Here is a 144179-nt window from a genome sequence, read left to right as displayed (position 1 = left end):
GTATATCACCAGACTGTACAAACCTAACTGCATCCCCAGTCCCTGGTATATCACCAGACTGTACAAACCTAACTGCATCCCCAGTCCCTGGTATATCACCAGACTGTACAAACCTAACTACATCCCCAGTCCCTGGTATATCACCAGACTATACAAACCTAACTGCATCCCCAGTCCCTGGTATATCACCAGACTGCATACAAACCTAACTACATCCCCAGTCCCTGGTATATTACCAGACTGCATACAAACCTAACTACATCCCCAGTCCCTGGTATATCATCAGACTGTATACAAACCTAACTGCATCCCCAGTCCCTGGTATATCATCAGACTGTATACAAACCTAACTACATCCCCAGTCCCTGGTATATCATCAGACTGTATACAAACCTAACTGCATCCCCAGTCCCTGGTATATCACCAGACTACATACAAACCTAACTGCATCCCCAGTCCCTGGTATATCACCAGACTACATACAAACCTAACTACATCCCCAGTCCCTGGTATATCACCAGACTGTACAAACCTAACTACATCCCCAGTCCCTGGTATATCACCAGACTGTACAAACCTAACTACATCCCCAGTCCCTGGTATATCACCAGACTGTACAAACCTAACTACATCCCCAGTCCCTGGTATATCACCAGACTGTACAAACCTAACTGTATCCCCAGTCCCTGGTATATCATCAGACTGTACAAACCTAACTGCATCCCCAGTCCCTGGTATATCACCAGACTGTACAAACCTAACTACATCCCCAGTCCCTGGTATATCACCAGACTGTACAAACCTAACTACATCCCCAGTCCCTGGTATATCACCAGACTACATACAAACCTAACTGCATCCCCAGTCCCTGGTATATCATCAGACTGCATACAAACCTAACTACATCCCCAGTCCCTGGTATATCACCAGACTGTACAAACCTAACTGCATCCCCAGTCCCTGGTATATCACCAGACTGTACAAACCTAACTACATCCCCAGTCCCTGGTATATCACCAGACTACATACAAACCTAACTACATCCCCAGTCCCTGGTATATCACCAGACTGTACAAACCTAACTGCATCCCCAGTCCCTGGTATATCACCAGACTGTACAAACCTAACTACATCCCCAGTCCCTGGTATATCACCAGACTGTACAAACCTAACTGCATCCCCAGTCCCTGGTATATCACCAGACTGTACAAACCTAACTACATCCCCAGTCCCTGGTATATCACCAGACTGTACAAACCTAACTACATCCCCAGTCCCTGGTATATCACCAGACTGTATACAAACCTAACTACATCCCCAGTCCCTGGTATATCACCAGACTACATACAAACCTAACTACATCCCCAGTCCCTGGTATATCACCAGACTACATACAAACCTAACTGCATCCCCAGTCCCTGGTATATCACCAGACTACATACAAACCTAACTACATCCCCAGTCCCTGGTATATCACCAGACTGTACAAACCTAACTACATCCCCAGTCCCTGGTATATCACCAGACTGTACAAACCTAACTACATCCCCAGTCCCTGGTATATCACCAGACTGTACAAACCTAACTACATCCCCAGTCCCTGGTATATCACCAGACTGTACAAACCTAACTACATCCCCAGTCCCTGGTATATCACCAGACTGTACAAACCTAACTACATCCCCAGTCCCTGGTATATCATCAGACTGCATACAAACCTAACTACATCCCCAGTCCCTGGTATATCACCAGACTGTACAAACCTAACTGCATCCCCAGTCCCTGGTATATCACCAGACTGTACAAACCTAACTACATCCCCAGTCCCTGGTATATCACCAGACTACATACAAACCTAACTACATCCCCAGTCCCTGGTATATCACCAGACTGTACAAACCTAACTGCATCCCCAGTCCCTGGTATATCACCAGACTGTACAAACCTAACTACATCCCCAGTCCCTGGTATATCACCAGACTGTACAAACCTAACTGCATCCCCAGTCCCTGGTATATCACCAGACTGTACAAACCTAACTACATCCCCAGTCCCTGGTATATCACCAGACTGTACAAACCTAACTACATCCCCAGTCCCTGGTATATCACCAGACTGTATACAAACCTAACTACATCCCCAGTCCCTGGTATATCACCAGACTACATACAAACCTAACTACATCCCCAGTCCCTGGTATATCACCAGACTACATACAAACCTAACTGCATCCCCAGTCCCTGGTATATCACCAGACTACATACAAACCTAACTACATCCCCAGTCCCTGGTATATCACCAGACTGTACAAACCTAACTACATCCCCAGTCCCTGGTATATCACCAGACTGTACAAACCTAACTACATCCCCAGTCCCTGGTATATCACCAGACTGTACAAACCTAACTACATCCCCAGTCCCTGGTATATCACCAGACTGTACAAACCTAACTACATCCCCAGTCCCTGGTATATCACCAGACTGTACAAACCTAACTACATCCCCAGTCCCTGGTATATCACCAGACTGTACAAACCTAACTACATCCCCAGTCCCTGGTATATCACCAGACTGTACAAACCTAACTACATCCCCAGTCCCTGGTATATCACCAGACTACATACAAACCTAACTGCATCCCCAGTCCCTGGTATATCACCAGACTGCATACAAACCTAACTGCATCCCCAGGAGGCCGGGAGGGTCGTCAGTGAAATGGGACACACCTGGGCTGGGTGTGTCCCAGGATAAATGCACCTCTTCCCCGTTCATTGAGGAGACTCTCTCCATGCAGACACAGACAGATTTTGGGTGTCTGCGTTGGCACCTTTCAACACCCCTCATTATCACATGTATACACGCGACCACTCACTTACACTACTGACTAAACACACACCATTGTTCATTGTATTTACTTTACTTAAGTTAATAAATATATTTAGTTATTCTTTATCTCCACGTTGTCTCACTTTTTGTTACGGTCTTCGAGCCGGTTCGTGACACTATGGTCAGTGAGCTGGAGCTATTAGCCTAACCAGCGCAGCCAATCAGCACGGCTATGGTCAGCGAGCTGGAGCCCAACTAATGGAGACCAGTTAGAACCCAACTAACAAAACCCAACTAAAACATGACTGCAGATCAGAAGAGACATACAGAATGATGGCTGGGAAAATCACAGCATTTAGAACAGACACATTTTATACGTAGCAGCATAGCCTTTATGTCATTATTATAGATGGTATCCCACACTGTAGCAGCATAGCCTTTATGTCATTATTATAGATGATATACCACACCGTAGCAGCATAGCCTTTATGTCATTATTATAGATGACATCCCACACCGTAGCAGCATAGCCTTTATGTCATTATTATAGATGACATCCCACACCGTAGCAGCATAGCCTTTATGTCATTATTATAGATGACATCCCACACCGTAGCAGCATAGCCTTTATGTCATTATTATAGATGGTATCCCACACCGTAGCAGCATAGCCTTTATGTCATTATTATAGATGACACACCGTAGCAGCATAGCCTTTATGTCATTATTATAGATGACATCCCACACCGTAGCAGCATAGCCTTTATGTCATTATTATAGATGGTATCCCACACCGTAGCAGCATAGCCTTTATGTCATTATTATAGATGGTATCCCACACCGTAGCAGCATAGCCTTTATGTCATTATTATAGATGGTATCCCACACCGTAGCAGCATAGCCTTTATGTCATTATTATAGATGACATCCCACACCGTAGCAGCATAGCCTTTATGTCATTATTATAGATGGTATCCCACACCGTAGCAGCATAGCCTTTATGTCATTATTATAGATGACATCCCACACCGTAGCAGCATAGCCTTTATGTCATTATTATAGATGACATCCCACACCGTAGCAGCATAGCCTTTATGTCATTATTATAGATGGTATCCCACACCGTAGCAGCATAGCCTTTATGTCATTATTATAGATGGTATCCCACACCGTAGCAGCATAGCCTTTATGTCATTATTATAGATGGTATCCCACACCGTAGCAGCATAGCCTTTATGTCATTATTATAGATGGTATCCCACACCGTAGCAGCATAGCCTTTATGTCATTATTATAGATGACATCCCACACCGTAGCAGCATAGCCTTTATGTCATTATTATAGATGACATCCCACACCGTAGCAGCATAGCCTTTATGTCATTATTATAGATGACATCCCACACCGTAGCAGCATAGCCTTTATGTCATTATTATAGATGACATCCCACACCGTAGCAGCATAGCCTTTATGTCATTATTATAGATGACACACCGTAGCAGCATAGCCTTTATGTCATTATTATAGATGACATCCCACACCGTAGCAGCATAGCCTTTATGTCATCTACTAAACCACTGGCCGTGTTCGAGAGCATGAAATCCATGCTGCATTGTGGGTAAATGGTCACTGGCTGACTGATTTATAAATAATAATGAGTAGTTATTTATGATGTATAGTGATTTGTAGATCAGTCAGTCTGCAGTCGCCTGCAGTGTCGAACAAGCCCAATACCAAACCAATCAGGTGGTTGTTTGATCAAATGAAGCTTCAGACGCCATTGATGACGTGCTGCTGATAAAGTGATACAGGCATCGGTACACTGCTTTGAAGTTTACTGCTTAGCGATTTGGACGCAGGCCTCGTAGCTCCGGTATCAAACATAACATCCCTAATGAAAAGTTGTCAAAACTAAAAGGAGCAAGCAGGTTGATTTCCTCTGTCGATTTGAACCCACAGCAAGAAGGCACCAGAGCCTACTGTGCTAACGGGTTCCCACTAGATAACACAACCACACAGTTCATGAAAGGTATGAGGTGAAGCTTGAGCTAGATATCGACCTTCCTGTTCCCGTCTCTCAAGTCAGTGAGTCAACACAGGAAGGAGCAATGAATGGACAGTTCATTTATTTCCAAAGCTGCAATGATGGGACACACACAGTATGGATGAATGATCAGTAGTGACGGGATATAAATAGCACTCCCACAGCAATTCTCCATAAATCTGCCCTATAATATACTAACAAAAAACAATCAAGATGTCTGTCAAAGTTATTATGATCATATAGTGGATTTAACAGTTCCTAATAATTCCTAATTTACTATAATAAAATAAATACATAGTTTCCATGTGTAATCTCATATTCACAACAGAATAAACTGTCATCCATTTTAGTATCAAAATATATCAAATTAACCTGAAATATTACTCAATGTCCCCCTCTGGTGGTGAACAAGTATAATCCACCTAAACTAACAGAACCGGGGTGATAAACTGGCTGGTGTTCATGAGTTTATAAAACATATACTTTATACATGTCATAAATTACCTGCATTGATGAGACACACAGTGTGGATGAATGATCAGGATATAAATAGCACTCCTAAAGAAGATGCAGTGAGGATGAATGATCAGGATATAAATAGCACTCCTAAAGAAGATGCAGTGTGGATGAATGATCAGGATATAAATAGCACTCCTAAAGAAGATGCAGTGTGGATGAATGATCAGGATATAAATAGCACTCCTAAAGAAGATGCAGTGTGGATGAATGATCAGTAGTGACAGGATATAAATAGCACTCCTAAAGAAGATGCAGTGTGGATGAATGATCAGGATATAAATAGCACTCCTAAAGAAGATGCATTTTCCAGTTTGCTACCAACTTGATAGAGGGAACTTTAGCATAAAACCCACATGTAAAACTGAGATTCGGCAAATAACATATAAAGAGAGGCCAAACCAACAACAGAAGTTACTAAAACATAAATTGCTAATTTATGATGTAAAAGGTGGATTTTATGATGTAATGTCAACTTTATACATTTCTATCCCAGGACCACCCAATTTTCAAATTCTCCATAAATCTGCTGTGGATTACCCAGAATCCCATACCTTTATCACTGAATGTAATGTAAACACACGAGCAGCAGTCTAAGGTCCTGCATCTCAGTGGTAGAGGCATCACTACAGACCCGGGATCAAAACTACAGACACGGGTCCGTTATTGTAAATAAGAATTTGTCCTTAGCTGGTTTGCCTTGTTAAATAAAGGTTAAATAAATGTTTTAAATGTAACTTCATTACACCGTTACACTGGCATACAAACCCGGTAGCATAGAGTTGATAATACATATGACGTTGGAAAATAGTGCATTGTGGGTAGTTTAGAAGATTTCCCTAAATAAGTTAATACTGTAACGACCCTGGGTTTATAAGCACGGATATTGACTCTGCCGTTCGAGCTTTTGCGGCACAGTCGATAGCAAGCTGGACTTCGGGCTTGAAGGTCGAGGGTTCGAGACCTGCTCCCTGCTGTTTCATTACAATACATTTGTAATAACGCAAAAAACATAACTGTTTGTCCTTATAGGGAACCAGATCGTGACTACAACTAGCTTACTAAGTCTTTAACCACACCGTGTTGTTACACTGGTGAGTAAAAAAATCTTCCTACAATCAAACTTGTCTGAAAATAAAATAGACATTTTACTCAACTGCGTTACCCACTCCAGTCAGCAGATGGCGGTCTGGGAATTTAAGGTAATGCTGTTGTTGTGACGTATAATCTAGTGGACGGAACGCTTCTTTCAACAGCAACAACAGTTATTCAGCCACCTCGGTAGCTTGCTAGACAAAATAGCCAAACCAATAAAGCTCTTTAGATGCTTTAGTGTATATTAGCCACTGTGTTTTAAACCCACTTCTGTCGTCTAGTTAGTTATCCGTTTTAATTTCATATTTACGGTGTTTTTGTTATTGATCAGCTAGCGGGCTGGTTAAGTTAGCATTAGCTTAGCTAACATCCCCGACCATGAGCTCACCAAGCTACTCTCCTCCTGCTAAAGAAGAGGTCTGCTGGACGGAGAAAGAGGGACTGTGGCTGAACGTTTTCGTGAAAGAGGAGAAGGAAGAGGAGGCTGTTTCAATACAAAAACAAGTAGAGGGTGAGGCTGTAACTGTGAAAGAAGAAGAGAAAGTAAATATTTAGGCTAATGAATATTTTAGGACCAGCGATGTCCCTTATTCCTACCCTTTAACTTTTTGTCTGACAAAATAAACATTTTACTCAACTGCGTTACCCACTCCAGTCAGCAGATGGCGGTCTGGGAATTTAACGCAATGCTGTTGGTGTGACGTATAATCTAGTGGACGGAACTCTTCTTTCAACAGCAGCAACAGTTAGTCGGACACCACGGTAGCTTGCTAGACAAAATAGCCGAACCAATAAAGCTCTTTAGACGCGTTAGTGTATATTAGCCTCTGTGTTTTAAACCCACTTTTGTCGTCTAGTTAGTTATCCGATTTAATTTCATATTTACGGTGTTGTTGTTATTATTCAGCTAGCGGGCTGGTTAAGTTAGCATTAGCCTAGCTAGCTAACATCTCCGACCATGCGGTCACTGAGCTACTCTCCTGCTAAAGAAGAGGACATCACAGTAAAACAAGAAGTAGAGGGTGAGGCCGTTACTGTGAAAGAAGAAAAAGACGCGTTCAGAGTGAAAGAGGAGGAGGATGTTACAGTAAAAGAAGAGGAGGATGCAGTTTATGGAGTGAAAGAGGAAGAGATGACTGTTACATCGATAGAGGAGGAAACTGGACATCTGGGCCCGGTTTCCCAAACGCATCTTAAGGCGTCCAATGGTTCTAACGGTGAACTTAGCCATAAGATGGTTTTGAGAAACCGTTCCCTGATTAACACTAGTAAGTACTGTCTTAAATACAGAGGCACAAACTCTGCAGTTGTTGAACTGATGTGTGGTGTTAAAGCGGAAATCTGCAATTGCTACACCTATATTGTGACTTTTAAATGATTTATTTATAGCCATTGATTCTTGAAGAATATAACACATGCCTCATGAACTTAGTTCAACTGTTGTACCCCATCAGAACCCCAAATAAGCTTTTTTTACTCCAATGTTTAGAAACAATGTAAACCAACATTGTATAGCCTCAACATGGTTAAAACTATAATGTTGACATCATGGATGGTCAGTCCTTGCATCCATAGTTCTGTCTATGAATTTGAAAGTAGTTACATTTCTCCAACCCCATCATCTTATTACCAAAACAGTGTTTGAACTGCAGATTGATGGGTTGTGTGGGTTTTTTAAACAGCAACAAAATGGCTGCCCAGAGACTTGGTTTGGTAAACAGCTGAGGAATGGGGGCTGGAGAAATGTAACCACTCTCAAATTCATAGAGAAAGCTATTGTAGCAACCATAACCCAACACCCAGCGACCTCTTCAAGAAGTTCAGACATTTTGGTGTAACAGTTATAAGGTGTTGGCTTGACAGTTGCTGGACCCAGGTTTGAGGTCAGCTCAGGACTACCCCCTGAATTCACTACACTATAAATACAAAGGCTGGACATCCATGAGGTCAAAATTATCGTTTTAACCAGATTGAGGCTATATAGTATATTCTAGAATTGCCAGTGAAGATTTCTTGTGGGGGTCAAATTGTTACAGCTGTTGATAAGTCATTGTATAATATTCAGCCAACTTTTTTTTCATGTCATTACATACCTAGATACATTCATGAATTGGTTTGAAACCTTTGTTTTAAAACCTTCTCAAAGTTGGTGCCTTGATGGATTTGTAGAAAACGGTTTGTCATAAAACACTATTTTTTTATTAATTAAATGTAACCTGCTCCAATATCCAATGATAGGCGTGGCGCGAATTACAAATTCCTCAAAAATACAAAAACTTCAATTTTTCAAACATATGACTATTTCACAGCATTTTAAAGACAAGACTCTCCTTTATCTAACCACACTGTCCGATTTCAAAAAGGCTTTACAGCGAAAGCAAAACATTAGATTATGTCAGCAGAGTACCAAGCCAGAAATAATCAGACACCCATTTTTCAAGCTAGCATATAATGTCACAAAAACCCAGAAGACAGCTAAATGCAGTACTAACCTTTGATGATCTTCATCAGATAACAACCCTAGGACATTATGTTATACAATACATGCATGTTTTGTTCAATTAAGTTCATATTTATATCAAAAACCAGCTTTTTACATTAGCATGTGACGTTCAGAACTAGCATACCCCCCGCAAACTTCCGGAGGAATTCGCTAACATTTTACTAAATTACTCACGATAAACGTTCACAAAAAGCATAACAATTATTTTAAGAATTATAGATACAGACCTCCTCTATGCACTCGATATGTCCGATTTTAAAATAAATCTAAATATTCCATTACCGTACTTCCAAGCATGTCAACCGCTGTTTAAAATCCATTTTTATGCAATTTTTCTGGTAAAAAAGCGATAATATTCCGACCGGGAATCTCCGTTTAGCTAAACAGAGGAAAGTAAACAAAGCTTTCGGTCGACGCGGGCACGAGCCTGAGTCTCACAGTACTGTAACCAGCCACTACCCAAACGCGCTACTTTGTTTCAGCCAGAGCCTGCAAAGCCACGATTCAGCTTTTTACCGCCTTCTGAGACCCTATGGCAGCCGTAGGAAGTGTCACGGGACAGCTAAGATCCTCACTCTTCAATAAACAGAGACAAGAAGAACGACACCTTGTCAGACAGGCCACTTCCTGAATGAAACCTTATCAGATTTTTGCCTGCCAAATGAGTTCTGTTATACTCACAGACACCATTCAAACAGTTTTAGAAACTTTAGGGTGTTTTCTATCCATATGTATTAAGTATATGCATATTCTAGTTACTGGGTAGGAGTGGTAACCAGATTAAATCGGGTACGTTTTTTATCCAGCCGTGAAAATACTGCCCCCTAGCCATAACAGGTTAAAATAAATTTTGATGCCATTTTTCTCGTAAAAAAGCGATAATATTCCGACCGGGAAAGCGTGTTTAGGTTCAGAGACGAAAGAAAATAAAAACATGGGGTCGTCTCGTGCACGCGCCTAAGCCCATTGTCCTCTAATAGAGCACTTGCCAAAAGCGCTAAAGTTTTTCAGCCAGCGCCTGGAATTACATCATTCAGCTTTTTCCCGGGTTCTGAGAGCCTATGGGAGCCGTAGGAAGTGTCACGTTACAGCAAAGATCCTACATTTTCTTTAAACAGAGCCAAGAAGCTCAAGGAATGGTCAGACAGGCCACTTCCTGTACAGAATCTTCTCAGGTTTTGGCCTGCCAAATGAGTTCTGTTATACTCACAGTCACCATTCAAACAGTTTTAGAAACTTTGGAGTGTTTTCTATCCAAAGCTAATAATTATATGCATATTCTAGTTTCTGGGCAGTAGTAATAACCAGATTAAATCGGGTACGTTTTTTATCCGGCCGTGTAAATACTGCCCCCTACCCCCAACAGGTTAACAAACCTCCAAACGAGCTTCAATGCCATAGAACACTCGTTCCGTGGCCTCCAACTGCTCTTAAACGCTAGTAAAACTAATCGCTAATAACCGATCGCTGCCCGCACCCGCCCGTCCAGCATCACGACTCTGGATGGTTCTGACTTAGAATATGTGGACAACTACAAATACCTAGGTGTCTGGTTAGACTATAAACTCTCCTTCCAGACTCACTATAAGCATCTCCAATCCAAAGTTAAATCTAGAATTGGCTTCCTATTTTGCAACAAAGCCTCCTTCACTCACGCTGCCAAACATACCCTCGTAAAACTGACTATCCTACCGATCCTTGACTTTGGCGATGTCATTTTCAAAATAGCCTCCAACACTCTACGCAGCAAACTGGATGCAGTCTATCACAGTGCCATCCGTTTTGTCACCAAAGCCCCATATACCACCCACCACTGGGACCTGTATGCTCTCGTCGGCTGGCCCTCGCTACATATTCGTCGCCAAACCCACTGGCTCCAGGTCATCTATAAGTCTTTGCTAGGCCACCTTATCTCAGCTCACTGGTCACCATAGCAACACCCACCCATAGCACGCGCTCCAGCAGGTATATCTCACTGGTCATCCCCAAAGCCAACACCTACTTTGGCCGCATTTCCTTCCAGTTCTCTGCTGCCAGTGACTGGAACGAATTGCAAAAATCGCTGGAGTTGGAGACTTATATCTCCCTCACTAACTTTAAGCATCAGCTATCTGAGCAGTTTACCGATCGCTGCAGCTGTAAATTGCCCATCTGTAAATAGTCCATCCAACTGCCTACCTCATCCCCATGTTTTTATTTACGTTTTTTTGCTCTTTTGCACACCAGTATTTCTACTTGAACATCTATCACTCCAGTGTTAAATTGTAATTACTTCACTACTATGGCCTATTTATTGCCTTACCTCCGTACTCCATTTGCACACACTGTATGTAGATTTTTCTATTGTGTTATTGACTGTTCGTTTGTTTATCCCACGTGTAACTCTTGTTGTTTGTGTCGCACTGCTTTGCTTTATCTTGGCCAGGTCGCAGTTGTAAATGAGAACTTGTTCTCAACTGGCCTACCTGGGTAAATAAAGGACTTGTTCTCAACTGGCCCACCTGGTTAAATAAAGGTGAAATAAAAAATGAAATCTTAACTTTTATTGACAACACCCAAATGGATACTTTTATTAACGTGGTTCTTCTATAATTACACATAATTCATAATACTGTAGCAAACATTATATTAAACAGGACATTCAAACAAGCCTTACAATTATAATCCAAAGTAGTGTGAAATGAACTCATAAGCAACCTGGAAATGGAGGTTACTCCCCTGAGTTTAACCCCATTCACATTCAGAATACATTGTGAAAAACTAAAATCTTTGCTCGCCATTTTTGCTCCAGGCAGATATAGTACATCCATAACAAGTGGTTTCCTCATTAGCTGGAGGAGTTTCTATAACCAAATTGCATGTGCATCGCACTCGTGCCGCAATTTTAGCAAACACAGAAAGGGGCCTATATTGGAGACCAAAAGTCGTCTGGCACACTGCTTAGAGTTTCAACAACATGAATAACGTATTTCTAGCCTACAATCATCTATGTTACTACTCATGTGAAAACAAGACAATATATGACTATTCTTGCTCATTTTAAGACAATTGTCAAATAATTTTAACATTCATTACAGACGTCAATTGTTGTCCAACATCATGGCTCCGCTGTTGGCATCACCTTTTACAGTGGATTACCGCTGTTGTGGGCCATTAACCATCTGTCTGACTTTGTTGTTCACGCAGGAGAGATACGGGACTATCGTGGATCCTCTGGGGAGCCTCAACAACCTCTTGATGCTGAAGAGGCAGAGAAGAGTCTCTCCAGATCAGAACACCTCAAGAAACACCTGCAGAGATCCACAGGGAAGAGAACTCACTGCTGCTCTGACTGTGGGAAGAGATTCACCTCATCAGGCATTAAAATTCATCAGAGAATCCACACAGGAGAGAAACCTTATAGCTGTAGTCAATGTGGGAAGAGGTTTACTCAGTCAACCAGCCTGATATCACACCAGAGAATACACACAGGAGAGAAATCTTATAGCTGTGATCAATGTGGGAAGAGTTTTAGTCAGTCTCGCTATCTGACAGTGCACCAGAGAACACACACAGGAGAGAAATCTTATATCTGTGGTCAATGTGGGAAGAGTTTTACTACATCTGGCTCTCTGACTTCACACCAGAGAATACACACAGGAGAGAAACCATATAGCTGTCATCAATGTGGAAAAGGTTTTTGTCAATCTAGAGATCTGACAGTGCACCAGAGAACACACACAGGAGAGAAACCTTATAGCTGTGATCAATGTGGGAAGAGTTTTACTACATCTGGCTCTCTGACTTCACACCAGAGAATACACACAGGAGAGAAACCATATCGCTGTCATCAATGTGGAAAAGGTTTTTGTCAATCTAGAGATCTGACAGTGCACCAGAGAACACACACAGGAGAGAAACCTTATAGCTGTGATCAATGTGGGAAGAGTTTTACTACATCTGGCTCTCTGACTTCACACCAGAGAATACACACAGGAGAGAAACCATATAGCTGTCATCAATGTGGAAAAGGTTTTTGTCAATCTAGAGATCTGACAGTGCACCAGAGAACACACACAGGAGAGAAACCTTATAGCTGTGATCAATGTGGGAAGAGGTTTACTCAGTCAACCAGCCTGATATCACACCAGAAAATACACACAGGAGAGAAATCTTATAGCTGTGATCAATGTGGGAAGAGTTTTAGTCAGTCTCGCTATCTGACAGTGCACCAGAGAACACACACAGGAGAGAAACCTTACATCTGTGGTCAATGTGGGAAGAGGTTTACTACATCTGGCTCTCTGACTTCACACCAGAGAATACACACAGGAGAGAAACCTTATAGCTGTCATCAATGTGGAAAAGGTTTTTGTCAATCTAGAGATCTGACAGTGCACCAGAGAACACACACAGGAGAGAAACCTTATAGCTGTGATCAATGTGGGAAGAGTTTTACTACATCTGGCTCTCTGACTTTACACCAGAGAATACACACAGGAGAGAAACCTTATAGCTGTGGTCACTGTGGGAAGACTTTTAGTCAATCTAGCGCTCTGACTTTACACCAGAGAACACACACAGGAGAGAAACCTTATAGCTGTGATCAATGTGGGAAGAGTTTTACTACATCTGTCTCTCTGACTTTACACCAGAGAATACACACAGGAGAGAAACCTTACAGCTGTGGTCAATGTGGAAAAGGTTTTTGTCAATCTGGAGATCTGACAGTGCACCAGAGAACACACACAGGAGAGAAACCTTATAGCTGTAATCAATGTGGGAAAAGTTTTACTCGGTCAAGCAGCCTGATATACCACCAGAGAACACAAACAGGAGAGAAACCTCATAGCTGTGCCCAGAGATAATCTGATAAAAGATCTCTGATCAAATATCAGAGAATACATACATGAAGGAGTTGTTTCATGATATAAATGAAATTAAATCTCACAATGTAGAATGTTTTAACATTGTAGAAGGAGTATTTTAATGATGTCACAATGTAGAATGTTTTACATTTACATTTACATTTTAGTCATTTAGCAGACGCTCTTATCCAGAGCGACTTACAGTAGTGAATGCATACATTTCATACATTTTTTTTTTTTTTTTCTGTGCTGGCCCCCCGTGGGAATCGAACCCACAACCCTGGTGTTGCAAACACCATGCTCTACCAACTGAGCTACAGGGAAGGCTGTAGTAGGAGTATTTTAATGATGTCACAATGTAGAACCCTAAACGTTTGTCCCCTGTTCTATTGATTTCAACATGATATGGATATTAGCCTCAGGGGGAAAATCCAGGCTCTGAAATGGAAGAGTTACTATTTATGTGATTTAATAAAAAGTGACTAACACAAAAAGAGTTGTGTTACACTTACCATGTTGGTGACCCACTTCAATCACAATGCAACACTTCAAAATGTAGCGAGCTGTTTTCTACAAGTTGTCCTCTAACCAGGGATGTACACATTATTCCCAGATTCCGTGTGGTTTTTGAGCTGTTAGTTTTAACAGGACTTGCAACCTCATCTCCCTCCTGTCGTACAATTGATTTCAACATGATATCGATGAGTTATGACAAATTAGTGTTGTGTTCCTTTGTTTAGCGACCCCTACATTTAAATGTATCACTCCAAAATGTAGCTGACTGTCTTCTGCAGGTTGTCCTCTAACCAGTGAGGTAAAATATATCTCCCATTTCCATGTGTTTTTTTAGTTGTGTTAGTTTTAACAGCACGTACAACCTGATTTCCCCCCTAATCGATATCAGTGATTTATTGCTACTTATCAAAACAACAGCGTTTCTGGTGCTTGTGCAGTTTATAAGGAGCTTGGTTTAAAAAAATACAAGTAATATGATTATTGTGGCAGATGTTTGTGTATATAGCACATGTTATGTTTAGGTTTTCAATTCATCCCAAACTGTTTCTGCATATTGGTTATTGATGTAGACAAGTTAAAACTGGGTTTTGACATTGGGGCTATCCCACCAAATATTTCATATTTACATTTCATGTAACATTTAGTAATGATAATTATTTATGCAACCAACTGACAATTTTTTTGTGCAATTATATTGACATTTTTGCCCTGCTTTTAGAATATCAGGGTTCATTCTCACAAGGGTGGGCAGCCATAAAGATTTGTGTTTTGTGTTTAGCCAGTGCGTTACGATGGATCTTATTTTGACTGCACGTTTTTCCGTATTGGAGATGAGTTTGGTTTGGGCTCATTCCAAGGGGACCAGAGTTCTAGAAGCTAGTCAGTTTTAGGAAGAGGAGAGTTCTAGAAGCTAGTGAGTTTTAGGAAGAGGAGAGTTCTAGAAGCTAGTGAGTTTTAGGAAGATGAGAGTTCTAGAAGCTAGTGGGTTTTAGGAAGACGAGAGTTCTAGAAGCTAGTGAGTTTTAGGAAGACGAGAGTTCTAGAAGCTAGTGAGTTTTAGGAAGACGAGAGTTCTAGAAGCTAGTGAGTTTTAGGAAGACGAGAGTTCTAGAAGCTAGTGAGTTTTAGGAAGACGAGAGTTCTAGAAGCTAGTGAGTTTTAGGAAGACGAGAGTTCTAGAAGCTAGTGGGGGAAAAATGTTTTTTTCTTGTTTTTAATTGTTGACAGCCAGTAGACACCATGTTTATATTAGTGAAGGTGAAGCATTGTAGTTGATTATAATGTGAAATAGAAGTTGTTTTCTGTTGATGGTGAGCAAACTTTTAAGGTGTTAGTCTTTGGTTTTTCCATTTTGTGTTTTGAGGTTGGACTTTAGCACGTCTAGCTCGTTAGCACGTAGGACGCACTGATTGGTGTCACCTCGTTAGTCAGTATGTGTTACACCTGTGCTGGCTTGTCCATCTCGTTAGTGGGAAGGTGTTTCACCTGAGCTGGTCCAGGTTCTATTTAAGAGTGTCTGGCCCAGTGCTCCAGTTGTCTTGATACATGTGGAGAGTCAACACCTTTAGTTGCTCCACCTTTTTGGTTTACTTCCTGTCTTTAAGTTTGGTGTGGGTTTTTATTTTGTTTGCCTCTTCTTGGGCAGATTTAGTGGGTCTCATGGTGGGTGTCTTTTAGGTCCCAGTTGTTGTTACTAGTCAACTTCCAGTGGACACCCCCATAGTGTCTTTCAGAGCCCCTCCTAAAACCCACCTGTTTAGTTGTGGTTGTTGTCAGTGACTCTTTGTTAGTTCCTCTTCTATTTAAGGGACATTTCTGGTTTCCTGCTGGGGAACGTAACAACAAACAAACTTCTATTTTGGGTTGGATGTTGCATCATATTGTTTATATTTTTTATCCTTAAGTTTGTTATGTAGTAAATGTGAGTTTTTATTCATTTTTTTCTTTCCGTGAAGCCATGTCTGAAATTTGCTATATAAATAAAGCTTGATTTGAATATATTGCGAAACGAATCAACCCAATGACCGACCAATCAACAGACTCTTGCAAAAGCAACATATTTTGGGCAGCAGGTAGCCTAGTCGTTAGAGCGTAGGGCCAGTAACTGAAAATTTGCTTGATTGAATCCCCAAGCTGACAAGGTAATAATCTGTTATGCCCCTGAACAAGGCAGTTAACTCACTGTTCCCCGGTAGGCCGTCATTGTAAATAAGAATTTGTTCTTGCCTAGTTAAATACATGTAATTTTTTTAAACAAAAAATATATATATCTTGGTCCATCTTAGTATGAAAAACAGTATAAATTATGTATATCAAAAATAGTGTTGAAATCAACAAAGGATTCAACTATTAAACATTGAAACAAACAAATGGATCAACCAGATCAATCCCACTTTTCCAGCCTGCTGAAGGCGTGGTGGAGTGGTAAACACCACCCCCGGCTCTACCAGGGGCTTGAGGTGGTCTCCCACAGCTCTGCTTATGTCATGTTCTGTGGCCTTGCTGTTCCATTTCTTGACTGTCCCTGCAACACAGAAACACATTTAGTTATATTATATAAAACACTCAAAGTAATGTATATGGAGCATCTATGGCCTCATTTACACCTGGCACCTAAATGTGACTTCTGTCATCTGATCACTCCAAGCTGCATTAGGTTCAGATCTACCAGGATGGGCCTTTGACACAGTCAGGCCACTGAATATGCATCAGCAATGTAAAGAGGTGGGGTGAATGAGGGGAAAAGTACATTTGACACAAATTACCTTCATAATAAATCAAATGTTGTTGGTCACATACAGGTGTTCAGCAGATGTTATTGCAGGTGTAGTGAAATGCTTGTCCTTCTAGTTCCCACAGTGCAGTAATATCTAACAATTAATATCTAACAATTTCACAACAAATACCTAATACACACAAATCTAAGTAAAGGAATGGAATTAGGAATATATAAATATATGGATAAACAATGTCAGAGCAGCATAGACTGAGATACAGTGGGGGAAAAAAGTATTTGATCCCCTGCTGATTTTGTACGTTTGCCCACTTACACTTTCACTGACAAAGAAATGATCAGTCTATCATTTTAATGGTTTATTTGAACAGTGAGAGACAGAATAACAACAACAAAAAATCCTGAAAAACGCATGTCAAAAATGTTATAAATTGATTATCATTTTAATGAGTGAAATAAGTATTTGACCCCTTTAACTTGTTGTCTGAAGATAAAATGTACATTTTACTGAACTGCGTCCAGTCAGCAGATGGACTAGATGCCTCTTAGGCCGCCCATTGTGACTCCGTCAAGAATTCAGCAGAGCAAGTTTGTATGAAGGTCTGGTTCTTAAATGGGTACATAGTTCAATAGTAATATCCTCTAAAATGCTCTGGTGACAAACTTTACTTCCCTGTTTCCAGTTGTCCACATTGCTGGAAGAACCTATTCAAGTAAGTAAGTAAATAGATTTTGAAAATGTAAAAAAAACGATGTATTATTAGCTAACTAGCTACAGTGCAGGCTAACTCAAATGAGCTGCTAAATGAGCTAGCTATCTAGCCAACTACACATTCTGTATAGATAGATAGCTAGATATAATTAAATATCACATTCAGTATAGATATAATTAAATATCACCAGCTACCTAACTTCATATTAGCTAGCTATCTATTTATCACTGTAAAAAACAAACTCCACATGCATTTGTAGGTAGCTAGCTAACAGCCATGGAGGAGGGTGAAAGGATAGCAGCCCCAACTGTCAGTGAGAGAGGAGGCTATTCTGGATAGGGCAGGTACTTTTGTGTAGTTCCTGTCCCTAGAAGTGAGGACGGAGATAATAGTAACATAATATTCAGTGTGGTGTAATTTGACTATAATGAAGTCTGTTTCTTGTGAGGTTTTCTGTCCTCAGATAAAGAGCTCTATGAAAGCCAGTCTACATATGAAGAGGTCCCAATGAAGAGCAGTGGTTCTCAGTCCTGGGGACTCAAAGAGGGGCACATTGTTGTTTTTGCCTTCACACTGCACAGCTGATTCAAATGATCAACTCATTATCAAGCTTCAAGTGGTATTTATGTATTCATTTGTGATGCTGTCCTTGATATGATCCTGTTATTGTCACATGCTACACATGTACATATGTGTGCCCATGCATCTATCAATCCAATGTTATCATGATTTGTTATCAGGGATATTATACTTTAGTAATCCACAATGACCTGGTGATGTAACAGTCTAATAATTACATTGTCTTCCATATTCCTACAGATACCTTGTAACTGGAGATTCCTTCAAAACGATTGCCTACAGTTACCGTGTAGGGCACTGCAAGGTTGGGTGACCAGGGTCATCTGGGACTGCCTCCTGGAGGAATTCAGGTGTGTGAAGGCTACCTGTGTCCTGCGTAACTTCATGAGGATGGACACGAGGACCAGGAGGGGATCTGCAGCTCGCCGCCGTGTGCCAGAGGAGGAGTCTGCTGCTCTGCAGGATGTTTCAAGGATGGGGTCCAACAACGCAGCAAGAGAGGCAATCCGTGTGCAGGAGATCTTCACCTCCTACTTCTTCAAAGAGGGTGCTGTTCCCTGGCAACACCATAGACGTCACTATGCACAACCAAAAGCTCTTTTAAGAGCCATTCACATTGCAATAAGAGTATTCTTCTATTTACTGAGCTATGTCAACTGCAGTTATTCAATTCACAGTTTCTCTCCCTTTGATTTCTACTTCTCAGGTGAGGGTGCTGTTTAGGTAAGGGTGTGATGTCTGTGCAAAAACAAAACAGGCTATTTTAAATCACCCATATTGAAAAAATGTAGAACAATTAGACACCCTATAACCCACACCTACACACTCATGAATCAATCTGATTGATGGATTGTGTTGTGCAGTAAGCAGGTTCAGGTGTATAACTGTGGCTCCTTCCACCTTCAAAGAATAGGCAAGAGGGCCAACCATGGAGAATAGTAAGACACTTCATTATTTCTATAACTACGCTGTATTGTTTGTCCTTGTTGGTCCGTTCATGTTTTTCAGCATAAAGTACTCTGCAGCCACTTAGTGTGGTGTGGACACCAGGTGAGGCCACACAGAGATTCCTGTTGAACACTGTCGCTTTAACTACCTTATTTTCTCAATAACAGTCTCTCTCCTTCACTTCATCCCTCTCTCCTCTTCTCCCTAAATCCTCTAGGTTATATCAGCTGTGTCGGTGAACCCCTCCTGCATCTGAACTGGCTACATAGAGGGCACAGCATGATCAGAGGTGAGAGGTCACTTGGTCAGGTCAACAGGAAGTATTATTAAAGAGATGCTTTACATTGAAATACAGATAGAGATGCAGTAGTCCCAGAGTTAATGATCCCAGGTCAGTTTATATTATACAGGAAGTATTAATAAAGAGATGCTTTACATTGAAATACAGACAGAGATGCAGTAGTCCCAGAGTTAATGATCCAAGGTCAGTTTATATTATACAGGAAGTATTATTAAAGAGATGCTTTACATTGAAATACAGATAGAGATGCAGTAGTCCCAGAGTTAATGATCCCAGGTCAGTTTATATTATACAGGAAGTATTATTAAAGAGATGCTTTACATTGAAATACAGACAGAGATGCAGTAGTCCCAGAGTTAATGATCCAAGGTCAGTTTTACATTTCACCTCCTGATTGATGACTAACAATGTTAGAATAAAAAATAAAAACACAAGGTTTAAACATGCTCTCTCTCCATCTGTCTCTCGTCTGCAGATATGTTTTGATGTGAGAGGAGGCCAACCCCCAATCCCATCATCACCACCTCACCTGCTTTTAAGAACCTTTGGGTCGACGAGAGACACTATTATGTAATTGTGATGAACTGAGAGAATATTTATGTAGCACTGTGATTCATTAATCATGTGCTGCCTTCCCTGCTCCTATGTGCTTACCTCTTTCCCTTTCTGTCTTTTACACCTCTCTCACCACCTCCTCTTTCTTCCTCTGTTTTTATAATGCACAACAGATGTGCATTGAAGTACAGATTAAACTTGTATTTATAACACTTGGATAATGAGCTTTTCAATAAAGCATTTCACATTCTCTACTGGTTGAAAATGAAGTGTAATGTGATTAAATACTCCACCTATCCTGTGTTTATCAGATCAATGCAGATGAAGGGCATTAGATGTTGAGATGAACCAGTGTTAGAGTATTTACATGATGCATAGGAAGTGTAGTGTTCTGTTTTTTAACATGATATTTCTGTATATATGAATTAACTAGTTAAATCCTGTTTCTTGTCTATTAGTTACAATGTGTAACCATTGATGTCCCAGGACCAAGATTGGTAAACACTGTTGAAGTGTATAATTGTAATACATGCATGCAGACACAGCGTCATTCAAAGACTGGAATTTGATACTCCTGCTATTGGATATGACTGAAAAATAATCTCAAAGACATTCATACCTAAACTGCACCTTTATTTGCCAAGGTAGAGTACATGATCAGTGAATATGTTAAATGTACAGGCTACAATGTGGGGATCTCATGCATGGTAATAACTACATGTATATACGACTTGCATCCTTGGCACAACATGATATTATATTCTACTCAATCCATAGGCTTCATTAATGTCATTCAGGCTGTTTTGAAGTTGATACAACTGGCTATGATAGCTGAGGTTCATAGGTTCTGAACTAATATGTATACCAAACGTTTGGGTCCATACACAGATCGGCTAGATAGCTAGCTACACATCCATAGGCATACAGGTATTTTAATCATCCACTGCACAATAAGCTAGAACATAGCTAGCTACGTTATTTCATCTATCTGCATGGCAAATATCAGCAAGGCAAGCTAACACAATTGTACATTCAATTTTCAGTAAATTCTTCAGCTGGCTAGATTCTACACATTCACTGTTTCACAAAACAACAGCCTGGTTTGCTGGTTGTTTCAGGAGTCCCTAAAACAACCAGAATGACAATTACATACTCATGTCACAACACCCATAATGCTAGTCAGCTAGCTGGCTAATGTTAGCTAGTCAGCTAGTTGGTTAATGTTAACTAGTCAGCTAGCTGGTTATTGTTAGCTAGTCAGCTAGCTGGTTAATGTTAGCTAGTCAGCTAGCTGGCTAATGTTAGCTAGTCAGCTAGCTGGTTAATGTTAGCTAGTCAGCTAGCTGGTTAATGTTAGCTAGTCAGCTAGCTGTTTAATGTTAGCTAGTCCGTTAGCTGGCTAATGTTAGCTATTCAGCTAGCTGGCTAAATCGCGATTTTCGTAAATAAACTTTATGATAAGAAAAAGCATAATCGTTTGTCTCTACATTAACTAACATTTCTGTCAACTGTACATGTTTCTGCATGATTCGTTATGACGTTATAATCCCTTACATTTGCTTCCATCCTAGTATTTCTGTCCGCCATCTTTGATCCAGTTCAGTTCTGTGTAGGGGTACCCCTCTCTCCTAGTGTTTCTGTCCGCCATCTTTGATCCAGTTCAGTTCTGTGTAGGGTTACGCCTCTCTCCTAGTATTTCTGTCCTCCATCTTTGATCCAGTTCAGTTCTGTGTAGGGGTATCCCTCTCTCCTAGTATTTCTGTCCGCCATCTTTGATCCAGTTCAGTTCTGTGTAGGGGTACGCCTCTCTCCTAGTATTTCTGTCCGCCATCTTAGATCCAGTTCAGTTCTGTGTAGGGGTACCCCTCTCTCCTAGTATTGCTGAAGAAAGTAATGAATATTTTATGACCAGCGATGTCCCTTATTCCTACCCTTTAACTTTTTGTCTGACAAAATATACATTTTACTCAACTGCGTTACCCACTCCAGTCAGCAGATGGCGGTCTGGGAATTTAACGCGATGCTGTTGGTGTGACGTATAATGTAGTGGACGGAACTCTTCTTTCAACAGCAGCAACAGTTAGTCAGACACCACGGTAGCTTGCTAGACAAAATAGCCGAACAATAAAGCTCTTTAGACGCGTTAGTGTATATTAGCCACTGTGTTTTAAACCCACTACTGTCGTCTAGTTAGTTATCCGATTTAATTTCATATTTACGGTGTTGTTGTTATTATTCAGCTAGCAGGCTGGTTAAGTTAGCATTAGCCTAGCTAGCTAACATTCCCAACCATGCGGTCACTGATCTACTCTCCTGCTAAAGAAGAGAATATCACAGTAAAACAAGAAGTAGAGGGTGAGGCCGTTACTGTGAAAGAAGAAAAAGACGCGTTCAGAGTGAAAGAGGAGGAGGATGTTACAGTAAAAGAAGAGGAGGATGCAGTTTATGGAGTGAAAGATGAGGAGGAGATGACTGTTACATCGATAAAGGAGGAAACTGGACATCTGGGCCCGGTTTCCCAAACGCATCTTAAGGCGTCCAATGGTTCTAACGGTGAACTTAGCCATAAGATGGTTTTGAGAAACCGTTCCCTGATTAACACTAGTAAGTACTGTCTTAAATACAGAGGCACAAACTCTGCAGTTGTTGAACTGATGTGTGGTGTTAAAGCGGAAATATGCAATAGCTACATCCATATTGTGACTTTTAAATTATTAATTTATAGCCATTGATTGTTGAAGAATATAACACATGCCTCATGAGCTTAGTTCACCAGTTTACCCAATCAGATCCCCAAATAAGCTTTTTTTACTCCAATGTCTAGAAACAATGTAAATCAACACTGTATAGCCTCAACATAGTTAAAACTATCATGTTGATATCATGGATGGTCAGTCCTTGCATCCATAGGTCAGTCTATGAATTTGAAAGTAGTTACATTTCTCCAACCCCCTAATCATCTTATTACCAAAACTGGTGGAATGACAGCTTTGTTATTGTATGAACTGCAGATTGCTGGGTTGTGTGGGTTTTTTCAACAGTAACAAAATGGCTGCCCAGAGGCTTGGTTTGGTAAACAGCTGAGGGATGGGGGAAGGAGGAGTGTAACCACTCAAATTTATTCATCCAGGATGTCATAATGATAGTTTAACCAGGTTTCTAGGATATATAGTATATTCTAGAATTCATCCATTATGTCATAATGATAGTTTAACCAGGTTTCTAGGCTATATAGTATATTCTAGAATTCATCCATGATGTCATAATGATAGTTTAACCAGGTTTCTAGGCTATATAGTATATTCTAGAATTCATCCATGATGTCATAATGATAGTTTAACCAGGTTTCTAGGATATATAGTATATTCTATAACTGCCAGTGTAGATTTCCTGTGGAGGCAAATTATTAGAGCTGTTAAGTCATTGTATAATATTCAGCCAATTGTTTTTCATGCCATCACATTAAAGGCAAGACATACCTAGATTCAATTACATTCATGAATTGGTTTGAAACCTTTGTTTTAAACCCTTCTAAAAATTGGTGCCTTGCCGGATTTGTAAAAAATGGTTTGTCATGAAACTCTATTTTTTAAATGTATTTAAATGTAACCTTTATTTAACTAGGCAAGTCAGTTAAGAACAAATTCTTATTTACAATGACTGCCTACCCCGGACACCGCTGGGCCAATTGTGCGCCGCCCTATGGGACTCCAAATCACGGCCGGTAGTGATACAGCCTGGATTTGAACCAGGGTGTCTGTAGTGAAGCCTCAAGCACTGAGATGCAGTGGCCGCTGCGCCACTCGGGAGCCCCAAAATCATGTTCTAGTGCTGTCCCCAACTAAAATACATCTTGGTCAACCAAGAGTCATCTGTTCTTTCTACAAATCGCCCCATGTGTTTTTATAAAATCAACTGTATGTACTGAACTTGTCTGATGCTTTAAGCACGCTGTTTGATTAAATAATTTAAACACAAATGACTGGAGGGAGCCAGTCATCACTATAACCTGACTAGAGGGAGGGAGCCAGTCATCACTATAACCTGACTAGAGGGAGGGAGCCAGTCATCACTATAACCTGACTAGAGGGAGGGAGCCAGTCATCACTATAACCTGACTAGAGGGAGGGAGCCAGTCATCACTATAACCTGACTAGAGGGAGGGAGCCAGTCATCACTATAACCTGACTAGAGGGAGGGAGCCAGTCATCACTATAACCTGACTAGAGGGAGGGAGCCAGTCATCACTATAACCTGACTAGAGGGAGGGAGCCAGTCATCACTATAACCTGACTGGAGGGAGCCAGTCATCACTATAACCTGACTAGAGGGAGCCAGTCGTCACTATAACCTGACTAGAGGGAGCCAGTCGTCACTATAACCTGACTAGAGGGGGGGAGCCAGTCGTCACTATAACCTGACTAGAGGGAGGGAGCCAGTCGTCAATATAACCTGACTAGAGGGAGGGAGCCAGTCATCAATATAACCTGACTAGAGGGAGCCAGTCATCACTATAACCTGACTAGAGGGAGGGAGCCAGTCATCACTATAACCTGACTAGAGGGAGGGAGCCAGTCATCACTATAACCTGACTAGAGGGAGGGAGCCAGTCATCACTATAACCTGACTAGAGGGAGGGAGCCAGTCATCACTATAACCTGACTAGAGGGAGGGAGCCAGTCATCACTATAACCTGACTGGAGGGAGCCAGTCATCACTATAACCTGACTAGAGGGAGGGAGCCAGTCATCACTATAACCTGACTAGAGGGAGGGAGCCAGTCATCACTATAACCTGACTAGAGGGAGCCAGTCATCACTATAACCTGACTAGAGGGAGGGAGCCAGTCATCACTATAACCTGACTAGAGGGAGGGAGCCAGTCATCACTATAACCTGACTAGAGGGAGGGAGCCAGTCATCACTATAACCTGACTAGAGGGAGGGAGCCAGTCATCACTATAACCTGACTAGAGGGAGCCAGTCATCACTATAACCTGACTAGAGGGAGGGAGCCAGTCATCACTATAACCTGACTAGAGGGAGGGAGCCAGTCATCACTATAACCTGACTAGAGGGAGCCAGTCATCACTATAACCTGACTAGAGGGAGGGAGCCAGTCATCACTATAACCTGACTAGAGGGAGGGAGCCAGTCATCACTATAACCTGACTAGAGGGAGGGAGCCAGTCATCACTATAACCTGACTAGAGGGAGGGAGCCAGTCATCACTATAACCTGACTAGAGGGAGGGAGCCAGTCATCACTATAACCTGACTAGAGGGAGGGAGCCAGTCATCACTATAACCTGACTAGAGGGAGGGAGCCAGTCATCACTATAACCTGACTAGAGGGAGGGAGCCAGTCATCACTATAACCTGACTAGAGGGAGGGAGCCAGTCATCACTATAACCTGACTAGAGGGAGGGAGCCAGTCATCACTATAACCTGACTAGAGGGAGGGAGCCAGTCATCACTATAACCTGACTAGAGGGAGGGAGCCAGTCATCACTATAACCTGACTAGAGGGAGGGAGCCAGTCATCACTATAACCTGACTAGAGGGAGGGAGCCAGTCGTCACTATAACCTGACTAGAGGGAGGGAGCCAGTCGTCACTATAACCTGACTAGAGGGAGGGAGCCAGTCGTCACTATAACCTGACTAGAGGGAGGGAGCCAGTCGTCACTATAACCTGACTAGAGGGAGGGAGCCAGTCATCACTATAACCTGACTAGAGGGAGGGAGCCAGTCATCACTATAACCTGACTAGAGGGAGGGAGCCAGTCATCACTATAACCTGACTAGAGGGAGGGAGCCAGTCATCACTATAACCTGACTAGAGGGAGGGAGCCAGTCATCACTATAACCTGACTAGAGGGAGGGAGCCAGTCATCACTATAACCTGACTAGAGGGAGGGAGCCAGTCATCACTATAACCTGACTAGAGGGAGCGAGCCAGTCATCACTATAACCTGACTAGAGGGAGGGAGCCAGTCATCACTATAACCTGACTGGAGGGAGGGAGCCAGTCATCACTATAACCTGACTAGAGGGAGCCAGTCATCACTATAACCTGACTAGAGGGAGGGAGCCAGTCGTCACTATAACCTGACTAGAGGGAGCCGACCAGTTCTGAAAGCCTTTTGCCGTACCCTCATCCTACTCCTCTGGTGATGTAGACGTTATCCCAGGCCCTGTGTGTCCCCAGGCGCTCTCATTTGTTGACTTCTGTAACCGTAAAAGCCTTGGTTTCATGCATGTTAACATCAGAAGCCTCCTCCCTAAGTTTGTTTTACTCACTGCTTTAGCACACTCCGCCAACCTTGATGTCCTTGCCGTGTCTGAATCCTGGCTTTGGAAGGTCACCAAAAATTCTGAAATTTCCATCCCCAACTACAACATTTTCCATCAAAATGAGAGGAGTTGCAATCTACTGCAGAGATGACCTGCAATGTTCTATCATACATTCCAGGTCTAAGCCCAAACAGTTCGAGCTTCTAATTAAAAAAATGAATCTCCAGAAATAAGTCTCTCACTGTTGCCGCCTGTTACAGACCCCCCTCAGCTCCCAGCTGCCCTGGACACCATATGTGAATTGATTGGCCCCCATCTATCTTCAGAGTTTGTTCTGTTAGGTGACCTAAACTGGGATATGCTTAACCTCTCTAGGGGGTGTGGGACGCTACCGTCCCACATGGCCAACATCCAGTGAAATTGCAGAGCACCAAATTCAAAAACAGAAATACTCACTATAAGAATTCATAAAACATACAAGTGTTATACATCGGTTTAAAGATTAACTTCTTGTTAATCAAACCACGGTGTCAGATTTCATAAAGGCTTTACCGTGAAAGCATACCATGCGATTATCTGAGAACAGCGCCCAGCAGACAAATCATTAGTAACAGTTACCAGCCAAGTAGAGGAGTTACACAAGTCAGAAATAGCGATAAAATGAATCACTTACTTTTGATGATCTTCATATCGTTGCAACTCACAAGACTCCCATTTACTCAATAAATGTTCGTTTTGTTCGATAAAGTCTCTCTTTATATCCAAAAACCTCCGTTTTGTTCATGCGTTTTGTTCAGTAATCCACAGGCTCAAAGGCAATCACAACAGCCAGACGAAAAATCCGAAAAGTATCAGTAAAGTTCGTAGAAACATGTCAAACGATGTTTATAATCAATCTTCAGGTTGTTTTTAGCCTAAATAATATATAACATTTCAACCGGACAATAACGTCGTCAATATAAAAGGTAAACAAGAAAGGTGCGCTCTCGGTCTCGCGCATGAAAAATCTCTGAGATACTGAATGGTCCACTCATTCAGAGTGGTCTTACACTCTCATTTTTCAGGATGCAAGCCTGAAACTATTTCTAAAGACTGTTGACATCTAGTGGAAGCCATAGGAAGTGCAATTTGAGACCTAAGTCAATGGAATCTGTATAGGCAGTCAATGGAAAACTACAACAACAACAAATCCCACTTCCTGGATGTATTTTTCTCAGGTTTTCGCCGGTCATATCAGTTCTGTTATACTCACAGACATTATTTTAACAGTTTTGGAAACTTTAGAGTGTTTTCTATCCAAATCTACTAAGTTTACTTTGGCACGCTTTTCATCCGGAGGTGAAAACAGTGCTCCCTACCCTAGTGATGTTAACACCCCGGCCGTCCTACAATTCAAGCTAGATGCCCTCAATCTCACACAAATTATCAAGGAACCCACCAGGTACAACCCTAAATCTGTAAACATGGGCACCCTCATAGATATTATCCTGACCAACTTGCCCTCCAAATACACCTCTGCTGTTTTCAATCAGGATCTCAGAGATTACTGCCTCATCGCTTGCATCCGTTATGGGTTTGCGGTCAAACGGCCACCCCTCATCACTGTCAAATGCTCCCTAGAACACTTCTGCGAGCAGGCCTTTCTAATCGACCTGGTATACATATTCGTCGCCAAACCCACTGGCTCCAGGTCATCTATAAGTCTTTGCTAGGCCGACTTCACTCAGCTCACTGGTCACCATAGCAACACCCACTCATAGCACGCGCTCCAGGAGGTATATCTCACTCGTCATCCCCAAAGCCAACACCTACTTTGGCTGCATTTCCTTCCAGTTCTCTGCTGCCAGTGACTGGAACGAATTGCAAAAATCGCTGGAGTTGGAGACTTATATCTCCCTCACTAACTTTAAGCATCAGCTATCTGAGCAGCTTACCGATCGCTGCAGCTGTACACAGCCCATCTATAAATAGCCCATCCAACTGCCTACCTCATCCCCATGTTTTTATTTACGTTTTTTTGCTCTTTTGCACACCAGTATTTCTACTTGAACATCTATCACTCCAGTGTTAAATTGTAATTACTTAACTACTATGGTCTATTTATTGCCTTGCCTCCGTACTTCATTTGCACACACTGTATATAGATCTTTGTATTGTGTTATTGACTGTTCGTTTGTTTATCCAACGTGTAACTCTGTTTTTTTTTGTCGCACTGCTTTGCTTTATCTTGGCCAGGTTGCAGTTGTAAATGAGAACTTGTTCTCAACTAGCCTACCTGGTTAAATAAAGGTGAAATACATTTTTTTATTTTTTTATCTTAGCTTTATTGACAACACTCAAATGGATACTGTCATTAACGCAGTTCTTCAATAATTACACATAATACTTAATACTGTAGATGTTTAGTTACAGTCACATGATCAACTATCAGAAGATCCAGGAAATACTTTTCTGAATGACAGTCAAATTACAAACATCACGACATGCAACAACAACCAAAGTGCTTCTTCATTCATTACTCTGGTAAAGACAGTTATGCCGTGCTCCACGTTGGATCCAACATCCCTAACAAATTGATGTTTATAATGTGTTATTGTCTGCTTGATTTACAGTAGGGTCTCGTTAGTCCGTTTGGAAACGGAGATACTTAGCTCATAATGTGTAGAGAACTGTTCCTTGATGGATAGGCTATTGTTCAACACACAGAGCTATTTTCCTATATTTGTTGTTAGGTGAAGTTATGGGTCCTACAGTAGGTCTATGTTGTTGTTGTTAGGTGAAGTTATGGGTCCTACAGTAGGTCTATGTTATTGTTAGGTGAAGTTATGGGTCCAACAGTAGGTCTATATTTGTTGTTAGGTGAAGTTATGGGCCAATTTGGCAAACAGTGTACAAACCCTCATTGTCAGGCTGATGGAAAAGCCAAAGAGCATTTTACTGGTTGAAGTGTTTTTTTAAGTACAAAGCGGTTGATTTGCGATGATGACACAAACATATTAAGCAGGAGATTCAAGCGAGCCTGACAATTATAATCCAAAGTAGTGTGAAATGAACTCATAAGCAACCTGGTAATGGAGGTTACTCCCCTGAGCAAAAATCTTTTCTCACCAGCAAACATAGAAAAGGGCCTCCAATCTTAGATGTTACTACTAATGTGAAAACAAGACAAAATATGACTATTGTTGCTCATTTTAAGACAAATGTCAAGTAATCATTACATTCATTACAGATGTCAATTGTTGTACAACATCATGGCTACGCTGTTGGCATGACCTTTTACAGTGGATTTCTGCTGTTGTGGGCCTTTAACCATCTGTATGACTTTGTCATTCACACAGGAGAGAGACGTGACTATCGTGGGTCCTCTGGGGAGCCTCAACAACCTCATGATGCTGACGAGGCAGAGAAGAGTCTCTCCAGATCAGAACTCCTCAAGAAACACCAGCAGAGACCCACAGGGAAGATAATTAACCTCTCTGACTGTGGGAAGAGATTCACCTCATCAGGCATTAAAATTCATCGGAGAAGCCACACAGTAGAGAAAGCTTATTGCTGTACTCAATGTGGGAAGAGTTTTGATACATCTAGCCATCTTATTGTACACCAAAGAACACACACAGGAGAGAAATCGTATAGCTGTGATGAATGTGGGAAGAGTTTTACTGTTCAACCAGCCTGAAATTACACCAGAGAACACACACAGGAGAGAAACCTTTTAGCTGTGATCAATGTGGGAAGAGTTTTACTCAACTAGGCAACCTGATAACACACCAGAGAACACACACAGGAGAGAAACCATATAGCTGTGATGAATGTGGGAAGAGTTTTACTCAATCAACCAGCCTGAAATTACACCAGAGAAAACACACAGGAGAGAAACCTTTTAGCTGTGATCAATGTGGGAAGAGTTTTACTCATCGAAGCAGCCTGATATCACACCAGAGAATACACACAGGAGAGAAACTTTCTAGCTGTGATCAATGTGGGAAGAGTTTTACTCTTCTAGGCAACCTGATAACACACCAGAGAACACACACAGGAGAGAAACCATATAGCTGTGATGAATGTGGGAAGAGTTTTACTCATTCAACCAGCCTGAAATTACACAAGAGAACACGCACAGGAGAGAAACCTTTTAGCTGTGATCAATGTGGGAAGTGTTTTACTCATCGAAGCAGCCTGATATCACACCAGAGAAGACACACAGGAGAGAAACCCTATAGCTGTACTCAATGTGGGAAGAGTTTTGTTCAATCTGGAGAACTGAAGATGCACCAGAGAAGACACACAGGAGAGAAATCTTATAGCTGTACTCGATGTGGCAAGAGTTTTGTTCAATCTGGCGAACTGAAGATACACCAGAGAACACACACAGGAGAGAAACCTTATAGCTGTGGTCAATGTGGGAAGCATTTTGGTCAATCTGGCCAGCTGACATCACACCAGAGAACACACACAGGAGAGAAATCTTATAGCTGTGATCAATGTGGGACAAGATTTGCTTGGCTAACCAGCCTAGTATCACACCAAAGAACACACACGGGAGAAAAACCTTATAGCTGTGATCAGTGTGACAAGAGATACTCCGATAAAAGACATCTGATCAAACATCAGAAAATACATGAAGGAGTTGTTTCATGATATCAATGAATTAATGTCACAATGTAGAATGTTTTAACATTGTAGTAGGAGTATTTTAATGATGTCACAATGTAGAACCTAAACGTTTGTCCCCTGTTCTATTGATTTCAACATGATATGGATATTAGCCTCAGGGGGAAAATCCAGGCTCTGAAATGGAAGAGTTACTATTTATGTGATTTAACAAAAAGTGACTAACACAAAAAGAGTTGTGTTACACTTACCACGTTGGTGACGGACTTCAATCAAAATGTATCTGGCTGTTTTCTACAAATTGTCCTCTAACCAGGGATGTACACATTATTCCCAGATTCTGTGTGGTTTTTGAGCTGTTAGTTTTAACAGGACTTGCAACCTCCTCTCCCTCCTCTCGCACAAATGATTTCAACATGATATCGATGAGTTATGACAAATAAGTGTTGTGTTCCTTTGTTTAGCGACCCCTAAATTTAAATGCATCACTCCAAAATGTAGCTGACTGTCTTCTGCAGGTTGTCCTCTAACCAGTGAGGTAAAATATATCTCCATTTACATGTGTTTTTTGTTTTGTTGTGTTAGTTTCAAGAGCAGGTTCAACCTGATTTCCCCCCAAATGGATATAAGATTTGTGTTTTGCGTTTAGCTAGTGCGTTGCTATGGATCTTTATTCATTTTGACTGCATGTTTTTCCGTATTGGAGATGAGTTTTGTTTGGGCTCGTTCCAAGGGGACGAGAGTTCTAGAAGCTAGTGGGATTTAGAAAGAGGAGAGTTCTAGAAGCTAGTGGGATTTAGAAAGAGGAGAGTTCTAGAAGCTAGTGAGTTTTAGGAAGACGAGTGTTCTAGAAGCTAGTGAGTTTTAGGAAGACGAGAGTTCTAGAAGCTAGTGGGATTTAGGAAGACGAGTGTTCTAGAAGCTAGTGGGATTTAGGATTCTATAGAAAGAAAAAGGAGAAACAAATAGTCCTATTGTATATTATTATTTAGAAATACGTGTTTTTTTCTTGTTTTTAATTGTTGACATCCAGTAGACACCATGTTTATATTGGTGAAGGTGAATCATTGTAGTTGATTATAATGTGAAATGGAAGTTGTTTTCTGTTGGTGGTGAGCAAATTTGTCCAAAAGAAATGTAGGATATATTTGTTGTCTTAAGGGGGAAGGTGTTACAGGCTTTGGTTTTTCCATTTATGTTTTGAGGTTGGACTTTAGCACGTCTAGCTCGTTAGCACGTCTAGCTCGTTAGCACATCTAGCTCGTTAGCACGTCTAGCTCGTTAGCTCGTTAGCACGTCTAGCTCCGTTAGCACGTCTAGCTCGTTAGCACGTAGGACGCACTGATTGGTGTCACCTCGTTAGTCAGTATGTGTTACACCTGTGCTGGCTTGTCCATCTCGTTAGTGGGAAGGTGTTTCACCTGAGCTGGTCCAGGTTCTATTTAAGAGTGTCTGGCCCAGTGCTCCAGTTGTCTTGATACATGTGGAGAGTCAACACCTTTAGTTGCTCCACCTTTTTGGTTTACTTCCTGTCTTTAAGTTTGGTGTGGGTTTTTCTTTTGTTTTCCTCTTCTTGGGCAGATTTAGTGGGTCTCATGGTGGGTGTCTTTTAGGTCCCAGTTGTTGTTACTAGTCAACTTCCAGTGGACACCCCCATAGTGTCTTTCAGAGCCCCTCCTAAAAAACAAGTTATATTGTGGGTTGGATATTGCATCATATTGTTGATATTTTAATCAATGGCGTTTCCTTACAATGCTCATTAGTCTTTCAGTTGTTATTATTGTTTTTTATCCTCATATTTGTGTACTAAATATTTCTGATTATGTTCATAGTTTTTTCCTGTGAAGCCATTGTGTTGCATCCATGTCTGACATGTGCTGTATAAATAAAGCTTGATTTGATTTGAACATATTGTAAAACAAATTAACCCAATGACTGACCAATCAACAGACTCTTGCTAAACCAATGAACAAATATGTGCAAAAAGCAACACATCTTTATCCATCTTAGTATGAAAAACAGTATAAAGTCAGTAAATCTCCCACTATGTCAAAATAGTTCATGGTATGTAAGTTTTGTATCACTTTTCAACCAACCCAGTGCATTTGTTGAAGATAAATGTTTAATTCAACAATACGTCAAAGGATTCAACTACTGCAAACCGAAACAAACAAATGGATCAACCAGATCAATCCCACTTTTCCAGCCTGCTGAAGGCGTGGTGGAGTGGTAAACACCACCCCCGGCTCTACCAGGGGCTTGAGGTGGTCTCCCACAGCTCTGCTTATGTCATGTTCTGTGGCCTTGCTGTTCCATTTATTGACTGTCCCTGTAACACAGAAATAAACACATTTAATCATGTTAAATAAAACACTCAAAGTAATGGATATGGAGCATCTATGGCCTCAGTTACACCTGGCACCTAAATGTGACATCTGTCATCCGATCACTCTAAACTGCATTAGGTTCAGATCTACCAGGATGGGCCTTTGACATCGTCTGGATGCAGCCAGGCCACTGAATATGCATCAGCAATGTAAAGAGATGGGGTGAATGAGTGGGGAAAGGTACATTTGACACAAATGACCTTCATAATATCAAAGAACAAATGTGTGTGTCTGAGGGGAAATTAACTTTCATACAGCCAACGGGGATGAGAAATTACACCAATATCAGTGGACAATTTGCACTAATGTAAATAAATATAGATGATGGAACATATTCCCTTTTGCTGACGTGATGAACCGCTAAGGGGACATAAATATTTACCATCTAAACCATGTGTGACCTCTCACCTCTCTGGCTGTAGAAGTGTTCTTCCTAACCAGTCCCTCAACAGCTCTCTGACTGAGCTCCACCCTCACTGGGTCTTCAGAGGAGAGGAAGGCTGAGGAGGGATGGAAGGATGAATGGGTCAGTCAGTCAATAAAGTGTAGAGCTGCTGTCTGACAAAATCACTATTTTAGTAGTTCATTAAAGTAAATAAGGCTTTATGACTGCTGAATACCAACTATCAATCACTTAGATCATGTATTTTCAGGTAGAGATACATCCTTGGGACGTCCATAGCCCATTGAAGTTGACATTTAAAATGGTTAAGGTAGGGGTTAAGGTTAGGGTTTAGGGTAGGGATGTCCCAAGGATCCCAGATAGCATTGACCATCGTGCATTCTTCTGTCTCTTTTACATAGCAGGTGTAAAATAAACACAGACAAGACAAGTAGGCACGCAGTGCATTATGGTCATTGTAGTTTAAAAATAGCATCTAATTATGTAGGGTGACCATACGTCCTCTTTTTCCCGGACATGTCCTCTTTTTGGACCTAAAAAAATGCGTCCGGCCGGGATTTCTAAATCGCCTAAAATGTCCGGGATTCGGCTTTTGCTTCCTACAGTCTCCATTCGTTGTGTGCGTTTTGGGGTTTTTGCATTGCTTTGACCGCTTTCAAGCGCTCGTACTAAGACCGAAGCAATTGTTAACGCTGTGATAGCACCACATTCTGTCGACATAGCTCAGAAAGCACTAGAAGACATACCTTACTGTGGCGTTTCTACTGATGGGAGCAGTCACGGTGCTGTGAAAATATTCCCTCTGCTTATTCAGTATTTTGATTGGAAGAATGGTGGCGTGCAAAGTAAATTAGTCGAAGTTAAAAACACTCCAAATGAGACAGCTGATACGATCGCGCAATACATCAAAGAAACACTGGAAAATAATGGGATTTTTTCCAAATATATTGCATTTACAGTAGGGTGACCATACGTCCTCTTTTTCCCGGACATGTCCTCTTTTTGGAAAACTAAAATTTGGTCACCCTAAATTATGCCAATCTGTATGTGGGGTTGTTAGAGAAGAATGTGATTGTCAGCCCTAACAATCCAATCTAGCACCTAACCAGGCTCTGAAAAAGTCTTCATTGATGACGTGTTCCATCTATTCCAGGGGACAGCAGAGGAACTTCATCGATTCCACTCATTCATCAATACAAGCAGTAAACATCTGAAATTCACCCTCACCTTTGATACGCATGAAACAAGTTACCCGATGGTTGGACAATACTTTTCTCCTTAATCATCTTAAATACTTCAACTGGAAATCAACCAATCCTCCATTGTTAACGCAGTGGAAAGGTCAAATGCTTTATTATCTACACATGTAAAGTGAGTGAGACGGAGAGAAATAAAATGGTTAGATTATGGTAAAGTTTATAAAAGATCAAATAAAATATTTTTCCCAAAAATTGTTTTAAGTCCCAATGCAAAGTTACACCTCACTGTTCTATTTTTGGAGTTATTACATAAAACCAATAAGAATTCAGAAGAATGATAAAGGCAGGTGTGATGTAATATGGAAGACCGGTCTATTCCCTGTGATGTAAACAACAACAGAAAGAACTTCAAATTAAACCAATCGTTTAAACCAACGTTTTGGAAATACATAACGCTATCTAACCAAATATCAAAGAATGTTAGCTATATGCAGTTATCTTAGCCAGCCAGCTAACATTAGCTATTTAGCCAACTAGTTATGGTCAGCGAGCTGGAGCCCAACTACAAGAGACCAGTTAGAACCCGATTAACAAAACCCAACTAAAACATAACTGCAGATCAGAAGAGCAGAGACATACAGAATGATGGCTGGGAAAATCCTCAACATCCAAAATAGATAGATTCCAGAAGTCAGTCAGCTAGTGCGCTAGCAGTAAGCCAAGGTGGAAAAAGTGACAAAACTCCCGTAGTCGACTTCACAGAGAACATGCTGAAAAGTAGTGATGGGGAAACAAAGCTTCCTGAAGCATTGACGCTTTTCAGCCTGTTGTGTCAACAAAAAAACCAAAAAAACGAGCAAGCAGGTTGATATCCCACGGCAAGAGGCACCAGAGCCTACTGTGCTAACGGGTTCCCTCTAGATAACACAACCACACAGTTCATGAAAAGCATGAGGTGTGACTAACGTTTACAAGCTTGAGCTAGATATCAACCTAGTGTGACCTTCCTGGTCCCGTCTCTCAAGTCAGTGAGTCAACACAGGAAGGAGCAATGAATGGATAGTTCATTTATTTCCAAAGCTGAAATGATGGGACACACACAGTATGGATGAATGATCAGTAGTGACGGGATATAAATAGCACTCCCACAGCAATTCTCCATAAATCTGCCCTATAATATACTAACAAAAAACTATCAAGATGTCTGTCAAAGTTATTGTGATCATATAGTGGATTTAACAATTCCTAATAATTCCTAATTTACTATAATAAAATAAATACATAGTTTCCATGTGTAATCTCATATTCACAACATCAGAATAAACTGTCATCCATTTTAGTATCAAAATATATCAAATTAACCTGAAATATTACTCGATGTCCCCCTCTGGTGGTGAAGAAGTATAATCCACCTAAACTAACAGAACCGGGCTGATAAACTGGCTGGAGTTCATGAGTTTATAAAACACATACTTTATACATGTCATAAATTACCTGCATTGATGAGACACACAGTGTGGATGAATGATCAGTAGTGACAGGATATAAATAGCACTCCTAAAGAAGATGCAGTGTGGATGAATGATCAGGATATAAATAGCACTCCTAAAGAAGATGCAGTGTGGATGAATGATCAGGATATAAATAGCACTCCTGAAGAAGATGCATTTTCCAGTTTGCTACCAACTTGATAGAGGGAACTTTAGCATAAAACCCACATGGAAAACTGAGATTCGGCAAATAACATATAAAGAGAGGCCAAACCAACAACAGAAGTTACTAAAACATAAATTGCTAATTTATGATGTAAAAGGTGGATTTTATGATGTAATGTCAACTTTATACATTTCTATCCCAGGACCACCCAATTTTCAAATTCTCCATAAATCTGCTGTGGATTACCCAGAATCCCATACCTTTATCACTGAATGTAATGTAAACACACGAGCAGCAGTCTAAGGTCCTGCATCTCAGTGCTAGAGGCATCACTACAGACCCGGGATCAAAACTACAGACACGGGTCCGTTATTGTAAATAAGAATTTGTCCTTAGCTGGTTTGCCTTGTTAAATAAAGGTTAAATAAATGTTTTAAATGTAACTTCATTACACCGTTACACTGGCATACAAACTCGGTAGCATAGAGTTGATAATACATATGACGTTGGGAAATAGTGCATTGTGGGTAGTTTAGAAGATTTCCAGAAATAAGTTCATACATTTGTAATAATGCAAAAACATAACTGTTTGTCCTTATAGGGAACCAGATCGTGACTACAACTAGCTTACTAAGTCTTTAACCACACTGTGTTGTTACACTGGTGAGTAAAAAAATCTTCCTACAATCAAACTTGTCTGAAAATAAAGTATACATTTTACTCAACTGCGTTACCCACTCCAGTCAGCAGATGGCGGTCTGGGAATTTAAGGTAATGCTGTTGGTGTGACGTATAATGTAGTGGACGGAACTCTTCTTTCAACAGCAGCAACAGTTATTCAGCCACCTCGGTAGCTTGCTAGACAAAATAGCCGAACCAATAAAGCTCTTTAGATGCTTTAGTGTATATTAGCCACTGTGTTTTAAACCCACTTCTGTCGTCTAGTTAGTTATCCGTTTTAATTTCATATTTACGGTGTTTTTGTTATTGATCAGCTAGCGGGCTGGTTAAGTTAGCATTAGCCTAGCTAACATCCCCGACCATGTGCTCACTAAGCTACTCTCCTCCTGCTAAAGAAGAGGTCTGCTGGACGGAGAAAGAGGGACTGTGGCTGAACGTTTTCGTGAAAGAGGAGAAGGAAGAGGAGGCTGTTTCAATACAAAAACAAGTAGAGGGTGAGGCTGTAACTGTGAAAGAAGAAGAGAAAGACGTTTCAGTGAAAGAAGAGGAAGTCGCGTTCAGAGTGAAAGAGGAGAAAGACGTTTCAGTGAAAGAAGAGGAAGACCCGTTCAGAGTGAAAGAGGAGGAGGATGCTACTGTAAAAGACGAGGAGGAAGAGAAAGAGGAGGATGCAGTTTATGGGGTGAAAGAGGAGGAGGGGGAGATGACTGTCACATTGGAAGAAGATGAAGAGGAGGAAACTGGACATCTGGGCCCGGTTTCCCAAACGCATCTTAAGGCGTCCAATGGTTCTAACGGTGAACTTAGCCATAAGATGGTTTTGAGAAACCGTTCCCTTATTAACACTAGTAAGTACTGTCTTAAATACAGAGGCACAAACTCTGCAGTTGTTGAACTGATGTTTGGTGTTAAAGGGGAAATATGCAATAGCTACATCCATATTTAGACTTTTTACATTATTTATTTATAGCCATTGATTCTTGAAGAATATAACACATGCCTCATGAGCTTAGTTCAACTGTTGTACCCCATCATAACCCTAAATAAGCTTTTTTTACTCCAATGTTTAGAAACAATGTAAATCAACACTGTATAGCCTCAACATGGTTAAAACTATAATGTTGATATCATGGATGGTCAGTCCTTGCATCCGCAGGTCTGTCTATGAATTTGAGATTAGTTACATTTCTCCAGCCCCATCATCATCTTATAACCAAACTAGTGGTGGAATGACAGATTTGTTATTGTTTCAACTGCAGATTGGTTGATAGATGTGTGGCTATTTTATAGGGATAACCTAGGATTTAAATAGCAAACAATTATCAGCCCAGAGGCTGATATAAGGTGTTGGCTTGACAGTCGCTGGACCTGAGTCCAGCTTAGGGCTACCCCCTGAATTGACTACACTATAAATACAAGGACTGGCCATCCATAAGGTCAAAATGATAGTTTTAACCAGATTTCACAGCTATACAGTGCTTGTTTACAAACAGTGGCGTTATACAAGCTTATGTTTTGGTTTCTGGTGGGGTAATACAGTTTGAGGCATTTATAATTTATATTCTTCAAGAATCAATGGTTATATAGTAAATGGGTCTTTCTATAACTGCCAGTGAAGATTTCCTGTGGGGGTCAAATTGTTAACCAGGTAGGCTAGTTGAGAACAAGTTCTCATTTGCAACTGCAACTGCGACCTGGCCAAGATAAAGCGTAGCAATTCGACACATACAACAACACATGGAATAAACAAAACATACAGTCAATAATACAGTAGAACAAAAGAAAACAAAAGGTCTATATACAGTGAGTGGAAATGAGGTAAGTTAAGGCAATAAATAGACCATGGTGGTCAAATAATTACAATAAAGCAATTAAACACTGGAATGGTAGATGTGCAGAAGACGAATGTGCAAGTAGAGATACTGGGGTGCAAAGGAGCAAGATAAATAAATACAGTATGGGGATGAGGTAGGTAGATAGATGGGCTGTTTACAGATGGGCTATGTACAGGTGCAGTGATCTGTGAGCTGCTCTGACAGCTGGTGCTTAAAGCTAGTGAGGGAGATATGAGTCTCCAGCTTCAGAGATTTTTGCAGTTCGTTCCAGTCATTGGCAGCAGAGAACTGTAAGGAAAGACGACCAAAGGAGGTGTTGGCTTTGGGGGTGACCAGTGAGATATACCTGCTGGAGCGCATGCTACGAGTGGGTGGTGCTATGGTGACCAGTGAGTTGAGATAAGACGGGGCTTTACCTAGCAGAGACTTGTAGATAACCTGTAGCCAGTGGGTTTGGCGACGAGTATGAAACGAGGGCCAACCAACGAGAGCGTACAGGTCGCAATGGTGGGTGGTATATGGGACTTTGGTGACAAAACGGATGGCACTGTGATAGACTGCATCCAGTTTGTTGAGTAGAGATTTGGAGGCTATTTTATAGATGACATCACCGAAGTCGAGGATCGGTAGGATGGTCAGTTTTACGAGGGTATGAAGGATGCTTTGTTGAGATATAGGAAGCCGATTCTAGATTTAATTTTGGATTGAAGATGCTTAATGTGAGTCTGGAAGGAGAGTTTACAGTCTAACCAGACACCCAGGTATTTGTAGTTGTCCACGTATTCTAAGTCAGAGCCGTTCAAAGTAGTGATGCTGGACGGGCGAGCAGGTGCGGGCAGTGATCGATTGAATAGCATGCATTTAGTTTTACCTGCGTTTAAGAGCAGTTGGAGGCCACGGAAGGAGAGTTGTATGGCATTGAAGCTCGTTTGGAGGTTAGTTAACTTCTCTAGGGCCAGTGGGACGATTTCGTCCCACCTACGTAACAGCCAGTGGCGCGTTATTCAAATACCTTAGAAATGCTATTACTTCAATTTCTCAAACATATGACTATTTTACACCATTTTAAAGACAAGACTCTTGTTAATCTAACCACACTGTCCGATTTCAAAAAGGCTTTACAACGAAAGCAAAACATTAGATTATGTCAGCAGAGTACCCAGCCAGAAATAATCAGACACCCATTTTTCAAGCTAGCATATAATGTCACATAAACCCAAAAGACAGCTAAATGCAGCACTAACCTTTGATGATCTTCATCAGATGACAACCCTAGGACATTATGTTATACAATACATGCATGTTTTGTTCAATCAAGTTCATATTTATATCAAAAAACAGCTTTTTACATTAGCATGTGACGTTCAGAACTAGCATACCCCCCGCAAACTTCCGGTGAATTTACTAAAAATGTACTAAATTACTCACGATAAACGTTCACAAAAAGCATAACAATTATTTTAAGAATTATAGATACAGAACTCCTCTATGCACTCGATATGTCCGATTTTAAAATAGCTTTTCGGTGAAAGCACATTTTGCAATATTCTAAGTAGATAGCCCGGCATCACAGGGCTAGCTATTTAGACACCCAGCAAGTTTAGCACTCACCAAACTCAGATTTACTATAAGAAAAATGTTATTACCTTTGCTGTTCTTCGTCAGAATGCACTCCCAGGACTTCTACTTCAATAACAAATGTTGGTTTGGTCCCAAATAATCCATAGTTATATCCAAATAGCGGCGTTTTGTTCGTGCGTTCAAGACACTATCTGAAAGGGTAAATAAGGGTTACGCGCCCGACGCGTTTTGTGACAAAAAAATTCTAAATATTCCATTACCGTACTTCGAAGCATGTCAACCGCTGTTTAAAATCAATTTTTATGCAATTTTTCTCGTAAAAAAGCGATAATATTCCGACAGGGAAAGCGTGTTTACGTTCAAAGAGAGAGAAAGTAAAAGCATGGGATCCCCTCGTGCACGAGCCTCAGTCTGATGGCCCTCTGATCGACTTCCATCCAAACGCGCTAAAGTTTTTCAGCCAGCGGCTGGAATTACATCATTCAGCTTTTTCCCGGGTTCTGAGAGCCTATGGGAGCCGTAGGAAGTGTCACGTTACAGCAAATATCCTAAATTTTCTTTAAACAGAGCCAAGAAGCCCAAGGAATGGTCAGAGAGGGTACTTCCTGTTTGGAATCTTCTCAGGTTTTTGCCTGCCATATGAGTTCTGTTATACTCACAGACACCATTCAAACAGTTTTAGAAACTGTAGGGTGTTTTCTATCCAAAGCCAATAATTATATGCATATTCTAGTTTCTGGGCAGTAGTAATAACCAGATTAAATCGGGTACGTTTTTTATCCGGCCGTGTAAATACTGCCCCCTAGCCCTAACAGGTTAACACAGTGTCCAAAGAGGGGCCAGAAGTATACAGAATGGTGTCATCTGCGTAGAGGTGGATCAGAGACTCACCAGCAGCAAGAGCGACATCATTGATGTATACAGAGAAGAGAGTCGGCCTGAGAATTGAACCCTGTGGCACCCCCATAGACTGCCAGAGGCCCGGACAACAGGCCCTCCGATTTGACACACTGAACTCTATCAGAGAAGTAGTAGGTAAACCAGGCGAGGCAATCATTTGAGAAACCAAGGCTGTCGAGTTTGCCAATAAGAATGTGGTGATTGACAGAGTCGAAAGCCTTGGCCAGGTCGATGAATACGGCTGCACAGTAATGTCTCTTATCGATGGCGGTTATGATGTCGTTGATGTAGTTAGTATGCCAAAAGTTCCCGGATGTCGTACTAAATTCGCCAAAATATGACGTATACACGCAGTACTTTAGGGCCCATAATGCAATTCTTCAGGAAATGGACGTAGCTTCACATCATTTTCAGATTTGAAGAAAATGGCGGAAAATATGCAGCCGAAGTCCAACGAGAGCCGATACAAATTCATTGCTTTAACTAATTATGACAAATGTTAAGAACATGTTAAGCAATGTAATAAAGACATTTCTTTTCAAGTAAGTTACCTTACACGATATTTTGGCTGACAATTTGCTTGCATGTTATTACAGCAGTATGTACCGGCATGTTAAAACCTCTCTGGGGTAGGTGGGACGCTACCGTCACACCTCGCCAACAGCCATTGAAATAGCAGGGCGCCAAATTCAAAACAACAAAAATCTCATAATTCAAATTTCTCACACATACAAGTATTATACACCATTGTAAAGGTACACTTCTCATTAATCCAACCACAGTGTCCGATTTCAAAAACACTTTACGGCGAAAGATTATGTTAGGACACCACCTAGACAAGAAAAACCACACAGCCATTTTCCAAGCAAGGAGAGGCGTCACAAAAACCAGAAATATAGCTAAAATTAATCACTAACCTTTGATGATCTTCATCAGATGGCACTCATAGGACTTCATGTTACACAATATATGTATGTTTTGCTCGATAAAGTTCATATTTATATCCAAAAACCCCATTTTACATTGGTATGTAATGTTCAGAAATGTTTTGCCTCCAAAACCCCCGATGAATGAGCACATCAATTTACAGAAATACTCATCATAAACGTTGATAAAATATACAACTGTTATGCATAGAATTAAAGATATACTTCTCCTTAATGCAACCGCTGTGTCAGATTTCAAAAAAGCTTTACGGCGAAAGCACACTTTGCAATAATCTGAGTACAGCGCTCAGACACCAAAACAAGCCATACAGATACCCGCCATGTTGTGGAGTCAACAGAAGTCAGAAATACCATTATAAATATTCACTTACCTTTGATGATTTTCATCGGAATGCACTCCCAGGAATCCCAGTTCCACAATACATGTACGTTTTGTTCGATAAAGTTCATGTTTATGTCCAAATACCTCCATTTTGTTCGCGCGTTAGGTTCACTATTCCAAATGCAGAAGGCGCGCGCACTAAAGTCCAGACGAAAAGTCAAAAAAGTTATATTACAGTTTGTAGAAACACGTCAAACGATGTGTAGAATCAATCTTTAGGATGTTTTTATCATAAATCTTCAAAAATATTCCAACCGGATAATTCCTTTGTCTTCATAAAGGAAAGAGAACTGAGCTTGTGCTCATGGCTGCGTGCGTAACTAAAATAATGGCTGACGGCCAGACACCTGACTCAATCAGCTCTTATTCTCTCCCCATTCACAGTAGAAGCCTGAAACAACATTCTAAAGACTGTTGACATCTAGTGGAAGCCTTAGGAAGTGCAATATGACCCCATAGACACTGTATATTGGATGTATATTGTGTGTTAGATAGGCAATCACTTGAAAAACTACAAACCTCAGATTTCCACACTTCCTGGTTGGATTTTTCTAAGGTTTTGCCTGACATATGAGTTCTGTTATACTCACAGACATTATTCAAACCGTTTTAGACACTTCAGTGTTTTCTATCCAAATCTACTAATTATATGCATATTCTAGCTTTTGGGCCTGAGTAGCAGGCAGTTTACTCTGGGCATGCTTTTCATCCGGACATGAAAATACTGCCCCCTACCCCGATGAAGTTAAGCATTTCCAATCCAAAATGAAATCTAGAATCAGCTTCATATTTCGCAACAAAGCCTCCTTCACTCACGCTGCCAAACATACCCTCGTTAAACTGACTTTCTTGCCGATCCTTGACTTCGGCGATGTCATTTTCAAAATAGCCTCCAACACTCTACTCAGCAAACTGGATGCAGTCTATCACAGTGCCATCCGTTTTGTCACCAAATCCCCATATACCACCCACCACTGCGACCTGTATGCTCTCGTTGGCTGGCCTTCTCTACATATTCGTCGCCAAACCCACTGGCTCCAGGTCATCTATAGGTCTTTGCTAGGCCACCTTCACTCAGCTCACAGGTCACCATAGCAACACCCACCCATAGCACGCACTCAAAGAGGTATATCTCACTGGTCATCACCAAAGCCAACACCTACTTTGGACACATTTCTTTCCAGTTCTCTGCTGCCAATGACTTGAACGAATTGCAAAAATCGCTGAAGTTGGAGACATATATCTTCCTCACTAACTTTAAGCATCAGCTATCTGAGCAGCTTACCGATCGCTGCAGCTGTACACAGTCCATCTGTAAATAGTCCATCCAACTGCCTACCTCATCCCCATGTTTTTATTTACTTTTTTGCTCTTTTGCACACCAGTATTTCTACTTGCACATCATCATCTGCACATCTATCACTCCAGTGTTCATTTGTTAAATTGTAATTACTTCGCTACTATGGCCTATTTATTGCCTTACCTCCGTACTCCATTTGCACACACTGTATATAGATATTTGCACACACTGTATATAGATTTTTCTATTGTGTTATTGACTGTACGTTTGTTTATTCCATGTGTAACTCTGTATTGTTTGTGTCGCACTGCTTTGCTTTATCTTGGCCAGGTCGCAGTTGTAAATGAGAACTTGTTCTCAACTGGCCTACCTGCTTAAATAAAGGTGAAAAACAAAATGTAATTAAAAATACATTTAAAAAATCATAACTTTATTGACAACACCCAAATGGATACGGTCATTAACTCGGTTCTTAATACTGTAGCAAACATTATATTAAGCAGGACATTCAAGCGAGCTTTACAATTATAATCCAAAGTAGCGTGAAATGCACTCATAAGCAACCTGGAAATGGAAGTTACTTCCCTGAGTTTTTCCCCGTTCACATTCAGAATACATTGTGAAAAACGAAAATCTTTGCTCACCATTTTTGCTCCAGGCAGATATACTACATCCATAACTATCGGTTTCCTCATTAGCAGATATACTACATCCATAACTAGTGGTTTCCTCATTAGCAGATACACTACATCCATAACTATCGGTTTCCTCATTAGCAGGGAGGAGTTTCTACAACCAAATTGCATGTGCATCGCCCTCGTGCCGCAATTTTAGCAAACACAGAAAGGGGCCTATATTGGAGACCAAAAGTCGTCTGGCACACTGCTTAGAGTTTCAACAACATGAATAACTTATTTCTAGCCTACAATCTTAGATGTTACTACTAATGTGAAAACAAGACAAAATATGACTGTTCTTGCTCATTTTAAGACAATTGTTAAATCATTTTAACATTCATTACAGACGTCAATTGTTGTATAACATCATGGCTACGCTGTTGGCATCACCTTTTACAGTGGATTTCTGCTGTTGTGGGCCTTTAAATCATCTGTCTGACTTTGTTGTTCACACAGGAGAGATACTTCACTATCTTGGATCCTCTGGGGAGCCTCAACAACCTCGTGATGCTGACGAGGCAGAGAAGAGTCTCTCCAGATCAGAACACCTCAATAAACACCTGCAGACATCCACAGGGAAGAGAACTCACTGCTGCTCTGACTGTGGGAAGAGATTCACCTCATCAGGCATTAAAATTCATCAGAGAATCCACACAGGAGAGACATCTTATAGCTGTGGTCAATGTGGGAAGAGTTTTGTTCAATCTGGCCAGCTGACATTACACCAGAGAACACACACAGGAGAGAAATCTTATATCTGTGATCAATGTGGGAAGAGTTTTAGTAAGTCTGGCTCTCTGACTTTACACCAGAGAACACACACAGGAGAGAAATCTTATAGCTGTGGTCAATGTGGGAAGAGGTTTACTCAGTCAACCAGCCTGATATCACACCAGAGAACACACACAGGAGAGAAACCTTATAGCTGTGATCAATGTGGGAAGGGTTTTAGTATGTCTGGCTCTCTGACTTTACACCAGAGAACACACACAGGAGAGAAACCTTATAGCTGTGGTCAATGTGGGAAGAGTTTTGCTGCATCTAGCACGCTGACTCTACACCAGAGAATACACACAGGAGAGAAACCTTATAGCTGTGATCAGTGTGGGAAGAGTTATGGTCGATCTGGAGAGCTGACAGTGCACCAGAGAATACACACAGGAGAGAAACCTTATAGCTGTGATCAATGTGGGAAGAGTTTTAGTAAGTCTGGCTCTCTGACTTTACACCAGAGAACACACACAGGAGAGAAATCTTTTAGCTGTGATCAGTGTGGGAAGAGTTATGGTCGATCTGGAGAGCTGACAGTGCACCAGAGAATACACACAGGAGAGAAACCTTATAGCTGTGATCAATGTGGGAAGAGTTTTAGTAAGTCTGGCTCTCTGACTTTACACCAGAGAACACACACAGGAGAGAAACCTTTTAGCTGTGATCAGTGTGGGAAGAGTTTTGGTCGATCTGGAGAGCTGACAGTGCACCAGAGAATACACACAGGAGAGAAACCTTATAGCTGTGATCAATGTGGGAAGAGTTTTGGTCGATCTGGAGAGCTGACAGTGCACCAGAGAATACACACAGGAGAGAAACCTTTTAGCTGTAATCATTGTGGGAAGAGTTTTGGTCGATCTGGAGAGCTGACAGTACACAAGAGAACACACACAGCCTTATAGCTGTGACCAGAGATAATCTGATAAAAGACCTCTGATCAAATATCAGAAAATACATGAAGGAGTTGTTAAATGATATCAATATATTTTAATGATGTCACAATGTAGAATGTTTTAACATTGTAGTAGGAGTATTTTAATGATGTCACAATGTAGAACCCTAAACGTTTGTCCCCTGTTCTATTGATTTCAACATGATATGGATATTAGCCTCAGGGGGAAAATCCAGGCTCTGAAATGGAAGAGTTACTATTTATGTGATTTAACAAAAAGTGACTAACAAAAAAAGAGCTGTGTTACATTTACAGCATTGGTGACCCACTTGAATCAAAATGTAGCCAGCTGTTTTCTACCAGTTGTCCTCTAACCAGGGATGTACACATTATTCCCAGATTCCGTGTGGTTTTTGAGCTGTTAGTTTTAACAGGACGTGCAACCTCATCTCCCTCCTCTCGCACAATTGATTTCAACATGATATCGATGAGTGATGACAAATAAGTGTTATGTTCCTTTGTTTAGTGACCCCTACATTTAAATGCATCACTCCAAAATGTAGCTGACTGTCTTCTGCAGGTTGTCCTCTAACCAGTGAGGTAAAATATATCTCCATTTCCATGTGTTTTGTTGTGTTAGTTTCAGGAGCAGGTTCAACCTGATTTCCCCCCAAATGGATATAAGATTTGTGTTTTGTGTTTAGGCAGTGCGTTGCCATGGATCAGAATTTATTTTGACTGCACGTTTTTCCGTATTGGAGATGAGTTTTGTTTGGGCTCGTTCCAAGGGGACGAGAGTTCTAGAAGCTAGTGGGTTTTAGGAAGATGAGAGTTCTAGAATCTAGTGAGTTTTAGGAAGAGGAGAGTTCTAGAAGCTAGTGAGTTTTAGGAAGATGAGTGTTCTAGAAGCTAGTGAGTTTTAGGAAGACGAGAGTTCTAGAAGCTAGTGGGATTTAGAAAGACGAGAGTTCTAGAAGCTAGTGAGTTTTAGGAAGACGAGAGTTCTAGAAGCTAGTGAGTTGTAGGAAGACGAGAGTTCTAGAAGCTAGTGGGATTTAGGATTCTATAGAAAGAAAAAGGAGAAACAAATAATCCTATTGTATATTATTATTTAGAAATACGTGTTTTTTTCTTGTTTTTAATTGTTGACAGCCAGTAGACACCATGTTTATATTGTAGAAGGTGAATCATTGTGGTTGATTATAATGTGAAATGGAAGTTGTTTTCTGTTGGTGGTGAGCAAACTTGTCCAAAAGAAATATAGGATATATTTGTTGTCTTAAGGTGTTACAGGCTTTGGTTTTTACATTTATGTTTTGAGGTTGGACTTTAGCACGTCTAGCTCGTTAGCATGTCTAGCCCGTTAGCCCGTCTAGCTCGTTAGCACGTCTAGCACGTCTAGCCCGTCTAGCTCGTTAGCACGTCTAGCACGTCTAGCTCGTTGGGCGCACTGATTGGTGTCACCTCGTTAGTCAGTATGTGTTACACCTGTGCTGGCTTGTCCATCTCGTTAGTGGGAAGGTGTTTCACCTGAGCTGGTCCAGGTTCTATTTAAGAGTGTCTGGCCCAGTGCTCCAGTTGTCTTGATACATGTGGAGAGTCAACACCTTTAGTTGCTCCACCTTTTTGGTTTGCTTCCTGTTTTTAAGTTTGGTGTGGGTTTTTATTTTGTTTTACTCTTCTTGGGCAGATTTAGTGGGTCTCATGGTGGGTGTCTTTTAGGTCCCAGTTGTTGTTACTAGTCAACTTTCAGTGGACACTGAGAGCAAAACTGCAACATTGTTATAATACTTTTATTGCATCAAATGGTTGTTTTATGCAACTGAATAGAGGGTTCTTAGAACTATTGTGTCTGTGTGTTCTACTGAGGATGGGCCTCTGGGAGAAAACACTGACAGGAGATTTACAATGTCTTTTGGGTGATAAAACCTAAAGAGACTGCATTCCAGAACATGAGTTAATGTTTCTGTTCTATATGGTACCAGGGAGAGATGACCTCAGGGCCAGACCCTGGTCTCTACATAAAGAGTACTGTTTTTACAGCAGATACTGTCTGCTGAGAATTATAAGTATCTTTCATACAAATCTTAACCTTGTGACCCGTTCTATACATCTGTTGTTGGTCATGTAGGTTGAAAGGGGTGTATCTTGGCTGTAAAAGACCTTTGTACTTTTGTATCGTGGCTCTCAACGAATCATCTGGGGTTGATTCATCTCTCAACGAATCATCTGGGGGTGATTCATCTCTCAACGAATCATCTGGGGGTGATTCATCTCTCAACGAATCATCTGGGGGTGATTTGTCGACCAGCCATCATTTTCGTAGAACACTCAATTGATTCACTTTATATGTGTGTTGTATTGACCTGCTCCCGTATTAATAAGTGAATAAAGATTTAGTTTTAGAATAACGCTGACTTGTGTGATAAGTTTGTTTCCTCAATTGATATTAAAGAAATTAACCTCCACATTTGGCGATGGGGATGTGAATCTTGACCTGACTCCTGACGACCTGGGTCAATGACCTGACTCCTGACGACCTGGGTAAATGACCTGGCTCCTGATGACCTGGGTAAATGACCTGATGACCTGGGTAAATGACCTGGCTCCTGATGACCTGGGTAAATGACCTGGCTCCTGATGACCTGGGTAAATGACCTGACTCCTGACGACCTGGGTAAATGACCTGTCTCCTGATGACCTGGGTAAATGACCTGACTCCTGACGACCTGGGTAAATGACCTGACTCCTGATGACCTGGGTAAATGACCTGACTCCTGATGACCTGGGTAAATGACCTGACTCCTGACGACCTGGGTAAATGACCTGTCTCCTGATGACCTGGGTAAATGACCTGGCTCCTGATGACCTGGGTAAATGACCTGACTCCTGACGACCTGGGTAAATGACCTGACTCCTGATGACCTGGGTAAATGACCTGTCTCCTGACGACCTGGGTAAATGACCTGACTCCTGATGACCTGGGTAAATGACCTGACTCCTGATGACCTGGGTAAATGACCTGGCTCCTGACGACCTGGGTAAATGACCTGGCTCCTGACGACCTGGATAAATTACCTGACTCCTGACGACCTGGGTAAATGGTGCACGAGGGATCCCTCTAACTTGGGATCTCAGGGAGACTTCGGGAACGGAGCAGATGAACCCACCTTTGATCTGAGTGGATACCACAACTCAAACCTAATTTTTAAAAAAGAATGAGGTGAGCGAAACACGCAAAGTGGAGATTTTAGAAAATCCTCGTAGGCTCTGTGTGTATTCCTGTGTGGAGGTGTGAACTGGATGAAAACTAGAATCTGTGTTTACTAGTTAAGACCATTTATGATATAGTATAAGATAGTAAGGTGCACCTGTAATTGTTTTAAACCTGGACCCCATTTTAGAAGTATTGAGAGATGTAAATGTATGACTTACATTATCCTAGGAACTAACCATGAGATAGAAATGTGAAAATATTCCTGCAGGTTAAAATATTGTTGAAAAACAACTAATTGATTAGGTATGTTTGGGAATAGCATTGTGTGACTGTGATATGAGAGTTGTGTGACTGTGATAGAGTTGTGTGACTGGTATGAGAGTTGTGTGACTGTGATATGAGAGTTGTGACTGTGATATGAGAGTTGTGTGACTGTGATATGAGAGTTGTGTGACTGTGATATGAGAGTTGTGTGACTGTGATATGGGAGTTGTGTGACTGATATGAGAGTTGTGTGACTGTGATATGAGTCTTAATCTGACGTTTGGATAGTAACATAGAAATATGCTTAATCAGATGATTGAAATGTGGATAATAAGCGGGATGATATTTTAGAAAGCAGTGGAAGGTCTATAGTTCCTGGGAGGCTTGATTTTGCCGTGGTCTCTGGGAGGTTAGAGAACCGTTGAGGATCCCATGGTCATTGTTCGGGAAACAAAAGTTAATTTTTTGTTCTGCTGGGAGTATGTTTGGAGAGTCCTTGAAAAAGCAAATGGAATGGTTGTTGTGAGTACCTGAGAATTTCTTACGTTTTATATGGATTCTGTGAATATATGAAAATATGATGAATTGTATGCGTGTATAATGATTACTAGAGATTTGATGAAGTAATACTGGGAATATAATTAGATTCAATTTAAACAATCCATATGTAGACGAACGTAGGTTTTGAGTTGGTATCTTTAATGGATCATTTGATAAAGATGAGTTTTAAGCATTATTAAACTGTCTACAAAGTCTGGGCAGTTGTCTCAGAAACTGATGGGAGTGTGTCCACTTTAGGTTAAGTTACCCTAACGATGTAACTATAAAACGCTAATTGGATTTTCTCCATCCAGGTACTACATTTGAAATAAAACTGCCCTTAAGGCCTGTGGGGGGGGGGGGGGGGGGGGGGTTCTTCCCAGTATGAGAGGAGTTGCTAGATTTATTGAATAAACCTTTTTCCATAAAGTTAGAGTGAACCAAGGTGGCTGACTAGCTGTTGATGCTGAACAAGCGTCCTGTCCACTAGATTATACGTCACAGTGGCAGAATCACCTGAAAGACGCACATCGCCATCTGCTGACTGGAGTTGGTATCGCAGTTGAGAAAATACTTTCAGACAAAAAGCTCAAAAGCGACTGCCACTAAAAACCAACGACTCCCTTTGAAAACGGATGATGTGGCATCATAAACATTTATTATAGTGTAAAAATGTACTACAAGTGTAGACAAATAGAATAACTTTGGTCATACCTACTCAGCACGTGACGTCCAAGGATGTTGAATTATGGTCGATATCAGGTCTGTCTGTTGTGGCCGCTATTTCGCCCTAAAATAATCATCCCAATTTGGGCTGTGTATAACTATGTAAATGTCTCTCGGACAAGGTGACTTTTATCAATATACACTCTAAAAAGTAAAGGTTCCTGGAGTATCCTGTAGGGGTTCTTCAAATTGAAACTGTGGGGGAACCCCTAAAAGTTATTTGAAGAACCTTTTGTGGGAACCTCTAAGTTCTTTGAAGAACCCCTTATCATGGTTCCTCAAATAACCTTTTGGGGTTCATTTTTTAAACTCCCTGTCCACCCTCCCTCCATTATAAAAACATATTTTAATATTAATAATAGCAATATTGACAGTATTGATTTAAATAATTCATTGTTTATTTAGTGGCACCACAAATGTAAATTCATATTAACAAAACAATTTACCAAACAAAACACATTACAAAATTGCAACATTTCTGCAGGCATGTCAGACCATAATACATAATACATTTACTTTGTATAGTGCTTTTCATGACATTTTTTTTACATTTTACATTTTAGTTATTTAGCAGACGCTCTTATCCAGAGCGACTTACAGTAGTGAATGCATACATTTCATTTCATGCATTTTTGTTGTTGTTGTACTGGCCCCCCGTGGGAATCAAACCCACAACCCTGGCATTGCAAACACCATCCTCTACCAACTGAGCCACAGGGGAATACATGACATGACATTTAAAAAATACAACTAATGATGTACAATAAAAACAACATTAAAGATGAATCATAGGTAAACTAACAATATTGTAGACTTGATGCTAAATACAGATTTCTTCAGCTTTAGTGTGTATTTTCACGTCCTGACCAGTAAAAGGGGTTATTTGTTATTGTAGTTTGGTCAGGGCGTGGCAGGGGGTGTTTGTTTTGTGTGTTTTGGGGGTTTTGGGTGATGTTCTATGTTATTCTATTTCTATGTTTAATCTAGGTTGTCTATGTTGGAACTATTTGGGGTTGGTCTCTAATTGGAGGCAGCTGAATCTCGTTGCCTCTGATTAGAGACCATATTTAAGTAGGGGGTTTTCTCATTGTGTTTTGTGGGTGATTATTTTCTGTTTAGTGTTTAGTGTACCTGACAGTACTGTTTGGCTGTCGTTTTTCTTGTTTTGTTTAAATGTTCGAATAAATATTTAAATATGAGCACTCAACCCGCTGCGCCTTGGTCTACTCCCTTCGACGGCCGTTACAGAACCACCCACCACAAGAAGACCAAGCAGCGTGGACTGGAGCACCGGGGAGAAGGATCGACATGGAAGGAGGAACGATGATTCTGGGAGGACAAATTAAGGGAGCTACAGGAGCCTGAGAGGCAGCCCCCCCAAAAAATGGGGGGGGGGGGCACACAGGGAGTTGGGGTAAGTCAGGTTGGAGACCTGAGCCAACTCCTCGTGCTTATTATGGGGAGCGACGGATCAAGCAGGCACCCTGTTATGCTGAGTTACGCACTGTGTCGCCAGTGCGCAGCTATAGCCCGGTGCGGTCGATACGGGCTCCTCAGCATTGCCGTGCTAGAGTTGGCACTCAGCCAGGGAGAAGTGCGCCGGCACAGCACATCTGGCCACCAGTGCGTCTCCTAGGTCCAGCCTACCCTGCGCCTGCTCTACGCACGGCAGCCATCATTCCCCAGCACAGCCCAGTTCGCCCTGTGCCAGCGCTCTGCCCGTGCCGGGCTATAGTGACCATCCAGCCAGGACGGTGTGTGCCAGCCCTGAGCTCCAGATCTCCGGTACGCCTCCATAGCCCAGTACGTCCTGTTCCTGCTCCTCGCACTAGCCCTGAGGTGCGTGTCACTAGTCTGGCGCCTCCAAAGCCAGTCCCACGCATCAGGCCTCCAGTGCGCCTGCCCAGTCCAGTATGTCCTGTTCCTGCTCCTCGCACTAGCCCGGCGCCTCCAAAGCCATTCCCACGCATCAGGCCTCCAGTGCGCCTGCCCAGTCCAGTACGTCCTGTTTCTGCTCCTCGCACTAGCCCTGTGGTGCGTGTTACTAGTCTGGCGCCTCCAAAGCCAGCCCCACGCATCAGGCCTCCAGTGCGCATTCCCCGTCCAGAGCTTCCGGCGACAGTTCCCCGTCCAGAGCTTCCGATGACAGTTCCCCGTCCAGAGCTTCCCGCGACAGTTCCCCGTCCAGAGCTTCCCGCGACAGTTCCCCGTCCAGAGCTTCCGGCGACAGTTCCCCGTCCAGAGCTTCCGGCGATAGTTCCCTGTTCGGAGCTTCCGGCAACAGTTCCCCGCCCGGAGCTTCCGGCGACAGTTTACAGTCCGGAGCCTGCAGAGACGGCCTACAGTCCGGAGCCGGCAGAGACGGCCTACAGTCCGGAGCCGGCAGAGACGGCCTACAGTCCGGAGCCGGCAGAGACGGCCTACAGTCCGGAGCCGGCAGAGATGCTCCCCAGCCAGGTGTCTGCAGCGACGCTCCCCAGCCTAGAGTCTACGGAATGGGAGCTACGCCCAGAGCCACCTCCGTGGGGGGAGGATTGGGAAGGGGGGGGTGTAGCACAGGAACCGTCCTTGACGGTGGCCACCCTCCCTTTAAGTTTGGGGTTGTTTTTGTGGGTTTTTTTTGTTTGAGGTGCATTTCGGGGTCTGCACCTTTGGGGGGGGAGGATGCTGTCACGTCCTGACCAGTAAAAGGGGTTATTTGTTATTGTAGTTTGGTCAGGGCGTGGCAGGGAGTGTTTGTTTTGTGTTTTGGGTGATGTTCTATGTTTGTATTGACTGCTATGTAGGTTAAATGTACACTTTAAATGCAGCTGTCCTACAACATATCTGTACCTTCTTCTTGATCCCAATTGCATTGTGTCCATGTTCTGTCCTATAACAATTTCAAAGGAAGAGAAAATGTGTCAAAGAATAGTCTTACAAGCATTAATATATATATATATATATATATATATTAAATAAATATTGAAAGATAAATGGCATCGACAAATAATATAATGTAAAATGGAATAACATATTGGAGAAAGCACTAGCCAATACAGTACTGCCATACAGTAACAGTACTGCCATACAGCCCTAACAATTCCAAAATGGGATAGTATTGTACATGTAATGTTTCCAAAATGGGATAGTATTGTACATGTAATGTTACCAAAATGGGATAGTATTGTACATGTAATGTTACCAAAATGGGATAGTATTGTACATGTAATGTTTCCAAAATGGGATAGTATTGTACATGTAATGTTACCAAAATGGGATAGTATTGTACATGTAATGTTACCAAAATGGGATAGTATTGTACATGTAATGTTTCCAAAATGGGATAGTATTGTACATGTAATGTTTCCAAAATGGGATAGTATTGTACATGTAATGTTACCAAAATGGGATAGTATTGTACATGTAACGTTTCCAAAATGGGATAGTATTGTACATGTAACGTTTCCAAAATGGGATAGTATTATACATGTAACGTTTCCAAAATGGCATAGTATTGTCCATGTAACGTTTCCTAAATGGGATAGTATTGTACATGTAACGTTATGCCCCCTTGTGAGTTAATAGTATTGCATGCTGTAGCAGGCTATATAAAGAGGAAGACCTCCATTGACGATTCAGTACGTTGTAACATCTGGTCTGGACAGGTCACCGTCCTTAGTTAGTTAGTTAGTTAGTTAGTTAGTTAGTTAGTTAGTTAACGAAGCTAACGTTAGCTAGTTCATTATCACAAAAGTGAGAACTGCTCTAGATTGGAAACTTACGTTAATGAGTGTAAAGCCATGTTGGCTTTATAGAAACGATATACAATATATGGGAAAGAATATAGTTGAGGAAATAATCCAAACCTAGTTGTGCCTAGTTAGGACATAACGTTAGCTAGCTAGCTAACGGTACTGTACTGTAGCTCATACAACGCCGACGGTCAAACCCGGCTTTCTAATATTTACGTTCATTAACTATAGTAACGTTATGGAAGATATTCACAGAAAACCATCATTGTCTTCGTTATTCATTATTAGTATGTAATATTATTAGAATAAATTATTTCGAGACATATTCAGAGCCAAACATCAACCCAACTTAACCTTTTTAACTGTTGTCGCATCCAAACTTGTCACCATCGTTTTCAGTTGTAATTGCGAAGTTCCCGGAAGAAGTCCAGCAACAACGGAGGTTCCTCGATGAACCCACCTTCTAACAAGTTCTTTGAAGAACCTTTTGGGGATGTTTTTCATTGACCAAGAACCCTACGGTTCTTAGGGGATCTGAGAACAACTCCAGTTGAACCCTTCATTTTTAGAGTGTAGTCGGCTCTATTTACTCTCAGATTCAAACATGATGATTAGTATCAACGATCAAGTCAGCTGCTGCTGCTCCAATACAGTATGAGGTGAGACGTTGAACTGATGTTGAACTGGGCAGTCAGCTGCTGCTGCTCCAATACAGTATGAGGTGAGACGGTGAACTGATGTTGAACTGGGCAGTCAGCTGCTGCTGCTCCAATACAGTATGAGGTGAGACGGTAAACTGATGTTGAACCGGGCAGTCAGCTGCTGCTGCTCCAATACAGTATGAGGTGAGACGGTGAACTGATGTTGAACTGGGCAGTGAGCTGCTGCTGCTCCAATACAGTATGAGGTGAGACGGTGAATATGTACATGTAGGTAGAGTTATTAAAGTGACTATGCATAGATGATAACAGAGAGTGGGGGGGGGGGGCCTTCCTCTGACACCGCCTGGTAAAGAGGTCTTGGATGGCAGGGAGCTTGGCCCCAGTGATGTACTGGGCTGTACGCACTACCCTCTGTAGTGCCTTGCGGTCGGAGGCAGAGCAGTTGCCATACCAGGCAGGGATGCAACCAGTCAGGATGCTCTCGATGGTGCAGCTGTAGAAGCTTTTGAGGATCTGAGGACCCATGCTAAATCTTTTCAGTCTCCTGAGGAGGAATAGGTTTTGTCGTGCCCTCTTCACGATTATCTTGGTGTGCTTGGACCATGATAGTTTGTTAGTGATGTGGACACCAAGGAACTTGAAGCTCTCAACCTGCTCCACTACAGCCCCGTCGATGAGAATGGGGGCGTGCTGTCTTCCTTTTCCTGTAGTCCACAATCATCTCCTTTGTCTTGATCACGTTGAGGGAGAGGTTGTTTTCCTTGCACCACACGGCCAGGTCTCTGACCTCCTCCCTATAGGCTGTCTCATCGTTGTTGGTGATCAGGCCTACCACTATTGTGGCATGGGCAAACTTAATGATGGTGTTGGAGTCGTGCCTGGCCGTGCAGTCATGAGTGAACAGGGAGTACAGGAGGAGACTGAGCAGCACCCCAGAGGGGCCCCTGTGTTGAGGATCAGCGTGGCGGGTGTGTTATTACCTACCCTTAAAAAACCTCTCTGGGCTACGCAACAGCCAGTGTAATCCCGTGGCGCGATATTCAAATACCTTAGAAATGCTATTACTTCAATTTCTCAAACATATGACTATTTTACACCATTTTAAAGACAAGACTCTCGTTAATCTAACCACACTGTCCGATTTCAAAAAGGCTTTACAACGAAAGCAAAACATTAGATTATGTCAGCGGAGTACCCAGCCAGAAATAATCAGACACCCATTTTTCAAGCTAGCATATAATGTCACATAAACCCAAACCACAGCTAAATGCAGCACTAACCTTTGATGATCTTCATCAGATGACAATCCTAGGACATTATGTTATACAATACATGCATGTTTTGTTCAATCAAGTTCATATTTATATCAAAAACCAGCTTTTTACATTAGCATGTGACGTTCAGAACTAGCATTCCCACCGAACACTTCCTGTGAATTTACTAAATTACTCACGATAAACGTTCACAAAAAACATAACAATTATTTTAAGAATTATAGATACAGAATTCCTTTATGCACTCGCTATGTCCGATTTTAAAATAGCTTTTCGGTGAAAGCACATTTTGCAATATTTTGAGTAGATAGCCCAGCATCACAGGGCTAGCTATTTAGACACCCACCAAGTTTAGCCCTCACCAAAGTCAGATTTACTATAAGAAAAATGCTATTACCTTTGCTGTTCTTCGTCAGAATGCACTCCCAGGACTTCTACTTCAATAACAAATGTTGGTTTGGTTCAAAATAATCCATAGTTATGTTCAAATATCCTCTGTTTTGTTCGTGCGTTCAAGACACTATCCGAAGGGTAAATAAGGGTGACGCGCCCGACGCGTTTCGTGACAAAACATTTCTAAATATTCCATTACCGTACTTCGAAGCATGTCAACCGCTGTTTAAAATCAATTTTGATGCCATTTTTCTCGTAAAAAAGCGATAATATTCCGACCGGGAAATCGTGTTTTAGTATAAAGAGAGAGAAAATAAAAAACATGGTGTCGCCTCATGCACGCGCCTCAGTCTCATTGTCCTCTGATAGACCACTTACCAAAGGCGCTAATGTTTTTCAGCCAGGGGCTGCAAAGACATCATTCAGCTTTTTCCCCGAGTTCTGAGAGCCTATGGGAGCCGTAGGAAGTGTCACGTTACAGCAAAGATCCTAAGTTTTCAATAAAGAGAGTCAAGAAGCCCAAGGAATGGTCAGAGAGGGCACTTCCTGTACAGAATCTTCTCAGGTTTTTGCCTGCCATATGAGTTCTGTTATACTCACAGACACCATTCAAACAGTTTTAAAAACTTGAGGGTGTTTTCTCTCCAAAGGAAATTATATGCATATTCTAGTTTCTGGGCAGCAGTAATAACCAGATTAAATCAGGGACGTTTTTTATCCGGCCGTGTAAATACTGCCCCCTACCCCTAACAGGTTAAAAAACATGAGCTGGCGCACACCCAGAAAAATAGTTTGTGAGGAGGTGCTGACTAACGGCGAATAAACTATAAACTATCAAAATAAATAAAGTCGCACACTCCATGTATAAACTCCCAGCAATTGAATGGGTATTTACCAACGTTTCAGCATCACTGTGCCTTCTTCAGGGTGATGTCATCAATACTTGAACCAGCTTATGTAGACAAACAGTGCAATTAGTGCAACCAATGACAATAGTGAGGGGTGTGTCATAAAAAATATATGACATATTAAATATATTACTCTATTGTTATCATATAGAAACATCATGGAATATTGTACATCATATTAAATATATTACTCTATTGTTATCATATAGAAACATCATGGAATATTGTACATCATATTAAATATATTACTCTATTGTTATCATATAGAAACATCATGGAATATTGTACATCATATTAGCATCAACATACATTATTGTTTCATTCAATTTCACATAATAAGGATATTTAATATTTTCAAGTTCAGAAGTCAGAACCCATCACCTGCTATGTAAAAGAGACAGAAGAATGCACAATGGTCAATGCTATCTGGGATCCTTGGGACATCCCTACCCTAAACCCTAACCTTAACCCCTACCTTAACCATTTTAAATGTCAACTTCAATGGGCTAGGGACGTCCCAAGGATGTATCTCTACCTGGAAATACATGATCTAAGTGATTGATAGTTGGTATTCAGCAGTCATAAAGCCTTATTTACTTTAATGAACTACTAAAATAGTGATTTTGTCACAGCAGCTCCACACTTTATTGACTGACTGATCCATTCATCCTTCCATCCCTCCTCAGCCTTCCTCTCCTCTGAAGACCCAGTGAGGGTGGAGCTCAGTCAGAGAGCTGTTGAGGAACTGGTTAGGAAGAACACTTCTACAGCCAGAGAGGTGAGAGGTCACACATGGTTTAGATGGTAAATATGTTTGTCCCCTTAGCGGTTCATCACGTAAGCAAAAGGGAATATGTTCCATCCTCCATGTTTATTTACATTAGTGCAAATTGTCCACTGATATTGGTGTAATTTCTCACCCCTTTTGGCTGTATGAAAGTTAATTTCCCCTCAGGCACACACATTTGTTCTTTGATATTATGAAGGTAATTTGTGTAAATGTATTCATTCACCCCATCTCTTTACATTGCTGATGCATATTCGGTGGCCAGACTCAAATTCCGAACACAATGCCCATCCTGGCAGATCTAAACCTAATGCAGCACATTGTGACTTTTGTGCATCCAGACCTAATGCAGCTTAGAGTGATCAGATGACAGAAGTCACATTTAGGTGCCAGGTGTAACTGAGGCCATAGATGCTCCATATCCATTACTTTGAGTGTTTTATTTAACATGATTAAATGTGTTTATTTCTGTGTTGCAGGGGCAGTCAAGAAATGGAACAGCAAGACCACAGAACATGACATAAGCAGAGCTGTGGGAGACCACCTCAAGCCCCTGGTAGAGCCGGGGGTGGTGTTTACCACTCCACCACGCCTTCAGCAGGCTGGAAAAGTGATCGTTTTTCATACTAAGATGGACCAAGAAATGTGTTGCTTTTGCACATATTTGTAAATTGGTTTGGCAAGAGTCTTCTTTTGTCAGTCATTGGGTTCATTTGTTTTACATTATGTTCAAATCAAATCAAGATTTATTTATACAGCACATTTCAGACATGGATGCAAAGCAATGGCTTCACAGGAAAAAAACTATGAAAATAAACAGAAATATTTAGTACACAACAAACATGAGGATAAAAAAACAGAAGACTAACAACTGAAAGACTAATGAGCATTCTAAGGAAAATATTAACAATTGGATTCAACATCCAACCCAAAATATAAGCTTGTTTTACTACATTGTTTGTTGTTACGTTCAAGAAAAATCTAAATTGCTCAAACAGAAGAGGGAACAAACAAAGAGTCACTGACAACAACCACAACTAAACAGGTGGGGTTTTAGGAGGGGCTCTGAAAGTTGAATAGTAACAACAACTCTGACCTAAAAGTCACCCACCATGAGACCCAATAAATCTGCTCAAGAAGAGACAAACAAAAGAAAAACCCACACCAAACTTAAAGACAGGAAGCAAACCACTGTGGAGCTTCTCTCTCTTTTCAGGGTTCACTAGATAGGCATGTTGTTGGATCGGGGCCCAGTCCCCAATGTCATGCTCTAGTACATTTGGGTTGGCACATCTGAGAATGAACCCTGATATTCTAAAAGCAGGGCAACAATGTCAGTTTGTGATATATTGAAAACCTAAACATAAAATGTGCTATGTACACAAACATCTGCCACAATACTCATATTACTTGGATATTTTAAAACAAGCACCTTATAAACTGCACAAGCACCAGAAACACTGTTGTTTTGACAAGTAGCAATAAATCACTGATATCGATTAGGGGGGAAATCAGGTTGTACGTGCTGTTGAAACTAAAAAAAACACATGGAAATGGGAGATATATTTTACCTCACTGATTAGAGGACAACCAGCAGAAGACAGTCAGCTACATTTTGGAGTGATGCATTTAAATGTAGGGGTCGCTAAACAAAGGAACACAACACTTATTTGTCATCACTCATCGATATCATGTTGAAATCAATTGCGCGAAAAAGGGGGAGATGAGGTTGCACGTCCTGTTAAACTAACAGCTCAAAAACCACACGAAATCTGGGAATAATGTGTACATCACTGGTTAGAGGACAATTTGTAGAAAACAGCTCGCTACATTTTGAAGTGTTGCATTTTGATTCAATTGGGTTGCCAATGCGGTAAGTGTAACACAACTATTTTTCTGTTTGTCACTTTTTGTTAAATCTCATAAATAGTAACTCTTCCAATTCAGAGCCTGGATTTTCCCCCTGAGGTTAATATCCATATCATGTTGAAATCAATAGAACAGGGGACAAACGTTTAGGGTTCTACATTGTGACATCATTAAATTACTCCTACAATAAATATTAAAACATTCTACATTGTGAGATCATTAAATACTCCTTCTACAATGTTAAAACATTTGACATTAATTCATTGAGGTATTTTATCAGATTATCTCTGGTCACACTGATCACAGCTGAGGTTTCTCCTGTATGTGTTATATGGTGTGTAGTCCGCTTGCTAGACGTAGTAAAACTCTTCCCACATTGATTACAGCTAAAAGGCTTCTCTCCTGTGTGTTTTCTCTGGTGTTTAGTCAGACAGCTAGACTCAGTAAAGCTCTTCCCACATTGAGCACAGCTATACAGCTTCTCTCCTGTGTGTGTTCTACGGTGTTTAGTCAGACTGTTAGATGTAACAAAACTCTTCCCACATTCATCACAGCTATAAGATTTCTCTCCTGTGTGTGTTCTCTGGTGTGATATCAGGCCAGTTGACCTAGTAAAACTCTTCCCACATTGAGCACAGTTAAAAGGTTTCTCTCCTGTGTGGTTTCTCTGGTGTGATATCAGGCTGGGTGATTGAGTAAAACTCTTCCCACATTGAGTACAGCAATAAGGTTTCTCTCCTGTGTGTATTCTCTGGTGAAGAGTCAGATTACGCAATGTTGTAAAACTATTCCCACATTCATCACAGCTATAAGGTTTCTCTCCTGTGTGTGTTCTCTGGTGTGATATCAGGCTGTTTGAATGACTAAAGCTCTTCCCACATTGAGTACAGCTATACGGTTTCTCTCCTGTGTGTGTTCTTTGGTGTACAGTAAGATGGCTAGATGTATCAAAACTCTTCCCACATTGACCACAGCTATAAGGTTTCTCTCCTGTGTGGATTCTCTGATGAATTTTCATGCCTGATGAGGTGAATCTCTTCCCACAGTCAGAGAGGTTAATTATCTTCCCTGTGGATCTCTGCTGGTGTTTCTTGAGGTGTGCTAATGTGGAGAGACTCTTCTCTGCCTTGTCAGCATCATGAGGTTGTTGAGGCTCCCCAGAGGACCCACGGTAGTCCCGTCTCACTCCTGTGTGAACAACAAAGTCAGACAGATGGTTAAAAGCCAACAACAGCGGTAATCCACTGTAAAAGGTGATGCCAACAGCGTAGCCATGATGTTCTACAACAATTGACGTCTGTAATGAATGTAATGATTATTTGACATTTGTCTTAAAATGAGCAAGAACAGTCATATTTTGTCTTGTTTTCACATTAGTAGTAACATCTAAGACGATAAATAAGTTACTCATGTTGTTGAAACTATAAGCAGTGTGCCAGACGACCTTTGGTCTCCAATATAGGCCCCTTTCTGTGTTTAATAAAATTGCGGCACGAGGGCGATGCACATGCAATTTGGTTGTAGAAACTCCTCCCTGCTAATGAGGAAACCGATAGTTATGGATGTAGTATATCTGCCAGGAGCAAAAATGGTGAGAAAAGATTTTAGTTTTTCACAATGTATTCTGAATGTGAATGGGGGAAACTCAGGGGAGTAACCTCCATTTCCAGGTTGCTTATGAGTGCATTTCACACTACTTTAGATTATAATTGTAAGGCTCGTTTGAATGTCCTGCTTAATATAATGTTAGTGTCATCATTGCAAATCAACCTCTTTGTATTTAAAAAACACTTCAACCAGTAAAATGCTCTTTGGCTTTTCCATCAGCCTGACAATGAGGGTTTGTACACTGTTTGCCAAATTGGCCCATAACTTCACCTAACAACAAATATACCTATGTAATGAACGAAGAAGCACTTTGGTTGTTGTTGCATGACATACATAGTGTCCTCTAGGATCCATAACAATAACATAAACCTACTGTAGGACCCATAACAATAACATAGACCTACTGTAGGACCCATAACTTCACCTAACAACAACATAGACCTACTGTAGGACCCATAACTTCACCTAACAATAACATAGCCCTACTGTAGGACCCATAACTTCACCTAACAATAACATAGCCCTACTGTAGGACCCATAACTTCACCTAACAACAACATAGACCTACTGTAGGACCTATAACTTCACCTAACAACAACATAGACATACTGTAGGACCCATAACTTCACCTAACAACAAATAAAGGAAAATAGCTCTGTGTGTTGTACAATAGCCTGTCCATCAAGGAACACACTGAACTCTGTCTGAGAAGCAGTTGGTGAACCAGGCGAGTCAGTCATTTGAGAAACCAAGGCTGTTGAGTCTGCCGATAAGAATACGGTGATTGACAGAGTCGAAAGCCTTGGCCAGGTTGATGAAAACGGCTGCACAGTACTGTCTTTTATCGATGGCGGTTATGATATCGTTTAGTACCTTGAGCGTGGCTGAGGTGCACCCGTGATCAGCTCGGAAACCGGATTGCACAGCGGAGAAGATACGGTGGGATTCAAAATGGTCAGTGATCTGTTTGTTAACTTGGCTTTCGAAGACTTTAGAAAGGCAGGACAGGATGGATATAGGTCTGAAACAGTTTGGGTCTAGAGTGTCACCCCCTTTGAAGAGGGGGATGACCGCGGAAGCTTTCCAATCTTTAGGAATCTCGGACAATACGAAAGAGAGGTTGAACAGACTAGTAATACGGGTTGCCACTGGCGGCGGATAACTTTAGAAAGAGAGTGTCCAGATTGTTTAGCCCAGCTGATTTGTAGGGGTCCAGGTTTTGCAACTCATTCAGAACATCAGCTATCTGGATTTGGGTGAAGGAGAAGCTGGGGAGGCTTGGGCAAGTAGCTATGGGGGGTGGGGAGCTGTTGGCCGGGGTTGGGGTAGCCAGGAGGAAAGCATCTCCAGCCGTAGAGAAAAGCTTATTGAAATTCTCCATTATCGTGGATTTATCGGTGGTGACAGTGTTTCCTAGCCTCAGTACAGTGGGCAGCTGGGAGGAGGTGCTCTTATTCTCCATGGTCTTTACAGTGTCCCAAAACGTTTTGGAGTTAGAGCTACAGGATGCAAATTTCTGTTTGAAAAAGCTAGCCTTTGCTTTCCTAACTGACTGTGTGTATTGGTTCCCGACTTATCTGAAAAATTGCATATCGCGGGGACTATTCGATGCTAGTGCAGTACGCCAGAGGATGTTTTTGTAATGGTCGAGGGCAGTCAGGTCTGGAGTGAACCAAGGGCTATATCTGTTCTTAGTTCTACATTTTTTTAAAGGGGCATGCTAATTAAAAAAAATGCTTAGTTAGGAAATTACTTTTAAAGAACAACCAGGCATCCTATACTGATGGGATGAGGTCAATGTCCTTCCAGGATACCCGGGCCAGGTCGATTAGAAAGGCCTGCTCGCAGGAGTGTTTAACAGTGATGAGGGGTGGTCGTTTGACCACGAACACATAACAAATGCAGGCAATGAGGCAGTGATCGCTTAGATCCTGATTGAAAACAGCAGAGGTGTATTTGGAGGGCAAGTTGGTCAGGATAATATCTATGAGGATGCCCATGTTAACGGATTTAGGGTTGTACCTGGTGGGTTCCTTGATAATTTGTGTGAGATTGAGGGCATCTAGCTTGGATTGTAGGACGGCAGGGGTGTTAAGCATATCCCAGTTTAGGTCACCTAACAGAACGAACTCTGAAGATAGATGGGGGGCAATCGATTCACATATGGTGTCCAGGGCACAGCTGGGAGCTGAGGTGGGTCTATAACAGCCGGCAACAGTGAGAGACTTGTTTCTGGAGAGATTCATTTTTAAAATTAGAAGCTCGAACTGTTTGGGCATAGACCTGGAAAGTATGACAGAACTTTGCAAGCTATCTCTGCAGTAGATTGCAACTCCTCCCCCTTTGGCAGTTCTATCTTGACGGAAAATGTTGTAGTTGGGGATGGAAATTTCAGAATTTTTGGTGGCCTTCCAAAGCCAGGATTCAGACACGGCAAGGACATCAAGGTTGGCGGAGTGTGCTAAAGCAGTGAGTCAAACAAACTTAGGGAGGAGGCTTCTGATGTTAACATGCATGAAACCAAGGCTTTTACGGTTACAGAAGTCAACAAATGAGAGCGCCTGGGGACACACAGGGCCTGGGTTAACCTCTACATCACCCGAGGAACAGAGGAGTAGGATGAGGGTATGGCTAAAGGCTATCAGAACTGCTCGTCTAGTGCGTTGTGAACAGAGAATAAAAGGAGCAGAATTCTGGGTAGTATAGATTCAAGGCCTAATGTACAGACAGGGGTATGGTAGGGTGCGGGTACAGTGGAGGTAAACCTAGGCGTTGAGTGATGATAAGAGAGGTTGCATCTCTGGAGGCACCAGTTATGCTAGGTGAGGTCACCGCATGTGTGGGAGGTCGGACAAAAGAGCTCTCTGAGGCATGTTGAGTGGGACTAGGGGCTCCGCAGTAAAATAAAACAATGATAACTACCCTAAACAACAGTATACAAGGCATATTGACATTAGAGAGACAAAGCGAGGCATAAAGCAATCACAGGTGTTGATTGGGATAGCTAGCTAAGACAACAACGGGTAAGACAACAGTTAATCAGCTAAGACAACAACAACAGGTAAAGTGTCGATGAATGGGCAGAGAGGGTCAGTTAACTACACACAGGGCCTGAGTTCGAGGCTGGGGCCGACAGATAAACAAAACAAACAAAATGGAGTACCGTGATTAATGAACAGTCCAGCAGGGATCAGCTATGTAGCCAAGTGATCATAGGGTCCAGTGAACAGCAATATATGAACCAGGGAAGCCGTTAGGTAGTCGTTACTATGCTAGCCGGGAGACGCGCCTGGCTTGAGGCTAACTGGTGCTAGCTTCGGGACAAGGGCGTCACCGACGTCTGGCAAAGGCCAGTTGAGGGCACATCGGACGGAATTACGTCGGCAGACCAGTCGTGATGGATCGTCGGGGCTCCATGTCAACAAAGGGTCCAGGCCAATTGGCAAAAGAGGAATTGTAGCTGGAGTAATTTTGTTTGCTAGCCGGGAGATGCACCTGGCTCAAGGCTAACTGGTGCTAGCTTCGGGACAAGGGTGTTAGCCACTATAGCCACTCCGGTGCAAAGGTCCAGAGCTTACGGCAGGAATCCGGTGATGTAGTGGCTTCTAGTTGTGTTAGTGAAGAGTCCAGGAGGCATCAGCTGTGTAGCCGAGTGATCATAGAGTCCACTGAGCAGGCCGGGAGATGGGCTGGGCCACTCGGTAGCAGCTAGCTAGCTGCGATTATCCGGTGTAATGGTCCGCTAGCAGTGGCTAACAAGGACTAAATAGCTAGTAGCTAATTAGCTGGTTAGCTTCTGATGGCTAGCTTCTGATGGAGGTTCTAGCTATAAGGTCTAAAAAAATAGCAGATCCGTATCACATTGGGTGAGGCGGGTTGCCAGAAGTAATATTTAATTTAAAAATGGAAAAAGAGATTGAAATATATTGCAATATACATTTGAAGTCGGAAGTTTTCATAAACCTTAGCCAAATACATTTAAACTACATCTTTCACAATTCCTGACATTTAATCCTAGTAAATATTCCCTGTCTTAGCTCAGTTAGGTTCACCACTTTATTTTAAGAATGTGTAATGTCAGAATAATAGTAGAGAATTATTTATTTCAGGTTTTATTTCTTTCATCACATTCCCAGTGGGTGAGAAGTAGGAAATACATTCAATTAGTATTTGGTAGCATTGCCTTTAAATTGTTTAACTTGGGTCAAACGTTTTGGGTAGCCTTCCACAAGCTTCCCACAATAAGTTGGGTGAATTTTGGCCCATTCCTCCTGACAGAGCTGTTGTAACTGAGTCAGGATGTAGGCCTTATAGCTCGCACACACTTTTTCAGTTCTGCCCACAAATTTTCTATAGGGTTGAGGTCAGGACTTTGTGATGGCCACTCCAATACCTTGACTTTGTTGTCCTTAAGCCATTTTGCCTCAACTTTGGAAGTATGCTTGGGGTCATTGTCCATTTGGAAGACCCATTTGTGACCAAGATTTAACTTCCTGACTGATGTCTTGAGATGTTGCTTCAATATATCCACATGATTTTCCTCCCTCATGATGCCATCTATTTTGTGAAGTGCACCAGTCCCTCCTGCAGCAAAGCACTACCACAAAATTGTTATACATTTTGTCATCGTTTATGAGTTCTTCTGTAAATTAATGTGCCCATTCACCGATAGTTATGGGGAGAAAACATTTTCTGAACGTCATGCACCAATGTAAAAATTGGGTTTTTGGATATAAATATGAACTTGATCGAACAAAAAATGCATGTATTGTGTAACATGATGTCCTAGGAGTGTCATCTGATGAAGATTGTCAAAGGTTAGTGCTTAATTTTAGCTGTATATCTGGTTTTGTGATGGCTATCCGTCTTTGGAAAATGGCTTTTTTTTGTTGCTAAGGTGCTATCCTACAATAATCTAATGTTTTGCTTTCACCGTAAAGCCTTTTTGAAATCGGACAATGTGGTTGGATTAACGAGTAGAGTATCTTTAAAATGCCGTATAATACTTGAATTTAAATTTTGAGAAATTTTTGGGGGGAATTTCGCGCCGTGCTATCTCACTGGTTGTTGTCCAACCAATCCCGTTAACCTCTCTAGGGTATGTGGGACGAAATCATCCCACCTACTCAACAGCCAGTGGAATCCCGTGGCGCGTTATTCAAATACCTTAGAAATGCTATTACTTCAATTTCTCAAACATATGACTATTTTACACCAATTTAAAGACAAGACTCTCGTTAATCTAACCACACTGTCCGATTTCAAAAAGGCTTTACAAAGAAAGCAAAACATTAGATTATGTCAGCAGAGTACCCAGCCAGAAATAATTAGACACCCATTTTTCAAGCTAGCATATAATGTCACATGAACCCAAACCACAGCTAAATGCAGCACTAACCTTTGATGATCTTCATCAGGTGACACTCCTAGGACATTATGTTATACAATACATGCATGTTTTGTTCAATCAAGTTCATATTTATATCAAAAACCAGCTTTTTATATTAGCATGTGACGTTCAGAACTAGCATACCCACCGCAAACTTCCGGTGAATTTACTAAATTACTCACGATAAACGTTCACAAAAAACATAACAATTATTTTAAGAATTATAGATACAAAACTCCTTTATGCAATCGCTATGTCCGATTTTAAAATAGCTTTTCGGCAAATGCACATTTTGCAATATTCTGAGTAGATAGCTCGCCGTCACGGGCTAGCTATTTTGACACCCACCAAGTTTGGCCCTCACCAAACTCAGATTTACTATTAGAAAAATGTGATTACCTTTGCTGTTCTTCGTCAGAATGCACTCCCAGGACTTCTACTTCAATAACAAATGTTGGTTTGGTTCAAAATAATCCATAGTTATATCCAAATAGCGGCGTTTTGTTCGTGCGTTCAAGACACTATCCAAGGGTGACGAAGGGTTACACGCCCGACGCGTTTCGTGACAAAAAAATTCTAAATATTCCATTACCGTACTTCGAAGCATGTCAACCGCTGTTTAAAATCAATTTTTATGCTATTTTTCTCGTAAAAAAGCAATAATATTCCGACCGGGAGTCGTTGTTTTCGTTCAAAGACGAAATAATAAAAACATGGGCGCGCCTCCAGTCTCTGTTCTCTGATCGACCACTATCAAAATGCGCTAATGTTTTTCAGCCAGGGCCTGCAAAGCCACCATTCAGCTTTTTGCCGCCTTCTGAGTGCCTATGGGAGCCGTAGGAAGTGTCACGTAACAGCAGAGATCCCCTGTTTTGGATAGAGATGATCAAGAAGGCCAAGAAATGATCAGACAGGGTACTTCCTGTACAGAATCTTCTCAGGTTTTGGCCTGCCAAATGAGTTCTGTTATACTCACAGACACCATTCAAACAGTTTTAGAAACTTTAGGGTGTTTTCTATCCAAATCAAACAATTATATGCATATTCTAGTTACTAGGCAGGAGTAGTAACCAGATTAAATCGGGTACGTTTTTTATCCGGCTGTGCAAATATCCCCAACAGGTTAAGCACCAGCTGTTAGAGCAGCTCACAGATCACTGCACCTGTACATAGCCCATCTATAATTTAGCCCAAACAACTACCGCTTCCCCTACTGTATTAATTTATTTATTTTGCTCCTTTGCACCCCATTATTTCTATTTCTACTTTGCACTTTCTTCCACTACAAATCTACCATTCCAGTGTTTTACTTGCTATATTGTATTTACTTCACCACCATGGCATTTGTTGCCTTACCTCCCTTATCTCACCTCATTTGCTCACATTGTATATAGACTTCTTTTTCTACTGTATGTTTGTTTTACTCCATGTGTAACTCTGTGTTGTTGTATGTTGTCGAACTGCTTTGCTTTATCTTGGCCAGGTCGCAATTGTAAATGAGAACTTGTTCTCAACTAGTCTACCTGGTTAAATAAATGACTTGTTCTCAACTAGCCTACCTGGTTAATTAAAGGACTTGTTTTCAACTAGCCTACCTGGCTAATTAAAGGACTTGTTCTCAACTAGCCAACCTGGTTAATTAAAGGACTTGTTCTCAACTAGCCTACCTGGTTTAATAAAGGACTTGTTCTCAACTAGCCTACCTGGTTAAATAAAGGTGAAATAAATATAATGTCTCATCAGAGTAGGAGCTCTGACCTAGGAACAGATCCCACCTGTCCATCTAAAACTGATCTGAGACCAGCCTTCCTACTGAGACGCTTGATAAGAGTAGGAGCTCTGACCTAGGAACAGATCCCACCTGTCCATCTAAAACTGATCTGAGACCAGCCTTCCTACTGAGACGGTTGATAAGAGTAGGAGCTCTGACCTAGGAACAGATCCCACCTGTCCATCTAAAACTGATCTGAGACCAGCCTTCCTACTGAGACGCTTGATAAATACAGCCTTCGGATGGGATTCCTTCTTCTACATGTCAGATGTTCTACAACAATAGATTTATGTCTGGATGAATGGCCGTGTTTGAGAGCATCAAAACTGATGTACCATGGGTAAATTGCGACTGACTGATGTACAAATAATATCGAGCAGTTATACACACGATGCAAGGTGATCAGTCAGTTGACTCAACTTTAAAAAATAAAAAAGTCGGCCGCCATGTCGAACGAACCCAACGTTAATCAACACAGTATGGACCCAACAGACCCATCAGAACAGGGTTTCCTGACCCTCTACTCAGGGACCAGAACCCAACGTTAATCAACACAGTATGAACCCAACAGACCCATCAGAACAGGGTTTCCTGACCCTCTACTCAGGGACCAGAACCCAACGTTAATCAACACAGTATGGACCCAACAGACCCATCAGAACAGGGTTTCCTGACCCTCTACTCAGGGACCAGAACCAAATGTTAATCAACACAGTATGGACCCAACAGACTGGTTAAATAAAGGTGAAATAAAAAATAAATAAAATAAAAGATCAATGTCCCTGTTTTATAAGATAGTACTCACTGTATTTACTGGTGTTAATCAGATCAATGTCCCTGTTTTATTAGATAGTACTCACTGTATTTACTTGTGTTAATCAGATCAATGTCCCTGTTTTATAAGATAGTACTCACTGTATTTACTGGTGTTAATCAGATCAATGTCCCTGTTTTATTAGATAGTACTCACTGTATTTACTGGTGTTAATCAGATCAATGTCCCTGTTTTATTAGATAGTACTCACTGTATTTACTGGTGTTAATCAGATCAATGTCCCTGTTTTATTAGATAGTACTCACTGTATTTACTGGTGTTAATCAGTTCTCCAGTCTTCTCTTCTTCGTCCTCCTCTAATGTGACAGTAATCTCCCCCTCTTCATCTTTCATTCCAAAAACGTCTTCATCTTCTTTCACTTCATCCTCCACTCCAAAAACTGCATCTTCCTCCTCTTCTTTCACAGTAATATCCTCCTCTTCTTTCACTGAAACGTCTTTTTCTTCTTCTTTCACGGTAACAGCCTCACCCTCTACTTGTTTTTGTATTGTAACAGCCTCCTCTTTCACCAGAGCGTCTTTCTCCGTCCAGCAGACCTCCGCTTCTTTAACAGGAGGAGAGTAGCTTAGTGAACTCATGGTCGGAGATGTTAGCTAGAGATAATAGCTAGTTAGCATTAGCGACTAGACTAGTGCTAACTTAACCAGCCAGCTAGTTGACTTACAACGTAAATATTAAATTAAATGGGGTAGCTAGTTGTTTCCACATAAGTATGTTTAAATCACAGTGGCAATTAAACCACGAAATTGTCCAAACAGCTTGAATGTTCAGACTTTGTCGCCTAGCGAGCTACCGAGGTGGCTGCAGTTGTTGAAGAAGCGTTCCGTCCACTAGATTATACGTCACACTAGAAACATCGCCTGAAAGACACATATCGCCATCTGCTGTCTGGAGGGAGGAAACGCAGTTGAGGAGGGAAAACTATTTTTATTCTTCATTGAATTATAATATTATAAAGCAGTTTAGGGAAACGTTTTTTTCTCTTCATTAAATATGAATATTATATCAACACGTACAAAGAGCAACAAGTGTTGTTTGATTAGTTCAGATTTTTTATGAGAATTTAAAACAAACTCTACATCTACTCCACATCTGTATTTCTGATTCAGTCAAATAACTAGATATCAAAATAAGCACCTAGTTATTGGTACCCTTGATAATGATGAGCAAAAATTACTGTATGAAATAAATAAATTAACTTTACCCACTACCAGGATATTTTAGCCCAAAACCTGGTTACCTCTCTGCTAGGAGGCTGAAACTTGGCCATAAGAGGATCTTCCAGCAAGACACATCAACATCCACAAAGAAATGGTTAATTGGGCACAAAAATCAACATTTTTAATGGCCATCTCAGTCTTCGGACTTGAACTCCATTGAAAACCTGTGGTTTGAATTGATCAGGGCAGTCCATAAAACAGACTAAATAAATCAAGGACCTGGAGAGATTCTGTATGGAGGAATGGTCTAAGGTCCCACCCAATGTGTACTCTAATCTCATTAAACATTTCAGTGTTGTTATCCTCCCAAGGGGAGGGTGCTGGAGTATTGAAAACATGGGTGGCAATAATTCAGACCCCTGCCTTTTGAGAATTACATGTTAAACTAAATCTCTTTCTCTGAGCAATTGTATTAGTATAAAATAATATAATTCACCCTTTTTTTTACATAGAAGTATTTGAATTCTTTATTTTATAGAGTTGTTTTTGCTCATCTTTATCAAGGGTGTCAACAATTTTGTCCCCCACTGTACCTCCATACTGCTGCTACATGGTGTAACAATACATCATGTAGATGTATATAATGAACAGACTAGGTCTATACTGCTCCTACATGGTGTAACAATACAGTGCATTCGGAAAGTATTCAGACCCCTTCACTTTTTCCACATTTTGTTACATTACAGCCTTATTCTAAAATGATTAACACTACCGTTCAAAAGGTTGGAGTCACTTAGAAATGTTCTTGTTTTTGAAAGAAAAACACTTTTTTTGTCCATTAAAATAACATCAAATTGATCTGAAATACAGTGTAGACATTGTTAATGTTGTAAATGACTATTGTAGCTGGAAACAGCTGATTGTTTATGGAATATCTACATAGGCGTATAGAGGCCCATTATCAGCAACCATCACTCCTGTGTTCCAATGGCACGTTGTGTTAGCTAATCCAAGTTTATCATTTTAAAAGGCTAATTGATCAGTAGAAAACCCTTTTGCAATTATGTTAGCACAGCTGAAAACTGTTGTGCTGATTTAACAAAGCTTTTGTAAACAGTGTTGTTGCATAACAATCAGGCAGTAGAACAACAATAATCATCACCCTCTTGACCAATCTTCCCTCCCCTTAACATTGGGTTGATTCAGACCCTGCCAGTGTACCAGGTGGACATTGGGTTTGATTCAGACCCTGTCAGTGTACCAGGTGGACATTGGGTTGATTCAGACCCTGTCAGTGTACCAGATGGACATTGGGTTGATTCAGACCCTGTCAGTGTACCAGGTGGACATTGGGTTGATTCAGACCCTGTCAGTGTACCAGGTGGACATTGGGTTGATTCAGACCCTGTCAGTGTACCAGGTGGACATTGGGTTGATTCAGACCCTGCCAGTGTACCAGGTGGACATTGGGTTGATTCAGACCCTGTCAGTGTACCAGGTGGACATTGGGTTGATTCAGACCCTGCCAGTGTACCAGGTGGACATTGGGTTGATTCAGACCCTGTCATTGTACCAGGTGGACATTGGGTTTGATTCAGACCCTGTCAGTGTACCAGGTGGACATTGGGTTGATCCAGACCCTGTCAGTGTACCAGGTGGACATTGGGTTTGATTCAGACCCTGTCAGTGTACCAGGTGGACATTGGGTTGATTCAGACCCTGTCAGTGTACCAGGTGGACATTGGGTTGATTCAGACCCTGTCAGTGTACCAGGTGGACATTGGGTTGATCCAGACCCTGTCAGTGTACCAGGTGGACATTGGGTTTGATTCAGACCCTGTCAGTGTACCAGGTGGACATTGGGTTGATTCAGACCCTGTCAGTGTACCAGGTGGACATTGGGTTGATTCAGACCCTGTCAGTGTACCAGGTGGACATTGGGTTGATTCAGACCCTGTCAGTGTACCAGGTGGACATTGGGTTGATTCAGACCCTGTCAGTGTACCAGGTGGACATTGGGTTGATTCAGACCCTGTCAGTGTACCAGGTGGACATTGGGTTTGATTCAGACCCTGTCAGTGTACCAGGTGGACATTGGATTTGATTCAGGCCCTGCCAGTGTACCAGGTGGACGTTGGGTTGATTCAGACCCTGTCAGTGTACCAGGTGGACATTGGGTTTGATTCAGACCCTGCCAGTGTACCAGGTGGACATTGGGTTTGATTCAGACCCTGCCAGCATGGCCAGAAATGTATTCCAAGGTTAGTAACTTATAACCACAGAACCACCCCAGACCTTTCATGCATGACTAAAAACACCTAAGTATTAGATTTACTACCATGGTCTAGAATGTCACTGCATTAGACACCATTCACAATGCTGGCTGATGTACGAGTAAAACATGACATATTATTTCCTAACCATTCACAATGCTGGCTGATGTACGAGTAAAACATGACATATTATTTCCTAACCATTCACAATGCTGGCTGAGGTACGTGTAAAACATGACATATTATTTCCTAACCATTCACAATGCTGGCTGAGGTACTAGTAAAACATGACATATTATTTCCTAACCATTCACAATGCTGGCTGAGGTACGAGTAAAACATGACATATTATTTCCTAACCATTCACAATGCTGGCTGAGGTACGAGTAAAACATGAAATATTATTTCCTAATTGTAAAAAATGTCAAGGCTTTAGTTCAGTGGGCTTTTCCATTGTTGAGGAAAGCAGGGGAAGTGTTGTGAGTAACAGAACTGCCTACGGTGTGGGGGAAGGGACGCTGCTCACTGATTGGCTGTCGTGACAAGGGTCCCTCCAAAAATCTATCACTATTCCAACTCAAATTCTCCCCCAAATCTACCACTAATAGGCCAAGCCTCCACAGGCCCTGTCTTGTATTGACAAACAGAACAAATCATTTGACATTCAAATATGTCATTTTAAATAGCTCAATTCAATCCAGCTGGGCCTTTTTAACACAGACAGTTGTTCCTGCTGTAGATGTTATGCCTTTGTACAGATCTAAGATCAGTTCTCCTCCACAATGCATATTCAGTACCGGTCAATTGTTTGGACACACCTCCAAATTCAATGTTTTTTCTTTATTTTATCTATTGTCTACATTGTAGAGTAATAGTGGAGACATCAAAACTATGAAATAACTCATATGGAATCATGTAGTAACCAAAAAAAAGTGTTAAACAAATCAAAATATATTATATATTTTATATTCTCCAAGTTTATCATTTTAAAAGGCTAATTGATCATTAGAAAACCCTTTTGCAATTATGTTAGCACAGCTGAAAACTGTTGTTCTGATTAAAGAAGCAATACAACTGTCCTTCTTTAAACTAGTTGAGTATCTGGAGCATCAGCATTTGTGGGTTCGGTTACAGGCTCAAAATGGCCAGAAACAAATAACTTTCTTTTGAAAAACGTTAGTCTATTATTTTTCTGAGAAATGAAGGCTATTCCATGCGAGAAATTGCTAAGAAACTGAAGATCTCGTACAAAGCTATGTACTACTCACTTCACAGAACAGCGCAAACTGGCTCTAACCAGAATAGAAGTAGGCCCCAGTGCACAACTGAGCAAGAGGACAAGTACGTTAGTGTCTAATTTGAGAAACAGACGCCTCAGAAGTTTTCAACTGGAAGCTTTATCAAATTGTACCTGCAAAACACCAGTCTAAACGTCAACAGTGAAGAGGCGACTCCGGGATGTTGGCTTTCTAGGCAGAGTTGCAAAGAAAAATCCATATCTCAGACCGTTTTAAAAAAGGAAAAGATTAAGATGGGCAAACTAACACAGACATTGGGCAGAGGAAGATTGGAAAAAAGTGTTATGGACAGACGAATCTAAGTTTGATGTGTTCGGATCACAAACAAGAACATTCGTGAGTTCCAGAAAAAATGAAAAGATGCTGGAGGAGTGCTTGACGCCTTCTGTCAAGCATGGTGGAGGCAATGTGATGGTCTGGGGGTGCTTTGGTGGTGGTAAAGTGGGAGATTTGTACAGGGTAAAAGGGATCTTGAAGAAGGAAGGCTATCACTCCATTTTGCAAAGCCATGCCATATCCTGTGGACGGCGACTAATTGGAGCCAATTTCCTCCTACAACAGGACAATGACCCAAAGCACAGCTCCATTTAGGGAAGAAGCATTCAGCTGGTATTCTGTCTATAATGGAGTGGTCAGCACAGTCACCGGATCTCAACCCTATTGAGCTGTTGTGGGAGCAGCTTGACCGTATGATACGTAAGAAGTACCCATCAATCCAATCCAATTTGTGGGAGGTGCTTCAGGAAACATGGGTTAGGGTTTGGCAGGGGTTTGGCCGTCATTGTAAATAAGAATTTGTCCTTAGCTGGCTTGCCTGTTTAAATAAAGGTTAAATACATTTTTTTTTAAATGTAACTTCATTACACCGTTACACTGGCATACAAACTCGGTAGCATAGAGTTGATAATACATATGACGTTGGGAAATAGTGCATTGTGGGTAGTTTAGAAGATTTCCCGAAATAAGTTAATCAATTTGTAATAATGCAAAAACATAGCTGTTTGTACTTATAGGTAACCATATCGTGACTACAACTAGGCTACTAAGTCTTTAACCACACTGTGTTGTTACACTGGCGAGTAAAAACTCATGCTTCCTACACTTTAACTTTTTGTCTGACAATAAAATAATCATTTTACTCAACTGCGTTACCCACTCCAGTCAGCAGATGGCGGTGTGGGAATTTAAGGTAATGCTGTTGGTGTGACGTATAATGTAGTGGACGGAACGCTTCTTTCAACAGTAGCAACAGTGATTCAGCCTCCTCGGTAGCTTGCTAGACAAAATAGCCGAACAATAAAGCTCTTTAGATGCTTTAGTGTATATTAGCCACTGTGTTTTAAACCCACTTCTGTCGTCTAGTTAGTTATCCGATTTAATTTCATATTTACGGTGTTGTTGTTATTAGTCAGCTAGCGGGCTGGTTAAGTTAGCATTAGCCTAGCTAGCTAACATCTCCGACCATGAGTTCACTAAGCTACTCTCCTGTTAAAGAAGATGAGGCCTGCTGGACGGAGAAAGAAGCTCTCGTCAAAGAGGAGGAGGAAGAGGAGGCTGTTTCAATACAAAACCAAGTAGAGGGTGAAGCTGTTACAGTGAAAGAAGAAGAGAAAGACATTACAGTGAAAGAAGAGGAAGACGTGTTAAGAGTGAAGGAGGAGGAAGATGCAGTTTTTGGAGTGAAGAAGGAAGGAGAGATTACTGTCACATTGAAAGATGAAGATGAAGATGAAGAGGAGGAGATAGGAGATCTGATTAACACCAGTAAGTACCGCCTTCAATTAGTTTTTAACTTTGGATATTCGGAGTTGGCTCGTCAATACCTCTTCAACGGAGGGCCCTGGGATGATGACTGATATGTCTAGAATCAGACGACGTAGAGACAAGCTACCCCTTGTTTTCTCCGTTCCGTTTCCAAAAAGTGACTTAACATATATATTTGAGGAGGGTCTATCTGCTGACCGCAGACTGGGGGGCCACGGCATGTAGTGTTTTTAATGTAGTGATGTTTTACTACACACCGTGACCCCCAATAGAGCCATGTGAGAGTTGGGTTGGCTACACCAAACATTATGGATATACTGACAAGATGTCTCTCCGTCCTGACAAGGGGAGTCGTTGTCCACAAAGCTGCACTGTGGGTTGTCTATCTCCCACCTATCCTGTCTTTGGATTGGTGGATACATCTTATTATTGTAATCTATTGTTTATATTCTATGAGGGTTGTTGACGTCAACCGCCTGTATTCAATGGAGAGAGATGCTAAGCTACTAGCATGAATATGCATAGCAATCTGGAGACAACTCCAATAGTGTTTTTATCAAAGTTGTCGGTATGTCACGTGTCCACGTAACAACTTAATCATTACGAAACTTCTGTTAGATCAAGTAAACCTCACGTAGCAAATAAGCCATTCATTTTGTTGTTGACCAAATTCAACACTTTCCACATTGGGTTGATAATTGTTTCCACTTGGATACAACCTACTGTAGCCTACTGGCATGACCTAGAGAGGTACAACCTACTGTAACCTACTGGCATGACCTAGAGAGTTACAACATACTGTAGCCTACTGGCATGACCTAGAGAGACCCAACCTACTGGAGCCTACTGGCATGACCTAGAGAGTTACAACCTACTGGCATGACCTAGAGAGGTACAACCTACTGTAACCTACTGGCATGACCTAGAGAGGTACAACCTACTGTAACCTACTGGCATGACCTAGAGAGATACAACCTACTGTAACCTACTGGCATGACCTAGAGAGTTACAACCTACTGTAACCTACTGGCATGACCTAGAGAGATACAACCTACTGTAGCCTACTGGCATGACCTAGAGAGATACAACCTACTGGCATGACCTAGAGAGATACAACCTACTGTAACCTACTGGCATGACCTAGAGAGATACAACCTACTGGAGCCTACTGGCATGACCTAGAGAGTTACAACCTACTGGCATGACCTAGAGAGATACAACCTACTGTAACCTACTGGCATGACCTAGAGAGTTACAACCTACTGTAACCTACTGGCATGACCTAGAGAGATACAACCTACTGGCATGACCTAGAGAGTTACAACCTACTGTAACCTACTGGCATGACCTAGAGAGATACAACCTACTGTAACCTACTGGCATGACCTAGAGAGTTACAACCTACTGTATCCTACTGGCATGACCTAGAGAGATACAACCTACTGGCATGACCTAGAGAGATACAACCTACTGTAACCTACTGGCATGACCTAGAGAGATACAACCTACTGTAACCTACTGGCATGACCTAGAGAGATACAACCTACTGGCATGACCTAGAGAGTTACAACCTACTGTAACCTACTGGCATGACCTAGAGAGATACAACCTACTGTAACCTACTGGCATGACCTAGAGAGATACAACCTACTGGCATGACCTAGAGAGATACAACCTACTGTAACCTACTGGCATGACCTAGGGAGATACAACCTACTGTAGCCTACTGGCATGACCTAGAGAGATACAACCTACTGTAGCCTACTGGCATGACCTACAGAGATACAACCTACTGTAACCTACTGGCATGACCTAGAGAGATACAACCTACTGGCATGACCTAGAGAGTTACAACCTACTGTAACCTACTGGCATGACCTAGAGAGTTACAACCTACTGTAACCTACTGGCATGACCTAGAGAGTTACAACTTACTGTAGCCTACTGGCATGACCTAGAGAGATACAACCTACTGTAGCCTACTGGCATGACCTAGAGAGATACAACCTACTGTAGCCTACTGGCATGACCTAGAGAGATACAACCTACTGTAGCCTACTGGCATGATCTAGAGAGATACAACCTACTGTAACCTACTGGCATGACCTAGAGAGATACAACCTACTGACATGACCTAGAGAGATACAACCTACTGGCATGACCTACAGAGATACAACCTACTGTAGCCTATTGGCATGACCTAGAGAGTTACAACCTACTGTAACCTACTGGCATGACCTAGAGAGATACAACCTACTGGCATGACCTAGAGAGATACAACCTACTGGCATGACCTAGACAGTTACAACCTACTGTAACCTACTGGCATGATCTAGAGAGGTACAACCTACTGTAACCTACTGGCATGATCTAGAGAGGTACAACCTACTGTAACCTACTGGCATGACCTAGAGAGGTACAACCTACTGTAACCTACTGGCATGACCTAGAGAGGTACAACCTACTGTAACCTACTGGCATGACCTAGAGAGATACAACCTACTGTAACCTACTGGCATGACCTAGAGAGATACAACCTACTGTAACCTACTGGCATGACCTAGAGAGGTTCAACCTACTGTAACCTACTGGCATGACCTAGAGAGTTACAACCTACTGTAACCTACTGGCATGACCTAGAGAGATACAACCTACTGTAACCTACTGGCATGACCTAGAGAGGTTCAACCTACTGTAACCTACTGGCATGACCTAGAGAGATACAACCTACTGTAGCCTACTGGCATGACCTAGAGAGTTACAACCTACTGTAACCTACTGGCATGACCTAGAGAGATACAACCTACTGTAGCCTACTGGCATGACCTAGAGAGTTACAACCTACTGTAACCTACTGGCATGACCTAGAGCGTTACAACCTACTGTAACCTACTGGCATGACCTAGAGAGATACAACCTACTGTAACCTACTGGCATGACCTAGAGAGATACAACCTACTGTATTCTTTCTACCAATTGATTGGTTGAAATTTTATGACGTGTATTTGTTCATATAGACACACCCCATGTGTTTAATAAAATCAACTGTATGTGCAGAACTTGAATTGAACTGATGCTTCAAGCATTTGATTAAATAATTAACACAAACAAATTACTTGAGGAAGCCAGAGGTCAATATAACCAGAAGAAAATAACCAATTCCCCACCTGCTGCTGGCCTTCGTTAATTCTGACGTTATGCTCCTGAAGTTTCCGGTAAAATAGGCAAACTTTTTCCATTTCCGTTTGAAGTGCCAATTTATCTTACCATTTCTACCGATCTGCGTGCCAGTTATGAACGAGTTACAACACCTGTTTGGCTCCTCCACTTCCTGGGTCGGTGAAGTGAGGTATTACATTTAAGGATTAAATCATTTAACCTCTATGGGCTAGGTGGGACGCTACGTAACAGCCACTGGCAGCCTGTGGCGCGATTTTCAAAACCTTAAAAATCCTATTACTTCAATTTCTCAAACATATGACTATTTTACAGCTATTTAAAGACAAGACTCTCGTTAATCTAACCACACTGTCCGATTTCAAAAAGGCTTTACAACGAAAGCAAAACATTAGATTATGTCAGCAGAGTACCAAGCCAGAAATAATCAGACACCCATTTTTCAAGCCAGCATATAATGTCACCAAAACCCAGAAGACAGCTAAATGCAGCACTCACCTTTGATGATCGTCATCAGATGACAACCCTAGGACATTATGTTATACAATACATGCATGTTTTGTTCAATCAAGTTCATATTTATATCAAAAACCAGCTTTTTACATTAGCATGTGACGTTCAGAACTAGCATACCCCCCGCAAACTTCCGGGGAATTCGCTAACATTTTACTAAATTACTCACGATAAACGTTCACAAAAAGCATAACAATTATTTTAATAATTATAGATACAGACCTCCTCTATGCACTCGATATGTCCGATTTTAAAATAGCTTTTTGGTGAAAGCACATTTTGCAATATTCTAAGTACATAGCCCAGGCATCACGGGCTCGCTATTTAGACACCCGGCAAGTTTAGCACTCACCATAATCATATTTACTATTATAAAAGTTTGATTACCTTTTGTTGTCTTCGTCAGAATGCACACCCAGGACTGCTACTTCAATAACAAATGTTGGTTTGGTCCAAAATAATCCATCGTTATATCCGAATAGCGGCGTTTTGTTCGTGCGTTCCAGACACTATCCGAAATAGTAAAGAAGTGTCGCGCGCTTGGCGCAATTCCTGACAATAAAATTCAAAGTATTCCATTGCCGTACGTCGAAGCATGTCAACCGCTGTTTAAAATCAATTTTTACGTCATTTTTCTCGTAGAAAAGCGATAATATTCCGACAGGGAATCTCCTTTTCGGCAAACAGAGGAAAAAATCCCAAAGGCGGGGGCGGTCGGGTCACGCGCATAAGCCCAGTGTCCCTTGATCGGCCACTTGAGAAAGGCGATAATGTGTTTCAGCCTGGGGCTGGAATGACGACATTCTGTTTTTTCCCGGGCTCTGAGCGCCTATGGACGACGTGGGAAGTGTCACGTTAGAGCAGAGATCCTTAGTAAATGATAGAGATGGAAAAGAAGTTCAAGAAATGGTCAGACAGGCCACTTCCTGTAAAGGAATCTCTCAGGTTTTGACCTGCCATTTGAGTTCTGTTATACTCACAGACACCATTCAAACAGTTTTAGAAAATGTAGGGTGTTTTCTATCCATATGTAATAAGTATATGCATATTCTAGTTACTGGGTAGGAGTGGTAACCAGATTAAATCGGGTATGTTTTTTATCCAGCCGTGTCAATACTGCCCCCTAGCCCTAACAGGTTAAGGAATATATCCGAGTCTCACGCTCATCACCTGTGGAATGCGGGGCTTCCAGCGAGGTGTGGATTTAATAGTATGTTGTACCTAGTTTCCCTCCTTCAGGGAACAGTAATTATAGTCACAAATCAAATCAAATGTATTTCTTACATCAGCTGATATCACAAAGTGCTGTACAGAAACCCAGCCTAAAACCTCAAACAGCAAGCAATGCAGGTGTAGAAGCACGGTGGCTAGCAAAAACTCCAGAGAAAGGCCAAAACCTAGGAAGAAACCTAGAGAGGAACCAGGCTATGAGGGGTGGCCAGTCCTCTTCTGGCTGTGCCGGGTGGAGATTATAACAGCACATGGCCAAGATGTTCAAATGTTCATAAATGACCAGCATGGTCAAATAATAATAATCATAGTAGTTGTCGAGGGTGCAACAAGTCAGTAACACAAGAGTAAGTGTCAGTTGGCTTTTTCATAGCCGATCTTTGAGAGTATCTCTACCGCTCCTGCTCTCTAGAGTGTTGAAAACAACAGGTCTTTGACAGGTAGCACCTCCGGTGAACAGGTCAGGGTTCCATAGCTGCAGGCAGAATAGTTTGAACTGGAGCAGCAGCACGGCCAGGTGAACTGGGGACAGCAAGGAGTCATCAAGCCAGGTAGTCCTGAGGCATGGTCCTAGGGCTCAGGTCCTCTGAGAATTAGAGAGAGCATATTTAAATTCACACAGGACACCGGAAAAGACAAGAGAAATACTCCAGATGTGACAGACTGACCCTAGCCCCCCGACACATAAACTACTGCAGCATAAATACTGGAGGCTGAGACAGGAGGGGTCAGGAGACACTGTGGCCCCATCTGATGAAACCCCCGGACAGGGCCAAACAGGTAGGATATTACCCCACCCACTTTGCCAAAGCGCAGCCTCCACACCACTGGAGGGATATCTCCAACCACCAACATACCATCCCGGGACAAGGCCGAGTATAGCCCACAAAGATCTCCGCCACGGCACAGCCCAAGGGGGGGCGCCAACCCAGACAGGAAGACAACGTCAGTGACTCAACCCACTCAAGTGACGCACCCCTCCCATGGACGGCATGGAAGAACACCAGTAAGCCAGTGGATTTAATAGTATGTTGTACCTAGTTTCCCTCCTTCAGGGAACAGTAGTTATAGTCATAACGTGTGGATTTAATAGTATGTTGTACCTAGTTTCCCTCCTTCAGGGAACAGTAGTTATAGTCATAACGTTATGCTTGTCATATGATGAACTTTAACTTAAATACTGGATCTTGCTGTCGGACAGTTGTTTTGTATATTCAGATCTCCGAAATGCTCTCTAACTACGTAACATTTAGTGTCTCCTTATGTTACGCTGGGAAAACAGTTTTCATGGGCACAGAAATCCTAAATCATTTCAGTTTACTAAATCCAATGGTTCTAACCGAGAGTCACCTTAACTTTATTGACAACTCCCAAATGGATACTGTCATTAATGCGGTTCTTCAATAATTACACATAATACTTAATACTGTAGCTGTTTAGTTACAGTCACATGTTCAACTATCATCAGCTGATCCAGGAAATCATTTTCTGCATGCCAGTCAAACGTAGTTCTTCATTCATTACACCGGTAAAGACAGTTATGCCGTGCTCCACGTTGGATCCAACATCCCAAACAAATCGATATTTATAATGTGTTATTGTCTACTTGATTTACAGTAGGGTCTCGTTAGTCCGTTTGGAAACGGAGATACTTAGCTCATAATGTGTAGAGAACTGTTCCTTGATGGATAGGCTATTGTACAACACACAGAGCTATTTTCCTTTATTCAGGACATTTAGAATGACAACACATTACAGAGTAGCCTAGTGGGATTATTCACAAAATTATCTGGTGATCAGGTTATGAATTGTCATGACAAAGACATTTTAGTCTCCTTGTTTCACCTAAAATATTAAATGATTTATAGTCCTAGGTCTATGTTGTTGTTAGGTGAAGTTATGGGTCCTACAGTAGGTCTATGTTATTGTTAGGTGAGATTATAGACCATTTTGGCATACACTTAGTGGACAAAACCTCATTGTCAGGCTGATGTCAGGCTGATGGAAAACTAGCCAATGAGCATTTTACTGGTTGAAGTCGTTTTTAAATATAAAGTAGTACATTTGACAATAACACAAATATTATATTAAATCAGGACATTCAAACGAGCCTTACAATTATAATCCAAAGTAGTGTCAAATGATAATAATAATAATCATAATCAACCTGGAAATGGAGGCTATTTTTGCTGCCAGCCTATGAGAACTCCCCTGAGTTTCCCCCACGGTGGTGAATTAGTGAATAGACACAGAGCTTAATGTGAGTTTCCTTGAGTAACACTCCTGATCTAGTGCTGTAATATTCAGAATGCATTGTGAAAACTAATCTTTGCTCACCATTTGTTAAATATATTTTTTTTTTCACCCCTTTTTTCTCCCCAATTGGTACATAGTCTTGTCTCATTGCTGCAACTCCCATACGGACTCTGGAGAGGCGAAGGTCGAGAGCCATGCGTCCTCCGAAACACAACCCAACCTAGCCGCGCTACTTCTTGACACAATGCCCATCCAACCCGGAAGCCAGCAGCACCAATGTGTCGGAGGAAACACCGTACACCTGGCGACCTGGTCAGTGTGCACTGCGCCCGGCCCGACACATGAGTCGCTAGTGCGCGATGAGACAAGGATATCCCTGCCGGCCAAACCCTCCCCTAACCCGGACGACGCTGGGCCAATTGTGCGTCGCCCCATGGGCCTCCCGGTCGCGGCCGGCTGCAACAGAGCTTGGACTCGAACCCAGAATCTCTAATGGCACAGCTTAGGCCACTTGCTCACCATTTTTGCTCCAGGCAGATATACTACATCCATAACTAGCGGTTTCTGCATTAGCAGGGAGGTGTTTCTGCAATCAAATTGTGTGCGCATCGCCCTTGTCGCAATTTTAGCAAACACAGAAAGGTGCCTATATTTGAGAACAAAAGTCACCTGGCACACTGCTTAGGAGTTCAACACCTTTTACTTATTTCTAGTTACTACTAATGTGAAAACAAGACTAAATATGACTATTGTTGCTCACTTGACTGTCTTAAGACAATTGTCAAGTCATTTTAACATTCATTACAGACGTCAATTGTTGTACACTATCATGGCTACGCTGTTGGCATCACCTTTTTCAGTGGATTTCTGCTGTTGTGAGCCTTTAACTATCTGTCTGACTTGTTCACACAGGAGAGAGACGTGACTATCATGGATCCTCTGGGGAGCCTCAACATCATGATGCTGAGGAGTCAGAGAAGAGTCTGTCCAGATTCTATCACCTCAAGAAACACCAGCAGAGACCCACAGGGAAGAAATCTATCTGCTGCTCTGACTGTGGAAAACATTGCAAATCTTCATCAGAACTTAAAATACACCAGCGAACACACACAGGAGAGAAATCTCACCACTGTTTTGATTGTGGGAAGAGTTACTCAAGTTTAAAAGCACTAAAAGTACACCTGAGAATTCACACTGGAGAGAAACAGTTCAGCTGTGATCAATGTGGTAAGAGTTTTACTCAGTCAAGCAACCTGTTATCACACCAGAGAACACACACAGGAGAGAAACCTTATAGCTGTGATCAATGTGGGAAGAGTTTTACTCGGCCAGACAGCCTGATAATACACCAGAGAACACACACAGGAGAGAAACCTTATAGCTGTGATCAATGTGGGAAGACTTATATTTCATCTTGCCATCTGACTAAACACCAGCGAGTACACACAGGAGAGAAATCTTTCCACTGTTCAGATTGTGGAAAAATATTCTCAACTTCACACAATATGAAGAAGCACCAGAAAACACACACAGGAGAGAAACCTTATAGCTGTAATCAATGTGGGAATAGTTTTACTCGGTCAGACGGCCTGATATTACACCAGAGAACACACACAGGAGAGAAACCTTATAGCTGTACTCAATGTGGGAAGAGTTTTTCTACGTCTAGCGATCTCACTATACACCAGAGAACACACACAGGAGAGAAACCATATAGCTGTACTCAATGTGGGAAGAGTTTTTCTACGTCTAGCTATCTCACTAAACACCAGAGAACTCATACAGGAGAGAAACCATATAGCTGTACTCAATGTGGGAAGAGTTTTTCTACGTCTAGCTATCTCACTATACACCAGAGAACACACACAGGAGAGAAACCTTATAGCTGTACTCAATGTGGGAAGAGTTTTTCTACGTCTAGCTATCTCACTATACACCAGAGAACACACACAGGAGAGAAACAATATAGCTGTAGTCAATGTGGGACAAGATTTTCTTGGCTAACCAGCCTAGTATCACATCAGAGAACACACACAGGAGAGAAATCTCCTAGCTGTGATCAATGTGGGAAGAGATACTCTGATAACAGATCTCTGATTAAACATCAGAAAATACATGAAGGAGTTGTTTCATGATATCAATGAAATTATGTCACAATGTAGAATGTTTTAACATTGTAGTAGGAGTATTTTAATGATGTCACAATGTAGAATGTTTGAACATTGTAGTAGGAGTATTTTAATGATGTCACAATGTAGAACCCTAAATATTTGCCTAAATATTATATTATATTTGTTCTATTGATTTTAGTTTCAGGGGGAAAATCCAGACTCTGAAATGGAAGAGTACTATTTATGTGATTTAACAAAAAGTGACTAACAAAAAAAGAGCTGTGTTACACTTACCACGTTGGTGACGCACTTGAATCAAAATGCAACACTTCAAAATGTAGCTAGCTGCTTTCTACAAATTGTCCTCTAACCAGGGATGTACACATTATTCCCAGATTCCGTGTGCTTTTTGAGCTGTTCGTTTTAACAGGACGTGCAACTTCATCGCCCTCCTGTCACACAAATGATTTTAACATGATATCGATGAGTTATGACAAATAAGTGTTGTGTTCCTTTGTTTAGCGACCCCTACATTTAAATGCATCACTCCAAAATGTAGCTGACTGTCTTCTGCAGGTTGTCCTCTAACCAGTGAGGTAAAATATATCTCCCATTTCCATGTGTTTTTTTAGTTGTGTTAGTTTCAACAGCACGAACAACCTGATTTCCCCCCTAATCGATATCAGTGATTTATTGCTACTTGTCAAAACAACAGTGTTTTTGGTGCTTGTGCAGTTTATAAGGTGCTTGTTTAAGTAATATGATTATTGTGGCAGATGTTTGTGTATATAGCACATGTTATGTTTAGGTTTTCAATATATCCCAACTGTTTCTGCTTATTGGTTATTGATTAGGACACGTTAAAACTGTGTTTTGACATTGGGGATATCCCACCTAGCAACATGTCATTGATAAGACGTTGAAAATATGACTATGCAAACAAATATTTCATATTTACATTTCATGATCAGATTTAGTAATCGATTTATTGATGATATTTATTCATGCAACCAACTGACAATTTTTGGTACAATTATATTGACATTGTTGCCCTGCTTTTAAAATATCAGGGTTCATTCTCAGATGTGCCAACCCAAATGTACTAGAACATGACATTGGGGACTGGGCCCCGATCCAACAACATGCCTATCTAGTGAACACTGAAAAGAGAGAGAAGCTCTGCAATGAGGTGGAAAGTTACTACGGATATTAAGGAGTTTCCTCTTGAAATCAGACATGTCTGTGGTGAGGACAACTTGGTTGCTGATTGTCTCAAGGGTGGGCAGTTAAAAAGTTTTGTGTTTAGCTAGTGCGTTGCCATGGATCACAATGTATTTTGACTGCACGTTTTTCCGTATTGGAGATGAGTTTTGTTTGGGCTCGTTCCAAGGGGACGAGAGTTCTAGAAGCTAGTGAGTTTTAGGAAGACGAGAGTTCTAGAAGCTAGTGAGTTTTAGGAAGACGAGAGTTCTAGAAGCTAGTGAGTTTTAGGAAGACGAGAGTTCTAGAAGCTAGTGAGTTTTAGGAAGACGAGAGTTCTAGAAGCTAGTGGGATTTAGGAAGACGAGAGTTCTAGAAGCTAGTGAGTTTTAGGAAGACGAGAGTTCTAGAAGCTAGTGAGTTTTAGGAAGACGAGAGTTCTAGAAGCTACGAGAGTTCTAGAAGCTAGTGAGTTTTAGGATTCTATAGAAAGAAAAAGGAGAAACAAATAATCCTATTGTATATTATTATTTAGAAATACGTGTTTTTTTCTTGATTTTAATTGTTGACAGCCAGTAGACACCATGTTTATATTGTAGAAGGTGAAGCATTGTAATTGATTATAATGTGAAATGGAAGTTTTTTTCTGTTGGTGTATTGTTACACCATGTAGCAGCAGTATGGAGGTACAGTGGGGCACAAAATTGTTAACACCCTTGATAAAGATGAGCGAAAACGACTCTATAAAAAAAAAATCAAATTCTGAGCTATATTGTGTAAAAAATACAGGGAAATGATTTTATTTTATACTAATACAATAGCTCAGAGAAAGAGATTTAGTTTAACATGTAATTCTCAAAATGTAGGGGTCTGAATTATTGCCACCCATGTTTTCAATACTCCAGCACCCTCCCCTTGGGAGGATAACGACACTGAAATGTTTAATGAGATTACAGTACACATTGGGTGGTATCTTAGACCATTCCTCCATAAAGAATCTCTCCAGGTCCTTGATTTATTTTGTCTGTCTTATGGACTGCCCTGTTCAATTCAAACCACAGGTTTTCAATGGAGTTCAAGTCCGAAGACTGAGATGGCCATTGAAAATGTTGATTTTGTGCCCAATTAACCATTTCTTCATGGATGTTGATGTGTCTTGCTGGAAGATCCTCTTATGGCCAAGTCTCAGCCTCCTAGCACAGAGGTAACCAGGTTTTGGGCTAAAATATCCTGGTAGTGGGTAAAGTTAATTTATTTATTTCATACAGTAATTTTTGCTCATCATTATCAAGGGTACCAATAACTAGGTGCTTATTTTGATATCTAGTTATTTGACTGAATCAGAAATACAGATGTGGAGTAGATGTAGAGTTTGCTTTAAATTCTCATACAAAATCTGAACTAATCAAACACTTGTTGCTCTTTGTACTTGTTGATATAATATTCATATTTAATGGAGAGAAAAAAAACGTTTCCCTAAACTGCTTTATAATATTATAATTCAATGAAGAATAAAAATAGTTTTCCCTCCTCAACTGCGTTTCCTCCCTCCAGACAGCAGATGGCGATATGTGTCTTTCAGGCGATGTTTCTAGTGTGACGTATAATCTAGTGGACGGAACTCTTCTTCAACAACTGCAGCCACCTCGGTAGCTCGCTAGGCGACAAAGTCTGAACATTCAAGCTGTTTGGACAATGTCGTGGTTTAATTGCCACTGTGATTTAAACATACTTATGTGGAAACAACTAGCTACCCCATTTAATTTAATATTTACGTTGTAAGTCAACTAGCTGGCTGGTTAAGTTAGCACTAGTCTAGTCGCTAATGCTAACTAGCTATTATCTCTAAGTAACATCTCCGACCATGAGCTACTCTCCTCCTGTTAAAGAAGCGGAGGTCTGCTGGACGGAGAAAGAAGCTCTGGTGAAAGAGGAGGAGGAGAAGGAGGAAGAGGAGGCTGTTACAATACAAAAACAAGTAGAGGGTGAGGCTGTTACCGTGAAAGAAGAAGAAGAGAAAGACGTTTCAGTGAAAGAAGAGGAGGAAGATGCAGTTTTTGGAGTGGAGGATGAAGTGAAAGAAGATGAAGACGTTTTTGGAATGAAGGATGAAGAGGGGGAGATTACTGTCACATTAGAGGAGGACGAAGAAGAGAAGACTGGAGAACTGATTAACACCAGTAAATACAGTGAGTACTATCTAATAAAACAGGGACATTGATCTGATTAACACCAGTAAATACAGTGAGTACTATCTAATAAAACAGGGACATTGATCTGATTAACAACAGTAAATACAGTGAGTACTATCTAATAAAACAGGGACATTGATCTGATTAATACCAGTAAATACAGTGAGTACTATCTAATAAAACAGGAACATTGATCTGGTTAACACCAGTAAATACAGTGAGTACTATCTAATAAAACAGGGACATTGATCTGGTTAACACCAGTAAATACAGTGAGTACTATCTAATAAAACAGGGACATTGATCTGATTAACACCAGTAAATACAGTGAGTACCATCTTATAAAACAGGGACATTGATCTGATTAACACCAGTAAATACAGTGAGTACTATCTAATAAAACAGGGACATTGATCTGATTAACACCAGTAAATACAGTGAGTACTATCTAATAAAACAGGGACATTGATCTGATTAACACCAGTAAATACAGTGAGTACTATCTAATAAAACAGGGACATTGATCTGATTAACACCAGTAAATACAGTGAGTACTATCTAATAAAACAGGGACATTGATCTGATTAACACCAGTAAATACAGTGAGTACTATCTAATAAAACAGGGACATTGATCTGATTAACACCAGTAAATACAGTGAGTACTATCTAATAAAACAGGGACATTGATCTGATTAACACCAGTAAATACAGTGAGTACTATCTTATAAAACAGGGACATTGATCTTTTATTTTATTTATTTTTTATTTCACCTTTATTTAACCAGTCTGTTGGGTCCATACTGTGTTGATTAACGTTGGGTTCTGGTCCCTGAGTAGAGGGTCAGGAAACCCTGTTCTAATGGGTCTGTTGGGTCCATACTGTGTTGATTAACGTTGGGTTCTGGTCCCTGAGTAGAGGGTCAGGAAACCCTGTTCTAATGGGTCTGTTGGGTCCATACTGTGTTGATTAACGTTGGGTTCTGGTCCCTGAGTAGAGGGTCAGGAAACCCTGTTCTGATGGGTCTGTTGGGTCCATACTGTGTTGATTAACGTTGGGTTCTGGTCCCTGAGTAGAGGGTCAGGAAACCCTGTTCTGATGGGTCTGTTGGGTCCATACTGTGTTGATTAACGTTGGGTTCTGGTCCCTGAGTAGAGGGTCAGGAAACCCTGTTCTGATGGGTCTGTTGGGTCCATACTGTGTTGATTAACGTTGGGTTCTGGTCCCTGAGTAGAGGGTCAGGAAACCCTGTTCTGATGGGTCTGTTGGGTCCATACTGTGTTGATTAACATTGGGTTCTGGTCCCTGAGTAGAGGGTCAGGAAACCCTGTTCTGATGGGTCTGTTGGGTCCATACTGTGTTGATTAACGTTGGGTTCGTTCGACATGGCGGCCGACTTTTTTATTTTTTAAAGTTGAGTCAACTGACTGATCACCTTGCATCGTGTGTATAACTGCTCGATATTATTTGTACATCAGTCAGTCGCAATTTACCCATGGTACATCAGTTTTGATGCTCTCAAACACGGCCGTTCATCCAGACATAAATCTATCGTTGTAGAACATCTGACATGTAGAAGAAGGAATCCCATCCGAAGGCTGTATTTATCAAGCGTCTCAGTAGGAAGGCTGGTCTCAGATCAGTTTTAGATGGACAGGTGGGATCTGTTCCTAGGTCAGAGCTCCTACTCTTATCAAGCGTCTCAGTAGGAAGGCTGGTCTCAGATCAGTTTTAGATGGACAGGTGGGATCTGTTCCTAGGTCAGAGCTCCTACTCTTATCAACCGTCTCAGTAGGAAGGCTGGTCTCAGATCAGTTTTAGATGGACAGGTGGGATCTGTTCCTAGGTCAGAGCTCCTACTCTTATCAAGCGTCTCAGTAGGAAGGCTGGTCTCAGATCAGTTTTAGATGGACAGGTGGGATCTGTTCCTAGGTCAGAGCTCCTACTCTGATGAGACATTATATTTATTTCACCTTTATTTAACCAGGTAGGCTAGTTGAGAACAAGTCCTTTATTAAACCAGGTAGGCTAGTTGAGAACAAGTCCTTTAATTAACCAGGTTGGCTAGTTGAGAACAAGTCCTTTAATTAGCCAGGTAGGCTAGTTGAAAACAAGTCCTTTAATTAACCAGGTAGGCTAGTTGAGAACAAGTCATTTATTTAACCAGGTAGACTAGTTGAGAACAAGTTCTCATTTACAATTGCGACCTGGCCAAGATAAAGCAAAGCAGTTCGACAACATACAACAACACAGAGTTACACATGGAGTAAAACAAACATACAGTAGAAAAAGAAGTCTATATACAATGTGAGCAAATGAGGTGAGATAAGGGAGGTAAGGCAAAAAATGCCATGGTGGTGAAGTAAATACAATATAGCAAGTAAAACACTGGAATGGTAGATTTGTAGTGGAAGAAAGTGCAAAGTAGAAATAGAAATAATGGGGTGCAAAGGAGCAAAATAAATAAATTAATACAGTAGGGGAAGCGGTAGTTGTTTGGGCTAAATTATAGATGGGCTATGTACAGGTGCAGTGATCTGTGAGCTGCTCTAACAGCTGGTGCTTAACCTGTTGGGGATATTTGCACAGCCGGATAAAAAACGTACCCGATTTAATCTGGTTACTACTCCTGCCTAGTAACTAGAATATGCATATAATTGTTTGATTTGGATAGAAAACACCCTAAAGTTTCTAAAACTGTTTGAATGGTGTCTGTGAGTATAACAGAACTCATTTGGCAGGCCAAAACCTGAGAAGATTCTGTACAGGAAGTACCCTGTCTGATCATTTCTTGGTCTTCTTGATCATCTCTATCCAAAACAGGGGATCTCTGCTGTTACGTGACACTTCCTACGGCTCCCATAGGCACTCAGAAGGCGGCAAAAAGCTGAATGGTGGCTTTGCAGGCCCTGGCTGAAAAACATTAGCGCATTTTGATAGTGGTCGATCAGAGAACAGAGACTGGAGGCGCGTGCACGAGGCGACCCCATGTTTTTATTATTTCGTCTTTGAACGAAAACAACGACTCCCGGTCGGAATACTATCGCTTTTTTACGAGAAAAATAGCATAAAAATTTATTTTAAACAGCGGTTGACATGCTTCGAAGTACGGTAATGGAATATTTAGATTTTTTTTGTCACGAAACGCGTCGGCCGTGTAACCCTTCATCACCCTTGGATAGTGTCTTGAACGCACGAACAAAACGCCGCTATTTGGATATAACTATGGATTATTTTGAACCAAACCAACATTTGTTATTGAAGTAGAAGTCCTGGGAGTGCATTCTGACGAAGAACAGCAAAGGTAATCACATTTTTCTAATTGTAAATCTGAGTTTGGTGAGGGCCAAACTTGGTGGGTGTCAAAATAGCTAGCCCGTGACGGCGAGCTATCTACTCAGAATATTGCAAAATGTGCTTTTGCCGAAAAGCTATTTTAAAATCGGACATAGCGATTGCATAAAGGAGTTTTGTATCTATAATTCTTAAAATAATTGTTATGTTTTTTGTGAACGTTTATCGTGAGTAATTGAGTAAATTCACCGGAAGTTTGCGGTGGGTATGCTAGTTCTGAACGTCACATGCTAATGTAAAAAGCTGTTTTTTGATATAAATATGAACTTGATTGAACAAAACATGCATGTATTGTATAACATAATGTCCTAGGAGTGTCACCTGATGAAGATCATCAAAGGTTAGTGCTGCATTTAGCTGTGGTTTGGGTTCATGTGACATTATATGCTAGCTTGAAAAATGGGTGTCTAATTATTTCTGGCTGGGTACTCTGCTGACATAATCTAATGTTTTGCTTTCGCTGTAAAGCCTTTTTGAAATCGGACAGTGTGGTTAGATTAACGAGAGTCTTGTCTTTAAATTGGTGTAAAATAGTCATATGTTTGAGAAATTGAAGTAATAGCATTTCTAAGGTATTTGAATAACGCGCCACGGGATTCCACTGGCTGTTGAGTAGGTGGGACGATTTTGTCCCACATACCCTAGAGAGGTTAACGGGATTGGTTGGACAACAACCAGTGAGATAGCACGGCGTGAAATTCCCCCAAAAAATTTCTCTAAATTTAAATTCAAGTATTATACGGCATTTTAAAGATACTCTACACGTTAATCCAACCACATTGTCCGATTTCAAAAAGGCTTTACGGTGAAAGCAAAACATTAGATTATTGTAGGATAGCACCTTAGCAACAAAAAAAAGCCATTTTCCAAGCACGGATAGCCATCACAAAACCAGATATACAGCTAAAATTAAGCACTAACCTTTGACAATCTTCATCAGATGACACTCCTAGGACATCATGTTACACAATACATGCATTTTTTGTTCGATCAAGTTCATATTTATATCCAAAAACCCAATTTTTACATTGGCGCTTGACGTTCAGAAAATGTTTTCTCCCCATAACTATCGGTGAATGGGCACATTAATTTACAGAAGAACTCATAAACGTTGACAAAATGTATAACAATTTTGTGGTAGTGCTTTGCTGCAGGAGGGACTGGTGCACTTCACAAAATAGATGGCATCATGAGGGAGGAAAATCATGTGGATATATTGAAGCAACATCTCAAGACATCAGTCAGGAAGTTAAATCTTGGTCGAAAATGATTCATCCAGATGGACAATGACCCCAAGCATACTTCCAAAGTTGAGGCAAAATGGCTTAAGGACAACAAAGTCAAGGTATTGGAGTGACCATCACAAAGTCCTGACCTCAACCCTATAGAAAATTTGTGGGCAGAACTGAAAAAGTGTGTGCGAGCTATAAGGCCTACATCCTGACTCGGTTACACCAGCTCTGTCAGGAGGAATGGGCCAAAATTCACCCAACTTATTGTGGGAAGCTTGTGGAAGGCTACCCAAAACGTTTGACCCAAGTTAAACAATTTAAAGGCAATGCTACCAAATACTAATTGAATGTATTTCCTACTTCTCACCCACTGGGAATGTGATGAAAGAAATAAAACCTGAAATAAATAATTCTCTACTATTATTCTGACATTACACATTCTTAAAATAAAGTGGTGAACCTAACTGAGCTAAGACAGGGAATATTTACTAGGATTAAATGTCAGGAATTGTGAAAGATGTAGTTTAAATGTATTTGGCTAAGGTTTATGAAAACTTACGACTTCAAATGTATATTGCAATATATTTCAATCTCTTTTTCCATTTTTAAATTAAATATTACTTCTGGCAACCCGCCTCACCCAATGTGATACGGATCTGCTATTTTTTTAGACCTTATAGCTAGAACCTCCATCAGAAGCTAGCCATCAGAAGCTAACCAGCTAATTAGCTACTAGCTATTTAGTCCTTGTTAGCCACTGCTAGCGGACCATTACACCGGATAATCGCAGCTAGCTAGCTGCTACCGAGTGGCCCAGCCCATCTCCCGGCCTGCTCAGTGGACTCTATGATCACTCGGCTACACAGCTGATGCCTCCTAGACTCTTCACTAACACAACTAGAAGCCACTACATCACCGGATTCCTGCCGTAAGCTCTGGACCTTTGCACCGGAGTGGCTATAGTGGCTAACACCCTTGTCCCGAAGCTAGCACCAGTTAGCATCAAGCCAGGCGCGTCTCCCGGCTAGCATAGTAACGACTACCTAACGGCTTCTCTGGTTCATATATTGCTGTTCACTGGACCCTATGATCACTTGGCTACATAGCTGATGCCTGCTGTACTGTTAAACAAAACGGAGTTCCGTGATTAATTATCTGTCGGCCCCAGCCTCGAACTCAGGCCCTGTGTGTAGTTAACTGACTCTCTCTGCCCATTCATCGCCATTTTACCTGTTGTTGTTGTCTTAGCTGATTAACTGTTGTCTTACCCGTTGTTGTCTTAGCTAGCTCTCCCAATCAACACCTGTGATTGCTTTATGCCTCGCTTTGTCTCTCTAATGTCAATATGCCTTGTATACTTTTGTTTTATTTTACTGCGGAGCCCCTAGTCCCACTCAACATGCCTCGGAGAACTCTTTTGTCCCACCTCCCACACATGCGGTGACCTCACCTAGCATAACTGGTGCCTCCAGAGATGCAACCTCTCTTATCATCACTCAACGCCTAGGTTTACCTCCACTGTACCCGCACCCTACCATACCCCTGTCTGTACATTATGCCTTGAATCTATCCTACCACGCCCAGAATTCTGCTCCTTTTATTCTCTGTTCACAACGCATTAGATGACCAGTTCAGATAGCCTTTAGCCGTACCCTCATCCTACTCCTCTGTTCCTCGGGTGATGTAGAGGTTAACCCAGGCCCTGTGTGTCCCCAGGCGCTCTCATTTGTTGACTTCTGTAATCGAACAAGCCTTGGTTTCATGCATGTTAACATCAGAGCCTCCTCCCTAAGTTTGTTTTACTCACTGCTTTAGCACACTCCACCAACCTTGATGTCTTTGCCGTGTCTGAATCCTGGCTTTGGAAAGCCACCAAAAATTCTGAAATTTCCATCCCCAGCTACAACATTTTCCGTGAAGATAGAACTGCCAAAGGGGGAGGAGTTGCAATCTACTGCAGAGATGGCCTGCGGAGTTCTATCATACTTTCCAGGTCTATGCCCAAACAGTTCGAGCTTCTAATTAAAAAAATTAATCTCTCCAGAAATAAGTCTCACTGTTGCCGCCTGTTAACAGACCCCCCTCAGCTCCCAGCTGTACCCTGGACACCATATGTGAATTGGTTGGCCCCCATCTATCTTCAGAGTTCGTTCTGTTAGGTGACCTAAACTGGGATATCCTTAACACCCCGGCCATCCTACAATCCAAGCTAGATGCCCTCAATCTCACACAGATTATCAAAGAACCTACCAGGTACAACCTTAAATCCGTAAACATGGGCAGCCTCATAGATATTATCCTGACCAACTTGCCCTCCAAATACACCTCTGCTGTTTTCAATCAGTATCTCAGTGATCAATGCCTCATTGCCTGCATCCGTTATGGGTCCGCGGTCAAACGACCACCCCTCATCACTGTCAAACGCTCCCTAAAGCACTTCTGCAAGCAGGCGTTTCTAATCAACCTGGCCCTGGTCTCCTGGAAGGATATTGACCTCATCCCGTCAGTAGAGGATGCCTGCTTGTTCTTTAATTATAATTTCCTCACCACCTTAAATAAGCATGCCCCTTTCAAAAAATGTAGAACTAAGAACAGATATAGCCCTTGGTTCACTCCAGACCTGACTGCCCTCGACCAGCACAAAAACATCCTGTGGCGTACTGCACTAACAGCTCCCCACCCCCCGCAGTTACTTCCCCAAGCCTCCCCAGCTTCTCCTTCACCCAAATTCAGATAGCTGATGTTCTGAAAGAGTTGCAAAACTTGGACCCGTACAAATCAGCTGGGCTTTACAATCTGGACCCTCTCTTTCAAAAATTATCCACCGCCATTGTGGCAACCCCTATTACTAGTCTGTTCAACCTCTCTTTCGTATCGTCCGAGATTCCTAAAGATTGGAACGCTTCCGTGGTCATCCCCCTCTTCAAAGGGGGTGACACTCTAGACCCAAACTGTTACTGACCTATATCCATCATGCCCTGCCTTTCTAAAGTCTTCGAAAGTCAAGTTAACAAACAGAACACTGACCATTTTGAATCCCACCGTACCTTCTCCGCTGTGCAATCCAGTTTCCGAGCTGGTCACAGGTGCACCTCAGCCACGCTCAAGGTACTAAACGATATCATAACCGCCATCGATAAAAGACAGTACTGTGCAGCCGTCTTCATCAACCTGGCCAAGGCTTTCGACTCTGTCAATCACCGTATTCTTATCGGCAGACTCAATAGCCTTGGTTTCTCAAATGACTGACTTGCCTGGTTCACCAACTACTTCTCAGACAGAGTTCAGTGTGTCAAATCGGAGGGCCTGTTGTCCGGACCTCTGGCAGTCTCTATGGGGGTACCACAGGGTTCAATTCTCAGACCGACTCTTTTCTCTGTATATACCAACGATGTTGCTCTTGCTGCAGGTGATTCTTTGATCCACCTCTACGCAGAAGACACCATTCTGTTTACATCTGGCCCTTCTTTGGACACTGTGTTTGCAAACCTCCAAACGAGCTTCAATGCCGTACAACACTCCTTCCATGGCCTCCAACTGCTCTTAAACGCTAGTAGAACTAAATGTATGCTCTTCAACCGATCGCTGCCCGCACCCGCCCGTCCAGCATCACTACTCTGGACGTTTCTGACTTAGAATATGTGGACAACTATAAATACCTAGGTGTCTTGCTAGACTGTAAACTCTCCTTCCAGGCTAATATTAAGCATTTCCAATCCAAAATTTAATCTAGAATCGGCTTCCTATTTCGCAACAAAGCCTCTTTCACTTACGCTGCCAAACATACCCTCGTAAAACTGACTATCCTACCGATCCTTGACTTTGGCGATGTCATTTTCAAAATAGCCTCCAACACTCTACTCAGCAAACTGGATGCAGTCTATCACAGTGCCATCCGTTTTGTCACCAAAGCCCCATATACCACCCACCACTGGGACCTGTATGCTCTCGTCGGCTGGCCCTCGCTACATATTCGTCGCCAAACCCACTGGCTCCAGGTCATCTATAAGACTTTGCTAGGCCGCCTTAACTCAGCTCACTGGTCACCATAGCAACACCCACCCGTAGCACGCGCTCCAGAAGGTATATCTCACTGGTCGTCCCCAAAGCTAACACCTCCTTTGGCCGCATTTCCTTCCAGTTCTCTGCTGCCAATGACTGGAACGAATTGCAAAAATCGCTAAAGTTGGAGACTTATATCTCCCTCATTAACTTTAAGCATCAGCTATCTGAGCAGCTTACCGATCGCTGCAGCTGTACACAGCCCATCTGTAAATAGCCCATCAAACTGCCTACCTCATCCCCATGTTTTTATTTACTTTTTCTGCTCTTTTGCACACCAGTATTTCTACTTGCACATCATCATCTGCACATCCATCACTTCAGTGTTAATTTGTTAACCTGTTGGGGGTAGGGGGCAGTATTTACACGGCCGGATAAAAAAACGTACCCGATTTAATCTGGTTATTACTACTGCCCAGAAACTAGAATATGCATATAATTATTGGCTTTGGATAGAAAACACCCTAAAGTTTCTAAAACTGTTTGAATGGTGTCTGTGAGTATAACAGAACACATATGGCAGGCAAAAACCTGAGAAGATTCTGTACAGGAAGTGGCCTGTCTGACCATTCCTTGAGCTTCTTGACTCTGTTTATTGAAGACTGAGGATCTTTGCTGTGACGTGACACTTCCTACGGCTCCCATAGGCTTTCAGAAGGCGGGAAAAAGCTGAATGATGTAATTCCAGCCACTGGCTGAAAAACATTAGCGCTTTTGGCAAGTGCTCTATCAGAGGACAATCTGACTGAGGCGTGTGCACGAGGCGACCCCATGTTTTATTTTCTTTCGTCTTTGAACCTAAACACGCTTTCCCGGTTGGAATATTATCACTTTTTTACGAGAAAAATGGCATAAAAATTGATTTTAAACAGCGGTTGACATGTTTCGAAGTACGGTAATGGAATATTTTGAATTTTTTTGTCACGAAATGCGTCGTGCGCGTCACCCTTCTTTACCATTCGGATAGTGTCTTGAACGCATGAACAAAACAGAGGATATTTGGACATAACTATGGATTATTTTGAACCAAACCAACATTTGTTATTGAAGTAGAAGTCCTGGGAGTGCATTCTGACGAAGAACACCAAAGGTAATAACATTTTTCTTATAGTAAATCTGATTTTGGTGAGTGCTAAACTTGGTGGGTGTCTAAATAGCTAGCCCTGTGATGCCGGGCTATCTACTGAGAATATTGCAAAATGTGCTTTCACCAAAAAGCTATTTTAAAATCGGAGATAGCGAGTGCATATCTATAATTCTTAAAATAATTGTTATGTTTTTTGTGAGTAATTTAGTAAATTCACCAGAAGTTTGCTAGTTCTGAACGTCACATGCTAATGTAAAAAGCTGGTTTTTGATATAAATATGAACTTGATTGAACAAAACATGCATGTATTGTATAACATAATGTCCTAGGGTTGTCATCTGATGAAGATAATCAAAGGTTAGTGCTGCATTTAGCTGTGGTTTGGGTTTATGTGACATTATATGCTTGCTTGAAAATGGGTGTCTGATTATTTCTGGCTGGGTACTCTGCTGACATAATCTAATGTTTTGCTTTCGTTGTAAAGCCTTTTTGAAATCGGACAGTGTGGTTAGATTAACGAGAGTCTTGTCTTTAAAATGGTGTAAAATAGTCATATGTTTGAGAAATTGAAGTAATAGCATTTCTAAGGTATTTGAATAACGCGCCACGGGATTCAACTGGCTGTTGAGTAGGTGGGACGATTTCGTCCCGCCGACCCTAGAGAGGTTAAATTGTAATTACTTCGCTACTATGGCCTATTTATTGCTTTTCCTCCGTACTCCAGATTTTTCTATTGTGTTATTGACTGTACTTTTGTTTATCCCACGTGTAACTCTGTTGTTTTTTCGTCGCAGTGCTTTGCTTTATCTTGGCCAGGTCGCAGTTGTAAATGAGAACTTGTTCTCGACTGGCCTACCTGGTTAAATAAAAAATAAAATCTTAACTTTATTGACAACACCCAAATGGATACTGTCATTAACACGATTCTTTAATAATTACACACAATTCATAATACTGTAGCAAATATTATATTAAACATTACATTCAAACGAGCCTTACAATTATAATCCAAAGTAGTGTGAAATGAACTCATCATCAACCTGGAAATGGAGGTTACTCCCCCGACTTTCCCCCATTCACATTCAGAATACATTGTGAAAAACTAAAATCTTTGCTCACCATTTTTGCTCCTGACAGATATACTACATCCATAACTATCGGTTTCTTCATTAGCAGGGAGGAGTTTCTGCAATCAAATTGCCCTCGTGCTGCAATTTTAGCAAACACAGAAAGGGGCCTATATTGGAGACCAAAAGTTGTCTGGCACACTGCTTAGAGTTTCAACAACATGAATAACTTATTTCTAGCCTACAATCATCTATGTTACTACTAATGTGAAAACAAGACAAAATATGACTATTCTTGCTCATTTTAAGACAATTGTCAAATAATTTTAACATTCATGACAGACGTCAATTGTTGTACAACATCATGGCTACGCTGTTGGCATCACCTTTTACAGTGGATTACCGCTGTTGTGGGCCTTTAATCATCTGTCTGACTTTATTGTTCACACAGGAGAGAAACTTCACTATCGTGGATCCTCTGGGGAGCCTCAACAACCTCATGATGCTGAAGAGGCAGAGAAGAGTCTCTCCAGATCAGAACACCTCAATAATCACCTGCAAAGACCCACAGGGAAGAGAACTCACTGCTGCTCTGATTGTGGGAAGAGATTCACCTCATCAGGCATTAAAATTCATCAGAGAACACACACAGGAGAGAAACCTTACAGCTGTGATCAATGTGGGAAGAGTTTTACTACATCTGGCTCTCTGAATCTACACCAGAGAACACACACAGGAGAGAAACCTTATAGCTGTGATCAATGTGGGAAGAGTTTTGGTCAATCTTGCCATCTGACTCAACACCAGAGAATACACACAGGAGAGAAACCTTATAGCTGTGATCAATGTGGGAAGAGTTTTGGCCAATCTTGCCATCTGACTCAACACCAGAGAATACACACAGGAGAGAAACCTTATAGCTGTGAACAATGTGGGAAGAGTTTTGGTCAATCTAGAGAGCTGACAGTGCACCAGAGAATACACACAGGAGAGAAACCTTATAGCTGTGGTCAATGTGGGAAGAGTTTTGGTCATTCTGGACAGCTGACAGTGCACCAGAGAACACACACAGGAGAGAAACCGTACAGCTGTGATCAATGTGGGATGAGTTATACTACATCTGGCTCTCTGAATCTACACCAGAGAACACACACAGGAGAGAAATCTTATATCTGTGATCAATGTGGGAAGAGTTTTGGTCGATCTTGCCATCTGACTCAACACCAGAGAATACACACAGGAGAGAAACCTTACAGCTGTGATCAGTGTGGGAATAGTTTTACTACATCTGGCTCTCTGACTTTACACCGGAGAATACACACAGGAGAGAAACCTTATAGCTGTAATCAATGTGGGAAGCGTTTTACTACATCTAGCCAGCTGACTTTACACCAGAGAATACACACAGGAGAGAAACCTTATAGCTGTGGTCAATGTGGGAAGAGTTTTGGTCAATCTAGCCAGCTGACATTACACCAGAGAACACACACAGGAGAGAAACCTTATAGCTGTGGTCAATGTGGGAAGAGTTTTTGTCAATCTGGCAATCTGACAGTGCACCAGAGAACACACACAGGGGAGTAATCTTATAGCTGTGATCAATGTGGGAAGAGTTTTGGTCAATCTAGCCAGCTGACATTACACCAGAGAACACACTGTATTGTATATATACAATAAATGTATTGGAGATGAGTTTTGTTTGGGCTCGTTCCAAGGGGACGAGAGTTCTAGAAGCTAGTGAGTTTTAGGATTCTATAGAAAGAGAAAGGATAAAAAAGTATGATTGTATATTATTATTTAGAAATACGTGTAGCCAGTAGACACCATGTTTATATTGTAGAAGGTGAAGCTTTGTAGATGATTACGTGAAATGGAAGTTGTAGAGATACTCTGAATGATCGGCTATGAAAAGCCAACTGACATTTACTCCTGAGGTGCTGACCTGTTGCACCCTCGACAACCACTGTGATTATTATTATTTGACCCTGCTGGTCATCTATGAACATTTGAACATCTTGGCCATGTTCAGTTATCTCCATCCGGCACAGCCAGAAGAGGACTGGCCACCCCTCATAGCCTGGTTTATTCCTTGGTTTTGGCCTTTCTAGGGAGTTTTTCCTAGCCACCGTGCTTAGACGCCTGCATTGCTTGCTGTTTGGGGTTTTAGGCTGGGTTTCTGTACAGCACATTGAGATATCAGCTGATGTAAGAAGGGCTTTATAAATACATTTGATTGATTGATTGTACAACTGAATACATTCAACTGAAATGTGTCTTGGGTGCACTGATTGGTGTCACCTCGTTAGTCAGTATGTGTTACACCTGTGCTGGCTTGTCCATCTCGTTAGTGGGAAGGTGTTTCACCTGAGCTGGTCCAGGTTCTATTTAAGAGTGTCTGGCCCAGTGCTCCAGTTGTCTTGATACATGTGGAGAGTCAACACCTTTAGTTGCTCCACCTTTTTGGTTTACTTCCTGTCTTTAAGTTTGGTGTGGGTTTTTCTTTTGTTTTCCTCTTCTTGGGCAGATTTAGTGGGTCTCATGGTGGGTGTCTTTTAGGTCCCAGTTGTTGTTACTAGTCAACTTTCAGTGGACACCCCATAGTGTCTTTCAGAGCCCCTCCTAAAAAACAAGTTATATTTTGGGTTGGATATTGCATCATATTGTTGATATTTTAATCAATGGCATTTCCTTACAATGCTCATTAGTCTTTCAGTTGTTATTATTGTTTTTTATCCTCATATTTGTGTACTAAATATTTCTGATTATTTTCATAGTTTTTTCCTGTGAAGCCATTGTGTTGCATCCATGTCTGACATGTGCTGTATAAATAAAGCTTGATTTGATTTGAACATATTGTAAAACAAATGAACCCAATGACTGACCAATCAACAGACTCTTGGTCCCTCTTAATATCCCCCTTGTCCCTTTCCCAATGTCATGAACTAGACCAGGTACTGTTACAGCTGCTCTCTCCTCCTCAATGTCATGAACTAGACCAGGTACTGTGTTACAGCTGCTCTCTCCTCCTCAATGTCATGAACTAGACCAGGTACTGTGTTACAGCTGCTCTCTCCTCCTCAATTTCATGAACTAGACCAGGTACTGTGTTACAGCTGCTCTCTCCTCCTCAATGTCATGAACTAGACCAGGTACTGTGTTACAGCTGCTCTCTCCTCCTCAATGTCATGAACTAGACCAGGTACTGTGTTACAGCTGCTCTCTCCTCCTCAATGCCATGAACTAGACCAGGTACTGTGTTACAGCTGCTCTCTCCTCCTCAATGTCATGAACTAGACCAGGTACTGTGTTACAGCTGCTCTCTCCTCCTCAATGTCATGAACTAGACCAGGTACTGTGTTACAGCTGCTCTCTCCTCAATGCCATGAACTAGACCAGGTACTGTTAGAGCTGCTCTCTCCTCCTCAATGCCATGAACTAGACCAGGTACTGTGTTACAGCTGCTCTCTCCTCCTCAATGTCATGAACTAGACCAGACCAGGTACTGTGTTACAGCTGCTCTCTCCTCAATGCCATGAACTAGACCAGGTACTGTGTTACAGCTGCTCTCTCCTCCTCAATGTCATGAACTAGACCAGGTACTGTGTTACAGCTGCTCTCTCCTCCTCAATGTCATGAACTAGACCAGGTACTGTGTTACAGCTGCTCTCTCCTCCTCAATGTCATGAACTTGACCAGGTACTGTTACAGCTGCTCTCTCCTCCTCAATGTCATGAACTAGACCAGGTACTGTGTTACAGCTGCTCTCTCCTCCTCAATGTCATGAACTAGACCAGGTACTGTGTTACAGCTGCTCTCTCCTCCTCAATGTCATGAACTAGACCAGGTACTGTGTTACAGCTGCTCTCTCCTCCTCAATGCCATGAACTAGACCAGGTACTGTGTTACAGCTGCTCTCTCCTCCTCAATGTCATGAACTAGACCAGGTACTGTGTTACAGCTGCTCTCCCCTCCTCAATGTCATGAACTAGACCAGGTACTGTTACAGCTGCTCTCTCCTCCTCAATGCCATGAACTAGACCAGGTGCTGTGTTACAGCTGCTCTCTCTCCTCAATGCCATGAACTAGACCAGGTACTGTGTTACAGCTGCTCTCTCCTCCTCAATGTCATGAACTAGACCAGGTACTGTGTTACAGCTGCTCTCTCCTCCTCAATGTCATGAACTAGACCAGGTACTGTGTTACAGCTGCTCTCTCCTCCTCAATGTCATGAACTAGACCAGGTACTGTGTTACAGCTGCTCTCTCCTCCTCAATGCCATGAACTAGACCAGGTACTGTGTTACAGCTGCTCTCCTCCTCAATGTCATGAACTAGACCAGGTACTGTGTTACAGCTGCTCTCTCCTCCTCAATGCCATGAACTAGACCAGGTACTGTGTTACAGCTGCTCTCTCCTCCTCAATGCCATGAACTAGACCAGGTACTGTTACAGCTGCTCTCTCCTCCTCAATGTCATGAACTAGACCAGGTACTGTGTTACAGCTGCTCTCTCCTCCAAAGTGAAGGGGTCTGAATACTTCACGAATGCATTGTAAACCGCTGGCAGAGTTTTCTACCATTGGCAGTTTTGTACACAGTCATGTGATACGTGGCATAGAAAAGTCCAATCTTAGGAGAGTACATGGGAGGCACTATACTGTGTGTCTGCAGGTGTCTATCTGATCAAAACCACTGATACAGGAGCCCCTCCACCCTCTGGTGGGATGGATCATGTCTACAGAGAAACCTAGATTCAAATACTTAGATTTGTGTGTATTGGGTCTATGTTGTGAAATTGTTAGATATTACTTGTTAGATATTACTGCACTGTCGGAGCTAGAAACACAAGCATTTCACTACACCCACAATAACATCTGCTAAACATGTGTATGTGACCAATAAAATGTGATTTTGATTTGAAATAAACGTCCTATTTATCAAAGGTGCTTTTGGCTGGGGTCAAAATGACTCCAAAGGATTTGAATTTGTTAAAAGTCCATATTGATACAGAAACACTAAACCATGATTTAGATTTATTAAGAACAAGTTGATTGACAAAGTCATGAAAAATTGGTAGAATTTAATAAAATACATTTTGGCTATGATAAAAGATATGCCTCTGGGGTCAAAATGATCCATGTCAGAAGTATGGTTCAATGCAAATATGTAGTGGGTGTAAAGTTTGTTTTAAATTCTCAATCATTAAACACGAATCAATCAACACATGCTTCTCTTTGAACGACTTAATATAATATTAAACTTTTCTGAAATAAATGAAAAATAAACGTTTGGTTCCTCAACTGCGTTGCCCAGTCCAGTCAGCAGATGGCGATGTGCGTCTTTTAGGTTCAGGCGATGCTGCCAGTGTGACGTATAATCTAGTGGACGGGACGCTCCTTCAACAACAACAGCTAGTCAGACACCTCGGTAGCTTTCTAGCAAACATAGCTACAACATTCACGCTCTTTACACTGGTTTGGTGTATATTAGTCGCTGTGTATTAAACACACTTCTGTTGTATGTACTTGTTGGCCCATGTAATTATATATTTACGTTGTTTGTCAGCTAGCTGGTTTGCTAAGTTAGCTTAGAACTAGGCTAGTCGCTAATGCTAGCTAGCTAACATCCCCGACCATGAGTTCACTAAGCTACTCTCCTCCTGCTAAAGAAGCGGAGGTCTGCTGGATGGAGAAAGAAGCTCTAGTGAAAAAGGAGGAAGAGGATATCACACCACAAAGACAAGTAGAGGGTGAGGCTGTTACAGTGAAAGAAGAAGAGAAAGACGTTTCAGTGAAAGAAGAGAAAGACGCATTCAGAGTGAAAGAGGAGGAGGATGTTACAGTAAAAGAGGAGGAAGAGAAAGAGGAGGATGCAGTTTATGGAGTGAAAGAGGAGGAGGGGGAAATGACTGTCACATTGAAAGAGGAGAAGGAGGTAGAAGAGGAGGTTGGAGATCTGTTTAACACCAGTAAGTACCGTCTCTGCAGTCGTTGAACCAATATGCAGTAAAGGGGTTCTACACTTTAATGTTGTTCTGTAGGAATGGCTGAAGCTTCACTGTAACGTGTAGAACATCAAGAGTGGACCATCAACAAAACGTTAACAATTGATCAAATGCATCCAATGACAATGCCTGAAATACTGTAGTCCTCAATATCTCCTATTAGATTAGCCCAAGATGTTCTCTTAAAGGGGCAATCAGCAGTTGTTACATCCATTTAGGGACTTATACATTAATGATATGTACCCATCTGTTTCTTGAATAAATCACTTATAAATGCCTCATGAGCTTAGTTCAACTGTCGAACCCCATCAGAACCCAAAATATAAGCTTTTTTTACTCTTTTTTTACTATGTTTGTCAGTAAATATAAACAAACACTGTATATCCTCAAAACATGGTTAAAACTATAATGTTGATATCATGGATGGTTACATTTCTCCAGCTCCATCCCTCAGCTTTTTACTGAAACGGGCAGGGAGTACGCTTTGTTATTGTTTCTACTGCTGATTGCTGCCCCCGTTACTCCTCAAGGTCCAAGGACTGTATGTTATTTTCAGAGGTAGACTGGCTCTGTTCAGGTAAAATAGCCAAATATTCCATCAAAATGTGAATTGATTCTCAATTGCAATACGTTTCTAGAAACATAAATTGCTGTACTTTCATATCACATCAAAATAATTTCACATATACTTTCATATCAATTCAGAATAATTTCACACAATATTTAAATATCACATCAAAATAATTTCACATAATACTTTCCGGACTAGTGTCCCAGTCCCTGCTGCTGAAAAACATCCCCACAGCATGATGCTGCCACCACCATGCTTCACCGTAGGGATGGTGCCAGGTTTCCTCCAGATGTGACTCTTGGCAGTCAGGCCAATGAGTTAAATCTTGGTTTCATTAAGCCAGAGAATCTTGTTTCTCATGGTCTTAGAGTCCTTAAGGTGCCTTTTGTCAAACTCCAAGCAGGCTGTCATATGCTTTATACTGAGGAGTGGCTTCTGTCTGGCCTCTCTACCATAAAGGTCTGATTGGTGGAGTGCTGCAGAGATGGTTGTCCTTCTGGAAGGTTCTCCCATCTCCACAGAGGAACTCTGGAGCTCTGTCAGAGTGACCATCAGGTTTGTGGTCACCTCCCTGACCAAGGCCCTTCTTCCCCAATCGCTCAGTTTGGCCGGGTGACCAGCTCTAGGAACAGTATTCCATTTAAGAATGATGGAGGTCACTGTGTTCTTGGGGACCTTCAATGCTGCAGAATTTGTTTTTGGTACCGTTCCCCAGATCTGTGCCTCGACACAAGCTTGTCCTGGAGCTCTACGGACAGTTCCTTCGACCTCATGGCTTGGTTTTTGCTCTGACATGCACTGTCAACTCTGGGACCTTATATAGACAGGTGTGTGCCTTCCAAATCATATCCAATCAATTGAATTTCCCACAGGTGGACTCCGAACAAGTTGTAGATACATCTCAAGGATGATTAATGGAAACAAGATGCACCTGAAAGCAATTTCGAGTCTCATAGCAAAGGGTCTGAATACTTCAGTAAATAAGGTATTTCTGTTTTTGACCTGTTTTCACTTTGTCATTATGGGCTATTGATGACACCCCTCTGAAACAAGATAGCCTAACCATCAGAAAAACCTCTTCCTTAGCCTACTCCTCCTGCTGCTGCTGGCCTTCGTACATTCTGATGTTCTGCTCCTAAAGTTTCTGGTAATAGGCTACACCAGCAGTCGTTATGCTCCTATAGTTTCTGGTAATAGGCTACACCAGCAGTCGTTAAGCTATAGTTTCTGGTAATAGTCTACACCAGCAGTCGTTATGCTCCTATAGTTTCTGGTAATAGGCTACACCAGCAGTCGTTATGCTCCTATAGTTTCTGGTAATAGGCTACACCAGCAGTCGTTAAGCTATAGTTTCTGGTAATAGTCTACACCAGCAGTCGTTATGCTCCTATAGTTTCTGGTAATAGTCTACACCAGCAGTCGTTATGCTCCTATAGTTTCTGGTAATAGTCTACACCAGCAGTCGTTATGCTCCTATAGTTTCTGGTAATAGGCTACACCAGCAGTCGTTATCATCAAATCAGATTTATTTATATAGCCCTTTGTACATCAGCTGAAATCTCAAAGTGCTGTACAGAAACCCAGCCTAAAACCCCAAACAGCAAGCAATGCATGTGAAAGAAGCACGGTGGCTAGGAAAAACTCCCTAGGAAAAACTCCCTAGAAAGGCCAAAAACCTAGGAAGAAACCTAGAGAGGAACCAGGCTATGAGGGGTGGCCAGTCCTCTTCTGGCTGTGCCGGGTGGATATTATAACAGAACATGGTCAAGATGTTAAAATGTTCATAAATGACCAGCATGGTCAAATAATAATAATCATAGTAGTTGCCGAGGGTGCAACAAGCACGTCCGGTGAACAGGTCAGGGTTCCATAGCCGCAGGCAGAACAGTTGAAACTGGAGCAGCAGCATGGCCAGGTGGACTGGGGACAGCAAGGAGTCATCATGCCAGGTAGTCCTGAGGCATGGTCCTAGGGCTCAGGTCCTCCGAGAGAAAGAAAGAAAGAGAGAAAGAGAGAATTAGAGAGAGCATATTTACATTCACACAGGACACCGGATAAGACAAGAGAATACTCCAGATGTAACAGACTGACCCTAGCCCCCCGACACATAAACTACTGCAGCATAAGTACTGGAGGCTGAGACAGGAGGGATCAGAAGACACTGTGGCCCCATCCGATGATACCCCCGGACAGGGCCAAACAGGCAGGATATAACCCCACCCACTTTGCCAAAGCACAGCCCCCACACCACTAGAGGGATGTCTACAACCACCAACTTACCGTCCGAAGACAAGGCCGAGTATAGCCCACAAAGCTCCTATAGTTTCTGGTAATAGGCTACACCAGCAGTTGTTATGCTCCTATAGTTTCTGGTAATAGGCTACACCAGCAGTTGTTATGCTCCTATAGTTTCTGGTAATAGACTACACCAGCAGTCGTTATGCTCCTATAGTTTCTGGTAATAGGCTACACCAGCAGTCGTTATGCTCCTATAGTTTCTGGTAATAGGCTACACCAGCAGTCGTTATGCTCCTATAGTTTCTGGTAATAGGCTACACCAGCAGTCGTTATGCTCCTATAGTTTCTGGTAATAGGCTACACCAGCAGTCGTTATGCTCCTATAGTTTCTGGTAATAGGCTACACCAGCAGTCGTTATGCTCCTATAGTTTCTGGTAATAGGCTACACCAGCAGTCGTTATGCTCCTATAGTTTCTGGTAATAGGCTACACCAGCAGTCGTTATGCTCCTATAGTTTCTGGTAATAGGCTACACCAGCAGTCATTATGCTCCTATAGTTTCTGGTAATAGGCTACACCAGCAGTCGTTGTGCTCCAATAGTTTCTGGTAATAGACTACACCAGCAGTCGTTATGCTCCTATAGTTTCTGGTAATAGGCTACACCAGCAGTCGTTGTGCTCCAATAGTTTCTGGTAATAGACTACACCAGCAGTCGTTATGCTCCTATAGTTTCTGGTAATAGGCTACACCAGCAGTCGTTGTGCTCCAATAGTTTCTGGTAATAGGCTACACCAGCAGTCGTTATGCTCCTATAGTTTCTGGTAATAGACTACAGTCGTTATGCTCCTATAGTTTCTGGTAATAGGCTACACCAGCAGTCGTTGTGCTCCAATAGTTTCTGGTAATAGGCTACACCAGCAGTCGTTGTGCTCCTATAGTTTCTGGTAATAGCCTACACCAGCAGTCGTTATGCTCCTATAGTTTCTGGTAATAGACTACACCAGCAGTCAGCAACCTTTTCCATTTGGTGCCAATTTATCTGACCATTTCTACTGATCTGGTGCCAGTTATGATTTTCATATTTTCATTTTCATGGAACAGTTTCATTTTAATTCCTAATAGTATCTCAAAATCATTGTCTGTGATTAATCTACATTCTATCTAAATCTAAATATAAATTATACAAATCTAAAAGTAACTTTTATTGCCAACTATGTAAAAATAGCCAACAAATAAAAACATTGCAGACTGCAGTTAGAAAATATCCTGATCAAAATAAATACCTTATAAATCACATTGGCTGCACATGGCCTGTCTACAATGATTTTGAAACATTGTATCTACTATCAACTGGGTAGCCTGAAACTGAAGAAGGCAAGCTTGCAACATTGTATAAAATATTCTGGGCCCACAGAGTTTCCTGCGCCAGTGAGTTTGGGACAGACACAGCTGTAGGCTATTAGACTAATCCTACTTCTATATGTGTAATTAGGTGTGCGTCCTTACTCAACATTGACAGGAGTGTTTCAAACAAAAGACAATTAATAAATTGACAACTGAAGCATCTTGCGGGGTCAGGTCTGGGTGGTCTGCCAGGGGGCGTTTCATTTAGTATCTGTTTGGGTCAGTTGGGGAATGATTGTATTGTCCCATAGTATGTTGTACCGAAGTTGACCAACTGAAAGGGAGTGTAACTTTATGACTATAATTACTGTTCCCTGAAGGAGGGAAATGAGGTACAACACCTGTTTGGCTCCACCCCTTCCTGGGTCTTTGAAGAGCGATATTAAATTGAATATGACCTAAGGCTCGTATTTCTGTGTTTATTATATTATAATTAAGTCTATGATTTGATATTTGATAGAGCAGTCTGACTGAGCTGTGACTGAGTGGTGGTAGGCAGCAGCAGGCTCGTAAGCATTCATTCAAACAGCACTTTCCTGCGTTTGCCAGCAGCTCTTAGCAATGCTTGAAGCACAGCGCTGTTTATGACATCAAGCCTATCAACTCCTGAGATTATCCTGGCAATACTAAAGTGCCTATAAGAACATCCAATAGTCAAAGGTATATGAAATACAAATGGTATAGAGAGAAATAGTCCTATAATTCCTATAATAACTGCAACCTAAAACTTCTTACCTGGGAATATTGAAGACTCATGTTAAAAGGAACCACCAGCTTCCATATGTTCTCATGTTCTGAGCGAGGAACTTAAACGTTAGCTTTTTTACATGGCACATATTGCACTTTTACTTTCTTCTCCAACACTGTGTTTTTGCATTATTTAAACCAAATGGAACATGTTTCATTATTTATTTAAACCAAATGGAACATGTTTCATTATTTATTTGAGACTAAATTGATTTTATTGATGTATTATATTAAGTTCAAATAAATGTGTTAATTCAGTATTGTTGTAATTGTCATTATTACAAATATATATATTTAAAATCGGCCGATTTAATCGGTATGTTTTTTTGGGGGGGGGGTCATCCAATAATCGGTATCGGCGTTGAAAAATCATAATCGGTCGACCTCTACTATGTTATTGTTTGTTAAACACTTACTGTTCAAACCCTCATTGTCAGGCTGATGGAAAAGCTAGCCAAGGAGCATTTTACTGGTTGAAGTGTTTTTTTAAGTATAAATCAGTTGATTTGCGACAATAACACAAACATATTAAGCAGGAGATTCAAACGAGCCTTACAATTATAATCCAAAGTAATGTGAAATGCACTTATAATCAACCTTTAAATGGAGGCTATTTTTGCTGTCAGCCTCTGAGAACTCCCCTGGGTTTTCCCCACGGTGGTGAATTAGTGAATAGACACAGAGCTTAATGTGAGTTTCCTTGAGTAGCACTCCTGATCTTGTCCTGATAGTGCGCTGTAATATTCAGAATACATTGTGAAAAACTAAAATCTTTGCGCACTATTTTTTGCTCCAGGCAGATATACTACATCCATAACTAGTGGTTTCCTCATTACCAGATATACTACATCCATAACTAGTGGTTTCCTCATTACCAGATATACTACATCCATAACTAGTGGTTTCCTCATTAGCAGATATACTACATCCATAACTAGTGGTTTCCTCATTACCAGATATACTACATCCATAACTAGTGGTTTCCTCATTACCAGATATACTACATCCATAACTAGTGGTTTCCTCATTAGCAGATATACTACATCCATAACTAGTGGTTTCCTCATTAGCAGATATACTACATCCATAACTAGTGGTTTCCTCATTACCAGATATACTACATCCATAACTAGTGGTTTCCTCATTACCAGATATACTACATCCATAACTAGTGGTTTCCTCATTACCAGATATACTACATCCATAACTAGTGGTTTCCTCATTACCAGATATACTACATCCATAACTAGTGGTTTCCTCATTACCAGATATACTACATCCATAACTAGTGGTTTCCTCATTACCAGATATACTACATCCATAACTAGTGGTTTCCTCATTACCAGATATACTACATCCATAACTAGTGGTTTCCTCATTACCAGATATACTACATCCATAACTAGTGGTTTCCTCATTACCAGATATACTACATCCATAACTAGTGGTTTCCTCATTACCAGATATACTACATCCATAACTAGTGGTTTCCTCATTACCAGATATACTACATCCATAACTAGTGGTTTCCTCATTACCAGATATACTACATCCATAACTAGTGGTTTCCTCATTACCAGATATACTACATCCATAACTAGTGGTTTCCTCATTACCAGATATACTACATCCATAACTAGTGGTTTCCTCATTAGCAGATATACTACATCCATAACTAGTGGTTTCCTCATTACCAGATATACTACATCCATAACTAGTGGTTTCCTCATTAGCAGATATACTACATCCATAACTAGTGGTTTCCTCATTAGCAGATATACTACATCCATAACTAGTGGTTTCCTCATTACCAGATATACTACATCCATAACTAGTGGTTTCCTCATTACCAGATATACTACATCCATAACTAGTGGTTTCCTCATTACCAGATATACTACATCCATAACTAGTGGTTTCCTCATTACCAGATATACTACATCCATAACTAGTGGTTTCCTCATTACCAGATATACTACATCCATAACTAGTGGTTTCCTCATTAGCAGATATACTACATCCATAACTAGTGGTTTCCTCATTACCAGATATACTACATCCATAACTAGTGGTTTCCTCATTAGCAGATATACTACATCCATAACTAGTGGTTTCCTCATTAGCAGATATACTACATCCATAACTAGTGGTTTCCTCATTACCAGATATACTACATCCATAACTAGTGGTTTCCTCATTACCAGATATACTACATCCATAACTAGTGGTTTCCTCATTACCAGATATACTACATCCATAACTAGTGGTTTCCTCATTACCAGATATACTACATCCATAACTAGTGGTTTCCTCATTACCAGATATACTACATCCATAACTAGTGGTTTCCTCATTACCAGATATACTACATCCATAACTAGTGGTTTCCTCATTACCAGATATACTACATCCATAACTAGTGGTTTCCTCATTACCAGATATACTACATCCATAACTAGTGGTTTCCTCATTACCAGATATACTACATCCATAACTAGTGGTTTCCTCATTACCAGATATACTACATCCATAACTAGTGGTTTCCTCATTACCAGATATACTACATCCATAACTAGTGGTTTCCTCATTACCAGATATACTACATCCATAACTAGTGGTTTCCTCATTACCAGATATACTACATCCATAACTAGTGGTTTCCTCATTACCAGATATACTACATCCATAACTAGTGGTTTCCTCATTACCAGATATACTACATCCATAACTAGTGGTTTCCTCATTACCAGATATACTACATCCATAACTAGTGGTTTCCTCATTACCAGATATACTACATCCATAACAAGTGGTTTCCTCATTAGCAGGGAGGAGTTTCTGCAACCATATTGTGTGTGCATTGCCCTCGTGCTGCAATTTTAGCAAACACAGAAAGGGGCCAATATTGGAGACCAAAGTCGTCTGGCACACTGCTTAGAGTTTCAACAACATGAATAACTTATTTCTAGCCTACAATCATCCATGTTACTACTAATGTGAAAACAAGACAAAATATGACTATTCTTGCTCATTTTAAGACAAATGTCAAGTAATCATTACATTCATTACAGATGTCAATTGTTGTACAACATCATGGCTACGCTGTTGGCATCACCTTTTACAGTGTATTTTCGCTGTTGTGGGCCTTTAATCATCTGTCTGTCTTTGTTGTTCACACAGGAGAGAGACGTGACTATCGTGGATCCTCTGGGGAGTCTCAACAACATCATGATGCTGAAGAGGCAGAGAAGAGTCTCTCCAGATCAGAACTCCTCAATAAACGCCTGCAGAGACCCACAGGGAAGAGAACTCACTGCTGCTCTGACTGTGGGAAGAGATTCACCTCCTCATTAGGCATTAAAATTCATCAGAGAATCCACACAGGAGAGAAACCTTATAGCTGTGGTCAATGTGGGAAGAGTTTTGGTCGGTCTGGAAAGCTGATTTTACACCAGAGAACACACACAGGAGAGAAACCTTTTAGCTGTGATCAATGTGGGAAGAGTTTTACTTCATCTGATCATCTGACAGTACACCAGAGAATACACACAGGAGAGAAACCTTATAGCTGTGATCAATGTGGGAAGAGTTTCACTACATCAAGCATTCTGACTGTACACCAGAGAATACACACAGGAGAGAAACCTTATAGCTGTGGTCAATGTGGGAAGAGTTTTGGTCAATCTGGAGAACTGACTTTACACCAGAGAATACACACAGGAGAGAAACCTTTTAGCTGTGATCAATGTGGGAAGAGTTTTACTACATCTGATAATCTGACAGTACACCAGAGAACACACACAGGAGAGAAACCTTATAGCTGTGGTAAATGTTGGAAGAGTTTTGGTCAATCTGGACATCTGACAGTGCACCAGAGAATACACACAGGAGAGAAACCTTATAGCTGTGATCAATGTGGGAAGAGATTTGGTCAATCTGGCCATCTGACATCACACAAGAGAACACACACAGGAGAGAAATCTTATAGCTGTGATCAATGTGGGAAGAGTTTTGCTGATTCTGGCTCTCTGACTCAACACCAGAGAACACACACAGGAGAGAAATCTCATAGCTGTGACCAGAGATAATCTGATAAAAGTTATCTGATCAAACATCAGAAAATACATGAAGGAGTTGTTTCATGATATCAATGAATTAATGTCACAATGTAGAATGTTTTAACATTGTAGAAGGAGTATTTTAATGATGTCACAATGTAGAACCCTAAACGTTTGTCCCCTGTTCTATTGATTTCAGCATGATATGGATATTAGCCTCAGGGGGAAAATCCAGGCTCTGAAATGGAAGAGTTACTATTTATGAGATTTAACTAAAAGTGACAAACACAAAAAGAGTTGTGTTACACTTACCATGTTGGTGACCCACTGGAATCAAAATGCACCGCTTCAAAATGTATCTGGCTGTTTTCTACAAGTTGTCCTCTAACCAGGGATGTACACATTATTCCCAGATTCCATGTGGTTTTTAGCTGTTAGTTTTAACAGGACGTGCAACCTCATCTCCCTCCTGTCACACAAATGATTTTAGCATGATATCGATGAATAAGTGTTGTGTTCCTTTGTTTAGCGACCCCTAAATTTAAATGCATCACTCCAAAATGTAGCTGACTGTCTTCTGCAGGTTGTCCTCTAACCAGTGAGGTAAAATATATCTCCCATTTCCATGTGTTTTTTTAGTTGTGTTAGTTTCAACAGCATGTACAACCTGATTTCCCCCCTAATCGATATCAGTGATTTATTGCTACTTGTCATAACAACAGTGTTTCTGGTGCTTGTGCAGTTTATAAGAAGCTTGTTTAATAAAAATACAAGTAATATGATTATTGTGGCAGATGTTTGTGTATATAGCACATTTTATGTTTAGATTTTCAATTCATCCCAAACTGTTTCTGCATTTTGGTTATTGATTTGGACACGCCCACCAGACATTATTTCCTAAAGGACTTAATGATGAAATGCATGGAAAATATCCCACCCAGCAAAATGTAATTGAAAAGATGTTGAAAATAAGACTATGCCCAACATCCAATACACATTCAGTTTTAGTTGAAAGTGAAAGTTGAGAAGATGTAGTTTTTTTCATTGACTTGAAAACAACTTAAATTCAACGTCCTTGCAGCCTATACACATTGACTCAGTATAATAAATTGGTCTATAATCAATTGTATTAACAATCCTACATCACTCCAGCATTTATTGACAACATTCAAATTCTAATTGTCTTTATTCCACTACTGAAGAAGCATGACTCAAATCACCTCATATTTCAAACATTCAGCCTGACAAAAGATACGTGTTTTATTTTTCCATGCCTCACCATTAAGTTAATTATTGCCAATACATATTAACAAAGGGGTGTACATTTGGTTTGATATTTCATATTTACAATTAATGTAACATTTAGTAATCAATGATTTATGCAACCAACTGACAATTTTTGGGTACAATTATATTGACGTAATATCAGGGATAATTTTATAATGTAATTTTATAATATCAGGGATCATTCTCAGATGTGCCAACCCAAATGTACTAGAGCATGACATTGGGGACTGGGCCCCGTTCCAACAACATGCCTATCTAGTGAACCCTGAAAAGAGAGAGAAGCTCCGCAGTGAGGTGTGGAAAGTTACTATGGATATTGCAGGAGTTTCCTCTTGAAATCAGACATGTCTGTGGTGAGGACAACTTGGTTGCTGATTGTCTCAAGGGTGGGCAGTTAAAAAGTTTTGTGTTTTGTGTTTAGCCAGTGCGTTACCATGGATCACATATTATTTTGACACGTTTTTCCGTGTTGGAGATGAGTTTTATCTCTTATTCTTTTCTGTATGTTTTTGAAACTGCACTGTTGGTTAGGGGCTCGTAAGTCAGCATTTCACTGTTAGGTCTGTTGTATTCGGCGCAGTACAATTTGATTTGAGTTTTGTTATACGGCATGTTTTTCCGTATTTGAGATGATTTTTGTTTGGGCTCGTTCCAAGGGGACGAGAGTTCTAGAAGCTAGTGAGTTTTAGGAAGACGAGTGTTCTAGAAGCTAGTGAGTTTTAGGAAGACGAGTGTTCTAGAAGCTAGTGAGTTTTAGGAAGACAAGTGTTCTAGAAGCTAGTGAGTTTTAGGAAGACGAGTGTTCTAGAAGCTAGTGAGTTTTAGGAAGACGAGTGTTCTAGAAGCTAGTGAGTTTTAGGAAGACGAGTGTTCTAGAAGCTAGTGAGTTTTAGGAAGACGAGAGTTCTAGAAGCTAGTGAGTTTTAGGAAGACGAGAGTTCTAGAAGCTAGTGAGTTTTAGGAAGACGAGAGTTCTAGAAGCTAGTGAGTTTTAGGAAGACGAGAGTTCTAGAAGCTAGTGAGTATTAGGAAGACGAGAGTTCTAGAAGCTAGTGACTTTTAGGATTCTATAGACAGAAAAAGGAGAAAAAAATAGTACGATTGTATATTATTATTTGGAAATACGTGTTTTTTCTTGTTTTTAATTGTTGACAGCCAGTATACACCATGATTATATTGTAGAAGGTGAAGCATTGTAGTTGATTATAATGTGAAATGGAAGTTGTTTTCTGTTGATGGTGAGCAAACTTGTCCAACAAAATATAGGATATATTTGTTGTCTTAAGGGGGAAGGTGTTACAGGCTTTGGTTTTTCCATTTATGTTTTGAGGTTGGACATTAGCACGTGGGAAAGGGGGATACCAAGTCAGTTGTACAACTGAATGCATTCAACTGAAATGTGTCTTGGGTGCACTGATTGGTGTCACCTCGTTAGTCAGTATGTGTTACACCTGTGCTGGCTTGTCCATCTCGTTAGTGGGAAGGTGTTTCACCTGAGCTGGTCCAGGTTCTATTTAAGAGTGTCTGGCCCAGTGCTCCAGTTGTCTTGATACATGTGGAGAGTCAACACCTTTAGTTGCTCCACCTTTTTGGTTTGCTTCCTGTCTTTAAGTTTGGTGTGGGATTTTCTTTTGTTTTCCTCTTCTTGGGCAGATTTAGTGGGTCTCATGGTGGGTGTCTTTTAGGTCCCAGTTGTTGTTACTAGTCAACTTCCAGTGGACACCCCCATAGTGTCTTTCAGAGCCCCTCCTAAAAAACAAGTTATATTTTGGGTTGGATATTGCATCATATTGTTGATATTTGAATCAATGGCATTTCCTTACAATGCTCATTAGTCTTTCAGTTGTTAGTCTTCTGTTTTTTATCCTCATATTTGTGTACTAAATGTTTATTTTCATAGTTTTTTCCTGTGAAGCCATTGTGTTGCATCCATGTCTGACATGTGCTGTATAAATAAAGCTTGATTTGATTTGAACACATTGTAAAACAAATTTACCCAATGACTGACCAATCAACAAACTATTGGTCCACCTTAGTATGAAAAACCGTATCAATCACTCTTTTCCAGCCTGCTGAAGGCGTGGTGGAGTGGTAAACACCACCCCCGGCTCTACCAGGGGCTTGAGGTGGTCTCCCACAGCTCTGCTTATGTCATGTTCTGTGGCCTTGCTGTTCCATTTCTTGACTGTCCCTGCAACACAGAAAGAAACACATTTAGTCATATTATATAAAACACTCAAAGTAATGGATATGGAGCATCTAGGGCCTCAGTTACACCTGGCACCTAAATGTGACTTCTGATCACTCCAAGCTGCATTAGGTTCAGATCTACCAGGATGGGCCTTTGACATAGTCTGGACGCAGTCAGGCCACTGAATATGCATAAGCAATGTAAAGAGGTGGGGTGAATGAGGGGAAAAGTAAATTTGACACAAATTACCTTCATAATAAATCAAATGTTGTTGGTCACATACAGGTGTTCAGCAGATGTTATTGCAGGTGTAGTGAAATGCTTGTCCTTCTAGTTCCCACAGTGCAGTAATATCTAACAATTAATATCTAACAATTTCACAACAAATACCTAATACACACAAATCTAAGTAAAGGAATGGAATTAGGAATATATAAATATATGGATAAACAATGTATCTTCGGTACAACATACTATACTATACTACATTTATTAACTAGTATAGTACTACTAGAGCAGCGTAGACTGAGATACAGTGGGGGGGAAAAGTATTTGATCCCCTGCTGATTTTGTACGTTTGCCCACTTACACTTTCACTGACAAAGAAATGATCAGTCTATCATTTTAATGGTTTATTTGAACAGTGAGAGACAGAATAACAACAACAAAAAATCCTGAAAAACGCATGTCAAAAATGTTATAAATTGATTTGCATTTTAATGAGGGAAATAAGTATTTGACCCCTTTAACTTGTTGTCTGAAAATAAAATGTACATTTTACTGAACTGCGTCCAGTCAGCAGATGGACTAGATGCCTCTTAGGCCGCCCATTGTGACTCCGTCAAGAATTCAGCAGAGCAAGTTTGTATGAAGGTCTGGCTATTAAATGGGTACATAGTTCAATAGTAATATCCTCTAAAATGCTCTGGTGACAAACTTTACTGCCCTGTTTCCAGTTGTCCACATGGCTGGGAGAACCTATTCAAGTAAGTAAGTAAATAGATTATGAAAATGTAAAAAAACCAACAATGTATTATTAGCTAACTAACTACAGTGCAGGCTAACTCAGATGAGCTGCTAAATGAGCTAGCTATCTATCTAGACAACTACACATACTGTATAGATAGATAGCTAAGTGAATGAAATATCACCATCTACCTAACTACATATTAGCTAGCTATCTTGATGTATTTATCACTGTAAAAAACAAACTCCACATGCATTTGTAGGTAGCTAGCTAACAGCCATGGAGGAGGGTGAAAGGATAGCAGCCCCAACTGTCAGTGAGAGAGGAGGCTATTCTGGATAGGGAAGGTGCTTTTGTGTAGTTCCTGTCCCTAGAAGTGAGGATGGAGATAATAGTAACATAATATTCAGTGTGGTGTAATTTGACTATAATGAAGTCTGTTTCTTGTGAGGTTTTCTGTCCTCAGATAAAGAGCTCTATGAAAGCCAGTCTACATATGAAGAGGTCCCAATGAAGAGCAGTGGTTCTCAGTCCTGGGGACTCAGAGGGGCACATTTTTGTTTTTGCCTTCACACTGCACAGCTGATTCAAATGATCAACTCATTATCAAGCTTCAAGTGGTATTTATGTATTCATTTGTGATGCCATCCTTGATATGATTCTGTTATTGTCACATGCTACACATGTACATATGTGTGCCCATGCATCTATCAATCCAATGTTATCATGATTTGTTATCAGGGATATTATACTTTAGTAATCCACAATGACCTGGTGATGTAACAGTCTAATAATTACATTGTCTTCCATATTCCTACAGAGACCTTGTAACTGGAGATTCCTTCAAAACGATTGCCTACAGTTACCGTGTAGGGCACTGCAAGGTTGGGTGACCAGGGTCATCTGGGACTGCCTCCTGGAGGAATTCAGGTGTGTGAAGGCTACCTGTGTCCTGCGTAACTTCATGAGGATGGACACGAGGACCAGGAGGGGATCTGCAGCTCGCCGCCGTGTGCTAGAGGAGGAGTCTGCTGCTCTGCAGGATGTTTCAAGGATGGGGTCCAACAACGCAGCAAGAGAGGCAATCCGTGTGCAGGAGATCTTCACCTCCTACTTCTTCAAAGAGGGTGCTGTTCCCTGACAACACCACAGACTACACTATGCACAACCAAAGGCTCTTTTAAGAGCCATTCACATTGCAATAAGAGTATTCTTCCATTTACTGAGCTATGTCAACTGCAGTTATTCAATTCACAGTTTCTCTCCCTTTGATTTCTACTTCTCAGGTGAGGGTGCTGTGTAGGTAAGGGTGTGATGTCTGTACAAAAACAAAACAGGCTATTTTAAATCATCCATATTGAAAAAATGTAGAACAATTAGACACCCTATAACCCACACCTACACACTCATGTATCAATCTGATTGATGGATTGTGTTGTGCAGTAAGCAGGTTCAGGTGTATAACTGTGGCTCCTTCCACCTTCAAAGAATAGGCAAGAGGGCCAACCATGGAGAATAGTAAGACACTTCATTATTTCTATAACTACGCTGTATTGTTTGTCCTTGTTGGTCCGTTCATGTTTTTCAGCATAAAGTACTCTGCAGCCACTTAGTGTGGTGTGGACACCAGGTGAGGCCACACACAGATTCCTGTTGAACACTGTCGCTTTAACTACCTTATTTTCTCAATAACAGTCTCTCTCCTTCACTTCATCCCTCTCTCCCCTTCTCCCTAAATCCTCTAGGTTATATCAGCTGTGTCGGTGAACCCCTCCTGCATCTGAACTGGCTACATAGAGGGCACAGCATGATCAGAGGTGAGAGGTCACTTGGTCAGGTCAACAGGAAGTATTATTAAAGAGATGCTTTACATTGAAATACAGACAGAGATGCAGTAGTCCCAGAGTTAATGATCCCAGGTCAGTTTATATTATACAGGAAGTATTATTAAAGAGATGCTTTACATTGAAATACAGACAGAGATGCAGTAGTCCCAGAGTTAATGATCCAAGGTCAGTTTTCCATTTCACCTCCTGATTGATGACTAACAATTTTAAAATAAAAACACAAACACCATCTGTCTCTCGTCTGCAGGTATGTTTTGATGTGAGAGGATGCCAACCCCCAGTCCCATCATCACCACCTCACCTGCTTTTAAGAACCTTTGGGTCGACGAGAGACACTATTATGTAATTGTGATGAACTGAGAGAATATTTATGTAGCACTGTGATTCATTAATCATGTGCTGCCTTCCCTGCTCCTATGTGCTTACCTCTTTCCCTTTCTGTCTTTTACACCTCTCAACTGTACATGTTTCTGCATGATTCGTTATGACGTTATAATCCCTTACATTTGCTTCCATCCTAGTATTTCTGTCCTCCATCTTTGATCCAGTTCAGTTCTGTGTAGGGGTACCCCTCTCTCCTAGTGTTTCTGTCCACCATCTTTGATCCAGTTCAGTTCTGTGTAGGGGTACCCCTCTCTCCTAATATTTCTGTCCGCCATCTTAGATCCAGTTCAGTTCTGTGTAGGGGTACCCCTCTCTCCTAGTATTTCTGTCCGCCATCTTTGATCCAGTTCAGTTCTGTGTAGGGGTACCCCTCTCTCCTAGTATTTCTGTCCACCATCTTTGATCCAGTTCAGTTCTGTGTAGGGGTACCCCTCTCTCCTAGTGTTTCTGTCCACCATCTTTGATCCAGTTCAGTTCTGTGTAGGGGTACCCCTCTCTCCTAGTATTTCTGTCCGCCATCTTTGATCCAGTTCAGTTCTGTGTAGGGGTACCCCTCTCTCCTAGTATTTCTGTCCGCCATCTTTGATCCAGTTCAGTTCTGTGTAGGGGTACCCCTCTCTCCTAGTATTTCTGTCCTCCATCTTTGATCCAGTTCAGTTCTGTGTAGGGGTACCCCTCTCTCCTAGTGTTTCTGTCCACCATCTTTGCTGAAGAAATTCTAACAGTCACTAGTGCAGCAGCAGCCTCCCCCGGTCCTAGTGCCGACTCGGTAAAAAGTTTAAGATGCGATGGAACGGTTGACGACAAAATATAAATCACAGAAAAAATATATTGACTGATATTGATTTATTTAGGGGGGGGGCTAATGAATATTTTAGGACCAGCGATGTCCCTTATTCCTACCCTTTAACTTTTGTCTGACAAAATAAACATTTTACTCAACTGCGTTACCCACTCCAGTCAGCAGATGGCGGTCTGGGAATTTAAGGCGATGCTGTTGGTGTGACGTATAATCTAGTGGACGAAACTCTTCTTTCAACAGCAGCAACAGTTAGTCAGACACCACGGTAGCTTGCTAGACAAAATAGCCGAACCGATAAAGCTCTTTAGACGCGTTAGTGTATATTAGCCACTGTGTTTTAAACCCACTTTTGTCGTCTAGTTAGTTATCCGATTTAATTTCATATTTACGGTGTTTTTGTTATTATTCAGCTAGCAGGCTGGTTAAGTTAGCATTAGCCTAGCTAGCTAACATTCCCAACCATGCGGTCACTGAGCTACTCTCCTCCTGCTAAAGAAGAGAATATCACAGTAAAACAAGAAGTAGAGGGTGAGGCCGTTACTGTGAAAGAAGAAAAATACGCGTTCAGAGTGAAAGAGGAGGAGGATGTTACAGTAAAAGAAGAGGAGGATGCAGTTTATGGAGTGAAAGAGGAAGAGGGGGAGATGACTGTTACATCGATAGAGGAGGAAACTGGACATCTGGGCCCGGTTTCCCAAACGCAACTTAAGGCGTCTAATGGTTCTAACGGTGAACTTAGCAATAAGATGGTTTTGAGAAACCGTTCCCTGATTAACACTAGTAAGTACTGTCTTAAAAACAGAGGCACAAACTCTGCAGTTGTTGAACTGATGTGTGGGGTTAAAGGGGAAATATGCAATAGCTACATCTATATTTAGACTTTTTAAATGATTTATTTATAGCCATTGATTGTTGAAGAATATAACACATGCCTCATGAGCTGAGTTCAACTGTTGTACCCCATCAGAACCCCAAATAAGCTTTTTTTACTCCAATGTCTAGAAACAATGTAAATCAACACTGTATAGCCTCAACATGGTTAAAACTATAATGTTGATATCATGGATGGTCAGTCCTTGCCTTCATAGGTCTGTCTATGAATTTGAGAGTAGTTACATTTCTCCAGCCCCATCATCATCTTATAACCAAACTAGTGGTGGAATGACAGATTTGTTATTGTATGAACTACAGAATGGTTGATAGATGTGTGGCTATTTTATAGCGATAACCTAGGATTTAAATAGCAAAACATTGTCAGCCCTGAGACTTGGTTTGGTAAACAGCTGAGGGATGGGGGAAGGAGAAGTGTAACCACTCTCAAATTCATAGAGAAAGCTATTGTAGAAACCGTAACCCAACACCTAGAGACCTCTTCAAGAAGTTCAGACATCTTGGCGTAACAGTTATAAGTTGTTGGCTTGACAGTTGCTGGACCCAAGTTTGAGTTCAGCCCAGGACTACCCCCTGAATTGACTACACTATAAATACAAGCACTGGCCATCCATAAGGTCAAAATTATTGTTTTAAACAAGATTTCAAGGCTATACAGTGCTTGTTTACAAACAGTGGCATTATACGAGCTTATGTTTTGGTTTCTGGTGGGGTAATAAAGTTGAAACATTTGAGGCATTTATAAGTTATATTCTTCATGAATCAATGGTTATATAGTAAATGGGTCTTTCTATAACTGCCAGTGTAGATTTCCTGTGGGGGTCAAATTGTTAGAGCTGTTGATAAGTCATTAGGTGTGTTAGAATACTCATACTAACCATACTATTTGTGATATTTTTAAATTTTTACTTTTTTTTTTACATTTCACCTTTATTTAACCAGGTAGGCTAGTTGAGAACAAGTTTTCATTTGCAACTGCGACCTGGCCAAGATAAAGCATAGCAATTCGACACATAGTTACACATAGAATAAACAAAACATGCAGTCAATAATACAGTAGAACAAAAGAAAACAAAAAGTCTATATACAGTGAGTGCAAATGAGGTAAGTTAAGGCAATAAACAGGCCATGGTGGCGAAGTAATTATAATATAGCAATTAAACACTGGAATGGTAGATGTGCAGAAGATGAATGTGCAAGTAGAGATACTGGGGTGCAAAGGAGCAAGATAAATAAATAAATACAGTATGGGGATGAGGTAGGTAGATAGATGGGCTGTTTACAGATGGGCTATGTACAGGTGCAGTGATCTGTGAGCTGCTCTGACAGCTGGTGCTTAAAGCTAGTGAGGGAGATAAGTGTTTCCAGCTTCAGAGATTTTTGCAGTTCGTTCCAGTCAATGGCAGCAGAGAACTGGAAGGAAAGACGACCAAAGGAGGAATTGGCTTTGGGGGTGACCAGTGAGATATACCTGCTGGAGCGCGTGCTACAGGTGGGTGCTGCTATGGTAACCAGTGAGCGGAGATAAGGGGGGACTTTACCTAGCAGGGTCTTGTAGATGACCTGGAGCCAGTGGGTTTGGCAACGAGTATTAAGCGAAGGCCAGCCAACGAGAGCGTACAGGTCGCAGTGGTGGGTAGTATATGGGGCTTTGGTGACAAAACGGATGGCACTGTGATAGACTGCATCCAGTTTGTTGAGTAGAGTGTTGGAGGCTATTTTATAGATGACATCGCCGAAGTCGAGGATCGGTAGGATGGTCAGTTTTACGAGGGTGTGTTTGGCAGCGTGAGTGAAGGATGCTTTGTTGCGATATAGGACGCCGATTCTAGATTTAATTTTGGATTGGAGATGCTTAATGTGAGTCTGGAAGGAGAGTTTACAGTCTAACCAGACACCTAGGTATTTGTAGTTGTTCACGTATTCTAAGTCAGAGCCGTCCAGAGTAGTGATGCTGGACGGGCGGGCAGGTGCAGGCAGCGATCGGTTGAATAGCATGCATTTAGTTTTACTTGCGTTTTTTTTTACATAGATGGCAATAAAAGTTACTTTTAGATTTGTATAATTTTCATTTAGATAGAATGTAGATTAATCACAGGCAATGATTTTGAGATACTATTATAAATGAAATGAAACTGTTCCAGTAAAATGTACATATGAAAATCACAACTGGCACACAGATTGGTAGAAATGGTCAGATAACTTGCCACTCAGCTGATGTAAGAAGGGCTATATAAATACATTTGATTTGATGATGGAATATTTGATTATTTTGACTGCCAGAGCGAGTCTACCTCTGAAAATAACATACAGTCCTTGGACCTTGAGGAGTAACGGGGGCAGCAATCAGCAGTAGAAACAATATCAAAGCGTACTCCCTGCCCGTTTCAGTAAAAAGCTGAGGGATGGAGCTGGAGAAATGTAACCATCCATGATATCAACATTATAGTTTTAACCATGTTTTGAGGATATACAGTGTTTGTTTATATTTACTGACAAACATTGGAGTAAATAAAAGCTTATATTTTGGGTTCTGATGGGGTACGACAGTTGAACTAAGCTCATGAGGCATTTATAAGTGATTTCTTCAAGAAACAGATGGGTACATATCATTAATGTATAAGTCCCTAAATGGATGTAACAACTGCTGATGGCCCCTTTAAGAGAACATCTTGGGCTAATCTAATAGGAGATATTGAGGACTACAGTATTTCAGGCATTGTCATTGGATGCATTTGATCAATTGTTAACGTTTTGTTGATGGTCCACTCTTGATGTTCTACACGTTACAGTGAAGCTTCAGCCATTCCTACAGAACAACATTAAAGTGTAGAACCCCTTTACTGCATATTGGTTCCACGACTGCAGAGACGGTACTTACTGGTGTTAAACAGATCTCCAACCTCCTCTTCTTCCTCCAATGTAACAGTCATCTCCCCCTCCTCCTCTTTCACTCCAAAAACTGCCTCCTCTTTCTCTTCCTCCTCTTCTTTTACTGTAACATCCTCCTCCTCTTTCACTCTGAACGCGTCTTTCTCTTCTTTCACTTTAACGTCTTTCTCTTCTTCTTTCACGGTAACAGCCTCACCCGCTACTTGTTTTTGTATTGTAACATTCTTCTCTTCTTTCACTAGAGCTTCTTTCTCCGTCCAGCAGACCTCCTCTTTAACAGGAGGAGAGTAGCTTAGTGAACTCATGGTCGGGGATGTTAGCTAGCTAGCATTAGCGACTAGCCTAGTTCTAAGCTAACTTAGCAAACCAGCTAGCTGACAAACAACGTAAATATATAATTAAATGGGCCAACAAGTACATACGACAGAAGTGTGTTTAATACACAGCGACTAATATACGCCAAACCAGTGTAAAGAGCGTGAATGTTGTAGCTATGTTTGCTAGAAAGCTACCGAGGTGTCTGACTAGTTGTTGTTGTTGAAGGAGCGTCCCGTCCACTAGATTCTACGTCACACTGGCAGCATCGCCTGAACCTAAAAGACGCACATCGCCATCTGCTGACTGGACTGGGCAACGCAGTTGAGGAACCAAACGTTTATTTTTCATTTATTTCATAAAATATTAATATTACATTAAGTCGTTCAAAGAGAAGCATGTGTTGATTGATTCGTTTTTAATGAGTGAGAATTTAATACAAACTTTACACCCACTACATATTTTCATTGAACCATACTTCTGACATGGATCATTTTGACCCCAGAGGCATATCTTTTATCATAGCCAAAATGTGGTTCATTCAATTATTCCAATTTTTAATGACTTTGTCAAACAACTTGTTTTTAATATATATAAATCATGGTTTAGTGTTTCTGTGTCAAAATTTACTTTTAATTCAAATCCTTTGGAGTCATTTTGACTCCAGCCAAAAGCACCTTTGTTAAATAGGACGTTTATTTCAAATCAAATCACATTTTATTGGTTACATCACGTGTTTAGCAGATGTTATTGTGGGTGTAGCGAAATGCTTGTCTTTCTAGCTGCGACAGTGCAGTAATATCTATCAAGTAATATCTAACTATTTCACAACATAGACCCAATACACACACATCTAAGTATTTGAATCTAGGTTTCTCTGTAGACATGATCCATCCCACCAGAGGGTGGAGGGGCTCCTGTATCAGTGGTTTTGACAGATAGACACCTGCAGACACACTGTATAGTGCGTGTACTCTCCATGTACTCTCCTAAGATTGGACTTTTCTATACCACGTATCACATGACTGTGTACAAAACTGCCAGTGGTAGAAAACACTCCCAGCGGTAGAAAACACTGCCAGAGGTAGAAAGCCCTGCCAGTGATATACAGAGCATTCGTTAAGTATTCCGACCCCTTCACTTTTTCAACATTTTGTTACGTTACAGCCTTATTCTAAAATTGTATAATTTTCCCCCCTCATCAATCTACACAAAATACCCCATAATGACAAACCAAAAACAGTTTGACATTTTTGCAAATTGATTAACTTAAGTATTCAGACCCTTTGCAATGAGACTCAAAATTGAGCTCAGATGCATCCTGATTCCATTGATCATCCTTGAGATGTTTCTACAACTTGATTGGAGTCGACTTGTGGTAAATTCAATTGATTAGACATGATTTGGAAAGGCACACACCTGTCTATATAAGGTCCCACAGTTTACAGTGCATGTCAGAGCAAAAGCCAAGCCATGAGGTCAAAGGAATTATCCATAGAGCTCTGAGACAGGATAGTGTCGAGGCACAGATCTGGGGAAAGGTAGCAAAAAATGTCTGCAGCATTGAAGGTCCCCAAGAACACAGTGGCCTCCATCATTCTTAAATGGAAGAAGTTTGGAACCACCAAGACTCTTCCTAGAGCTGGCTGCCTGGCCAAACTGAGCAATCGGGGGAGAAGGGCCTTGGTCAAGGAGGTGAACAAGAACCCGATGGTCACTCTGACAGAGCTCCAGTGTTCCTGCCAAGTTAGCAGCTACTCTTCCTGGGGTTTATTATGAATCCCCATTAGTTCCTGCCAAGTAAGGTCAGGGAGCTCCGCCCCTTTCAAGCAAAAGGTATAAATGATGGGTTATGAATTAACAGGTATAAATGATGGGTTATGAACAAACAGGTATAAATGATGGGTTATAAATTAACAGGTATAAATGATGGGTTATGAACTAACAGGTATAAATGATGGGTTATGAATTAACAGGTATAAATGATGGGTTATGAATTAACAGGTATAAATGATGGGTTATGAACTAACAGGTATAAATGATGGGTTATGAATTAACAGGTATAAATGATGGGTTATGAATTAACAGGTATAAATGATGGGTTATGAACTAACAGGTATAAATGATGGGTTATGAATTAACAGGTATAAATGATGGGTTATGAATGAACAGGTATAAATGATGGGTTATGAATTAACAGGTATAAATGATGGGTTATGAATTAACAGGTATAAATGATGGGTTATGAATTAACAGGTATAAATGATGGGTTATGAATTAACAGGTATAAATGATGGGTTATGAATTAACAGGTATAAATGATGGGTTATGAATTAACACATCCCCTGCGAGCCCAGGCATTTCAATACCTTCAGGATTTCTTACGGTCCATGTGCAATGTGTATGGTTACCTCTCTATCTCTTCTTTAACAAGCTCAACACCCTTTACACATGTATTGTACTGGAATTATCACATTGGCTGGCAGAAACATTTATTGGGCCATCAAAGCTGTCTCAGTGAGAGACTAGTTGATTATGGACTAACAGTCTAACAGTCTGAAGGTCACAACTCACGTTATTCTGGTTAAACAGAGAGAGACCAGTTGATTAAGGAGTGGGGATTTTTTGACAATTAGGAAATAATATGTCATGTTTTACTCGTACCTCAGCTAGCATTGTGAATGGTTAGGAAATAATATGTCATGTTTTACTCGTAGCTCAGCCAGCATTGTGAATGGTTAGGAAATAATATGTCATGTTTTACTCGTACCTCAGCCAGCATTGTGAACGGTTAGGAAATAATATGTCATGTTTTACTCGTACCTCAGCCAGCATTGTGAACGGTTAGGAAATAATATGTCATGTTTTACTCGTACCTCAGCCAGCATTGTGAACGGTTAGGAAATAATATGTCATGTTTTACTCGTACCTCAGCCAGCATTGTGAATGGTTAGGAAATAATATGTCATGTTTTACTCGTACCTCAGCCAGCATTGTGAATGGTTAGGAAATAATATGTCATGTTTTACTCGTACCTCAGCCAGTATTGTGAATGGTGTCTATAACTAGTGGTTTCCTCATTACCAGATAAACTACATCCATAACTAGTGGTCCATAACTAGTGGTTTCCTCATTCCAGATATACTACATCCGTAACTAGTGGTTTCCTCATTACCAGATATACTACATCCATAACTAGTGGTTTCCTCATGACCAGATATACTACATCCGTAACTAGTGGTTTCCTCATTACCAGATATACTACATCCATAACTAGTGGTTTCCTCATTACCAGATATACTATATCCATAACTAGTGGTTTCCTCATTACCAGATATACTACATCCATAACTAGTGGTTTCCTCATTAGCAGATATACTACATCCATAACAAGTGGTTTCCTCATTAGCAGGGAGGTGTTTCTGCAATCAAATTGCGTGTGCATTGCCCTCGTGCTGCAATTTTAGCAAACACAGAAAGGGGCCTATATTGGAGACCAAAAGTCGTCTGGCACACTGCTTAGAGTTTCAACAACATGAATAACTTATTTCTAGTTACTACTAATGTGAAAACAAGACAAAATATGATTGTTGCTAAGTTGACTGTCTTAATTGTCAAATAATTTAACAGACCTCAATTGTTGTAGAACTTCATGGGTATGATCTGGGCATCACCTTTTACCTCAAATAAACAGTGGATTTCTGCTGTTGTGGGCCTTTAACCATCTGTCTGACTTTGTTGTTCACACAGGAGAGAGGCGGGACAGTCGTGGATCCTCTGGGGAGCCTCAACAACATCGTGATGCTGACGAGGCAGAGAAGAGTCTCTCCAGATCAGAACTCCTCAAGAAACACCTGCAGAGACCCACAGGGAAGAGAACTTACTGCTGCTCTGACAGTGGGAAGAGATTCACCTCATCAGGCATTACAATTCATCAGAGAACACACACAGGAGAGAAACCTTATAGCTGTGATCAATGTGGGAAGAGTTTTATTACATCTAACATTCTGACTCAACACAAGATAACACACACAGGAGAGAAATCTTATAGCTGTGATCAATGTGGGAACAGTTTTGGTCGATCTGGAGAACTGACAGTGCACCAGAGAATACACACAGAGAGAAACCCTATAGCTGTGATCAATGTGGGAAGAGTTTTGCTGCATCTACCAATCTGACTCTACACCAGAGAAAACACACAGGAGAGAAATCTTATAGCTGTGGTCAATGTGGGAAGAGTTTTGTTCAATCTGGCCATCTGACATTACACCAGAGAACACACACAGGAGAGAAACCTTATAGCTGTGGTCAATGTGGAAAGAGTTTTGTTCAATCTGGCCATCTGACAGTGAACCAGAGAACACACACAGGAGAGAAACCATTTAGCTGTGATCAGTGTGGGAAGAGTTTTACTGAGTCTGGGGGTCTGACTAAACACCAGAGAACACACACAGGAGAGAATCCTCATAGCTGTGACCAGAGATAATTTGATAAAAGATCTCTGATCAAACATCAGAAAATACATACATGAAGGAGTTGTTTCATGATATCAATGAATTAATGTCACAATGTAGAATGTTTTAACATTGTAGTAGGAGTATTTTAATGATGTCCCAATGTAGAACCCTAAACGTTTGTCCCCTGTTCTATTGATTTCAGCATGATATGGATATTAGCCTCAGGGGGAAAATCCAGGCTCTGAAATGGAAGAGTTACTATTTATGTGATTTAACAAAAAGTGACTAACAAAAAAGTTGTTACACTTACCATGTTGGTGACCCACTGGAATCAAAATGCACCACTTCAAAATGTAGCTAGCTGTTTTCTACAAATTGTCCTCTAACCAGGGATGTACACATTATTCCCAGATTCCATGTGGTTTTTGAGCTGTTAGTTTTAACATGACGTGCAACCTCATCTCCCTTCTGTCACACAATTGATTTCAACATGATATCGATGAGTTATGACAAATAAGTGTTGTGTTCCTTTGTTTAGCGACCCCTACATTTAAATGCATCACTCCAAAATGTAGCTGACTGTCTTCTGCAGGTTGTCCTCTAACCAGTGAGGTAAAATATATCTCCCATTTCCATATGTTTATTTTTTAGTTGTGTTAGTTTCAACAGCACGTACAACCTGATTTTCTGCCTAATCGATATCAGTGATTTATTGCTACTTGTCAAAACAACAGCGTTTTTGGTGCTTGTGCAGTTTATAAGGTGCTTGTTTAAAGAAATACAAGTAATATGATTATTGTGGCAGATGTTTGTGTTGATAGTACATTTATGTTTAGGTTTTCAATATATCCCAAGCTGTTTCTGCGTATTGGTTATTGATTTGGACAGGTTAAAACTGTGTTTTGACATCGGGCTATCCCACCTAGTTAAATGTAATTGAAAAGACGTTGAAAAGAAGACTATGCCCGACATCCAATATATGTTCGGTTTTTGTTGAAAGTGAAAGTTGAGAAGATGTCGTTTTTTTTCAATGTACTTGCAGCCTATACACATGGACACAGTATAATAAATTGGTCTATAATCAATTTTATGAACAATCCTACATCACTCCAGTATTTATTGACAACATTCAAATGCTAATTGTCTTTATTCCACTACTGAAGAAGCATGACTCAAATCACCTCATATTTCAAACATTCAGCCTGACAAAAGATACATGTTTTATTATTCCATGCCTCACCATTAAGTTAATTATTGCCAATACATATTAACAAAGGGGTGTACATTTGGTCACAATTTATTTTGACTGCATGTTTTTCCGTATTGGAGATGAGTTTTGTTTGGACTCGTTCCAAGGGGATGAGAGTTCTAGAAGCTAGTGAGTTTTAGGAAGACGAGAGTTCTAGAAGCTAGTGAGTTTTAGGATTCTATAGAAAGAAAAAGGAGAAAAGATACTATTGTATATTATTATTTAGAAATACGTGTTTTTTTCTTGTTTTTAATTGTTGACAGCCATTAGACACCATGTTTATATTGGTGAAGGTGAAGCATTGTAGTTGATTATAATGTGAAATGGAAGTTGTTTTCTGTTGGTGGTGAGCAAATTTGTCCAAAAGAAATGTAGGATATATTTGTTGTCTTAAGGGGGAAGGTGTTACAGGCTTTGGTTTTTCCATTTATGGTTTGAGGTTGGACGTTAGCACGTCTAGCTCGTTAGCCCGTATAGCTCGTTAGCACGTCTAGCTCGTTAGCCCGTCTAGCTCGTTAGCAGGTATAGCTCGTTAGCACGTATAGCTCGTTAGCAGGTATAGCTCGTAGCAGGTCTAGCTCGTTAGCAGGTCTAGCTCGTTAGCACGTATAGCTCGTTAGCAGGTATAGCTCGTAGCAGGTATAGCTCGTAGCACGTCTAGCTCGTTAGCCCGTCTAGCTCGTTAGCCCGTACAGCTCGTTAGCTCGTCTAGCTCGTTAGCCCGTCTAGCTCGTTAGCACGTCTAGCTCGTTAGCAGGTATAGCTCGTAGCAGGTCTAGCTCGTTAGCAGGTCTAGCTCGTTAGCACGTAGGACGCACTGATTGGTGTCACCTCGTTAGTCAGTATGTGTTACACCTGTGCTGGCTTGTCCATCTCGTTAGTGGGAAGGTGTTTCACCTGAGCTGGTCCAGGGCCCAGCCAGCCATCTGTGAACTGAATGAAAACTAGAATCTGTGTTTACTAGGTAAGACCATTTATGATATAGTATAAGCTATTAAGGTGCACCTGTAATTATTTTAAACATATACTTGATTTAAACCTGTAATAGTTAGTTAACGTTAGCTAGTTCATTATCACAAAAGTTAGAACTGCTCTAGATTGGAAACTTACGTTAATGAGAGTAAAGCCATGTTGGCTTTATGGAAACTTTTTTTAAACCTGTACTTATTCTAAACCTGTCATTATTTTAAACCTGTACCCCATTTTAGAAGTAATGAAAAATGTATGAGTTGCATTATCCTTGGAACTAACCATGACATAGAAATGTGAAAATATTCCTGCAGGTTAAAATATTGTTGAGTGGCAATACTGTGTTATCTCAAGAAGAACTAACCCATCTCAACATGACAGAAAGTAAGACAGGAGAACCTATTTCAACATGACAGAGAGTAAGACAGGAGAACCCATTTCAACATGACAGAGAGTAAGACAGGAGAACCTATTTCAACATGACAGAGAGTAAGACAGGAGAACCTATTTCAACATGACAGAGAGTAAGACAGGAGAACCTATTTCAACATGACAGAGAGTAAGACAGGAGTCCCTGACCTTATCTTCTCTCAAGAAGATGTCTGGTAGGCCCATTTAAATACCTTTTTTGGACATTTCAAGATAGCAGATGTTTGAGTTGGGTCTATTAACACAGCTGTGAGTTGTTATTTTTTTCATTTTTTCATTTTTGACAAAATGAGCACTCCTGGAAGTGACAGATTTTGACTCATATTGAGTGATGAGACTGAGTTATTTAAAAACACTTTTTCAACATTTCAAGATGGCAGTTAGTTCAGTTTGATCTTATTAAAGACAAATGAATCCACTGTGTCTGCCTTTCTACTGTGAAGACAGGTTCTACTGCCCCCTGCTGTCTGTTGATGGTACTACTACTAGACACAGCGGCAGAATAAATTAAACTAGACATTTGTTTTCATCTCAAAACCAGAGAGCAACCGCTGTCCGGTGAAGTCCACACAAAGCTATTGCATGTAACCAAACAGTTAGGTGACCTGCAGCACGGTCAAAGCAAAATATATGTTTCAGACGTTTTAGGGACGACAAAACGACTATTGCTTTAAAACGACACAGAGAGTTCAGCACCTACAGTTACGATCTGTCTTTAATTTTGACCTTTTTTAAAACCATAAACTTGGATTAGCACAGCTAACACAGCTAGCACAGCTAGCACAGCTAACACAGCTAGCACAGCTAACACAGCTAGCACAGTTAGCACAGCTAGCACAGCTAACACAGCTAGCACAGCTAACACAGCTAGCACAGCTAACACAGCTAGCACAGCTAGCACAGCCAACACAATCAAAGGAAGCCAAATACTCACTGGCTTCCCTTGCCTTCAACGCTACGGGCAGCAACAATGTTATACTCTTTATGACCAGACAGCATCAGACAGGACTGAGACAGACTGTTTCACTGTCCAGACAGGACTGAGACAAACTGTTTCACTTATCAGACAGGACTGAGACAGACTGTTTCACTGACCAGACAGCATCAGACAGGACTGAGACTACCCCAAAGACAACGTGTGTGAAGCAAGAGCTTCCTGTGACAACCGGAAGTTGTTAAAAACAGCCTAGAGCTATTGTCATATGGCCACCTGCAGATAGTGAAAATTAAGCAACTCAACCTTGTGTCATTCAGTCAATTATTAAAGTAGAGACTTCTTATTCAGGATTCTGTTTATGTCTACCCCCAAGACAACGTGTGTTGAGTAAGAACTTCCTGTGACAACCAAAGACACTGTATACTGGATAAGCAATCACTTGAAAAACTACAAACCTCAGATTTCCTCACTTCCTGGTTGGATTTTTCTCCGGTTTTTGCCTGCCATATGAGTTCTGTTATACTCACAGACATCATTCAAACAGTTCTGGAAACTTCAGAGTGTTTTCTATCCAGATCTACTAATTATATGCATATCCTACATTCTGGGCCTGAGTAGCAGGCAGTTTACTATGGGCACGCTTTTCATCCGGACGTCAAAATACTGCCCCCTATCCCAAAGAAGTTAACTCTCCTCCAAACAAGCTTCAATGCCATACAACACTCCACCCGTGGCCTCCAACTGCTCTTTAAACGCTAGTAGAACTAACTTTAAGCATCAGCTATCTGATCAGCTTACCGATCGCTGCAGCTGTACACAGCCCATCTGTAAATAGCCCATCCAACTACCTAGCTCATCCCCATGTTTTTATTGACTTTTTTTGCTCTTTTGCACACCAGTATTTCTACTTGAACATCTATCACTCCAGTGTTAAATTGTAATTACTTCACTACTATGGTCTATTTATTGCCTTGCCTCCGTACTCCATTTGCACACACTGTATATAGATTTTTCTATTGTGTTATTGACTGTTCGTTTGTTTATCCCACGTGTAACTCTGTTGTTTGTGTCGCACTGCTTTGCTTTATCTTCACCAGGTCGCAGTTGTAAATGAGAACTTGTTCTCAACTGGCCTACCTGGTTAAATAAATAAATAAAATCTTAACTTTATTGACAACACCCAAATGGATACTTTTATTAACGTGGTTCTTCTATAATTACACATAATTCATAATACTGTAGCAAACATTATATTAAACAGGACATTCAAACAAGCCTTACAATTATAATCCAAAGTATTGTGAAATGCACTCATAAGCAACCTGGAAATGGAGGTTACTCCCCTGAGTTTAACCCCATTCACTTTCAGAATACATTGTGAAAAACTAAAATCTTTGCTCGCCATTTTTGCTCCAGGCAGATATAGTACATCCATAACAAGTGGTTTCCTCATTAGCTGGAGGAGTTTCTATAACCAAATTGCATGTGCATCGCACTCGTGCCGCAATTTTAGCAAACACAGAAAGGGGCCTATATTGGAGACCAAAAGTCGTCTGGCACACTGCTTAGAGTTTCAACAACATGAATAACGTATTTCTAGCCTACAATCATCTATGTTACTACTCATGTGAAAACAAGACAATATATGACTATTCTTGCTCATTTTAAGACAATTGTCAAATAATTTTTACATTCATTACAGACGTCAATTGTTGTCCAACATCATGGCTCCGCTGTTGGCATCACCTTTTACAGTGGATTACCGCTGTTGTGGGCCTTTAATCATCTGTCTGACTTTGTTGTTCACACAGGAGAGATACGGGACTATCGTGGATCCTCTGGGGAGCCTCAACAACCTCATGATGCTGAAGAGGCAGAGAAGAGTCTCTCCAGATCAGAACACCTCAAGCAACACCTGCAAAGACCCACAGGGAAGAGAACTCACTGCTGCTCTGACTGTGGGAAGAGATTCACCTCATCAGGCATTAAAATTCATCAGAGAATCCACACAGGAGAGAAACCTTATAGCTGTAGTCAATGTGGGAAGAGGTTTACTCAGTCAACCAGCCTGATATCACACCAGAGAATACACACAGGAGAGAAATCTTATAGCTGTGATCAATGTGGGAAGAGTTTTAGTCAGTCTCGCTATCTGACAGTGCACCAGAGAACACACACAGGAGAGAAATCTTATATCTGTGGTCAATGTGGGAAGAGTTTTACTACATCTGGCTCTCTGACTTCACACCAGAAAATACACACAGGAGAGAAACCATATAGCTGTCATCAATGTGGAAAAGGTTTTTGTCAATCTAGAGATCTGACAGTGCACCAGAGAACACACACAGGAGAGAAACCTTATAGCTGTGATCAATGTGGGAAGAGTTTTACTACATCTGGCTCTCTGACTTTACACAAGAGAACACACACAGGAGAGAAACCTTATAGCTGTAATCAATGTGGGAAAAGTTTTACTCGGTCAAGCAGCCTGATATACCACCAGAGAACACAAACAGGAGAGAAACCTTATATCTGTGCTCAATATGGGAAGAGGTTTGGTCGATCTGGGCAGAGGACTGTACACCAGAGAACACACACAGAAGAGAAACCTCATAGCTGTGCCCAGAGATAATCTGATAAAAGATCTCTGATCAAATATCAGAGAATACATACATGAAGGAGTTGTTTCATGATATAAATGAAATTAAATCTCACAATGTAGAATGTTTTAACATTGTAGTCGGAGATTTTTAATGATGTCACAATGTAGAACCCTAAACGTTTGTCCCCTGTTCTATTGATTTCAACATGATATGGATATTAGCCTCAGGGGGAAAATCCAGGCTCTGAAATGGAAGAGTTACTATTTATGTGATTTAATAAAAAGTGACTAACACAAATAGAGTTGTGTTACACTTACCATGTTGGTGACTCACTTCAATCACAATGCAACACTTCAAAATGTAGCCAGCTGTTTTCTACCAGTTGTCCTCTAACCAGTGATGTACACATTATTCCCAGATTCCATGTGGTTTTTGAGTTGTTACTTTTAACAGGAAGTGCAACCTCATCTCCCTCCTGTCGTACAATTGATTTCAACATGATATTAATGAGTGATGACAAATTAGTGTCGATCATTCCTTTGTGTAGCGACCCCTACATTTAAATGCATCACTCCAAAATGTAGCTGACTGTCTTCTGCAGGTTGTCCTCTAACCAGTGAGGTGAAATATATCTCCCATTTCCATGTGTTTTTTTAGTTGTGTTAGTTTCAACAGCACGTACAACCTGATTTCCCCCCTAATCGATATCAGTGATTTATTGCTACTTATCAAAACAACAGCGTTTCTGGTGCTTGTGCAGTTTATAAGGAGCTTGGTTTAAAAAATTACAAGTAATATGATTATTGTGGCAGATGTTTGTGTATATAGCACATGTTATGTTTAGTTTTTCAATATATCCCAAACTGTTTCTGCATATTGGTTATTGATGTAGACAAGTTAAAACTGGGTTTTGACATTGGGGATATCCCACCAAATATTTCATATTTACATTTCATGTAACATTTAGTAATGATAATTATTTATGCAACCAACTGACAATTTTTTGTGCAATTATATTGACATTGTTGCCCTGCTTTTAGAATATCAGGGTTCATTCTCACAAGGGTGGGTAGCCATAAAGATTTGTGTTTTGTGTTTAGCCAGTAGCAGTGCGTTACCATGGATCTTATTTTGACTGCACGTTTTTCCGTATTGGAGATGAGTTTGGTTTGGGCTCATTCCAAGGGGACCAGAGTTCTAGAAGCTAGTGAGTTTTAGGAAGAGGAGAGTTCTAGAAGCTAGTGAGTTTTAGGAAGAGGAGAGTTCTAGAAGCTAGTGAGTTTTAGGAAGAGGAGAGTTCTAGAAGCTAGTGAGTTTTAGGAAGATGAGAGTTCTAGAAGCTAGTGAGTTTTAGGAAGAGGAGAGTTCTAGAAGCTAGTGAGTTTTAGGAAGAGGAGAGTTCTAGAAGCTAGTGAGTTTTAGGAAGAGGAGAGTTCTAGAAGCTAGTGAGTTTTAGGAAGATGAGAGTTCTAGAAGCTAGTTAGTTTTAGGAAGAGGAGAGTTCTAGAAGCTAGTGAGTTTTAGGAAGAGGAGAGTTCTAGAAGCTAGTGAGTTTTAGGAAGATGAGAGTTCTAGAAGCTAGTGGGGGAAAAATGTTTTTTTCTTGTTTTTAATTGTTGACAGCCAGTAGACACCATGTTTATATTGGTGAAGGTGAAGCATTGTAGTTGATTATAATGTGAAATAGAAGTTGTTTTCTGTTGATGGTGAGCAAACTTTTAAGGTGTTAGTCTTTGGTTTTTCCATTTTGTGTTTTGAGGTTGGACTTTAGCACGTCTAGCTCGTTAGCACGTCTAGCTCGTTAGCTCGTTAGCACGTCTAGCTCGTTAGCACGTCTAGCTCGTTAGCTCGTTAGCACGTCTAGCTCGTTAGCACGTAGGACGCACTGATTGGTGTCACCTCGTTAGTCAGTATGTGTTACACCTGTGCTGGCTTGTCCATCTCGTTAGTGGGAAGGTGTTTCACCTGAGCTGGTCCAGGTTCTATTTAAGAGTGTCTGGCCCAGTGCTCCAGTTGTCTTGATACATGTGGAGAGTCAACACCTTTAGTTGCTCCACCTTTTTGGTTTACTTCCTGTCTTTAAGTTTGGTGTGGGTTTTTATTTTGTTTGTCTCTTCTTGGGCAGATTTAGTGGGTCTCATGGTGGGTGTCTTTTATGTCCCAGTTGTTGTTACTAGTCAACTTTCAGTGGACACTGAGAGCAAAACTGCAAGATTATGTTATAATACTTTTATTGCATCAAATGGTTGTTTTATGCAACAGAATAGAGGGTTCTTAGAACTATTGTGTCTGTGTTCTACTGAGGATGGGCCTCTGGGAGAAAACACTGACAGGAGATTTACAATGTCTTTTGGGTGATAAAACCTAAAGAGACTGCATTCCAGAACATGAGTTAATGTTTCTGTTCTATATGGTACCAGGGAGAGATGACCTCAGGGCCAGACCCTGGTCTCTACACAAAGAGTACTGTTTTTACAGCAGATACTCTCTGCTGAGAATTATAAGTATCTTTCATACAAATCTTAACCTTGTGACCCGTTCTATACATCTGTTGTTGGTCATGTAGGTTGAAAGGGGTGCATCTTGGCTGTAAAAGACCTTTGTACTTTTGTCTCATGGCTCTCAACGAATCATCTGGGGGTGATTCATCTCTCAACGAATCATCTGGGGGTGATTCATCTCTCAACGAATCATCTGGGAGTGAATCGTCGACCAGCCATCATTATCGTAGAGCACTCAATTGATTCACCCTATATTTGCGTGTTGTATTGACCTGCTCCCTTATTAATAAGTGAATAAAGATTTAGTTTAAGATTAACTCTGACTTGTGTGATAAGTTTGTCTCTCCTCATTTGATATTAAAGAAATTAACCACATTTGGCGATGGGGATGTGAATCTTCTCTTGGTGACCGCTCCTGGGTAAATGGTGGTCCAGGGATCCCTCTAACTTGGGATCACAGGGAGACCACACTTAAGGAACGGAGCAGATGGTCCCACCTTTGATCTGAGAGACAGCGAGCCGAGTATAGCTAACCATGAGATAGAAATGTGAAAATATTCCTGCAGGTTAAAATATTGTTGGAAAAACAACTACTTGATTAGGTACGTTTGGGAATAGCATTGTGTGACTGAGTCTTAATCTGATGTTTGGATAGTAACAGATCTGTAGTTCCTCATATAGAAATATGCTTAATCAGATGACTGACATGTGGATACATTTTAGTCATTTAGCAGATGTTATTATCCAGAGTGACTTACAGTAGTGAATGCATACATTTCATACATTTTTTTTTTTGTACCACCCCTCCGTGGGAATCGAACCCACAACCCTGGCGTTGCACACACCATGCTGGCGTTGCAAACACCATGCTCTACCAACTAACGTTATCTTGGGGTTCCGTTCCTTCACAGCCAACATAGAATATCACGGGGTGGTATTGAGAGGGGAATGATATTTTAGAAAGCAGCGGAAGGTCTATAGTTCCTGGGAGGCTTGATTTTGCCGTGGTCTCTGGGAGGTTAGAGAACCGTTGAGGATCCCATGGTCATTGTCATGGAAACTAAAGTTTATTTTTGGTTCTGCTGGGAGGATGTTTGGAGAGATGCTTCGTTGCTATGGAGAGTCCCTGAAAAAGCAAATGGAATGGTTGTCGTGACTACCTGAGAATTTCTTACGTTTTATATGGATTCTGTGATTATATAAAAATATGATAAATTGTATGTGTGTATAATCGATTACTAGAGATTTGATGAAGTAATACTGGGAATATAATTAGATACAATTTAAACAACCCATATGTAGACGAACGTAGGTTTTGAGTTGGTATGTTTAATGGATCATTTGATAAAGATGAGGGTTAAGCATTATTAAACTGTCTACAAAGTCTGGGCAATTGTCTCAGAAACTGATGGGAGTGTGTCCACTTTAGGTTATTTTACCCTAACAATGTAACTATAAAACGCTTATTGGATTTTCTCCGTCCAGGTACTACATTTGAAATAAACTGCCCTTAATGCCTGGGGGGGTTCTTCCCAGTATGAGAGGAGTTGCTGGATTTATTGAATAAACCTTTTTCCATAAAGTTAGAGTGAACCAAGGTGTCTGACTAGCTGTTGATGCTGAAGAAGCGTCCGGTCCACTAGATTATACGTCACAGTGGCAGAATCACCTGAAAGACGCACATCGCCATCTGCTGACTGGAGTTGGTATCGCAGTTGAGAAAATACTTTCAGACAAAAAGCTCAAAAGCGACTGCCCCTAAAAACCAACGACTCCCTTTGAAAACGGGCGATGTGGCATCAGAAACATTAATTATAGTGTAAAAATGTACTACAAAGTGTAGCTAAATAGAATAACTTTGGTCATACCCAGTCAGCACGTGACGTCCATGGACGTTGAATTATGGTCGATGTCAGGTCTGTCTGTTGTGGCCGTTATTTCACCCTAAAATAGTCATCCCAAATTGGGCTGTGTATAACTATGTAAATGTCTCTCGGACAAGGAGACTTTTATCAATATACACTCTAAAAAGATAAGGTTCCTGGAGTATCCTGTAGGGGTTCTTCAAATTGGAACTGTGGGGGAACCCCTAAAAGTTATTTGAAGAACCCCTTATCATGGTTCCTCAAATAACCTTTTGGGGTTAATTTTTTTAACTCCCTGTCCACCCTCCCTCCATTATAAAAACATTTGAATAATAATAATAATAATAATATTCACAATATTGATTTAAATAATTCATTGTTTATTTAGTGGCACCACAACTGTGAATTAATATTTACAAAACCACTTACCAAGCAAAACACATTACCAAATTGCAACATTTCTGCAGACATGCCAGACCATAATAAATAATACATTTACTTGGTATAGTGATTTTCATGACATTTAAAATGTATAAAGGAGGAGGGTGGGGCTCAGTTGGTAGAGCATGGTGTTTGCATCATGTTTGCAACGCCAGGGTTGTGGGTTCGATTCCCACGGGGGAAAAAGTATGAAATGTATGCATTCACTACTGTAAGTTGCTCTGGCTAAGAGTGTCTGCTAAATGACTAAAAAAAAATAAAAAATAATGATGTTTGTGTGTCCACTTTAGGGTAAGTTGCCCTAAGGATGAAACTATAAAACGTCCGGGTACCTTAATTGAAATAAAACTGCCCTTAAGGCGTAGGGTTCTTCCCAGTATGAGAGGAGTTGCTAGATTTATTGAATAAACCTTTTTCCATAAAGTTAGAGTGAACCAAGGTGTCTGACTAGCTGTTGATGTTGAAGAAGTGTCCCGTAAAGGTTCCTGGAGTTTAGGGGTTCTTCAAATCAACATTGAAACTGTGGGGGAACCCCTATAAGTTCCTCAAAGAACATTTTGGGGTTAATTTTTTTAACTCTCGGTCCACCCTCCCTGCATTATAAAAAACATATTTTAATAACAACAATATTGACAATATTGATTTAAATAATTCATTGTTTATTTAGTGCCACCACAAATGTGAATTCATATTTACAAAACACATAAACAAATTGCAACATTTCTGCAGACATGTCAGACCCTAATAAATAATAGGATCTTTGCTGTAACGTGACACTTCCTACGGCTCCCATAGGCTCTCAGAACTCGGGGAAAAAGCTGAATGATGTCTTTGCAGCCCCTGGCTGAAAAACATTAGCGCCTTTGGTAAGTGGTCTATCAGAGGACAATGAGACTGAGGCGCGTGCATGAGGCGACACCATGTTTTTTATTTTCTCTCTCTTTATACTAAAACACGATTTCCCGGTCGGAATATTATCGCTTTTTTACGAGAAAAATGGCATCAAAATTGATTTTAAACAGCGGTTGACATGCTTCGAAGTACGGTAATGGAATATTTAGAAATGTTTTGTCACGAAACGCGTCGGGCGCATCACCCTTATTTACCCTTCGGATAGTGTCTTGAACGCACGAACAAAACAGAGGATATTTGAACATAACTATGGATTATTTTGAACCAAACCAACATTTGTTATTGAAGTAGAAGTCCTGGGAGTGCATTCTGACGAAGAACAGCAAAGGTAATAGCATTTTTCTTATAGTAAATCTGACTTTGGTTAGTACCAAACTTGGTGGCTGTCAAAATAGCTAGCCATGATGGCCGGGCTATCTACTCAGAATATTGCAAAATGTGCTTTCACCGAAAAGCTATTTTAAAGTCGGACACCGCGATTGCATAAAGGAGTTCTGTATCTATAAATCTTAAAATAATTGTTATGTTTTTTGTGAACGTTTATCGTGAGTAATTTAGTAAATTCAC

At 41.1% G+C, this 144179-nt stretch overlaps 7 protein-coding genes and 1 pseudogene across 7 annotated transcripts; 7 read left to right on the top strand and 1 right to left on the bottom strand.

The window, feature by feature from the left end:
- Nucleotides 1-4850: 4850 nt before the first annotated feature.
- On the top strand, nt 4851-13833 carry LOC145877265 (uncharacterized). The gene is made up of 2 exons (XM_082972566.1): nt 4851-4857; nt 12233-13833. Exons 1-2 carry the CDS (start codon nt 4851-4853, stop codon nt 13831-13833), a joined length of 1608 nt encoding a protein of 535 aa, XP_082828692.1.
- A 15908-nt stretch (nt 13834-29741) lies between these two features.
- Nucleotides 29742-31238, top strand: LOC145877264 (uncharacterized; annotated as a pseudogene).
- Nucleotides 31239-35410: 4172 nt separating this feature from the next.
- Nucleotides 35411-46875, top strand: LOC123741787 (uncharacterized). The gene is made up of 2 exons (XM_082972565.1): nt 35411-35423; nt 45492-46875. The coding sequence occupies exons 1-2, from the start codon at nt 35411-35413 to the stop codon at nt 46706-46708; spliced, it is 1230 nt and encodes a 409-aa protein (XP_082828691.1). The 3' UTR covers nt 46709-46875.
- Nucleotides 46876-59628: 12753 nt separating this feature from the next.
- LOC145877270 (uncharacterized) lies at nt 59629-62094 on the bottom strand. The gene has a single exon (XM_082972570.1). The coding sequence runs from the start codon at nt 62088-62090 to the stop codon at nt 61305-61307; it is 786 nt and encodes a 261-aa protein (XP_082828696.1). The 5' UTR covers nt 62091-62094; the 3' UTR covers nt 59629-61304.
- A 14576-nt stretch (nt 62095-76670) lies between these two features.
- LOC145877254 (uncharacterized) lies at nt 76671-89193 on the top strand. The gene is made up of 2 exons (XM_082972555.1): nt 76671-77171; nt 85260-89193. Exons 1-2 carry the CDS (start codon nt 76871-76873, stop codon nt 86480-86482), a joined length of 1524 nt encoding a protein of 507 aa, XP_082828681.1. The 5' UTR covers nt 76671-76870; the 3' UTR covers nt 86483-89193.
- A 2564-nt stretch (nt 89194-91757) lies between these two features.
- LOC145877263 (uncharacterized) lies at nt 91758-103011 on the top strand. Its single transcript, XM_082972564.1, has 2 exons — nt 91758-91782; nt 101104-103011. Exons 1-2 carry the CDS (start codon nt 91758-91760, stop codon nt 102234-102236), a joined length of 1158 nt encoding a protein of 385 aa, XP_082828690.1. The 3' UTR covers nt 102237-103011.
- A 7773-nt stretch (nt 103012-110784) lies between these two features.
- Nucleotides 110785-116360, top strand: LOC145877262 (uncharacterized). Its single transcript, XM_082972563.1, has 2 exons — nt 110785-110818; nt 114796-116360. Exons 1-2 carry the CDS (start codon nt 110785-110787, stop codon nt 115701-115703), a joined length of 942 nt encoding a protein of 313 aa, XP_082828689.1. The 3' UTR covers nt 115704-116360.
- Nucleotides 116361-134762: 18402 nt separating this feature from the next.
- Nucleotides 134763-138122, top strand: LOC145877261 (uncharacterized). The gene is made up of 2 exons (XM_082972562.1): nt 134763-134829; nt 137162-138122. Exons 1-2 carry the CDS (start codon nt 134763-134765, stop codon nt 137920-137922), a joined length of 828 nt encoding a protein of 275 aa, XP_082828688.1. The 3' UTR covers nt 137923-138122.
- Nucleotides 138123-144179: the final 6057 nt, after the last annotated feature.

Source organism: Salmo salar, unplaced genomic scaffold, assembly GCF_965601325.2.
Source record: "Salmo salar unplaced genomic scaffold, fSalSal1 ptg000743l, whole genome shotgun sequence".
NCBI lineage: Eukaryota > Metazoa > Chordata > Actinopteri > Salmoniformes > Salmonidae > Salmo > Salmo salar.
This window is presented reverse-complemented; position numbering and strand designations above follow the sequence as displayed.

Coding starts and splice junctions, on each gene's coding strand:
- LOC145877261 (XM_082972562.1), top strand. CDS start 134,763: ATGAATCCACTGTGTCTGCCTTTCTACTGTGAAGACAGGTTCTACTGC. Junction 134,830..137,161: donor CCCCCTGCTGTCTGTTGATG/GTACTACTACTA, acceptor ATGATGCTGAAG/AGGCAGAGAAGAGTCTCTCC.
- LOC145877262 (XM_082972563.1), top strand. CDS start 110,785: ATGATTTTGAAACATTGTATCTACTATCAACTGG. Junction 110,819..114,795: donor TTGTATCTACTATCAACTGG/GTAGCCTGAAAC, acceptor TTGTTCACACAG/GAGAGAGACGTGACTATCGT.
- LOC145877254 (XM_082972555.1), top strand. CDS start 76,871: ATGAGTTCACTAAGCTACTCTCCTGTTAAAGAAGATGAGGCCTGCTGG. Junction 77,172..85,259: donor AGGAGATCTGATTAACACCA/GTAAGTACCGCC, acceptor TTGTTCACACAG/GAGAGAGACGTGACTATCAT.
- LOC145877270 (XM_082972570.1), bottom strand. CDS start 62,090: ATGAAAATTCATCAGAGAATCCACACAGGAGAGAAACCTTATAGCTGT.
- LOC145877263 (XM_082972564.1), top strand. CDS start 91,758: ATGGACAGGTGGGATCTGTTCCTAG. Junction 91,783..101,103: donor CAGGTGGGATCTGTTCCTAG/GTCAGAGCTCCT, acceptor TTGTTCACACAG/GAGAGAAACTTCACTATCGT.